This window comes from Pleurodeles waltl, chromosome 7 (assembly GCF_031143425.1).
Source record: "Pleurodeles waltl isolate 20211129_DDA chromosome 7, aPleWal1.hap1.20221129, whole genome shotgun sequence".
Taxonomy (NCBI): Eukaryota; Metazoa; Chordata; class Amphibia; order Caudata; family Salamandridae; genus Pleurodeles; species Pleurodeles waltl.
In genome coordinates this window covers 270899845-271044023 of record NC_090446.1, presented here as the reverse complement: position 1 = coordinate 271044023, position 144179 = coordinate 270899845, and positions in this window count along the sequence as shown.

The following is a 144179-nucleotide window of genomic DNA, read 5'->3' as shown; positions in this document are numbered from 1 at the left end:
AAAGTGGCATTTAAAACACACAATCTTAAAATCAACTATACTAAAAGATGTATTTTTAAATTGTGAGCTCAGAGACCCCAAACTTCACATGTCCACCCTCTCCCAAAGGGAATCTACACTTTAATCAGATTTAAAGGTAGCCCCCATGTTAACCTATGAGAGGGACAGGCCTTGCAACAGTGAAAAACAAATTTAGAAATATTTCACTGTCAGGACATATAAAACACATTACTATATGTCCTACCTTAACCATACACTGCACCCAGCCCTTGGGGCTACCTACGGCCTACCTTAGGGGTACCTTACATGTAAGAAAGGGGAAGGTTTAGGTCTGGCAAGTGGGTATACTTGCTAAGTCGAATTTACAGTTAAACCTGCACACACAGACACTGCAGTTGCAGGTTTGAGACATGATTACAGAGCTACTTATGTGGGTGGCACAACCAGTGCTGCAGGCACACTAGTAGCATTTGATTTGCAGGCCCTGGGCACCGTTAGTGCACTGTACTAGGGACTTACTAATAAATCAAATATGTCAATCATGAATAAGCCAATTACATACACATTTTGTAAAGGAGAACTTGCACGTTAGCATTGGTTAACAGTGGTAAAGTGTCCAGAGTAAGAAAGACAGTAAAATCAGAGTCCAGCACACATCAACAACCTGGGGAACAGAGGCAAAAAGTTAAGGGAGACCACGCCAAGGATGAAAAGTCTAACATGCATGCTTTGGGTAAATTCTGGATAGAGAGCGACTGACATACTTGTTTTCTTTTCTAACTCTTGCTATTCTCTGAAGTTTGTTGTCCTCACTGAAATTTAGGAGCTTGACAAAGATGAGGTGCGGCATAGTGCCTTGGATAGGGCTGGGGCCAGGGAACTGTTACTTCTCCCCACCATGAACATCTGCAAAAGGTTGTAAGGGCCAGAGATTTCTGTCAACATTTTTTCTATGCAATCTTCTGCATGACCCGTAGTGTTGGATTCCAACGTTCCAGGTATTCTAAGATTACTTTTTCAGGAGCGCACTTCAAGATCTTCATTCTTCATTCTTTACATCTCAGTTGTCATGTGTTTGATTATCTTGGTATGCTAATTTGCATTATCTTCAATGTAGGAAATGTTGTCCGATCTGTCTTTTAAATCATCCAGTCAATTTTAGAGTCAATCGATGTGAGGCTGGATTTCATTTCAAGTAATATTCCTTTAACTTCTGTAGCTGAGCATATTTCCTCTCCATAGACTATGAATTCTCCATATTATGGGCACCTCTTCCTATCTGTTCTTCCATCCCTCTACGAGAGTCAAACGTGAGGCCGGTCTACCTACTGTCTGTTTTGTCCATCGTTGTCTAATTGCAGACATGTATCAGCATCTGTTACTCACATATCACTTTTGGCATACTTGTCAACAAGACACCTTCCGTTCTTTTTCAGTGCGAAACGTTCATATTATCACCTCTCCATGCATGCAAGCAGATGTGTTAACCCATCAGCTGCTGGGCCTTCCACCTCCCCTCACGACCAACTGTTGAGCCCTTTTTTGGCTATTTGAGGCGTTTGTGCTTAGGCCCCCATATCTTTTTTTCCACATAAGCTATCCATGCCTAATTTGCGTTCTTTATTTCCAACATCTTAGGGATACCAAAGGTACCCAGAGTTTGGGGGTTCCCCTGGAGGAGACAGAGAAATTAGCCAAAATACATCTAAAATTTGGGTTTTGGCAAAAAATTAGAAAAAAAGTGTTGAAGAAGAAAGCATCTGTTTGTTCTCCTGCAAATGGGATATTCAAAGGTTTTCCAGTGTTAAAATCACCATCTTCTCAGCTTTCAGGAACAGGCAGACTTGAATCAGAAAAACACATTTTACTGGGACATATTTCATTTTAACAATTTTTTGTGTGGGGACAGACATTGGTGTGAAACCAATGGTGGATCTCAGACAGCTAAACATTTCTGAAAAGTAGGCAAAATTCTGAATTCGGCAAGAGGTTATTTGTATAGATCCTTCAAGGTTTTCCTATGGAAAGCAACAATTGAAATATAAAAATATTGAAATTGAGTTTAAAAAACAGCCATTTCTATCCACATTTTCTTCTGTAACTATTTTCCACCTATGGCAGATTTTTTAAAACAATATACTATTACTTCTGCTGGATCCTTTTGGTTGCGGGATATACAGGGCTTGTATTTTCATCAAGAACCTAAGGTACACAGAGCCAATGGATGAGCTTCTCCATGCAATGGGTTTTCATTGTATACCGGGTAAACAGCAATTGATTTGATAAAATGTAAAGAGTGAAAAATAGGTATCAAGGAAACCTATGTATTTCCAAAATGGGTACAAGATATGAAGTTTGGAAGCAGGGATTACTTGCACATTTCTGAATTTGGAGGCACCCATACAAGCATGTGAATTACAGGGCATTGCTCAAATTGACCTATTCCTTACACACTGTCTTACTTGTGGAAGGCACAAATGTAGAAAAACAATTGACAATTACACTTGTTCTTCTATTCTGTGTTCCTCCAAGTCTTGCAATACAAATGGTACCTCACTTGTATGGGTAGGCCTAATGCCCGGGACAGGAAAAACCCCAAAACACAATATGGCCAATTACATTTTCCACTGAAAACTGACTGAATTTTGGCAAAGTGCCTCGCTGTGGATTTTGGCCTCTAGCTCAGCCGGCACCTAGACAAACCTTGCAAACCTATATATTTTTTAAAACTGGACACCTAGAGAAATCCAGAATGGGGTGACTTGTGGGGCTCTCACCAGGTTTTGTCACCAAGAATCCTTTGCAAACCTGGAAATGTGGCTAAAAAACACTTTTTCCACACATTTCAGTGATGGAAAGTTCTGGAATCTGAGGGGAGCCACAAACTTTCCTCTACCCAGCATTCCTACAAGTCACCCGATGAAAATGTTACCTCACTTACGTGTGTAGGCCTAGTGCCCATGACAGGAAATGCCCCAAAACACTAAGTGGGATCATCACATTTTTCCAAAGAAAATGGACGCATTTTTTGCAAAGTGTCTAGATGTGGATTTTGTGCTCTAGCTCAGCCGCCACCTACGGAAATCTAGCAAACCTATAAAGGTTTTAAAACGAGACACCTAGGGGAATATAGAATGGGGAGACTTGTGTGGCTCTTGTTAGAGTCTGTCACCTAAAATCCTTTGCAAACCGCAAAATGTGCCTAAAAACACATTTTCTTCACATTCTATTGATGGAAGGTTATGGAATCCAAGGGGAGCCACAAACTTCCTTCGACCCAGCATTTCCCCAAGTCTCCCGATGAAAATGGTACCTCACTTGTGTGGGTAGGCCTAGTGCCCGCGACAGGAAACGTCCCAAAACACTACGTGGACACATCAAATTTTTCCAATGAAAATAGAAGCGTTTTTTGCAAAAAGCCTAGCTGTGGATTTTGGGCTCTAGCTCAGACAACAGATAAGGAAACCTAGCAACCCTACACATAGTTTAAAACTAGACACCTAGGGAAATCTAGAATGGGGTGACTTGTGGGGCTTTCACCGGGTTCTATTAGCCAGAATCCTTTGCAAAACGCAAACATTGTCTAAAATAACACTTTTTCTGCATATTTCGGTGATGGAAAGTTCTGGAATCTGAGGGGAGGCACAAACTTCCTTCCATCCAGCATTCCCCCAGGTCCTCCGATAAAACTTTTGTCTCACTTTTGTTGGTAGGCCAAGTGCCCACAACAGGGAAGGTCCCAAAACGTATTGTGGTGATAATGATATCTAAGGTGACTGTGCTAATTAGTCCTGGGATCAAGAACCATTTAGGGAAACCTATAAAATCTAGATATTTTTGAAAAGTATACATCAAGTGGCAGGCTATCAAGAGTCAAGTGAACTCCTAAGATTTGGTTGAGCACGCCACAAAACTAATGGTTTATAAAAGTGCTATGTTGAATGTGATGGGAGAAAGACATGGAATCCACTCCCTCTCTGGCACCACAGTATTGACATATGAGACAGTTCTGTCAATAACAGTGCTGTGCCCTAGGTTCATTATACTCTCATGCAGACTGTTGAATCTCCATCACCATCAGCATATCGGGTCACTCAGGGCCCTGGATGTCAGAGCACTTCTGAGAGTTTCCCCTAGGGAGTCAGAAATGGCTGGTTGGCTCAGCAAACTCCTGCCAAACGCAAGTGAGATCTCCCTCACTAGTTCAACCCACTAATCAGGCTGTGTGATGACACCAGAGCACTCTCAGTCAGAAGTAGCTAAGAATAACAGATGTTTGCAGGAATAAACAGCTCAGACATTCACTTGTTTTCTTTCAGGTTTTATTCTCTGGGTTTCCAGTTTTCAGCAAGTACATATAATGAACACCTGACACATGTTTTTGTCTGAAACAAACTTTGTCAGGCCTTAATCCTAATGTTTGTGAATTCTAATGATTTCTTGTTTGGAAATATTTAGTAGCTAACCAAAAACTCCCAAAACTGTAAGGGGGCACCATACATGTATAGTGCCTAAGAGTAATGTGATTTTGAAAGGAGTACATTGTTGTAAAGTATAGTGATATACAGCGGAGTATATTATGGTACAGTGGCAGTGCGTACACTGCTGGTGAATGGAGTATAGTGTTGTTAAGCAGAGCACACTGGAGTGGCGAGGAGTTGGGTAGAGTGCAGTGGCATAGGATGGATTAGCGTAGAGTGGATTGGTATACAGTGGAGTGGCATACAGTGCAGAAGCATATAATAGAGTGGTGTGCAGTGGAGATGCATGGAGTGGAGTACTATAGAGTGGAATAACAGAGTGGCGTGGCAGACATTGGAGTTCTGTACAGTGGAATAGTGTAGAGTAGGTTGGTATAAAGTGTAGAAGCATATTGTGGACTGACATGGACTGGAGTGTCATACAGTAGAGCAATGCACAGTGGACTGGTGTGCAGTGCAGTGGCATAGAGTGAAGTGTGGTAAAGTGGGGTGGCTTACAGTTCAACAGCATAGAGTAAAGTGGCATAGAGTGGGGTGGCATAGAGTAGAGTGGTGTAGAGCAGACTGGCATAGAGTGCAGTGTGGTGCAGTGTAGTGAGATACAGTGGCAATTCATAGAGAGGAGTGGCTTAGAGTGGAGTGTCATACAGTGGAATGGCATACAGTAGAATAGCGCACGCTGGAGCAGGGTAGAGTGGAGTGTCAGAGTGAACTAGCGTAAAGTGGCATACAGTTTAGCAATGTACAATTGAGTGGAAAAGAGTAGAGTGAGGTACACTGTAGTTGCATACAGTGGAATAGCGTAGACTGGAGTGCTGTACAGGGGAATGATACACAGTGGAGTGGCATAGAGTGCAATGTTGTAGAGTGGAGTGGGGTACAGTGAAATAGCATTTATATGCATTGGTGTACAGTGAGGTGGCTTACATGACGATGCATCGAGTGGAATCCCATAGACGGTAGTGTCATAGAGTGGAGTTGTGTACAGTAAAATAGCATAGAGTGGAGAAGCAAACAGTGGAATACCATAAAGTAGAGTGTCGTAGAGTGGAGTTGCCTACAGTGGAACAGCATAGAGTGGACTAGAATAGAAGTAGTGGCATAAAATGGAGTGGCATAGACTGCAGTGTTGTAGAATGGAGTGGGGTAGAGAGGATTACCATAAAGTGTAGTGACATATGATCAAGTGACAAAGCCTAGTGGCATAGAGTGAAATAGTGCAGAGTGGAGGGGTGTGGAGTGGAGTGACATGGTGTGTAGTAGAGTAGAGTGCAGTGTGTACAGATGATTAGAATAATTTATAGAGATGTATAGTGAAGTGATGTAGAGTGGAGTGGTGTAGATTGGAGTGGCATAGAGTGGAGTTGCATAGATTGGAGTATGATCATTGAAACAGACATAACATGAAAGTGATATATAGATGTCATGTGTCAGAAATATACATTGAGTGTAAATGGTAATTTTTGGGTGTATGTGTAAGTAATGTTTAAGTTTTAATTTTAAAAATATTTAGTTATATATTTTGCTGCGGTAAGCCATGTTGTTTGTGGTATACCTCAGTATTGGAAGGCCGTATGTGATTGGCCAATGGCTGTGTTTACCACACATAAAAGGCAGCCATGTAGTTTTGAGCAGTTTGGCTACATTCTGCATTTTGCTGAATTCTGGGTCAGGGTCTTAGATATAGTTGTTTATTAAAGTGGTAATAGGTAGAGAAATGTATTCATCATTTGTGATGTATTTTTACAGAAGTTTAGGGAGAACTGCACATTTATTTTTGAATTTGGGTTGCACAATTATTTGTAGGGATTACCGCAGTACTCCGTAGACTACTGAAAGAAAACCATTGCTCCAGGGAAGGACTGGTAGAATAAGGTCATGATGTCACCAACATTTCTGTTTTCTCCCTAATATCACTCCAAAGGAGGACATAACATTCTGAACAGAGGCAATTTAGTAAAGCTACAGAAATCATTCCAAACTTCGGAAAGCTTGGCATCTGAGGATCTCATCTATCTGCATTCCTAAAACCCAGAAGTGACCAGCATAGTGCACCAACTTAGTCAGCTTTTCCTCATGCTGGATAGGCAAATCACTCCTGGCCTTGAAAGACAAATTCAGGTTTATGGCATAACATTCAACAGATAACATCCAAATGCTTACCCTGTGCTAGACCTGAAAGCCTTAAGGTGGTCATCCCCCAACTTTTTGCCTCCCTCCTTCCACATTTCCGACACTGTTTTTGCTGGCTTTAGGACTCTGCACGCTTTACCACTGTAACCAGTGCTAAAGTGCATATGCTCTCTCCACTAAACATGGTAACATTGGTTCATACCCTATTGGCTTATTTAATTTACTTATAAGTCCCTAGTAAATTGCATTACATGTTCCCGGGGCATGTAAATTAAATGCTACTAGTGGGCCTGCAGCACTGATTGTGCCACCCACTTAAGTGGCCCCTTAACCATCTTGACCCAGGCCTGCAATTGCAAGGCCTCTATGTGCAGTTTCACTGCCACTTCGACTTGGCATTTAAAGGTTCTTGCCAAGCCTTGAACTCCCCTTTTCCTACATATAAGTCACCCCTAAGGTAGGCCCTTTGCAACCCACAGGGCAGGGTGCTATGTAGGTAAAAGGCAGGACATGTACATGTGTGTTTTATATGTCCTGGTAGTTAAAAATATCCTAACTTCGTTTTCCACTACTATGAGGCCTGCTCCGATCATAGACTCTTTTTGAGTGGTAGATTCTGATCAGAAAGGGTAACCAAGTCATATTTAGTATGGCCAGAATGGTAATAGAAAATCCTGCATATTGGGGAGGTTTATGTTACTATTTTAGAAATGCCACTTTTAGAAAGCGGGCATTTCTCTCCACTTAAAAACCATCTGTGCCTTACAGCCTGTCCCCAATCACCATCTGGGCTGGGCTGATTGACAGCTCCCTTGTGCATTCCACCAGGATAACCACAAACACAGAAAATGGAGTCACACCTGCTCTCATCTGCATATGGAATGGGTCTTCCTGGGCTGGAGGGGTGGAGGGCCTGACACTTACATTTCAAAGGCTAGTGGCCTGCCCTCACACAATGGACTGCCAAACCCCCTCCTGGGACCCTGGCAGACAAGACTGTACTGAAAGGAGAACTTGTGACCTTCAAAACCACTCTTTGAAGTCTCCCCCACTTCAAAGGCATTTTGGGTATATAAACTGGGTCTCTGACCCCACCAACTCAGACACTTCTGGACCCACACATGCACCCTGTCAAGAGAAACTGCCTGGCTGTCCAAAGGACTCATATGGACTGCTTTGTTAAAAAGGACTGCTGCCCTGCTGTTGCCCTGCTGGCCTCTGACTGTGCTGTGAAGGACTCTGCCTTCCCCAAAAGTGCTTTCCAAGGGCTTGGGTTGAGCTTTCCTCCTGTTTTCTGAAGTCTCAGGGCCAAAAATACTTCATCTCTTCAGGAAACTCCTTGTGCATCAAAAATCGATGCAACGCCTGTCGAAATTGATGCTAAGCCTGCATTGTGACTGAGAAATCCCCGCACAGCTGGCCGGAATGAAGCAGCCACGACTTCCCGACTGCAAATTCGACACAGTGCCAGCCTTGCGATGGAAAAGTTGGCGCATCGCCTACCGGATCGACACAGTGCACGTGTCTACTTCCAGTGCATCAAGGCTTTTCCCTGCATCGTCCCTGGGCATCAAAAGATTTCTGCATCACAGTGAGGAACCAAAACTGTGTGCAGAAAAAACAATGCAAACCCCTTGCAGTGTGGAAAGAAACAACGCATCTATGCCGCATCGGAAAATCTGACGCAACACCCTGGTTTTCCATGCATCTCCTCCTCTGCGGTCTCCGTGCTTGACATTTTTTACGCATACCAGGTACTATGTGGAACGAAGTGACAACTGTTCATTTCTAAGGATTAAGACTCTTTTAAACCTTTTAAAAGTGATGTTTTAACTTTTGATTATTGTATCTTTGTCATTTTGACCCTATTTTATTCAGATAAATATTGTCTATTTTTCTTATTTCACAAGTACTTTACACATTGATTTCTATGTTAAGTCTGACTGCCCAGTGCCAAGCTACCAGAGGGTGGGCACAGGATAATTTTGATTGTGTGTGACTTACCCTGACTAGGATTGTGGTCTCTTTACTTGGACAACGGTGGATACCTCTGCCAACTAGAGGCCCCATTTCTAGCACTATGCAATGCTAACATTGCCATGGAAGGCAAAATTACAGACAAGAACCTAATTTTGATACCAAGTGAAGACCTAGAAGCATGTGACTCTCATCACACAATGGATGCAAAGCAATAGCTGCAAATTTATGGTAGAAGGCTAGACCGCAAAGTCAAGACCAAATGGTGGCCCTCAGTGGATAAAAAAAGCCTATGATGCCATACTTGATCTTAAGAAACTTAATGGGGAAGGGTCCATCCAGAACAAACTTTAAATATTGGTCAGCTGCTGGTGAAAAGAGATGGACCTTAGCAATGTAGGAAAGTCCAACACGGAAAAGACCACTGTGTCACACAGACAGATTTGGCTTCCAGCAACACTACAGATGGAGATGATTGCATGGCCTAGATTGATATTGAGAGAAGCCGAACCCATTGCAATCTGTCTCATGTATGATACCTTACCCATTATGAACATCTGTGCAGTGAACATTGGTGGACCTATGACTAAAATCAAGGATATAACTTATTGACATACTTCCAAAAATATCCTTGGAGGAAACCTGGTCTGCAAAAACACTACCCAGGCAGGGGTTTCTTATTTTCCATATCCTGGCAGATCAAGTGAGTACAATAGGGAGGTTAAGAGGAGGCCAGCAAGCTATACAAAAGGGAAACAACATAAAAGTTGCATCAGTGATCAGCAATGGACAATTACTCAGGCAGTAGAATTAGAAGGTTGGTCACCATTACTTAAGGAGAACTTAATCATATTAAATATCTACATACATTTGAGCAGTGTGGCAAGGAGATAATGCACTGCTGCACTGGGAGAACTGGTAACCAGGCTTCTAGATAGGAATTGGAGAGTTCACCTCGTACTTACTGGAGGCTTTAACGTAAAGCTTTTCTACCAGGACTCAGTGAATGAAACATCCTGGCCCATGATGAAATGTGGGAAATCCTCTCAACCGTCCCTCTGGGTAAAAACTTGAAGAATCGGATAGGAGGTAAATTTGAGGAGTCCTGTACCTCGCTTGGGCTAGGAGTATTAAATGGCTGATTCAAGAAAGACCAGCCTCCAATCTGGACACACTCGAGGAAAGACAAACTCTTACATCGACTACAAATTAGCAAGCCTTGCCCTGTTTAAACATATTGATTGTTATAGCATCAAACACCGTACACACAGTGACCATTCCCCTCAAAGATAATGATCCTAATAAACTAAAGGGTCCTTATTTGCTTCTAATTATCTGAGCCAAATTAAGTTATCCAGGTTTGTTGATCATGAATCTCCTTTGATGAGCAATCACTTAGCTAGACTGTGGCATGCTGTAAACAGAGAATTTTGCCTACTTAAGAAAAACCCTTCTAATTCAGTGCAGCAGTGCAAGGTCCATAGAATGAGGAATAAATATAAAAAGGACACATAGCTGGCCAAAAAGTTGTATCTAGATCATCACTGGAGCATTGAGAAAGGTCCAGTAAAAGAGTTTCATATAAATATACCTAAAGTTGCATGAGTCAGACATCTTCGGGATCATCTCTCAATATCAAAAGGGAAGCTCCAAAATGTAATTGCGGAGCCCTGTGTCAACAGGGGAGCGATGGCCCTTGACCCGACAAAAATACAGGTACCAGAGACGGTGTGTATAGAAAAACTAATAAAGGTAATTAAGCATGCATGGGCAGCTGAGGCACCTGGTCCAAATGGCATGCCACAGGCTATTTTTAAAGCCAACCCAAAATATTGGACCAAGGAACCATACTATATAGCACAACCTTGCTATAGCAGAGGTTTCAGAATCATGGAGAGGCGTGATGATACAGCTGATTTTCAAAAGAGGTGTGATAAGTAATCCAAAAAATCACAGACTCATAGCCCTCCTTAATGTAGAGGCCAAATATTTTTGTGGTCTGTTCCTTAAAGAAGTAGGTGATTGGGCCACCAGTTTAAATATAGTGCTGTTAAATCAGGACAGGATTCCAGCCAGGATGTGTAACTCCCACAAACCTTTTGGCCTTGTCCATTTGCATAGAAAAAACATTTTTGCTAAAACAACAGTGTTTGTTTGTTTTGTCGGTTTCTAGACCGCATGCAACAGCCTGCCATGACAACCTTACGTAATTTGGGCATTCCCACGGCCCTATTAAGGGCCATCCAATATTTATTTACAAATACATGGCTGTGGATTAAACTTGATGATGGATGGGAACAGGCTCTCTAGGAAAGTCTATTTTTACACTGCCTCAAACAAGGGTGTATGCTCACTCTCCTCCTATTCAATATATACATTTCTCATTTGTCGAACAAATTTAACACAGCTACTGCGGATGTCCCAAAACTGGATGCTCAGCAGGTATCAAATTTTCTATATGCAGATGATCTACTAGTATTAAGAAGAATGAGGCCAGACCTTCAAAGGCTTTTGGATACCCTCAACATCTATGCAACAATCAACAAATTAGTACTTAACTATAAAAAAGACCTTAACAATTTGGGAAAAAATTAACATTAAGGTATTTTGGCACATACATGGTGAGAAACTGGAAACAGTACCACAGGACAAATATCTAGGGGTTATCATAAACAACAGGGCTCCTACATGCCTCAGGGTAAATCAATTAAATTGAAAGCATTGGCAGTAAGGACAACATTTAATTCATTATTAAAGTCATTATGGGGCTCAATTCTCAACCCCTTGCTGGTGGTTATGAGAGCCAAGTTGATAGATTCCATTACCCGTAGAAGAGAAATAATGAGAGGCAGGCATACAACTCTGCTGGATTTATTTGATTGCTCAGACTTATAGAAAGGTTTTTGAATTGCCCGAACATACTATTCTGGCCCATATACGACTAGAGTTTAGTTTAGTCAACAGGACTTAGAAAGTAGGAGTGCACTTTTAAAAATGTGCCATAGGCTGCATGCAGCCAAAAGGATATGTTGAACTACTTACTATGGCAAAAAACAGATGATAGACAGAACGCTGAGCAATGCAAACATTCACCCCCGTCATAGAGATCTCGGTCTAATCCGTCATTCGTTTGCCCACCAAGCAACTCCAGTTTGGACCTAGCCATATGCAAATCTGTCTTGACCCTACTCAGCGTGGGAACATTCCAGCCCAAACCACCAGACCTGTTCCTCCTTGCACTGAAAACAAGCATTCTGAGATCCAGTTTCGAGGTATCACCGCTCATCAGCCAGGATAGCTTGAATCTAGTGGTGTAGTGAGTACGGGACCCACATATGGGGATACCCTTACCACTTAGGATGACAAAAGCAAAAAGAACAGATGATGGAGGGAATGCTGTACAATCCAAACATTCACCCCTGGTCACAGAGATCTACGTTTAATTAATCGTTTTTTTGACAACCACCCCACCCCAGTTTGGACCCAGCCATATGCAAACCAGCCCTGACCCTGCTCCCTATGGGTACGGTCCAGCCTGAACAGAGAGGACGTGGTCTGGCAATGTTTAAAAAGTTTCAGCACTCCATCCATCATCCTTTTGTGTTGCTAAAGTCACCCTTAGTGGCCAGGGACATGGGCCCCTTGCTCACTGTGCCACTGGATTCAAGTTAGCCTGGCTGATGGGGTGATAACCTAAAACCGGTCCCAGGATGCTTGTTTCTGGTCCAGAGAGGACTTGGCATGGCAGTTAGGGCTGGACTGTTCCTATGGGGCAGCAGGGTCAACACTGATTTGCATATGGATGCGTCCAAAAGGGGTGGCATGGTGAGCCAAAGAACAATGGATTAAACCCAGCCCTGTGACTTAGGGGTGAGGGTTTGAAAAGTTGCGGTACCCCATCCATCATTCTTTTGTGTGGACTGATTACTATGGCATGAGATGTCTGAGGCTACCCCAGCTTTACTTCACAGACATTATCTTGAGGCATCCATATGTTACTTACGGGTGAATCACCTCTGGACTCTGCCAATAACAATGTTTTAAGAAAGCCCTGAACAAGCTAATACAACCAAGTCCAATTTAGAGGAAAAAGATTTCACATAAAAATGAGAGCATGCCTAGCAAATTATACATTCACAACTATACTTTGATAAAAGCATTCAAAAATGTTTACAAATACATTTTGTACTACAAAGTTTTGTCATTCACTCCACTTTATCTAAGTCTCCACCCTGGCAGAAATCCAAAGTTGACCTGAGTTGCAGGCTATGCGGGACAACGGAAGAAACAATGTTGCATCTCCTATGTATCTATCTGGTAATTTTAAAAGAACAGCACTCAATGCTCTTTTCACTGTTTATCAACTCTCAATACGGATTAGCAGGCAAGCTGTTAGGGATGTGCTGACTCCAGCAAAAACAAGACTTCACTGCAATTTCTTCAGATTTATGCGCATGCATTGGACAAAAAGTAGGCCTGGTGCGGAACATATGAGCATAACCAATTTTAGAATATGTGATCTTTTTTACCTTGAATTTGTAGTTTAAGTATAGATAATCACAGGAACCTGTTTGACGCAAATTTGCTCCGTCCTTAATTGCCATGTATTATGTGTGTGATGTTTTTTATTGATTCCAGTCAGTTTATGATCAAATTGCAATTTTATAATATCGATGCACAATTTTAGGAGAAAAGTCAGAAGATATATATGCAAGTGATCTTCTGCATATGTGGTCTTTTAAATGTTTAAGTATGGATAATCACAGGAATCTGTTTGATGCAAACTTTCTCTGTTTTTTAATGGTTGCTTTTTTGCTTTAGTTAAGCATGTGATGGTATTTATTGACTGCATCTTTTTATAGCAATAAACTTGAACTTGACTTTTTTGTGAAAATGGAAACATGTTAAAAACAGAAAATACACTGTAGTACACCATATTTATAAAGACAGTGTAATAAAGTGTTTTTAAAAAATTGTAACATGTTAATTTTTTAAAGAAATATTTCAACTACTGCAGCATTCAAAAGGAAGTACTGGAGTGCTTCATGCATATTTAAAAAAAAAAAATATTTAAACTTATAAAGAATTTATCATTCATTTAAATCCATTCAGCCGTTTTCGTGCTATGCGTGAACCAATATTCTATGGAAAATGCATTGATGGAACAATGCACTTGGGACCCCCCACTTTTATCTTTACACCCCCTTGACCAATCACTGAGAAACTTCCCATCTCCCGACAATGTAGAGAAAGCTACAGGTTTGAGAAGTTTGTGGAGATTCGTCAAACAGGGTCTCAAGTGCTAATATGGCTTCCACCACTTCCTGGTTGATGTGGGGCAACCAATCAGATCTCAGCATGAGATTTGTAGATTTGTTGGCTCTGTTGATCCTCTGCGCCATGAAATATACGAAGTTCTTGAGCAGTAATTGTTCAAAAACTACTGAACGGATTTACACCAAATCACAAAAAGCACTGCTTCTGAACCAAGATCTAGCTTTCTGCTAAATCTGCTGTAGATTCTTTCAGTGGTTTGGTCTGTAGCTGTGTCTAAAGTTCCTATGGAAAAATGAATGGGAAAAATGGATTTTAGGACCCCCATTTTTTCCTGACCCCCACTTCATGGATCCCCCCGAAACGTTAAGAGCTGAGATGGAAGACCATTTTTTGGGGACAGTTTTGTGAAGATTCGTCAAATGGTGCTAAAGTGTTTAGGAAAACAAATTCCTATGGAAACATGGTCCTCACTATAAATACCCATGGTGACAGCCACTGGGTAATATATATAGGGGGTCATTCTGACCTCGGCGGTAAAAGGTGCTTACCGCCAGACAGAAGACCGCCATAACACCGCCGCGGCCGCGGTAAACAGCCACGGTCATTCTGACCCGCAACTGGCAAACCGCCAAAATCCCGACATCCACAAAAGTCCGCCACACCAAAGGTCAGCGAGAAACTGGTGATGACCAAACCTCCACCGTCACGCCAACAGAAATACGCCCATGCCATTACGACCCACGAATCCACGCGGCGGTCTTTCAACCGCGGTATTCCATTGGCGGTACACACCGCCGCGGTCAAAATACACACACCCTTACAAAACACAACCACATTGGACAATTTGAAATACACACACCTGAGACACATACACACACCACTCCCACACACCCAATTAAGTATAAAACACACACACATCACCCACAAACCCTTACGACCACCATTGCGACTGAAGGACAGAGAGAGACAGCCCTGCTTAGAGTAGACCAACACACAGAGGCAAATCAAAACATCACCCACACAATTACCATGCACACAACACCATACACCACCACACACACCACACTCTATAACACATACAACATCCCTCACCTCATCCACGCCACCCCATGGCACCCCAAGGACACCCCAGGTTCTCTGACGCAGAACTCAGGGTCATGGTGGAGGAAATAGTTTGTGTAGAGCCCCAGCTCTTCGGTGCACAGGTGCAGCACACCACAATTGCTAGGAAGATGGAGCTATGGCAAAGGATAGTCGACAGGGTCAACGCTGTGGGACAGCATCCACGCAATCGGGATGACATAAGGAAGCGCTGGAACGACCTACGGGGGAAGGTGCGTTCCATGGTATCAAGGCACAACATAGCGGTGAAGAAGACTGGCGGCGGACCCCCACCTACTCCCCCAGAATTTACAGCATGGGAGGAGGAAGTCTTGCACATCCTGCATCCTGAGGGCCTCGCAGGAGTATCTGGAGGAATGGACTCTGGTAAGTCTGATCTTAACTACTTCTTCCCACCCCCTCCCCACCTGCATCCCAAATCATACACCCACCCTCACCCCCACCCCCATCACACCAACTCCTTGCAAATGGCTCACCATCACATCCCACCCATCCCAAAACCTAGCCCTGCGTGCGTCCGCAAAGCATGGACACCCATCCCCAAAGCATGCCCACTGCACACACCCATCCCCCCCACAAGCCACCATCACAACAGCCCCCAAAAGGGAATGCCAGCACTGGGGTACACGGGCACCCACCCATTACACGCTATGGCACACACAGAAGCAATAACCATACTCTTATACCCCTGCAGGACCCGAACGCCACCACACCGCCACGGAGGGTCCAGAGATGTCCATCCCACCCCCAGAAGAGGCCCCCAGTGATGACAGCAGCTCTGTCTCCCTGGACCCTGATGACCAGCCCGGCCCATCGGGGACCTCGGGACAGTCAGTTCCCCACAGACAGCCACAGGCTACACCAGACCTAACTCCCTCTGGGAACACCAGCACAGCTCCCACCCAGCGGGCCCATGCCTCTGTCTCCAGGACACGTCAATCAGCGGTGTGTCCACCACTACAGGGCACCCAGGTTGACCCACCACCCCAACAACAACAGGGACCTGGGGGCAGTGGTAGTGGGCACACTGTACAGGGGACAGAGGCCCAGGGAAACAGTGGAACTGGGAGGGCTGCTGTGCGACAGGGGGGGGGACAGGCCCAGGGAACCGACTCTCCAAGAGGCCCTCTCCTCCATCATGGGAGCATACCACAACTCCCAGGAGACGATGGCTACAGTACTGGCCAGGTTCCAGGAGATCCAGGTCATGCAGGAGCAACAGTACATGGGGTTCAGAGAGGAACTGAGGAGCATAAGTTCCGCAATGGGGACCATCATCGTGGCCCTAAACCAGATAGTCACCACATTGCGGGACCATGTGGCACCACAAAGGGCCCCTGTCACTAGCCTGGACCAGGAACAGCCTACCACCTCCGCCGGCGCTAGTGGACAGGAGGCCCCCACACAACGACAGGCCACCAGAACCCCACCTCCTGTAGAAGAACAACCACCCCGCAAGCGAAACCTGAGATCTCACAAGAAGACAGAGTAGGATGCCAAGACCCCCGCCAGCATAAGATACCCACTGATGTCATCCCACTGTCCCACATTGTCACCCTGTCCAACCTCAAACTGCCCCTGCTCCATCCTTCCACAGGCATATGGACAATGCACCTGTGACACTGAGAACTGGACTCTGCCATGGACATTACTCCACCCCCACCCATCACCGTTCTACAATCATGTACCTAAATGTAGCACTTTAATTAAATCACTTATTTCACTCAAAGAATCTGGAGTCTGCTTGTATTCTTAACAAATGTATTACACATAACGGTGCAAAAATGTTCAGTTACATTGTGATGACAACATACCACTGTCACACAGCTGTAATCCATGGGCAAACAAAGCAGAAGTCACGCAGTGGCACATACAGCTCTGAAAAGGGAAGGTAAAGTCACAAATCAGTGAACAGGAACTGGGTGGAAACACCGACAGTAGAGAGGCAGGAGGCTGTAGGTAAATGTAAAATGGGGTGGTTGATTCTTACCTGTGTGCTACTGAAAATACTGTTCTATCACTGTGTCCCTGTTGTCTGTGTCGTCCTCTTCGTCTTCCTCCTCTTCACTCTCCACAGGCTCCACAGCTGCTACAACACCACCATCTGGACCATCCTCCTGCAGAAAAGGCACCTGGCGTCGCAAAGCCAGATTGTGAAGCATACAGCAGTCCACGATGATCTGGCACACCTTCTTTGGTGAGTACATTAGGGATCCACCTGTCATATGCAGGCACCTGAACCTGGCCTTCAGGAGGCCGAAGGTTCTTTCTATGATCCTTCTAGTACGCCCATGGGCCTCATTGTACAGTTCCTCTGCCCTGGTCCGGGGATTCCTCACTGGGGTCAATAGCCAGGAGAGGTTGGGGTAACCAGAGTCCCCCAATAGCCACACACGATGTCTCTGTAGCTGTTCCATCACATACGGGATGCTGCTATTTCGCATGATATACGCGTCATGCACTGACCCAGGGAACTTGGCATTTACATGGGAGATGTACTGGTCTGCCAAACAGAACACCTGGACATTCATCGAATGATAACTTTTTCTGTTCCTGTACACCTGTTCACTTTCTCTGGGGGGAACCAAAGCCACATGGGTCCCATCAATGGCACCAATGATGTTGGGGATATGTCCAAGGGCATAGAAATCACCCTTCACTGTAGCCAAATCCCCCACCTCAGGAAACACAATGTAGCTCCGCATGTATTTCATCAGGGCAGACAACACTCTGGACAAAACCTTAGAAAACATAGGCTGAGACATCCCTGATGATATGGCCACTGTTGTTTGGAATGATCCACTTGCCAAAAAATGGAGTACTGACAGAACCTGCACCAGAGGGGGAATCCCTGTGGGTTGGCGGATGGTGGACATCAGGTGTGGCTCCAGCTGGGCACACAGTTCATGTATAGTGGCTCTGTCAAGCCTGTATGTCAGTATGATATGTCGTTCTTCCATTTTCGACAGGTCCACCAGCGGTCTGTACACAGGAGGATTCGTCCTTCTCCTCGCAAGTCCCAGTGGACGGTGCCTAGGAAGGACAACATGGAGCACAGAGTCAAGCAACCCACAGGTACGTTCCCACAGCTTGCACAGTACACGATTCGCTATGCATTGAATGGCTTGTATGAGTGGCAATGCAAGGCCTAGGCCTGTGTGACGCAGTAGAAATTAAGCCATGTGGGCCCTTGAAATGGCGGCTGTCTGACCTGTGAAGTGTGACAATGGGATGTGAGGTCAATGCACTGGCGTGGCACACCGTGGCGGTAGGCGGTCGAAGACCGCGGTGCAAAGCCGCATTGGTTAACATTGAACCCTATGGGTTTCAGGAGCCAATGACGATGTGCGCAGGCGGTCGCGGTACGCACCGCCGCGGGCGTGACCGCCATTTTCTATCTGCTTAATCACTCGAGACCTGATCATCCACAGGAGAGGACCTATACTGCAAGTGCTGCTGTGACCTCGGTCTGGAAGAGACAATGGCTGCTGCGGCTGGGGAAAGGGCCCCTGCCTTCACATCTGAGGAATTGGAGAAACTTGTTGATGGGGTCCTCCCCCAGTATGCGCTACTCTACGGTCCACCAGACCAACAGGTAAGTACACAGGGAGCACGTAGTATGGGCTATGCCTGTGTTGAGTGGGGTGGATGTAAGATGGTGGGGAGGGGAGCGAATGAGGAGTGCAACGCACGACAGATGAGAGCATGTGCCACATGGCAAGGTTGGGGGGGGGGGCACTCACATCGACCATGCAGAAAAGTGATGATATTTCCTTTCCCACCCTGTCCATGTCACATAGGTCAGCGCCCATCAGAAGATCGACATTTGGTGTGCCATCGCCAAGGACGTCCGGGCCCTGGGGGTCCACAACAGACGGGGCACCCACTGCCGCAAGAGGTGGGAGGACATCCGCCGCGGGAGCAGAAAGACCGCCGAGGCTCTGCTGGGGATGGCCTCCCAACCTAGGAGGGGTGCCAGCCGCCAATTGACCCCCCTGATGTCCCGGATCCTGGCTGTGGCCTACCTTTGATTTGGATGGGCGCGTGAGGACATCACAGCAGACACAAGGGGGTGAGTATCAGCACATTCTGCTATCTTTGCGCGCAGTGGAGGTGTCTGGGTGGGGGAGGAGGGCTGTGGCTATCTCTAGGCCAGGGCGCTTTCTGTAGGCTAGGCCCCTCCGTTAGGCATGGCCCTGTGCCCCTGCCCCCCACCTCTGTAGGGTGCTATGTACAGCTATCCATGGTCCGGCCTCACCTATGTGTGCATTTGTCGTCCATAGACTTGTAGGCCAAGTCACAATAATTGAGTAGGGTACCCCGAGTGCGCGGCATAGTGCAGGGGGCTTCTGTGTCTGTCCTCTCCGCCAACGGTGCCGCCAATGCATGCACTCAACATGTCTTTCTTTCTTCTCCCACCCCTTTTTCTTGGTTTTCCTGTTCATGTGTGCATTAGCATCATCAGGCGGAGGAGAAGTGGCATCGGCGCACGAGGGAGCTGCATCTCACATGGGCCTGGAGGGCCATACAACCGACTCCGAGTACACCAGTGAGACGGAGGCCGAGGGGGGCTCCACAACGGGGACCCGTGGAGACGTCAGCGACACCGACACGTCCTCGGAAGGGAGCTCCCTTGCGGTGGCGGCAACATCCGTGCCCACCGCTACAACAGGTACTGCCGCCACCCAGCGCACCAGCCCCGCCCTCCCAGCAGCCCCTCAGCGTTCGCCCCATGCCCGCTCGGCCAGGAAGCCGGCCATCTCCTTCGCCCCAGGCACCTCAGGCCCTGCCCCTGTCACCCCTGCTGCCCTCAGTGAGGAGGTCATTGACCTCCTGAGGACCATCATTGTTGGGCAGCCTACCCTTTTGAATGCCATCCAGGGTGTAGAAAGGGAGGTGCATCGGAGCAATGCATACCTGGAGGGCATTCATTCGGGTCAGGCTGCCCATCAGCGATCGTTCAACGCTCCGGCCTCAGCACTGACGGCAGCCATTGTCCCTGTCTCCAGCCTCCCTCTTCAAACTCCCTCCACCCAGTCCCAGTCCCCTGTTCCTCTGCCTATCCCATCCACACAATCAGACCAGCCTGCACACACCTCAACACCCAAGGGCAGCTCATCCAGACATAAGCACCACAGATCACACAAGCATTCACCCAAGCAACATCCAGATGCAGACATGCCAACAGTCACTACCTCCTCTGTGTCCCCCACCTCCTCGTCTCCCTCCTCCCTCCCTGTGACGTCTCCACTCACACTTGCATGCATACCCCCATCAGCCAGTACGTCCATCACCAGCACACCCTTCACACCAGTCCGCACACGTGCAGTCACCACCCCCACTGCCATTTACACGTCCTCTGTGTCCTCTCCCAGTGTGTCTGTCACCCCCTCTTCCAAAACACACAAAGGCAGGCAGCCACCCACCCAACAGCCATCCACCTCACGACAGCCTTCGTCACAAGCACCTGCACCCAAAGACAGCACACTTGACTCTCCTACAACCACATCCTCTTCCTTCACTCCCATACCCACTGCACCTACCCTTCCCTTTGCTCCTAAGAAGTTGTTCCTCTCCAAAATTAACCTCTTTGCATCACCTGACCCACCCCCTCCATCTCATAAGAGTCCAAACAGCACCTCAGCCACCACAAGCCCTGCACCTACTAGGACCATAGTTCAGGGCTATTGGAGTCCACCAGCTCCTAGGGCAGGAACATCGGGCAGCAGCAAGGGGACAGCCAGCCCACCCCCTGGGAAGAGGACCAAAAAAGTAAAGGGCCGGCGCGACAAGCCAGAGACGGCTGCCACCAAGGACAGTAGCCTTACCCCGTCACCTGGCACATCAACAAAGGGAGACAAGGGCCCCAGAGATTCAGCGAAGGAGGGCAAGGGCAGCGGGGCGGACAAGTCAGGCAGCAGGCGAGCTGGCCAGGAGGGCCCCACCAGCCCCATTCCGGGTGTGACGGAGGACACCCACGGGCCCAGGACTCCATCACAAGAGGGCCCCGCAACCGAAAGGTAGGATGGCGACTGAGCGGGAAGTATTGGCCAGGTCTGGTTCCCTCGAAACACAAGACAAGCACCGCTGAACAGGGGCCGCCGTGAGAAGCACCACTGAACAGGGCCCCGCCAAGACAAGCACCGCTGAACAGGGCCCCGCCAAGACAAGCACCGCTGAACAGGGGCCGCCGTGAGAAGCACCGCTGAACAGGGCCCGCCAAGACAAGCACCGCTGAACAGGGCCCGCCAAGACAAGCACCGCTGAACAGGGCCCCGCCAAGACAAGCACCGCTGAACAGGGCCCCGCCAAGACAAGCACCGCTGAACAGGGGCCGCCGTGAGAAGCACCGCTGAACAGGGCCCCGCCAAGACAAGCACCGCTGAACAGGGCCCCGCCAAGACAAGCACCGCTGAACAGGGCCCCGCCAAGACAAGCACCGCTGAACAGGGCCCCGCCAAGACAAACACCGCTGAACAGGGGCCGCCGTGAGAAGCACCGCTGAACAGGGCCCCGCCAAGACAAGCACCGCTGAACAGGGCCCCGCCAAGACAAGCACCACTGAACAGGGTCCCGCCAAGACAAGCACCGCTGAACGGGGCCGCCGTGAGAAGCACCTCTGAACAGGGCCCCGCCAAGACAAGCACCGCTGAACAGGGCCCTTCCTGTCAAGCCCCACTCCACTGGGCCCTTCATCTCAAGCACCGCTCCGCTGGGCCCTTCCTGTCAAGCACCGCTCCGCTGGGCCCTTCATCTCAAGCACCGCCTGCTGGGCCCTTCATCTCAAGAACCGCTCCGCTGGGCCCTTCCTGTCAAGCACCGCTCCGCTGGGCCCTTCATCTCAAGCACCGCTCCGCTGGGCCCTTCCTGTCAAGCACCGCTCCGCTGGGCCCTTCATCTCAAGCACCGCTCCGCTGGGCACTTCATCTGAAGCACCGCTCCGCTGGGCCCTTCCTGTCAAGTACCGCTCCGCTGGGCCCTTCATCTCAAGCACCGCTCCGCTGGGCCCTTCCTGTCAAGCACCGCTCCGCTGGGCCCTTTATCTCAAGCACCGCTGGGCCCTTCCTGTCAAGCACCGCTCCGCTGGGCCCTTCATCTCAAGCACCGCTCCGCTGGGCCCTTCATCTCAAGCACCGCTCCGCTGGGCACCGCCGTCTCTGAACTGCTCTGCTGGGCCCTTCCTGTCAGGCACCGCTGGCCCATTGGCAGTGCCGGTTCTGTGTCGAGCAGGGCTTCACGAAGCACTCAGGCCACCATGCCTCCTCCATGACCAGTGGAGTCTGTAATCCACCTGATGGACTGTGGCTTTGCACTTCCCAAGATACAGCAGTGGGCAGCCCACCCACTGTAATGACTTGAGAGACTGCGGCTTTGCACTCCCCAGGATTGAACAGTGGGCAACCCACCCACTTGTGAGACTTAAGAGACTGTGGCTTTGCACTCCCCAGGATTGAACAGTGGGCAACCCACCCACTTGTGAGACTTGAGAGACTGTGGCTTCGCACTCCCCAGGATTGAACAGTGGGCAATCCACCCACTGTAGAGACTTGAGAGACTGTGGCTTGGCACTCCCCAGGATGGTACAGTGGGCATGGAGGCCCCTCGTGGATCTGGCGTCGTGGACTCATGTGGCTGAGGTGCCCCCCCTTCCCTTCCCCCTGAGGTGCCTGTAGTTTTATCATCTGATGCCCCAGTAGTGTTCTCTCCAATGGTATCTGGTCTCGTGTGTGGGCTTTGCCCATGTGTTTGTGCACATTGGCCCACGAAAGATGGAACTTTGGCAAAATGTGCAGGACTTATAGCCTATGTATATATTTTTGACTATGTACTTTATTTAATATGTATATTTCATCTTTCATCATTCACATTACTTCATTTGAGCTATAATATACTTCTATTTGACTGATCATTTTATTTTGTCTTTGCATTATTCCGGGGGGTTTGGGGTGTCACTCTGACTTGTTGCTCTGCATTGGTGTGTAGGTATTTGGGGTGGGGGGATGGGTGTATCGCGTATGTGTGTGCCCGTGACCTTTTCTCCTCCCCCCTCCCCTGTGTCGTAGGTGCAGTACTCACCATTGTCGTCTGCGCCGGCGTTCATGCTCCTGGTAGAAGAGCAGGTAGACAATAGCTGGTAGGATGTTTAATTCGGGTTCCATGCTGTCCAGATTCCTCGTGGAGTGTATAGAGGTGAGCCTTTTCCCGTTTGTAGTCTGTTTCTGCCGTGTTTTTATCGGCGGGGCTCCCGCCCCGGAAAAGGTGGCGGATTGGTGAGTTGTGATAGGGTGGGCGGTACATTGTCTGCCGCCTGCCTGTTGGCGGTGACCGCCGCGCTGTTTGTTTGTCCCGCCATGGCGGTCGGAGTGTTAAAGTGGCGGGCTGTGTTGGCGGATCCCGCCAGGGTCAGAATTCCATTTTTTGCACCGCCTGCCTGTTGGCGGGTTGGCCGCCGCTTTAACACCGACCACCAGGGTTGGAATGACCCCCATAGTCATTAGTCCCTAAGCTTCCTTCACCACTACCCACCCGTAAATTTTAAAAATACCCTTACCACCCTTTACCACTACCGACTTCATATCCTAAAATTATCCTCACCACTCAAAACCCTACATTTACACTTACCACCCTTTACCACCACCTACCCCAGCCCTTAAAATTACCTGTATCATCCTTTACCACTACTCACCTCTAAACCCACAAATTAGCCTTACTACCTCTATACCCTAAATTTACCATTGATACTCTTTACTGGTACCCACCATAAATGCAAAAATAACCCTTCTGCCCTTTACCACCTCCCTCCACGAACAGTAAAGTTAACCTTCCAGCCCTTTACCACTACCCACCCATAAACCCTGTATATGTATATGTACTCATTCCTTTCCAAAACTAACCATGCGTGTTAAAGCCATGCATGGTAAAGCCTTCATAGGAGAGGCATTGATGGTAAATGTATCATTGTTTGTTTAACCGATATAACAAACTGTTGATCCTTGTCAAAGATTTTGGCCCTCATTACAATCATGGCGGTCGGTGTTAAAGCGGCGGTAATACCGCCAACAGGCCGACAGAAAAGAAATGGAATCACGACCATGGCGGAAACCGCCAACTTAGACAGCCACTTTAACACTCCGACCGACACAGCGGTAGAAACAAGCACCGCGGCGGTAACCGCCAACAGACAGGCGGAGGACAAAGTACCGCCCACCCTATCACAACAGGCCTATCTGCCACCTTTTCTGGGGCGGAACCAACACTCTCAAAAGCACGGCAGACCCAGTACACAGAGGGGAAAACACTCTCCTCTCGACACCCAACGAGGATCCAGGACGCCATGGAGCCCGAACTATAGGTGTTACAATGTTGGTCTTCCTCCTGCTCTATCAGGAGCAGGACAGACGCCGTCGACGACCACGGTGAGTACTGCACCTACAACACAGGGGAGGGGAGGAGGGAAAAGAGAGTGACACACACACGCAATACCCCCACCCCCTCCCTCACCCACAAAAATATACACACAAAAACATGCAGCAACATTACATATACACCCCCTGGAAGAACGCAAGGACAAAAGGAAATGATTGTAATCATGAAAAATCTGATAGTGAAAGTTCAAATGCAATATATACAAATGTGTACATGAACTACACAAGTCTGGATGAATAGTGTACCAATCATTGTCCGTGGACCAGTGGTCCCGAAATGCATGGGTGAAGCCCACACAAGATACCTGACTCGAAACGGAGAGAACACTGCTGGGGCATCTGATCGAAAATAAACAGGCACCTCACGGGGAAGGGAAGGGGGGGCACCTCAGCCGGATGAACGTACAACGCCACTTCTGCACAAGGGGGCTCCATGCCCATTGCTGTATCCTAGAGAGTTCAAAGCCACAGTCTCTCAAGTCTCTCAAGTGGGTGTTTACCCACTTCTGTATCCTGGGGAGTGCAAATGCACAGTCGCTAAAGTGGGTGGTTTGCCCACTGCTGTATCCTGGCTAGTGCAAAGCCTCAGTCTCTCAAGTCTCTCCTGTGGGTGGTTTGTCCACTGCTTTATCCTGGGGAGTGCAAAGCCACCGTCTCTCAAGTCTCTCCTGTGTGTGGTTTACCCACTGCTTTCTCCTGGGGAGTGCAAAGCCACAGTCTCTCAAGTGGATGTCAATCTCCACTGGTTCTGGAGGGGGCATGGTGCCCAGAGTGCTTCATCCTGTCAAGGACTGAGGTAGTGGATGTCAATCTCCACTGGTTCTGGAGGGGGCATGGTGTCCAGAGTGTTTCATCTGCCAAGGACTGAGGTAGTGGATGTCAATCTCCACTGGTTCTGGAGGGGGCATGGTGCACAGAGTGCTCCACATGCAGGGTGGCCGGTCCCATTCCCTCACCTGGGAATGGTTGCCATGAGATTGCCTGGGAACAGGTAGCATGATACGCCATGGAGGCAGAGACATACCCCACACTTCTGAGGCTTCGCCTTCCACCAGTGATGGAAGTCATGCCTCATGGAAGCTGGTCAGGGTCCAGGAACTCTCCTCCAGCCTTGGTCGACTGACCACTGGGGATGGTAGCCATGTGAGCGGTGGTGCCAGTGTCCGAGCGTGTCACGGGGCTGATGGTGGTGCTTGCGGCGGTGTCAGTGGTAGCGGTGCTGGCGGTGGTGCATGGGTCAGCACCTGTTGAGGGACACAGCGGGACGTCTCCTGCAGTCTCGGATGGCTGCCCACTGGGGAAGATGTTGGGGACTGTTGCTGAGGCTGCAGACGTGCCGGTGGCTGTGCAGGTGGCAGTGCAGGTGGCGGTGCTGGTGGCGGGGCAGGTTGCGGTGTTCGCCACTGTACAGGTTGGTGGAGTCATGGACAGAAGGGGTGACACTAGTCCCTCAGTCGGTGCCACCATGCCCTGTCCTAACCTGCTTTTCTGCTTTTGTCCCTTCCCCACCTTTGATGGTGCCGCAGGTGTCTTGCCACTGCCCCCTTTTGATTTGGCGGAGCCCTTGGTGGCTGGTAGGTGCGGCTTCTCCATCCGGGATGTGGGCACCTTCTTCACCTTGGCAGGTGGCGGAATGTCCTTGCCCTCGCTACGTGGCACACTGGCAGCCCTGATGGGTGGTGCACTCGATGACCCCGCAGTTGCTGGCACCACTGTATCTCGGGATATGGTGGCTGAGGTGCTGGGATCTGGAAAGCCTGGCCCTAGGGGAAGGATGGGGGGGAGGTAAAGGGAAGAGGTCAAGGTTTGCCAGGAAATGTTTTTTGACACACTGGGACGGGAAGATGGAGGGGGTTTGGGAGTGGAGGAAGAGGTAGTGGTTGTACAAGGTGTACGTTTGCTGAATTTGGGTGAAGGTGCATGGGCTGGAGGCTGTTGTGAGCTGGATGGCTGTTGGGTGGGTGTGTGCCTGCATTTGTGTACTTTGGGAGGAGGGCTCACAGACACACTGGGAGAGGACACTGGGGATGTGTGCATGGTAGTGGGGGTGGTGATTGCACATGAGCGGTGTGTGGTGATGGGCGTGCTGGTGATGGAGGTAGTGGCTGAGGATGTAGTACATGCAGGTGTGAGTGGCAACGAGACAGGGAGGGAGGAGGAGGATGTGCAGGAGGGGGATACAGTAGAGGCAGTGGATGTTGGTGTGTCTGCATGAGGATGGTGCTTGTGTGAGTACTTGTGGGATGTGTGGTGCTTATGTTTGCCATGTCCACTCTTGTGTGTTGATGAGTGTGCATGCTGGTCTGATGGTGTGCTTGGGATAGGCTGAGGTACAGGGGGTTGGGTCTGGGTGGAGGAAGTTGGAGCGGGGAGGCTGGACAAAGGGACAATGCTGAGGCCGGAGCCTGAAATGTTCTCTGTTGGGCCTCCTGGCCAGAATGAATGCCCTCCACGTATGCATTTGTTTGTTGCAAAGGCCTCTTAACGCCCTGGATGGCATTCAAAATGGTAGATTGTCCAACAGTGAGGGATCTCAGGAGGTCAATAGCCTCCTCACTGAGGGCAGCAGGGCAGACTGGGGCAGGGCAGACTGGGGCAGGGCCTGAGGTGCCTGGGGTGAAGGAGATGCCAACCCTCCTGGGTGAGCGGGCACAGGACACACGCTGAGGGGCTGGGAGGGCGGAGCTGGTAGGTGGGGTAGTGGCTGTACCTGTTGATGGTGCCCACCGCCACAAGGGAGCTCCCATCAGAGGAGGAGTCGCTGTCACTAGTGTATGCACTAGTCTCCGTCGTGGAGCTCCCCTCGCCCTCCGTCCCACTGGTGGTTTCAGACTCCGTTGCTTCACCCTCCAGGGCCAAGTGGGTTGCATCTCCCTCCTGCTCTGGTGCCACTGCTCCTCCGCCTGATGATGCTATTGCACACAAGAACAGGGAGGCAAAACAAAAAGGGGGGGGAAAGACAGAAGAAAAACATGTTCAGTGCATGCAACACCACTACCGTTGGCGGACACAACACACAGGGAGCAGCCCTCTCCACTACGCAAATTCACATGCCCATGGGGTATGAGGCCTAATCCCAATTGCTGCACACCTGCAAGTCACAGGAGCCTGTCTAGGTGTAGATGGCTATGAACACTAGTGGGGTTGGGGTGCCACAGAGCCTGCCTAACAAGGGACCTTGCCTACCAAGTCCACCCTGGCCTAGGGAATCCCACTGCCCACGTCCCCCACCCAGACACCTCATAATGCGTGCAGAGTCAGCTGAATGAGAGTGTACTCACACCCTTGTGGCTGCTGTGATGCCCTCAAGCGCCCATCTAACTCCGGATAGGCCACCGCCAGGATCCGGGGCATCAGGGGGGTCATGGTGCGACGGGCACCCCTTCCACGTTGGGAGGCCATCCCCAGCTGGGCCTCCGCCGTCTTCTTGCTCCAGCAGCACAGGTCCTCCCATCTTTTATGGCAGTGGGTGTTCTGTCTGTAGTAGACCACCAGGGTCCGGACGTCCTTGGCGATCGCACGCCAAACACCCTTCTTCTGGTGGGTGCTGACCTAGAGGAAAGGTACAGGAGGAAAGGATATTACTCACCCGTCCGGACAGTCATACTCATTGCCCACCAGTTCCCACCCATGCCCTGACGCACATACACTTACCATTCGCACATGCAGAGCTCAGCCCCCCCTATCTTCCATCCACACCACTCTAAACAGGCATTGCCCACGCAGCATACTCACAGTGTACTCACCTGTTTGTCTGGAGGACCGTACAGTTGCGTGTACTGGGGGAGGATCCCATCCACCAGTTTCTCCAACTCCTCCAAATTTAAGGCAGGGGCCCTTTCCCCAGACACTGTAGCCATCGTCGCTTCCAGACACAGGTCACAGCAGCAGTTAAAGTGTAGGGCCTCTCGTGTTGAAGGTCAGGTATCAAGTGAGGGAACAGATAGAAATTGGCGGTCACGTCCGCGGTGGTGCGTACATCGTCATTGGCTCCTGGGACCTATAGGGCCCAATGTTAACCAATGCTGAATTGCGCTGCGGTCTTCGACCCTTGTCCCACCTTGCAGGTCAGGCAGCCGCCATTTCAGGGGGCCACATGGGATGGAAAAAACTGCGTCACACCTATCTAGCCCAAGAATACAGACAGATATCGGCACATTGCGAATTACCAGCGTTTCAGTAAATAACACATTGTGACACCTCTGTGTTGGATGACCCTCTGCTCGCTGTTCTCCTCCATAGGGCACGTATGCTGGGGCAGGTGATGAGATGGCGGCATCCCCCGGTGTACAGACCCCTGGTGGACCTGTCAGCAATGGAATAGAGGCACATCATAATCACATACAGACTTGATCATGGAACAATCCTGGAACTGTGTGCCCATTTGGAGCCAGACCTGATTTCAGCTATCCGCCATCCCACAGGAATCCCCCCTCTAGTGCAGGTTCTGTCTGTACTCCATTTCCTGGCCAGTGGGTCTTTTCAAACAACAGTGGCCATGACATCAGGAATGTCCCAGCCAATGTTCTCTAACGTGTTGTCCAGAGTGTTATCTGCCCTGCTGAAACACATGCACAGCTACATCGTTTTCCCTCAGGTGGAGGATTTGCCCACAGTGAAAGGTGACTTTTAAGCCCTGGGACATATCCCCAAAATCATTGGTGCTATTGATGGTACACATGTGGCATTTGTCCCCCCCCGCAGGAATGAACAGGTGTACAGAAACCGGATAATGTACCATTCGAAGAATGTGTAGATGGTGTGTTTGGCAGACCAGTACATCTCCCATGTGAATGCCAAATATCCTGGCTCAGTGCATGACGCTTACATTTTGAGGAATAGCAGCGTCCCTTATGTGATGGGCCAACTCCAGAGGCAAAGTGTGTGGCTAATAGGTGAGGCCAAGGTCCCAACACTGTTGACATAGGTGTCTGGGTATGGAGTTGTACCCAAGGGTTAGCGTGTGTCTAACAATTGTCCCCGACATTTGCAGGTGACTCTGGTTACCCTAACCTGTCATGGCTACTGACCCCAGTGAGGAATCCCAGGACAAGGGCAGAGAAACGCTACAATGAGGCACATGGGTGAACTAGGAGGGTTATAGAATGCACCTTCGGCCTCTTGAAGGTCAGATTCCGGTGCCTCCATCTGACAGGTGGCTCCCTATACTACTCACCGAATAAGGTGTGCTATATAATCGTGGCCTGCTGTATGCTCCACAACCTGGCTTTGCAACGGTAAGTGCCTTTTCTGCAGGAGGATGGGCCAGATGGTGGTCTTGTGGCAGCTGTGGAGCCTGTGGACAGTGAAGAAGAGGAGGCAGAAGGAGAAGATGTCAACAACCGAAACAACATCATCATGCAAAACTTCCAGTGAGACACAGGTAAGAAGATGTGACTGCTTCCCACATCTCATACTATTGTTGGAGCTAGCATAAGTCTGTCATTTTCACTCAGTGTATGGACCCTGACTTGTTACTTTGGCTTTCCATTTCACAGATCTGGTTCCCACTTTGTGCCCTGTGCTATGTTTATTGCTGGCCTACAGCTGTGTTACATTGGTATGTGAACAAGTACATTGACATTGCTATATTCCAGAGATTTTGCAATTACACATTTGTGAAAGCACAGACTGACTACAGATTGTTTAGTGATTCAAGTGTATTTATTTGTATAAGTGGAGGGGTGTGTAAAATGGGCTGGGGTGATGGTGGAGGAATGTCCATGGCAGAGTCCAGTCTATTTGTTTCACAGGTGCATTGTCCAATGGGGCATAGGAAGCGAACCAATGTCAGTTTACGGTGGACAGGGTGTCAAAATGGGACAGAAGGGTGACATTCAGGGGGGTCTTATTTCCTGGCGGAGGTCTTGGCAATGTTCTCTGTCTTGTTGCTGGATCTCAGGGACCATTTGCAGGGTGGTTCTCCATCTGCAGGGGGCGGGGTGCTGATGTCCTGTTGTTCCTGTGGTGGTGCCTCCTGTCCACTAGCGTCGGCGGAGGTGGAGGGCAGTTCATCGTCCAGGCTAGTGTCAGGGGCCCGTTGGTGTGCCACTGTGTCCCTCCTGGTGTTGAAAAGGTCTGCCAGCACCCCTGCAATGGTGAACAGGGTGGTGTTGATAGACTTCAAGTCCTCCCTGATCCCCAGGTAGTGTTCCTCCTGCAGCCACTGGGTCTCCTGAAACTTGGCCAGTACCGTGCCCATGGTCTCTTAGGAATGGTGGTAAGCTCCCATGATGTTGGAGAGTGCCTTGTGGAGAGTGGGTTCCCTGGGACTGTCCTCCCTCTGTTGCACAACAGTCCTCCCAGCTTCCCTGTTATCCTGTGCCTTTGTCCCCTGACCCATGGGCCCACTGCCACTGCCCCCAGGTCCCTGGTCATCCTGTGTTAGTGGGTTTGCCTGGGTTCCCTGTAGTGATGGACACACTGCTGATTGACGTGTCCTGGGGACAGAGGGATGGGACCGCTGGGTGGGTGCTGTGGTGGTGTTTCCTGAGGGGGGAGGTTCAGTGGTGGTTTGTGACTGTGTCAGGCGAACCGACTGTCCCGAGGTCCCTGATGGGCCGGCCTGGTCATCTTGATCCAGGCGTGCAGAGCTGCTGTCGTCACTGTGGGCCTCTTCTGTGGGGGGACTGGATATGTCTGGCACCTCCTGTCCGGTGAAGTTGGGTAGCTATCCTGTTGGGGTTTAAATGCATAGTTATTGTATCAGTGTGTGCCATCTTGTGCAATGGGTGAGTTACCATCTACTCCTGTGCTTGCATTATTGGCTTGGTCCTTGTGTGATTGGTGATTTTGGGGCATGAGTGAGTCTCTCTACTGGACATGCTTTGGTGATGGGTGTCCATGCATTGGTGTTACATGCAGGGCTTGGTTTTGCGATGTGTGGTTTGTGTTAGTGGGGTATCTGTGGGTTGTTGGGGTGATGGGTGTGAGGGTGAGGGTGGGAGTATGTGACGCATGCAGGTGGGGTGGGGGATAAAGTAGTAAATATTTGCCTTACCAGAGTTCAGTCCTGCTACTCCTGCGAGGCCCTCAGGATGCATAATTGCCAAGACTTTCTCCTCCTATGTTGTTAGTTGTGGGGGAGGAGGTGCGGGTCCACCGCCAGTCCTCGGTACAGCAATCTAATGTCTGGATACCACGGAACGAACATACCTTCCCCCGTAGGTCATTCCACCTCTTCCTGATGTCATCCTGTGTTCTTGGATGCTGTCCCACTGCATTAACCCTGTTGACAATTCTGCACCATAGCTCCATCTACCTTGCAATGGATGTCTGCTGCACCTGTGACCCAAAAAGCTGGGGCTCTACCCGGACAATTTCCTCGCCATGACCCTGAGCTCCTCCTCTGAAAACCATTGGTGTCTTTGGGGTGCCATGATGTGGTGTGGGTGATGTGTGAGGTGGTGTCTGTTGTGATGTGTTAGGGGATGTGTTGGTGTGTGTTGTTTGAGGTGAGTGGATGTTGTATGAGTGATCGTGTTGTGTGTCTGTGGATGCTGGTGTTGTGTTAGGTAGTCTCTCTCTCTGACCTTCTTTCAAATTTCTGGTTGTAAGGGTTTGTGGGTGTGTGCTTTATATTGGATTGGGTGTGTGGGTGTGGTGTGTGTATGTGTATCAGGTGTATGTATTTTGAGTGCGGCGGTGTGTACCCCAATGGTTTACCGCAGATGAAAGACCGCCACGTTGATTCATGGGTCGTGATACTGTGGGCGTATTCCTGTTGGCGTGACGGTGTGGGTTTTGGTATCGCCAGTTTATCACAGACCTTTCACGTGGCGGACTTGTGTGGGAGTCTGTATTGTGGCAGATTCCAAGCTGTGGGTCATGATACCTGTGGCGGAATTCTGCTTCTGCGACATTATGTTGGCGGTCTTCTTCACGGCAGATAGCAGGATTTACCACCAGGGTTGTAATGAGGGCCTTTGTCTTTTGACTTTGTCTCTGAAATGAAATTTGAAATCCGACAACTGAGAAATACTGCAGGCTGTATCTGAAGAAGTCCTATAGTCATCAGTTTTAGCAGGAGTAATTACATTTGTTAGGCTGCCAAAGTCCTCGCTTAATGCCAATACTTAGCACACATTTGCCTGGTTAAGATTTTTAATTTTGGTCTAGAGTAAGTGCAGTCAGAGTGATGGAGACTATTCGTCAACCACATTGCCTTTACTCTTCCCAGTCACTTGAGAGGTGTCCACTGGCCTGCAGATATCACTCCATAAAGTGGGGATTATTATTTTCTTTTTTTCTGTCCCTAATCAAAAGTTGACAGCCAGAAAGTAAATATAACAAGGGCATACAAGGTTGCAAAGAGTCCCGGAGGGTTTCTTGATATGGCTGCCTGCCTATCCACCCAGGGCCTGGACTACCACATACCACACATCACAGTCTCAAGGAACTACAAGAATGTAAACAAGATGGTGCAGTGAGGAGTCTGCTTGCCACTCATCTCACCTACAATCTGTAGCTATCAGTTTCTCAGCAGCCCATTTCTGCCTTTATTGTGGGGTTCAAGGAGTTGCAACAAGTGTTTATAAATGTCTTGAAGGCTTTTTGTTCAACATCTGGAGTCATGATTAAAGAGGAGAGTGGGCTTCAAGATAGTGACCAGCATCTCAGGTCTCATTTGGTTGCCTGGGGGTTTAAGGAAAGGCAGGTTTAGTGGAAGCAGAAGTTAGGACAATCAAGCTTCTACATGGCATTGAGACTTAGAGCCTGATTACAAGTTTGGCAACCCACGTACCGCCATGGAGGAGGCTGCAGTCCAACAGCCATTGGCTTGGTGGTCTGACCACCTTATCACAATGCATGTGGTACCATGGAGGAAAGACCGTCTCAGTCCCGCCAGCACTGCCAGGCAACTCACACCGCCGCGTTGGCGAGAGAGGCCAATGAGGCCGTCTGAGCCATTGTTTCCGCCATACAGATTATGATGCCAACTTCCACCAACGTGACTGTGGTGGTACAACCACCATATCTATCTGGCGGAAACAGAGAGATTAAAGGGAGGAACAGACCTGCAGGCAGCATCACACATCTGGTGCTGCCATGGAGCCAATCTTGCATGTCCTGCCGCTGCTCATAGATAGAGCCCAAAATCCATGCCGCCGTGGACCCAACCAACAGTAAGACCTCACACCTACCTATGTCCGAAACACAGCAACAGATTGAGGCATCGCCATCCCACTGGTATGTGGGTTATGCTACGTGAACCAAGTATACATGTCATTGGGCTCCCAGTGCAAGTCGTTCACAACAGATGACCCATTCACAGCCATATGGTGCCCATTTGGGGAGGTCACTGACACTGCACGGCCACACTCCATAAAATTACGTCTGCACATCCCAGTTTCAGTGTCAGTGAAGTGCACAGAACATTGTATCACACAACACCAACACCACATGAACATCACACATAATTAAGTTGACAGACTCACATTGCTCACATGCCATGGACTGTCATGAGATTGAAGACACATGTGTATGGAATTATCAATTAACACCCCTTCCATGCAACATCCCCGTAATGGACATACACATATAACCCACACTGCAACACAATAGGAGGTCAATGGGATGCACAAAATTTTGGGAGACAAATACCCAAAGCTTACAATGTAAACATCAACTGCACAATAGTGATGGCGGCATCAGAGGGCACTCCTGGAAGGATGCTGCCCTGGGTCACATGCTGCTTTGTACATACCCCAAAAACACCATTTGCACAGGAAACTGCTCTTCATGTATCTTAGGGAGAACCAATAGTGGAGCTGAGTGACATGCCTATCTGCTAAATGTGTAAGGCTAGGTAAAGTAAGTAAATTCAACAGCAATAGCATGGCTAACACATATAGATGGAGTAGCTGGAGGGCACACACATCAAAATAGACACATTGTCAGTCAAATGTAAAGGACGGTAGCACAATTGAACACCCTCCATGTGTGGACAAACAAAAAGTTAGCTTGCACACATGAGACGAATGTCCAATCTACATCATGGAGACTAACCTAACACAATAAATGTTAACACTGGCCAAACCAATATGAAATACTTACCATATCAAACAAAATACAATGCAATGACACCCCAATAGGATTACCACGCACATATCCATCCAGTGAACATCTAACCTTGTTCTGGGTGAAATAAGTACTGCCCACAAAGTCAGATGTTGCCAACAACAGCAAATGGGTCAGCAATCAGGATGAAACACACACACCTGTAGCATACAACACAAATTACTTAAGAACAAGAAAAAGGTAGGACAAATGTGTACCCATGAAGCAATAATTTATTGGAAATGATGAAGAGCAAAGGCCATTGGACAGTCTATATGTCATTCCATGCACAGTATTGTGCTCCAGCTTGACTCTGATCACTACCAGAGAACCCCCACAGGAAGGGGCATCAAGTGGGTATGAGGCACTTCAGGGTTTATTCTTGGGTAGGGTGGGGTCAGATTTGGAATAGGTGGGTTTGGGTTTGGAAGGGGTGGGCTTTTTCTTAGGAGTGGACATCTCCTTATGAGGGGTGGGCTTCTTCCTCATGATAGGAAGGGTATGTGTACTTTTGGGTAAGATATAGGGGAGTATTTGGCTGTGGAAAGGATGGGTTAGGGGGTGGGTAGGGCCCTCTTGTTTTTGGAAGGGGGTGGAGGCCACAAGGGAAAGGGCAAGTGCAGGTGTAAAAAGGAAACTTTTCTTGGGAAAACAGGTAGGGTCTTCAGAAGGGATTGGGAAGGAAGGTTGAGGAAGTAGTTGTCTTGCCAGTGGGTGTTGTGCATGTCTGAAGTATGCTTGGGTTTGGATGGTGTCTGTTGTGTTGTGTGAGTGTGGGTGTTTGCGTTTCTTGGGAGGCTGTGAGATGGAGGTGCTGGGTGATGTGGGAGTGGTGGCTGTATCTGTGAGTGTTGGGGTAGTGTCTGAGAGTATGTTTGATGTGGTGGATGTGGTGGATGTGTCTGTGTTTGGGTGGGGTTTGGGGGTATGGTATCTGAGGTGTGTGGGTCTGTGGGTTTTGAGGTGGTGTCTGGTGGTACAGTGGTTGTGGTGGATGTGGTTGTGTCTATGGGTATGGTGATTGTGGTGTATGGGTTAGGGGTGGGGGTGGTGTCTGTGGGACTGATGGTTGTTGTGGTCTGTGTGAGTGACTGTTGAGTGCTTGCATGCCGGTGTGTCTTGTGGTGCTTGTGTTTAGGTGTGCTTTGAGGTGGAAGCATGCACGTGTCTGTGTGCTTGGGGAATAGGGAATTTAGATGAGGAAGAGGTAGTTGGTGGGGGAGAGGATTGTGGGGGTGGATGGCTGCCATCAGTGAGGAGGTCAGAACCTGAAAAAATCTCTGTATGCCAGACATAGTACTATGAATGCCTTTCAGATACACAACCATCTGCTGGAGCTGGATGTCGTGCACATTTATGGCAGTCTGACCCACAGAGATACTCCTCAGGAGGTCAATAGCCTCCTCACTCAGGGCAGCAAGAGTAACAGGGGTAGGAGGTGAAGTGCCTGGGGTGAAGGAGATACCCACCCTCTTGGGTGAGCGGGCACGGCCAACTGGGTGGGAGGCAACGGGGAGAGTGGTGATGGAATTGAGTGTGTGGTCAAGGATGGAATAAGAGCAGTGTCTGATAGGTCCACTACCACTAAGGTGTGGCCACTGGAGGAAGAATTAGAAGATGATGAGATCGATCCTGTGTCTCTGTGGCACTCCCATCACCCTCTGGGCCACTGGGTCCTTCCGTGTCTGTCGTCTCATGACTGGAGGTACCGTGGCCAGCTGCTTCTCCACGTGGTTCTGCACTGTCTCCTCCACTTGCCTGGGATGATGCTGAAATTACAAAGATGAGTAGGGTCACTACATGTCCTGATCACACTTTAACAACAGCTGTGATTAACAGACATTACCATGACATACAGTAGCCTCCTGCCACAAGCTACAGCAAAGTGGCTCCATCATTTGCCATACCATATGCATGCATTCTACATGAACTGTCAACAGTTGCTACAGGAAATTCTGAATCACAGACAGCTCCAATTTCATGGGTGAAGTTGTGCAATCAGAGTACCCATTGAACAAGTAGAAGACCTTATCACCTTTAATGGTTTGCCTCATGTAACATTCTCGGTTACCTGTTGATATACAAAAGTAGGGCAATGTCAAGTTCAATTACAAAGATCCCACACAAGGTCATGCATATAGCTAATCTTCACATACCCAATGTCTCATCATGAAAAAGTGATGGCCAAATGATCCTGCCATGTTACTGACGAAAGTACAGTAGCTGGAAGTCAGTGACATAAAAACACCAATGTCACACAGGAAACAAATCAACAATGGTCACTTCACTATGTGTATATTGTCTAAATGGACTCATGGAGGTTGTACTAATGGTGCTCAGATAGATAACACATTTTGCATGGAAATGTACACTGGAGACAAGTTAGGCAAAATGTCAGGGAGACATGTCTAAAAAATCCACACCACAATGAATCAGCTAGCCACAGGGATACTACTGCTCTTGATTGGTACTCCTGACAATACCTTACTCTGATTGCATCAGTAGGAGCCAATAGTCCTTTGAATGTTGCACTGGCCCAGGGATTCTCAAGTACTTGTAGAAGGCACTTAACATGTTGCCCAACGAGAAGCCTTATTTCTTTCTCTTCTTGTCATGAAACTACAGATTCCCCTGGATGAATGTACACAACTACATATGATTACCACAGAACCGCATGTACCCCTTGATGCATGTCAACACTTGGGTAATAAACATTCCCCATTTCACATGAACAAAGCACCTTGCTACATGATTCTACATCAATGGCATCAAAATGCACATTGTGGGCAAAAACTGTAGTCCTTCTTGTCATGTCCTTCATTGCTACTGCAGTTGTACATGCCAAATTATATGCCATGATGGATGAGGGTATGTGTGAGCCACCATCCAATGGTGACACACTCCTGTCTCTGGCACTTTATGAACTGTATCCCCATCACATATGTCCAATCCAAAACACATGTTATCATGCACACATATGTGAGGGAATTCATACATCATCTCATGATGACAGGTCGACCATGCATGAAACAGCAGTGAAAATGATTTGGGAAAAGTGCAAAGAACACATGCTAACATGTAGCCACAAGGAATGATAGCAACAATGATGTCACCAAAATGTAAATGGCCGTTCACCACTTACCAAGGGAAAGTATTGCTCTTTGACTACACCCAAAGAGCAATGAATGCTCTGTTACCTGTATGATGGCCACCTTCACATGACCAACATTAGAGAGGCACCAGCATTTGTGACACATTGAAGACAAGTGGCCTGTTTGGGGTAGATGCCAGTGCACTTACTTGAGCAGAAACATGGCTAAGGACACTGATCTATCAATTTATGCTGTTTGGCCTGTTACACTGAAGAGTAGTGGACTGTTGTATACAAATAATACCCACAACAACAAACAACATGACCTGATTGGCCACTTTACTCAGCCATGTGTTGGCCCAGGAGAGTTGATTTGTGGTGGACTGTAATCTGTTTTGTCTTAGGCCACTAGGCTAATAGACAAGGCACATCAGCATGCACCAACGTCCATGCCTACACAAACAGTTTTTCATCTTCTGTGTCACACATGGCCTATCCCCAATCTTCAGGGGGTGATGTTGGAACCTAACATATCAACTTGGCAATATTACAGGCAAGAATATTCCTTGGACTCACCCCCTTGTAGCTGCTGGGCTCCCCTCAAGAGCCCATCAAGCTCCAAGTAGGCCACTGCCAGAATGGGGGTCAGGCTCTGACGTCCACCCCACCCATGTTGGGAGGACAGCCCCACCTGGACCTTAGCGATCTTCCAGACCCAGAGTCTCAGGTCCTCTTACCTCTTCTGACAGTAGGTGCTCCGCCAGCTATGGACCTCCAGGGACCACACCTTCTGGGAGATGGCTCTCCAAATCCCTTTCTTCTGCAGGGCATTGACCTGTACAAATGCAAGAGACAAATGAAAAGGTTAATAAAGTTTTTTGTCCAAGTGGTTTTGTCACACACATGTCAGAAACACTGAGCTCAAAATCTTCTACTTGTCAACACAACACAAGTATAAAGCACACATGCTGATACGTACAGGGACATGACTACACTTTTGGATTCATCTTCAGACTAACCCACTACACTACTCATTGCCCACACTGAGTAAGCAAGCCTACTGACGTCATGTAGCACAGGCTCAGGCAACATGTACTATAATGTGAGTCACAATGAAACACAACACACCATTATGGCCTTCTGAAGGGTAAACTCCTTGGGCATGATTGGACAGACACGTTTACACTCTGTAACATTGACTCACTGCATATAGTCTCTACAGGCAACTACCATAGTACAGACTTCTCCCTAAGGCTTTAGTGACAATTAAAGAGTTGCCACGGGGGCACACAAAGTCTCTTTCCTATGCATGTGTAGATATGTGGCCTACCCAGTGTAGACTCATGCCACTTCATGTTGGGTTTGTGTGGTATGTACTTGTACCACAGGACACACTTTTGACCACATGTGGCAAACTACAGAGATAGCATCCAACATACAAAGGAGTGTTTGGTCTAGTTTTTTAAAAGGAACCAAGCTACTGAGTCACATGCCAGGACCTCCCTGTAATCTATAAACTATCTGACTGTGGGGTTGTCACTTTGTACTGGGCAAATATGACTTATGTAAAGGTGACAACAGAGCTGTGGGAGTAAGAGACCTGTCATAAGTCGATGACACACATTGACAATGATGTAAAATGCACATATGCACTAGTCTAGGTATTTGCCTCAGTACCTATTCCTAATCTAATCAATGGACTAAGGCATTCAGGCCAAAACCTGCCACTTGAGCCTCATATTGGCCACACGCCAGGATCTGCAGGTCAACAGGGAGAGGGCACAGCGCCACAGTTGCATGACCATCGTAACTCTACCCCAGCCTGGACAAAGTCACATAATAGGAGATACTTGTGACAGGCCTGGTCTCTGCAGGCTGAGCATACCAAGCCTACATGACACTTCGATCATTCATAGTACATCAATGTGGCTTGTGGCTTGGGTGGCACTCTGAAGGGCACAGTGAGTCATTATGGCCCTCATTATGACATAGGTGGTAAATCCTGCATACCGCCACGGCGAAGGCCACCAAAAGACCGTTGCAGTGGCTACCTACCGTCCACTATATTATGACCATAGCTGGAATTCCGCCAGAAGGCTGGTTGAATTCCGGCTATGGTCATGGCGGCGGACAGTGGTCATGATACGGCCTGGTGGTGTTCCACGTCCCGTCTCCTGCCAGAGGACCCCCTGCAAGCAGGTAAGTCGGGTTCTCCAACAGGGGAGGGGGTGTTGTGTGTGTGTGTGATTGTTTTTGTATGCGTGTATGCGAGTGTGAGGCGTGTGGAATGCATGTGGGCATGAATGGGTGTGAGCGTACGTGTAGGTTGTGTCGTTTGAATGTGTGTGTGCTTTTATGTATGTTAGTGTGTGTTGAAGTGTGTGTGTATGAATGTATGCATGCGTGGGTGGATGTGGGTATGCATGTGTATGTGTGTATGTCTGTGCATGTAGGTGTGTGTATGTCGGGGGCGGGAAGGGGGAGGGGGAGGGAGGAGGAGGGCTCCGGGGAGGGGGCGGGAGAGACCCCTACCAGTGCCAGGGAAGGATAGTGCCTACTGCTGTGGTTTTCATGGCGGTTAAGATTGCCATTAAAACCATGGCAGTAGGCGGGATCATAATCCTGAGGGTGGGATTGTGATGGCCGCCTGGCTGGAGACCCAAGTCTCCAGCCCGGCGGATGTTACCACCCTGGCGGATGTTACCACCCTGGCGGATGAAGTGGTACATTGGCGGTTTGGCTTGAGCCAAACCGCCAATATCGTATTTTGGGGAAAGGTACCGCCAGCCTGTTGGCAGTACCTTTCTCCAAAACAACGCCGTCCACCAGGGTCGTAATGAGGGTATATATGCCTCTCGTACAACAGTTTGGCAAGGCCAGATGTGGGCTGTTTGATCTCTGGCAGTGTACACATTGCTTACAAGATCCTCAAATGACTCAAACTGTATGCAGACACTTATTGTGTTGTCATGCACACACATGTTTTTTGACATTTACAAACATCATATCCATTGATGTGCCATTGTATGGCACAAAGTCTTCTTACCTAAATATATAAACCAATAGAAGGATGATCTAGGCCTCAAAACACATTACACAACACAATTTGAATGTGCAATACATAGAGTACTTTTTCCATTACTTGCACATGTGCATCCCATTTATACCACAATGAAAGTGACAATAGGCACACATGACGTCTGACTGGCACAGAGGGGCAAATTGTAGCCTGTGGGGAGGGAAGGAATGGTATTCAACTGAGTAAAATGTGTCTATAAGGTACTCACCTGCTCCTCTGGTGAGCCATAGGAGGGAAAGACCTCGTCAATAAGCTTCTCCAGCTCCTCTGGAAAGGCTGTGTCTGCCATGGATGGATACGCCTACTGTGCAGACAACTTCTGCAGGCTGACGCAGGCCGTTCCTAATGTCCAGTATAGTGTTCGGCATTTTGGAGGCCTGAAGTACTGTATTTGGCTTTGCAAACTGCATTACACCTACAATATATGTGTTGTAGCATCACAAACATCCTTAGTCTGTCTTGTTATGTAGGTCCTACTACACCAGTGTAGTGTGGTGCAGGGCACAGATGGCATATGACAGGCGTGCACGGTCCACTACTGTCTACAGTATTTTTGGTGGTCGGAAAATGCAGTCACATTTCAAGGAGCAATTGTGTAGCAGATAGTTGGGTTTGCCCAAATCCATGTTGTGGACACATGTGTTGACAACCATTGGGGTCACATGTGACTCTTTTGTTGCTGCCAGCTGGAATGTGTACTGTGCATCATGTCTACCCTGTCAGAAATGCTTTGTCACATGATATTGTTGGCATGTATCATGTATGTTGCTGTGGACACACTGACTAAAGTTATAAATCATGTCTTGTCACACATAAGTGCCCTGGGAGAAGGAGAATGCAACAACCTCTTGTCTACCGTCCACTGCCAGACCTTAGGACCATGGAGCAATGGCCTCGATAGGCAAATCATAGTGTACTTATGAGATCAGTTGGATCCAGATTTGATGCCAGCTAACAGTAATCCGACCTGCATACCACCCATTGTACAAGTCATGTCAGTATTGCATTTCCTGGCCACAGGGTCCTTCCAACACACAGTAGCCTCATCTGCTGTTATATCCCAATCTATAGTCAGCCTGGTGTTGAAGGATTTCCTCTCTGTAATGTTCAAACACATTGACAGCTATATCAGGTCCCCCACGGGTGGGGATTTAGCCAATGAGAATGCCAATTGTATGGTTTTGCTGTCCTATTGTTGCACTCATGTCCCACTCCTTAACAGGAGGCTCAGCATATCCAAACTGTCCTTGGTTGATGACGTCACTGTAGAATCCAAACTATACCAGGGCAAATCTGCTTCAATGAGGCCAATGGAAGAAGATGGGGCTCAGTGGAGCAGCACCTGTGGCATCACCCCAATGGCCCACAGCATCCCTACCACATACCCTACCCCCATGGGCCTGTGCCCTTTCAGAGGGTGCCCTCTCCCACTGGGACCTAGAAACTCACTGTGCGAAGTGTTGCGCTGCAAGTCAGGATCCAGGCCTGGGGGGGCACCAGATGATAGGCACTGTGCTTGGTACACAGGTTGGGGGGCAAATGGTTGCCTGTGATGTTGAGGCAACTGGGATGGGAGGTGTTGATCTGGCCACTGTTGGTGTCTGACCAGGTTGCCCGAGCCTGGCCAGGCGAGAACGGTCCTCCATGCCCGACATCCAGGAGTGTCTTCTTCACTGAGGGCTTCGTCCGGGGGGGGGCAGTGTCAGTCTCTTCTGTGGCCTCTGTGTGTCCAGTGTCAGCTCAACCTGTTTATGTGAAACAAACAATGTTACTGATTGTATTGTGCCATCTATCTCCAACAGTTTAGTGTTACAGTAAGCATGGACCTTGTACAAGGTTAAGTTGCAGTTCATCCAATTGTGGTAAATATCCATGATATTGGTTGCATTGACCTGACATGTGTGAAGCATGCCAATTCCATTTACGTCAAGCAGCTGCTGAAATGTGCAGTTCATTAGCACTTGAGAGGATGGGCTGAGAATTACATCTCACCACCAGCGAGGGCAAAATAGTGGCTAGGCAACATGTGCGTTTGACCATTTGGAGGCATAGTTGAGTGAGACACAGGCAAACACAGGACTTTGTTGGATATGTGACTTGAGACATCATGCGCATAGTGCAGTGTAAATGTGTGCTGCTGATTACAGTCAGGTGATGCAGCTTGAGGCCTTAGGAATACTTGCTGTACACACTGAATAAGGTTTCATTCCTGTCCTCAACAGTTTCATCTTGGGTTAGCAGGTCACGATGGAGCTAGTTAGACAGAAATGTCTCTGAGTTGTTCATGATCTGTATCTTCTTCACTCCCAGGTGAGTAAGTTTCAATCGAGTTACCAAACAGGGATATTTGGACAAGTGATCACTGTGCTGGTGTTTGGAGTTACAGACATAGGGCCTCCTGAGAGTTGCAATCAGGTCACTGGCCCTACTGCACACACAATGCAAATGGTATCCTCCCAGATGAGTACGCTTCAACTGAAAGTTACCAAACAAGGTTATTTGGACAAGTGCATATTGGACTGGTGTTTGGAGTTACAGACATAAGGCCTTCTGGGAGTAGTAGTCAGGTCACTCTCTCTACTAAACACAACATACAAATGGTATCCTCCCAGGTAAGTACACTTCCATCGAGAGTTACCAATCAAGGGTATATGGACAAGTGCACAGGCCACTCTCTCTACTACACACACTGTATCCTCCCAAATTAGTACACTTCAATTGTTTTTATTTTTTATTTTCGTATTTACCTTATTGTGAAATGGTATTTTTGTGTTTTGTAATCATAATTTATTTATTTTGGTGATATCAATGTAGTCGATATCATGTTAGGTGATATTTTTGTCTATATGTTTTTTAAAGGTTATATTTTTTATATTTATATTAGTGAAAATTCATATTTTTAACAGCGCTATATTGGTTCCCGGTATTTGTGCTTTTATTAGTTATGCATAGGAAGGTGCTATTTTTGACAATACTATTTATTTTTCAATATTTTTGTTACTAGATATTGTATGCACTGATATTATGTCACTGATCCATAAATGCAGTTAGCTGACGATAACTCTGGCCAGATGTGCCAGCCGCATTGACAAAACCTTCATGTTCATGAAGGATTAGGCACCTGATTACGGGTTTGGCAGTAGGACCTGCAGGTCACCATTTTGGCAGTCTTAAAAAGACTGCTGTGCCTGTGGTCCCCAGACCACCGTAATATGATGCAAACAGACAGGACAGCTGCCCACCAAGCAAAAAAGGCAGACCGCTAGTGGCGCAGTGGCTTATATGTAGGCAGTCTGACCTCCAGCACTATCAGCACTGCTGCCAACCACTAAGCTTATTACACTGTTGCCGTGGTGGTTTCCACATGGCAGTCAGAATTGGCAGTCGATCACCGCTGTACATGTCCAGCAAAGTAACAGAAAAGTACACATTGCATGAATTAAATAATGACCTAGTTGACACACATTGCTGCAGAGGGCACACCTTCAAATCACACTATAAAACACACCCCTTCACAGACCACAATCTTTTAAATTTCCACAGGCAGTCAAAGAATCCCGACCACTGTTTTTTAAAATTTCTCATAGATTAGACACCTCTTTTTCATCATCCAATGGAACTCCCTGCACGCACTTCCTATTAAACTTCCTTTGTTAAGTTAAATAACTGTCTCCTACTTTAGTTGTTCACCATGTCAAATTCCACAAACCCACGTTTTTCAGAAGTTGAGTTGAGAGTCATAGTGGATGAAATCATAAGAGTAGAGCTACAATTGTTTGGAGCCCAAGTCCAGCATACTCCTCTCAGTAGGAAAATGGAAATGTGGACAGTACATGTGGGACAGGATAGTCAACTAAGTGAATGCTGTAGGTACTACCTTGCGCACAAGGGAGGACATCAAGAAGGGGTGGAATGACCTCAGGAGCAAGGTCCTTTCCCTGGTCTCCAGGCACCAGCTGCGGTCAAGAAGACTGGCAGTGGCCTTCCCAGTACCCCAGTACATTTCTTTCCCTGGGAAGAGAAGGTCTTGGCCATCCTGAGGGCTTGACAGGAATACCTGGTGGAGTAGACTCAGTAAGTCACAACCCAAACAATGTCACCAAAATGCTATGTCAAGCATGCTCACATCTCACCTGTTGCCTCATGCATTGCTACTCCACTCACCAGCCCAGTGTTCACCTGTCTAAAGGTGTCTATTATATTTGGTAACTCTCAATTGAGGTGTACTCACCTGGGGAGATGACATTTGCATAGTGTGTGTAGGATAGGGACTAACATGACTGCAACTCCCAGCAGGCACTGTTTCTATAACTCCAAACATCAGACCAGTGTTCATTTGTCCAAATAACCATGTTCCTTATCTATCAATTTAAGGGTACACACCTGTGGAGATAATATTTGTCAAGCGTGTGTAGTACAGGGACTGACATGACTTCAACACCTAGGAGGCACTACTCCTGTAACTACAAACATTAGCACAGTGGCAACATGCTCCAATACATCTGTTAGTAAACTCTCAAATGAAAGGTACTCATCTCAGGGGAGAACATTGGTCAAGTGTGTGTAGCAGAGAGAGTGATCTGACTGCAACTCACAGGAGGCCTTGTTACTGTAACTCCAACAATCAGCTCAGTGGGCACATGCCCCAAAACACTTGTTTCACAATTATCAATTGGAGTGGACTCACCTGGGGGATAGCATTTGTATAGTGTGTAATGGAAAAAGTGACATGACTGCAACTCACAGGAGGCACTATTACTGTAACTCCAATGACCAGCACAGTGGGCACATATCACAATACATCTGTTTCACGATTATCAATTGAAGTGGACTCACTTGGTGGGGTTAACATTTGTACAGTGTGTGTAGTAGAGGGAGTGACCTGACTGCAACTCACAGGAGGGCCTGTTATTGTAACTCTAACCACCAGCACAGGTGGTACATGCCACAATATATCTATTTTACTATTATAAATTGAAGTGGTCCTACCTGCGGGGATAACATTTGTATAGTGTGGGAGACAGAGAGAGTGACATGACTGCAACTCTCAGGAGGCCCTGTTTTACTAACTCCAACCACTAGCTCGGTGCTCTCTTGTTCAAAGACTTCTGATTGTCAACTCCCAAATTATGTTTATTCACCTGGGGGGATAACATTGGTCAAGTGTGTGAAGTAGATGCAATAACCTCACTGCAAATCACAGGAGGCACTGTTTCACTGACTCCAAACACCAAAACAGTGTTCACTTGTCTAAAGAACCCTGTAACAACTCTCAATGTAAGTTTACTCAGCTAGAAGGATACCATTTGTCAAATGTGGGAAGTAAAGGGAGTGACATGCCTGCTAAGGCCAGGAAGGCCCTGTGTCTGTAAAACCAACCACCAACCCAGTGAACTCTTGCCCAAACACCATTGTTTGGTAACTATCAAAAGAAGTGTACTTACCTCGGAGGATGCCATTTATAAAGTGTGTGTACTAGAAATAGTGACCTGACTGCAACTCCCAGCATGCCCTGTATCTGTCACTCCAAACACCAGCCCAGTGGTCACTTGCCCATTTACCCTATCTATCAACTCCTAAATGAAGTATACTCACCTTGGGGGATACCATTTGTATAGTTTGTGTAGGGCAGGGAGTGACATGACCTCTATGGCCATGAGGCTCTTTTACAGTTACTCCACTCACAAGCCCAGTGTCCTCTACCTAAAGACCCCTGTTAGGTAACTCACACATTAACTGTACTCACCTGGGGGGCTTATATCTGTATATTGGGTGTAGTACATGGAGTTATATGACTGCAACTCCCAGGAGGCTCTGTTACTGTCACTCCAACTACCAGTCCAGTGCTCTCTTCTCCAAATTCTCTTGTTTGGTAGCTCACATATGTAGTGTACCCACCTGGGGGGATAACATGTATTAAGTGTGTGAAGTAGAGAAAGCGACATTACTGCTAAGGTCAGGAGGCTCTGTTTCTGTAACTCCAAACACAAGCCCAGTGTTCACTTGCCCAAACACCTATGTGTGTTAACTCTCAATTTAAGTTTACTCACCTGGGAGAATACTATTTTCATAGTGGTGGGAAGTAGAGGGAGTGACCTGAGTGCAAAGACCAATTGGTCCTGTTTCTCTAACTCCATCCACAAGCCCAGTGTTCACTTGCCCAAATCCATCTATTAGTGATCTCTAAAATGAAGGTTACTCACCTGGGAGGATAGCATTTGTCAAGTGTATGTATTATAGAGAGTGACATGACTGCAACTCCCATGAGGTACTGTTTCTTTAACTCCACACACCAGACAAGTGTTCACTTGTCCAAAGACCCTTGCTTGCTAACTCTCAGGTGAACTTTAATCACATAGGAGTGCCCAGTATACAGACACAAGGGCACAGGCTTGTGGGGGTAGGATACATAGCAGAGGTACTGTGGACCAGTGGAGTGAGGCCACTGGGTCTGCTGTTGGCCATGATACCATCAGTGACGTCTTGGGGGTATATCAGGAGTCCTAAGGCACGAACAGCCAAGTGTTTACTTAGCTCCAGAAAATGAAGCAGCTTCAGAGGGACATGCACAGGGACATGTATGAACAAATGGAGGCCCACAATTCAAACATGACCTCCTTAACAGGGATGCCGAGGGACATTCATGCAACTCTGAGCTGGGCTTTTCCAACCCAATCTTCCCCTTTCTTTGGGTAAACATCAGGCCCATGTACATCGGTACCAGCCACAGGAAGGAAGGCCCTGATAGAGGCACAAAAACCCACAGGCACCCTTGCCTCTGTAGCAGCTGCCCCCCCTTGCAAGCAGGGATGTCCAGCAAAGAATATATCCAGGAAGTGTGGATGACAAGACACCCACCGCTGCCAGCAATTATCCTCTTACTTAAAGTCTCCTTTGTGTGTCACACATTCATTCTGTGGACTGATTCTGACCCACCTTCCACTTCCAATGGGAGGAGTACTCTGGACTTTGGACTTCCAGTGGTGTGGCATCTACTCCAATAACTTAATTCACCATGACTGACCACTTCACATTTGATTTGTTTATTGAGTCATGTCAAATATATTTTATGTTAGTTGTAGCTTCCTAATAAAATCACTTGTCATTTACTCATTGTCTGCTGTGTTTAATTTCACATTAAGCCATGTAGATATGTCAGACCATGTGAACCATATGATGATGATCCAAAGTACAGTTCAAGATGGTGTATGTTGTATGTTCACAGTGTCCAGCTCAGTATTACAACCATTCCACACAAACAAATACATAACATTGTCTGGTCAGAAGAAATTGTATTACATTGTTCAGCACATGGCAGACAAACTGTTTGAAACATTGCAAATCATAAATGTTTTCATCATACTTGGTAAATGAACATATTTACAGGTACATACCTCCACACAATGGAAAGAATGGATTTGTCAGGCATTGTCCTGTAGAATAGGCAAACATGAAATTGATTGATGTAATCTGCTGGAGAAATATCACCTACCACGCCAAAGTGATCCAACATCATATAATGCAAGACTTGGACAGATGGGTGTACAATAGTTTCTGATCACAGGGTCATTACAATCCAGTACTCATGCATCTGGTGTTATGACACAAACATATGTCAGTAATTTGGCATACGCATTTTGGCCTGAAATTAGGAACACACATCAACAGCTCAATACAGGTCATACAAAAAGAGAATATAGCCAATTTGAAGGGTAACTGACATGATTGTGGCCCACAACTACAAATTGTCTGACCACAAGATGACACACATGATGCATCAGGGCCAACCCAGGACAACAAACAAGTACAACGGAGTCTTATAAACTTCTATCCTATCACTGTGCAAGCTGTCTTGGCACAGGTCTTCTACACCCACAGTCTGTGACCCACATTCCCTGGAACAATCTATGCCCCCTTTGTATGTCAGAACAGCATCACATACTTGCCAATGTCACAACTCTGAAGTGCCCACATGAAGATGCCATGGTGAAGGTACCTGAACATAGAACAAAACAAGGAGTGTAGGCATGAAACCATACATAAACCACAAGTCATATAGCAAGCATCTGGAAAACAAAGTACATTGCAAAATATCTGACACAAACAACATCATCGAGGCAGAGATGTGTTAAAAGATATATCATCAAACAACCTTTGGCTGATTTTTACTGAATATCAGCTCCCTATTTCAATGAATCAACCATACACATTCTCACAACTACAGTACATTGTACAGTCACACTCATGAGATCACATGACATACTTACACTCATGAGAAGGAGCTGCAGATGAGATCTTGTCACGTCAGCTCCTTCCTCTTCATCAATGTCATCTTCATTTGGCATTTTAGGATTTTCCCCTGGTGGCACTACAGGCTCCCTCTCCTCTGCGATATCAGGCATATTACTCCGCAGGTTGATGTTGTGGAGCAATCAGCATGCCACAATGATCTGACACACTTTCCTGGGTGAGCAGAGGAGGGCTCCACCAGTCATGTCCAGACAGTAAAATCTGGCATTCAGAAACCCAAAAGTCTGTTCAACTGTCCACTGTGTTCATCCATGGGCATCTTTGAAGCAGACTTCCCTGGCATAGTTGGACTCCTCAGCGGCATCAATATCCAAGGACAGTTTATATATGCTGAATTCCTGTTTAGGAACGGGGCATAAGTACAACAATGAGTCACTCACTTCATGATTGTACCACCTGACATTGCTCACACACAGTCAGGACAGATGTGATTTACTAACCAGCCAGGCCCTCTCTGGTTGCAGCTGTGACATCAGCTGGGGTATGGTGCTGTTCCGCTTTATGAAAAACTCATGGGTTGATCCAGGGAAACAGGCACAGATGTTTGAGATATAGAGATCAGATAAACAGACAACTTGCATGAATGGAAGTTTTTCCTGTTGCAATAGACTTGTTTAGTGGCCTGCGGTGGCACCAAGGCAAAATATGTGCCATCAATGGCCCCACCACATGTGGGAGGTGGGCCAAACCATAGAAGTCAACCTTCACAGTGGCCAAATCCTCACATCGGGGGAACATGATATAGCTGTCAATATGTTTTAACACTGCTGATAGGAAATCTCTCAACCCAAAACTTATCATAGGTTGAGACATACCAGCAGATATGGCCACAGTGTGCTGGAAGGACCCTGTGGCTAGGAAGTGCAATACTGCCATGAGTCTCACAATGGGTGGTATGCATGTTGGATTAGTGCTTTCAGGTATCACATCTGGCTACAACTGACTGCATAAATCTACTATTGTTTGCATATTCATACAGTATAGTTGAATTATGTGATGTTCTTCCATGATTTCAAGGTCTGCCAATGGACAGTACACTGGAGCTTATCAAATCCTCCCTCCCTCAGGGTACCTATGTGTGAAAATAAAAGTGTGAGCATTAATCACTGTGTCTACACCAACATACAGGATTTATACTAACAAACTTATATGACAAAGCATTTCAGACTTGAAATACATTACACCCAGTAGACTTCACACCTGTCAACTACACAAGGGTGAAATGTGACTCCCATGGTTGACAAGACATGTCCACAACATGGATCTGTGCAGCAACTAAAAATCGCTCCTTAATTGCTCTTTGAAATTTAGCAGTTTTTTCCGACCGCCAAAGATACTGTCATCTGCAGTGGACAGTGCACTGCCAACATATGCCATCTGTGCCCAGCAACACACGACACTGGTGATTGTGGAAGAGGAACTACACAACAAAACTGATTTGGGATCTTTGTGATGATCCCACACATATATTGTTGTTGTGACACATTCAACAGGGCTATATACTGTGATTCCAACCTCCAAAATGTTGAATGCCTGACCTAATTCACTGGACATTAGAAACCACCCACGGCCAGTGGCAGAAGTCATCTGTGTGGTGGGCAGTTCCAACCATGGCAGACACAGCCATAGGCTAACGTTGTTGCCTGTGGCAGTCAAGGGCCAATTGCTGTAGCTGTCGGCAGTGATGACAGTGTATGTGGTGTATGTCTATGCTGCAATTTGCAACATCAGTCACTTGACTCCTCACACTGCTGCCAGCAACACCTCCACCACTTCATCTGCTGTGTGCTGCATCTGGGAGCAATCATGCCATGTCCAGCAGGTGAAAGGGCCCCTGCCTTCTCTCCAGAGGAGCGGGAGAAGCTTATGGATGAGGCCCTTCCCCTGTATGGTCAGCTTTATGGCTCAACAGAGGAGCAGTTAAGAGTCTAAAAGGACCAATTGACTCAACACCATCCTTTCCCTACACTACAGGATACAATGTGCCCCTGTGTGCCAATTAGACTTCTTGTGTGGCTGTTGTTGCAGTTTGTGTGGCATCAATCGGATGTGCATGGTGCAGATATTGGAGAACAGTACTATGGGGGTCATTAGAACATTGGCAGTAAAAGCCGTTTACAGCCGTGCAGAAGACTGCCAACACACCGCCGTGGCCGTGGAATTCCGCCACAGCTATGATGACCCACATCTCGGAATCCGACAAAATTCAGACACCCACACAAGTCCGCCACACCAAAGGTCAGTGATAAACTAGCGAAAACAAAACCTCCACCGTCACGCCAACAGAAAAACGCCCACACTATCACGACACACAAATCCACGTGGCGGTCTTTCAACTGCGGTATTCCATTGGCGGTACACACCGCCGCACTCAAAATACACACACATCTCCAAAACACCACCGCATTGGACAATTCGAAATTCACACACCTGATACACATACACACACCACTCCCACACACCCAATACAATATAAAACACACACCCACATCACCCACAAACCCCTACGACCACAATTACAGAGAGAAGGCCAGAGAGAGACACCACCATCAACAAACTAGCATCCACAGGCACACAACACCATCACCCACACAACTTCCACGCACAAAACACCACACACCACTACATATCACCACACTTATCACCACACACACCACCCCACACATCACCTACACCACCCCATGGCACGGCAAAGACAGCCCAGGTTCTCGGAGGAGGAGCTCAGGGTCATGGTGGAGGAAATCGTCCAGGTAGAGCCACAGCTATTTGGATCCCAGGTGCAGCACACCTCAATTGCAAGGAAGATGGAGCTATGGCGAAGAATAGTCGACAGGGTCAACGCAGTGGGACAACACCCAAGAAATCTGGAGGACATCAGGAAGAGGTGGAACGAACTACGCAGGAAGGTGAGTTCTGTGGTCTCAAGACACCACCAGGCGGTTCAGCGGACTGGCGGCAGACCCTCACCTCCCCACCCACAACTAACAACATGGGAGGAGCAGGTCTTGGTGATTCTGCATCCTGAGGGCCTCGCAGAAGTCGGTGGAGGAATGGACTCTGGTAAGTCAAACCTTAACTATTACATCCCCCACCCTACCTGCATGCTATCACATACCCCCACCCTCGCCCCCACCCCTATCACTCCAACTCCTCACAAATGTACCAATATCACAAACCCAAGCCCTGCATGCAACAACAATGCATGGACACCCATCACTAAAGCATGCCCACTGCACATACCCATACAACCCCCTAAACCATCATCACACAAGCTCACACACAGGAATGCCAGCACTGGGGTACACGGTCACCCACTCATTGCACACCATGACACACACAGATGCAATAATCATGCCTTTCCACCCCTGCAGGACCACTACCCAACGTCACCAGACAGGAGGGTCCAGACATGTCCACTCCACCCACAGAAGAGGCCCACAGTGATGACAGCACCTCTGTCCACCTGGATCTAGATGACCAGCCCGGACCATCGGGGGCCTTGGGACAGTCGGTTCCCCTCACACAGGCACAGGCCACCACAGACCTTCCCCCCTCAGGAAACACCAGCACAGCACCCACCCAGCGGGCCCATACCTCCGTCCCCAGGACACGTCAATCAGCTGTGTGTCCACCACTACAGGGAACCCAGAATAACCCACCACCCCAACAACAACAGGGACCTGGGGGCAGTGGCAGTGGGCACACGGTCCAGGGGACGGAGGCCCAGGAACACAGGGTAATTGGGAGGGCTGCTGTGCGATAGGGGGCGGACAGACCAAAGGAGCCCACTCTCAACGAGGCCCTCTCCTCCATCATGGAAGCCTACCACCACTCCCAGGAGACGATGGCAACGGTACTGGCCAAGTTTCAGGAGACCCAACGGATGCAGGAGGAACAGTATTTGGGGTTCAGGGAGGAACTCAGAACAATCAGCTCCGCCCTGGGCACCATCGTAGGGGTGCTGAAGGAAGTACTCAACACCAGGAGGGACACTGTGGCACTACAAGGGGCCCCTGACACTAGCATGGATGATAAACTGCCCACCACCTCCGCCGGCGCTAGTGGACAGGAGGCACCGCCACAGGACCACCACACCAGCACCCCACCCCCTTCAGACAAACATCCAGGAACAAGACAGAGCACGATGCCTAGACCCCCGCCAAGAAATGAGACTACCCTGATTGTCATCACACTGTCCCACTTTGTCACCCTGTCCATATTGAAACTGCCCCAGCTCCACTTCCTATGCCCATATGGGCAATGCACCTATGAGACTAATAGACTGGACTCTGCCATGGACACTCCTCCGCCATCACCCCTCACCATTTAACTTCCCCCTCCAATATTTTGTATTTAAATAAACACACCTAAAGCACCAAAAGATCTGGAGTTTGTTGGGGATTTCGAAATAGTGTATTTGCAATTACAGTGACAAAATGTTCTTGAAATAGTAATGTCAACATACCTATGTCGCACAGCTCTAGTCCATGAGGAATCTAAGCAGATGACACACGTTGGGACCCACACCTGTGAAACCGTAAGGGAAACTGACAACTCAGTGACCATACAGTGGGTGAAAACAACAGACAGAATAGAGGTAGAAGTGTAAAAATACATGTAGTAGGCAGGAATGTATTCTCACCTGTGTTTCACTGGAAATATTGCTGGATCACTGAGTCCCTGTTTTGCATGTCTTCTTCCTCTGCTTCCTCCTCATCACTGTCCACAGGCTCCACAGCTGCCACAACACCGCCATCTGGACCATCCTCCTGCAGAAAAGGCACCTGTCGTCGCAAAGCCAAGTTGTGAAGCATACAGCAGGCCACGATGATCTGGCACATTTTCTTTGGTGAGTAGAATAGGGATCCACCTGTCATATGCAGACACCTGAACCTGGCCTTCAGGATGCCGAAGGACCGCTCGATCACCCTCCTAAGTCGCCCATGGGCCTCATTGTAGCGTTCCTCTACCCTTCTCCTGGGATTCCTCACTGGGGTCAGTAGCCATGAGAGGTTAGGGTAACCAGAGTCACCTAATAGCCACACACAGTGCCTCTGGAGTTGACCCACCACATAAGGGATACTGCTATTCCGCAGGATGTAGGCGTCATGCACTGAGCCAGGGAACATGGCATTCACATGGGAGATGCACTGCTCTGCCAAACATACCATCTGTACATTCATGGAATGATAACTCTTCCGGTTCACTCCTGTGGGGGGGGACCAAAGCCACATGGGTCCCATCAATGGCACTTATGATGATGGGGATATGTCCAAGGGCATAGAAGTCACCTTTCACTGTAGGCAAATCCTCCACCTGAGGGAAAACGATGTAGCTCCGCATGTGTTTCAGCAGGGCAGACAAGACTCTGGACAACACGTTGGAAAACATAGGCTGGGACATCCCTGATGCCATGGCCACTGTTGTTTGAAATGACCCACTTGCAAGGAAATGGAGCACTGATAGCACCTGCACTTGAGGAAGGATTCCTGTGGGATGGCGGATTGCTGACATCAGGTCAGGCTCCAACTGTGTACACAGTTCCTGGATTTTGGCACGGTCAAACCTGTAGGTGATAATCAAATTTCTTTCCTCCATTGTCGACAGGTCCACCAGCGGTCGGTACACCGGAGGATTCCGCCATCTCCTCACATGTCCCAGCGGACGGTGCCTATGAAGGACAACAGTGAGCACAGAGTCAAACAACTCAGAGGTATGTACCCACAGTCTACACAGAACACCAATCATACACAAAATGTGGCCTGTATGTGTGTTGAGACTAGGCCTAGGTACGTGTGACCCAGTTGGTAATTAGGCCATGTGGGCCCCTGAAATGGCGGCTGCCTGACCTGTAAAGTGGGACAATGGGATGTGAGGTAACTGCGCTGGCGTTGTACACCGTCGCGGTAGGCGGTCGAAGACCACGGCGCAATGCTGCATTGGTTAACATTGGACCCTATGGGTCCCAGGAGCCAATGACGATGTACGCCGGCGGTGATGGTACGCACCGCAACAGACGTGACCGCAGCGGACGTGTCGCCATTTTCTATCTGTATAATCACTCGATACCTGATCTTCGACAGGAGAGGACCTACACTGCAAGTGCTGCTGTGACTTCGGTCTGGAAGAGACAATGGCTCGTGCGTCTGGGGAAAGGGCCCCTGCCTTCACATCGGAGGAGTTGGAGAAGCTTGTCGATAGGGTCCTCCCCCAGTACACGCTACTCTACGGTCCTCCAGACCAACAGGTAAGTACACAGGGAGCATGTTCTATGGGCTATGCCCGTGTGGAGTGGGCTGGTTGTAAGAAGGAAGGGTGCAGAGTTCTGCGTGCATGAAAGACGGTAGGTGCATGTGCCACATGGCAAGGGTAGGGATGGGGGCCACTCACTTTGACGGCGCAGTTGGTAATGACTTCTCTTCTTCCCCTGTACATTTCATGTAGGTCAGCGCCCACCAGAAGAAGGATAATCGGTGTGCCATCGCCAAGGACGTCCGGACCCTGGGGGTCCACCACAGACGGAGCACCCACTGCTGGAAAAGATGGGAGGACATTCGCCGCTGGAGCAAGAAGACGGCGGAGGCTCAGCTGCGGATGGCCTCCCAACGTGGGAGGGGTGCCCGTCGAACCATGACCCCCCTGATGTTCCAGATCCTGGCGGTGGCCTACCCGGAGTTGGATGGGCGCTTGAGGGCATCACAGCAGACACAAGGGGGTGAGCACACTCTCATTCAGCTGACTTTGCGGGCAGTGGAGGTGTTTGGGAGGGGGAGAAGGGCTGTGGGTTTCCCTAGGCCGGGTGAGTTCCGTAGGCTAGGCCCCTCCGTAAGGCATGGCCCTGTGGCCCCCCACCCCACCTCTGTAGAGTGCCAAGTACAGCTATTCATGCACCTGTGTCATCCATGTGTGCAAATGTCGTCCATAGCCTTGTAGGCCATTTTCCATGAATTGCACTGTAGAGCCCAACAGCGCGAAGTAGTGCAGTGGGCTTCTGTGTCTGTCTTGTCCGCCAACGGTAGCGGTAATCCATGCACTCAACATGCCTTTCTTCTGTTTCCCCCCCCCCTTTTTTGTGGTCTCCCTGTTCTTGTGTGCATTAGCATTATCAGGTGGAGGAGCAGTGGCACCGGAGCACGAGGGAGCTGCATCCCACATGGCCATGGAGGGCCACACTACGGACTCAGAATACACCAGTGGGACGGAGGACGAGGGGAGCACCACGGCGGGGACAGGAGCTGAAACCAGCGACACAGACTCATCCTCCGATGGGAGCTCCCTTGTGGTGGCAGCAACATCTGTGCCCCCGCATCTACAGGTACAGCCGCCACCCCACCTACTAGCGCCGCCCTCCCAGCCGCCCCTCAGCCTTCGCCCTGTGCCTGCTCACCCATGAGGGTGGGCATCACCTTCGCCCCAGGCACCTCAGCCCCTGCCCCTGTCACCCCTGCTGCCCTCAGTGAGGAGACCATTGACCTCCTCAGGTCCCTCACTGTTGGGCAGTCTACCATTTAGAATTCCATCCAGGGTGTAGAAAGGCAGTTGCAAAAAACCAATGCATTCCTGGAGGGCATTCATTCTGGTCAGGCGGCCCTTCACCGAGCCTTTCAAACTCTGGCCTCAGCACTGATGGCAGCCATTGTCCCTGTGTCTAGCCTCCCCCCTCCAACTTCCTCCACCCAGACCCAATCCCCTGTACCTCTGCCTATCCCAAGCACACCATCAGACCAGCCTGCAGACACCTCACCACACAAGGGAAGCTCAGGCAAACATAAGCACCACACATCCCACAGGCACTCACGCAAGCATCACACACATACAGACACACCAACATCTACTGCGTCCACTGTGTCCCCCTCCTCGGTGTCTCCCTCCTCCCTGCCAGTCTCGTCTACACTCACACCTGCATGCACTACCTCTACAGCCACTACGTCCCGCACCAGCACACCCACCAGCACACCCCGCTCACGTGCAGTCACCACCCCCACTACCATACCAACTTCCCCTGTGTCCTCCCCCAGTGTGTCTGTGACGCCCCCTCCGAAGATGAACAAACGCAGGCACACACCCACCCAACAGCCATCCACCTCACGACAGCCTCCAGCGCATGCACTTGCACCCAAAGCCACAAAACGTACACCCCCTACAACCACCACCTCTTCCTCCACTCCCAAACCCCCTCCAGCTAACGGTCCCAGTGTGTCCAAACAACTTTTCGTGTCCAGCCTTAACCTATTTCCCCCCCGTTCAACTCATATGTCCCGAACTTGCACCTCAGCCACAACATCTCTGGGGCCAGTGGTGCCTGAGGTCACAGGTATGTGGAGTGCACCGGCCACCAGGACAGCCAGTGTGGCACGGAGCCACAGCACAGCCAGTCCCCCCACTGTGAAGCACTAGAAATTGGCCAGTGCCCGGTGAGAGAGGGGGAAGACTCCAGCCACCCAAGCCGCTCCCAGGGGTCCCGGTGGGAATGTGGACTCAGCTGTGACTCCTCCCAAGGTGGGGAAGGGCCACCAGAAACCCAGAAAGTCTGGGAGGAGCAGCACAGCGGAGAAGACCGCCATCATCCCTGCTGCCCAGGAGGGCCCCGCCAGCCCCATCCTCGCTGTCCAGGAGGCCAGCACCAGCCCCATCCTCGCTGCCCAGGAGGCCACCGCCAGCCCCATCCTCGATGCACAGGAGGGCCCCGCCAGCCACAGCCCAGCTGTCCAGGAGGCCAGCGCCAGCCCCATCCTCGCTGCACAGGAGGGCCCCGTCAGCGCCAGCCCAGCTGCCCAGGAGGCCTGCGCCAGCCCCATCCTCGCTGCCCAGGAGGCCAGCACCAGCCCCATCCTCGCTGCACAGGAGGCCAGCGCCAGCTCCATCCTCGCTGCACAGGAGGCCACCACCAGCCCCATCCTCGCTGCCCAGGAGGGCCCCGCCAGCCACAGCCCAGCTGCCCAGGAGGGCCCCGCCAGCCACAGCCCAGCTGCCCAGGAGGGCCCCACCAGCCACAGCCCAGCTGCCCAATGAAGGACCGCCAGCCCCAGCCCAGCTGGGCAATGAAGGACCGCCAACTCAGGCACCGCTGAACAGGGCACCGCCAACTCAAGCACCGCTGAATAGGGCACGCCAACTCAAGCACCGCTGAACAGGGCACCGCCAACTCAGGCACCGCTGAACAGGGCACCGCCAACTCAAGCACCCCTGAACAGGGCACCGCCAACTCAGGCACCGCTGAACAGGGCACCGCCAACTCAAGCACCGCTGAACAGGGCACCGCCAACTCAAGCACCGCTGAACAGGGCACCGCACACTCAGGCACCGCTGAACAGGGCACCGCCAACTCAAGCACCGCTGAACAGGGCTCCGTCAATTCGAGCACCGCTGAACAGGGCACCACCAACTCAAGCACTGCTAGCCCATGAGCGGCAGGGGCACCGACGCAACTGGGACCGTCACGGGGTGCGTGATGCACTCTGGGCACCAGTCCCCCTCCAAAACCAGTGAAGACATGCATCCACTCCGTCTGTCCTTCACAGGATGAAGCACTCTGGGCACCAGTCCCCCTCTAGAACCAGTGGAGACATGCATCCACTCCGTCTGTCCTTCACAGGATGAAGCACTCTGGGCACCAGTCCCCCTCCAGAACCAGTGGAGACATGCATCCACTCCGTCTGTCCTTCACAGGATGAAGCACTCTGGGCACCAGTCCCCTCCAGAACAGTGGAGACATGCATCGACTCCGTCTATCCTTCACAGGATGAAGCACTCTGGACACCAGTCCCCCTCCAGAACCAGTGGAGAAGGCATCCACTACCTCTGTCCTTGGCAGGATGAAGCACTCTGGGCACAAGGCCCCCTCCAGAACCAGTGGAGAAAGGCATCCACTACCTCTGTCCTTGGCAGGATGAAGCACTCTGGGCACCAGTACCCCTCCAGAACCAGTGGAGACATGCATCCACTACCTCTGTCCTTGGCAGGATGAAGCACTCTGGGCACAAGGCCCCCTCCAGAACCAGTGGAGAAAGGCATCCACTACTTCTGTCCTTGGCAGGATGATGCACTCTGGGCACAAGGCCCCCTCCAGAACCAGTGGAGAAAGGTATCCACTACCTCTGTCCTTGGCAGGATGAAGCACTCTGGGCACCAGTCCCCCTCCAGAACCAGTGGAGACATGCATCCACTACCTCTGTCCTTGGCAGGATGAAGCACTCTGGGCACAAGGCCCCCTCCAGAACCAGTGGATAAAGGCATCTACCTGAGAGACTGTGGCTTTGCACTCCCCAGGATGAAGCAGTGGGCAACCCACCCACTGTAGAGACTTGAGAGACTGTGGCTTTGCACTCCCCAGGATTGAACAGTGGGCAAACCACCCACTGTAGAGACTTGAGAGACTGTGGCTTTGCACTCCCCCGGATTGAACAGTGGGCAAACCACCCACTGTAGAGACTTGTAAGACTGTGGCTTTGCACTCCCCAGGATGAAGCAGTGGGCAACCCACCCACTGTAGAGACTTGGGAGACTGTGGCTTTGCACTCCCCAGGATTGAACAGTGGGCAAACCACCCACTGTAGAGACTTGAGAGACTGTGGCTTTGCACTCCCCAGGATTGAACAGTGGGCAAACCACCCACTGTAGAGACTTGTGAGACTGTGGCTTTGCACTCCCCAGGATGAAGCAGTGGGCAACCCACCCACTGTAGAGACTTGTGAGACTGTGGCTTTGCACTCCCCAGGATTGAATAGTGGGCAAACCACCCACTGTAGAGACTTGAGAGACTGTGGCTTTGCACTCCCCAGGATTGAACAGTGGGCAAACCATCCACTGTATGGACTTGAGAGACTGTGGCTTTGCACTCCCCAGGATACATCATTGGGCATGGAGCCCCCTCGTGGATCTGGCGTCGTGCACTCATCCGGCTGAGGTGCCCCCCTTCCCTTCCCCCTGAGGTGCCTGTTGTATTTCTATCTGATGCCCCTGCAGTGTTCTCTCTGTTTTGATCTGGTATCGTGTGTGGGCCTCGCCCATGCATTTTGGGCCCAGTGGTCCACGGACTATAAATGGTGCAATACCTGGACTACTATTCTTGGTGTATATTTTGTAAATAGTGTTTATATGTATATTTTTGCGTACTGCATTTTGATATATTACAATGGTTACACCCATTTCTTTTTGTCTTTGTATTCTTCCAGGGGGGTTGGAGGGTGTTACTATGATGTATAGATATGTATTAGTGTGTGTGTTGTAGTGGGTGAGGGTGGGGGTGGGGGTGGGCGTGTTGCTTGTGTGTGTCCCTGTTTTTTGCCCCCCCCTCCCCTGTGTTGTAGGTGCAGTACTCACCGTGGTCTTCGCTGCTGGCGTTGGTGCTCCTGGTACAGGAGCAGGAAGAGTATCGCGGGTAGGATTTGGAGTTCCGGGTCCATTGTGTCGTCGTTCCTCGTGGACTGTGTAGAGGTGAGCGTTTTCCCTTCGAAATTCATGTTTCCGCCGTGTTTTTATCCGCGGTGAATCCGCCCCGGAAAAGGTGGCGGATTGGTAGGTTGTGATACTGTGGGTGGTACTTTGTCTTCCGCCTGTCTGTTGGTGGTGACCGCCAAACTGTTTGTCTGTACCGCTGTGGCGGTTGGAGTGTTAAAGTGGCTGTCTTTGCTGGCGGTTTCCGCCACGGTCGTAATTCCAATTTTTTTACTGCCGGCCTGTTGGTGGCCTTACTGCTGCTTTAACACCGACCGCCAGGGTTGTAATGACCACCTATATGTTTTGGAAAGTCACATTGTGCTGTGTGATATGTTTTGGGGCCCTAGATCCTATTTGAGTTGGATGCACATATCAAGGAAAGCAGGCTTTACTGTCATACAATGACATTTCTTTGGATATGATAGTTGTAAATGCCAGACAACATGTATGTGCATGACAGCATGAGCTATGTATACATCTTGTTTTAGTCTGAGGATCATGTAAGCAATGTATATTGTGCCACAGGTATTTCACCCCATATCTGGCATTGCCAAACCATTGTTTGGAAGGTACATCATGACTCACTGTGCCCTCCACCCTTCAGGTTGCCACACAGGCCACAAGCTACATGGATGATTGCCACATGATGTACTGTAATGCATGAAAGTGATGGGAATGTGAGTGTCATGCAAGTCCTGTATTCTCATCCTGCAGAGACCAGGACCTGTCAAATGTATCTCCCTGTATGGGACATACTCCAGGCTGTACGAAAATCACTTTGGCTATGCAACTGTGGTATTGTGACCACTCACTGTAGACCTGCAGATCCTGTCAAGAGGCCAGTATGAGGCTATAGTGACAAAACGTATCCTGAATGCCTCAGTTCATTGACTAGATTAGGAGTGGGTACTGAGGTAAATCCCTGAACTAGTCCATATGGGCATTTTGCATCATTGTCAATGTGTGTCTGTGACTCATGACAAGTCCCTTACTCCCACTGCTCTGTTTCCACCTTAACAGAAGTCATATTTGTCCAGTACAGGTATATTGCACAATTACAAACCCACAGTTCAGATAGGGTGTAGATTCCAGGGAGGCAATGATATGTGACCCAGTAGCTTGGTGACATAGCAGAAACTAAACCAAACATACCTTTGTATGTTGGATGCTATCTCTGTAGGTGTGCCACATATATTCAAAGGTGTGTTCTGTGGTACAGGTACATACCACAGAAACCCACCCAGAAGTGGCATGAGTCGGCATTTGGTAGGCCACATGTCTACACATGCAAGGGGTAGAGACTTTCCATGCCCACCATCCAAGCCCTTTCATTGTCACTCAAGTCTTAGAGTGAAGTATGTACTATGGTAATTGGCTGTGGGGACTGTAGGTGTTGAGTCAATGTTGTAGAGTGTAAATGTGTTGGTCCAGTCAGGCTCAAGGTGTTTACTCTTCAGAAGCCACATTGGTGTAGTGTTCCATTGTGACTTGCATCACAGTACTTGTTTCTGGAGCCTGGGCTACCTGATGTCAGTAGGCTTGCTTTGATAATGTAGGCCATGAGCAGGGTAGTAGGTTAATCTGCAGATAACTCCAAAAGTGTGTAGTAATGTCCCTGTAGCACGGGTGCTTTACGTTTGTGGTGTGTTGACAAGTTGCACATTTTGTGCTTGGTATTTCGAACATGTGTGTGACACAACCATTTGGGCAAAAACTTATATTTGTAATCTTTTGATTTGTCTCTTCCATCCACACAGGTCAATGCCCATCAGAAGAAGGTGATTTTGAGAGCCATCTCCCAGAAGGTGCTGACCCTGGGGGTCTAGAGATGGCAGAGCACCCACTGTCGGAAGACATGGGAGTACCTGAGATGATGGGCCCTGAAGATCACTGAGGTCCCGCTGGGGCATCCTCCCAACATGGGTGGGGTGCATGTTGGAGCCTGACCCAACTAATGGCCCACATTCTGGTGGTGGCCTATCCAGAGCAAGGGTGTGAGTCCAGGGCATATTCCAGCTCTGTCAAATTGGCAAGTTGATATGCTAGGTTTGTCGAGCTCCCCCTGAGGATTGGGAAGGGACATGTGTGACACAGAAGATAAGTAACTATTTGTGTAGGTATGGAAATTGGTATATGCTGATGTGCCTTGCCTATTAGCCCAGGGACTAGAACACAACAGAGTACAGTCCACAAACAATTTGCTCTCCAGGGCCAACACATGACTGTGTACAGTGATCAATCAAGTAATGTTGGCTGTTGTTGTGGGTGTAATTTGTACACAACAGACTACTACACTTCAATGACAGCCCAAAGAAAATGAAGTGATGGATCTCTATCCTCAGCCATATGTCTGCTCAAGTGAGTAAATTGGCATCTACCCCCATAGGCCATTTGTCTTCAGTGTGTCACAAGTGGTGGTGCCTCACTACTGTCTGTCATGTGAAGGTGGCCATCATACATGTGACAGAGCACACATTGTTCGTTGGGTGCAGCTACAGATCAATACTTTTCCTTGGCAAGTAAGGAATGTCCATTGACATGATTTAGAATTGGACATATGTCATGGGGCTACCTTTGATGTGGTGCTACAGGCAGAAGTGTGCCACCATTGATCAGTGGCTCACCCATACACTCACCCATCATTGCATGTCAGTTGGCAAATATTACTGCAGTAGCAATGAAGGACATGACAGGTAGGACTACAGTTTTTATCCACAATGTATATTTCCATGCCATTCAAGTTGCATCATGTAGCAAAGTGCTCAGTACATGTGAAATGGGGAGTTCTGTTACCTGACTGTTGGCATGCATCATCGCATGAGTTGCAGTTATGTGGGAATCAAATGTGATTGTGTGTACAACCATTTATCCACAGACATCTGGGTTTACAGGACCTACATTGGGACAGCGATTTAGCTTCCCATTGGGCAACATGAGAATTCCTGGGCCTCTCCAAAACTCAAAGGTGTTTTGGCTTTTGCTGATGCAATGAGAGTATATCATTGTCGGGTGCAATTCAAAAGAGTTGAATTCCCCGGGGCTAGCTGATTCATTGTGTTGTGGATTTTGGAGACATATGTCCGTGACATTTTGCATCATTTGTCTACAGTGTACATTTCCATGCTAGATGTGCAGTATATCTGAGCAACATTAGTACATCCTCCATGAATCCATTAGGACAATTTACGCATGGTGAGGTGAGCATTGTTGATTTTTTTCCAGTGTGGCATGGGAATTTCCATGTCACTTTCTCCAGGCTACTGTACTTTTGTCAGCAACATGCCAAATATTTGCACTATTATTTGTTATTATTGTGGTATTGTGTATGTCACAAACAGATGTATGCATGTCCTTGTGTAGGATCTGTGGGAATGACCTTTGCATTGGCCTACTATTGTATGAGAAAAGGTAACTGATGTATTCTACTTGAAGCAAACCATTGAAGCTGATGAGATTCACTGGTTCAATGGTTAGTGTGTTGCACAACTTCACCAATGCAATTGGAAGTGTCTGACATTCTCATTTTACTGTGGGCAACTGTTGACAGTTCATATGGCATGCATGCATATGGTGTGGTAGATGTAGGAGCCACTTTGATGGAGTTTGTTGCTGGGGCCTACTTTATTTCTTAGTAATGTTTGCTAATCATAGCAGTGTGATCAGAAATAGGTATTGACCCTATTACTCGTTGTATTTGCAGCATCATCCCAGGCAAGTGAAGGAGACAGGGTGGAACCAAGTGGGGAAGCATCTGTCCATGGTACCTCTGGTCATGACACCACCAACACACAAGGACCCTGTGGCCTGGAGGGTGAGGGGAATGCCATGGAGGTCACAGGATTGACCTCATCATCATCTGATTCTACCTCAAGTGGCCACTCCCTAGTGGTGGTGGACCCATCAGGACCTGCCTCTGTACTATCCTTGTCTACCACCCCCAGTTCTATCACTAGCCTCTCTGTTGCTCCCTACCGAGTTGACCATGCCTGCTCACCCAAGAAGGTGGGAACTTACTTTGCCTTAGAGACCTTACCCACAGCCCTTTGCCCCTATAACCACTGCTGCCCTGAGTTAGGAGACTATTGACCTCCAGAACAGTATCTCTGGGGGGCAGACTGCCATTGTGAATGTCATCCAGGGTTTAGCCAGCCCACTTCAGCAGACAAATGTGTACCTGGAAGGTATTCATAATGAAATGTCTGACCCACAGAGATCTTTTCAGCCTGTGGCCTCCTCACTGATGGCAGCCCCCATACCCCCCCACAAACCTCAATCGTTCCTACCACCACTTCCCTCTTCCCATTACAAATTCCCTATTCTCCTACCTGTCCCAAGCACATAGACACATCCGCACACAACCACCTCAACACAAAGAAGCAGCAGACATAGACATAAGCAACACACACTGGCACACAAGCACTCAGCAGTCACCAACTGACACCACAACATTCACCATTCCCACCGACACCCCCCCCCAAACAACCCACAAACCACAACCACCATACCCACAGACACCACCACAACACGCAGTGGCACATCTACCACACCCACCATTCACCCAGACAACAAGTCATAATTCACAGATACATCCACCACATTCACCATATCCTCAGACACCACCCCAAAACACACAGACACATCAACCACAGCCCTATACATCACCCCAAAAGCCACACACACAGCCGCCAATCCCAAATAACCCTCCAGCTCCCAGCCCCCAAAGACACGCAAAATGCCACACTCACACATGCAACAGACACCACCCAAACCCAAGAACACTTCACACATGCACAACCAAAGGCATCAACACCCCAGGCAAGACCTTTAAATTCCCAATCCCTTCTAATGGCCCTACCCATTTTCCCAAAAAAAGTGTCTTTTTTGACCTTGCCATTTCCCCTGTTACCTCCACCCCCTCCTGAACCCGAGGCCACCACTGACATCCAACCATCCCCCAAATATAAGTTTTCCACTTTCACACCTGCCTCCTTGCGTGCACCCATACCCCTCTCCCAAAGAAGCACCCACCCTTCTGAAGAAAAAGTCTACCCCTCCCAAACCCCAAACCAAACCCACTCATCCCAAATCTGACTCCCACCCCACACAAACGCGATCCCTGAGGTGCCTGCATCCCTACTTCATGCCACATCCTGTGGCGGTTCTCTTGCAGTGCTTGGAATCACGCTTGGGCACAAATTATGTGCATGGACTTGTATTTGAACTGACCAACGGCATTTGCTCTTCAGCATTTGCTGTTAATAAACCCAAGTTGTTGTTTTGTTGGGTACACATTTGTCCTGCCATTAATTTTCTACCTTTTTGTTGTTCCTGAGTAATTTGTGTTGTATGACAACATTGTGTATGTTTCTCCCCAATTTCTGGTCCATTTGTTGTTATTGGCAAAATCTGACCTTGTGGGCAGTGCTGGTGTCACCCAGAACAAAGGTAGAGGTTCACTGGATGGATACGTGTTTATTTGTTATTCCAATTGGGGTGTCATTGCATTATGCTATGTTTGATATCATAAGTATTTCATCTTGGGTTGGCAATGTCAGCATGTATAGTATTAGAATTGTCCCCCTGATATGGATTGGACATTTGTCTCAAGTATGGAAGCTAGAGTTGTGCTTGTCCACGCATGGAGGGTATTCAGTTGTGCTACCTTCCTTTACGTTTGACTGACCATGTGTCCATTTTGATGTGTGCATTTTCCAGCTACATCATATACATATACCCCCCATGCTGTTGCTGGGGTATTTGCTTCCTTGACTTACAATGACACATTTAGAACATTGGCAGGTCACTTGACTCTACTATTGTTTGTCCCTGAGATACATGTAAGGCCAGTATCTGGGCAAATGGTGTTTTGGGGCATGTGCAAAGTGAAATGAGTCCCATTGCACATCCTTCCAGGAGTTCTCCGGATGCCCCCATCCGTATTGTGGAGGCATTGCTGCATTGTGAGCTTTGGATATTAGTCTCACAAAATATTGTGCATCCCATTGACCTTTCATTGTGTTGCAATGTGGATGATATGTGTGTGCCCATTACAGGGATGTTTCATGGGAGGGGTATTTGTGTTAAATGACACATACATATGTGTCTTCAATCTGATGACAGTCCGTGGCATGTGAGCAATGGGAGATTGTCAGTTTAATTATGTGTGATGTTGATGTGGGATTGCTGTTGTGTGACACAATCTTTTATACACTTCACTGTCCCTGTGACTAAGATGAGCTGACCTGTTTTTTTGTGAAGTGCAGTGGTACAGAGTCAGTGACCTTCCCAAAGAGGGTATTTTATGGCTGTGAATGTCTCATTTGTTGTAAATTACTCCGACCTGGGACATAATGACAATTGTACTTGGTCTATGTATCATGACCCCACCCCCATATCATGTGGATGATGATAGGATATTCTGTTGTTGAGCTTAATGACACAGGTAGGTGTGTTTCTTTACCATTGGTTGCCTCCACAATGACGTGAATTTTGTGCTTTATCTATGAGCAGTGGCAGGATGTATGTGATCCACTCTATGGCAGCACAGGATGTGTGATATTGGCTGCAGGTGAGTTCCTTCCTTTTTTCTCTCTGTTTCTGCCTGCTGACAAATGGTGGTTGGACCGCCGTGATTAAATCAGGGGAAGGCAGCATCATAATCTGTCTGGCGGAAACACCGTCTCCAACAGACTCATTGGGTTATTAATTGTATGTCCTGCACAAGTTATAGGTCCACAATTTCCCCTTACATGGAACCACGCCTCATTGTAGTGCTTGACTCTTTCAAGGTAGTGGAGCAGAGAAGTCCAAGGCCTACTCAGGGGGAGGTGGTGTGGGCTAGTAATCACCATTCACTGGCACGCAACAATAAAACTCAATAAATTATTGTCCAGTAGGTGGTCTTTCTTTAGGAAAAGAAAACGTACATTTATCTCACACACACTACTAAACACTACACATTAATTTATAAATATATACATTAGGCAGATGGACAATACCATAGATGAGATAGCATTATCACTTTTGACCCCCCTAAAGAGTCATATAAATATATAAGGAAATTCTATTGGCTTGGTCAAATGTTAAATGTCAACAAACCATATGTCGAATACGTCATTTTGTATGTAGATACAATTATCAATAATAATCATGCGCAAATGTCGGTACTGATAATATTAAAACATATCAACCTTGATTAGTAATCACTGTCAACATTATTGCTGGACCTGGCTCTTTTTGCAGGGTCATTCCCAAACTTTTTGTCTCCTTCCTCCTATTTTTTCTGACCAGTTTTTGTTTGCTTTAGGACACTGGGCAATTTACCACTGCTAACCAGTGATATAGTGCATATGCTCTCTGTGAAATTTGTATTGGTGATTGGTTTTTCCATGATTGGCATATCTGATTTACTAGTAAGTCCCTAGTGACGTGCACTAGAGGTGCCCAGGGCTTGTAAACCAAATGCTACTAGTGGGCCTACAGCACTGATTGTGCCAACCACATGAGTAGCCCTGTATATGTCTCAGACTTGCCACTGCAGTGTCTGTGTGTGCAGTCATGCACTGCCAATGGCAAGTGTATTGCCTTGCCAGGACCAAACCTTCCCTTTTTGTACATGTTAGGCAACCCTAAGGTAGGCCCTAGGTAGCCCCATGGGTAGGGTGCAGTGTATGTTAAAGGTGGAACATGTACTGATGTCTTTTACATGTCCTGACAGTGAAATACTGCAAATTCGGTTGCAAGTCATATCTCTCTCATAGGTGAACACAGGGGTGGCCTTTAAAAATCTTTTACATGCAGTTTCCCTTTCAGAACAGATAGACATATGGAGGTTGGGGTCTCGGAACTCACGATGTAAAAATACATCTTTTGGTAAAGTTGGTTTTTAAATTGTCAGTTTGAAAATTGCACATTTGGAAAGTAGGCATTTTCTTGCTTAAACCATACTGTGATTCTGCCTGCTTGTGTATTCCCTGTCTGGGTCAGACTGACAGTTGGGCTGTGAATCTCCACTTGACAACAATACAAAGGCAGATGGGGTGTAGCCTGCATATTCCGGTGGGCCATCTGAGCTAGAGTGGAGGGAGGAGTGGTCACTGAGACCTGATTGGGTTATGCCTGCCTTCACACAAAGGCCCTCCAACCCTGTGGGGTGTGTCGGGGGCCAGGCCTGGGCAAGGTGGTAACCTGTGAACAACAGAGACTTTCCTTTGATGTTTGCCTACTTCAAAGGCAGGAAGGGGTATAACTAGTGGATAATTCTGGAACCAAAAGGAACCTCTGACTAGGAGAAGAGCTAGAGGAGGAGTACTGCCCCTTGGCCTGTGCCTGAGACTGTGCTTTGCTGGGTTGGCCTGCAGTTGCTGCTTTTACCTGAAATAGGACAAAGACTGGAGTGTGTGGTATATTCCTGCTTGTGGAGAATCTCCAAGGGCTTGGACTGAGCTTTCCGCCTGTTTAGAAGTTTCGGAGCTATCAAAGACTTCCTCTGCCAGCACCTGGACTCTCTGCTGAGATTCCTGCCCTCCAAGTGGTGCCCTAACCAGTCCCTGGGCCCTTGAAAGTTGAAGGTGGTAGAAGAGTACTAAAATCCATGAACAGGGAGCCGTGTGGGGACAATTTCGACACACTACCTGCAACTCACCTGTAAAAATGATGTGCCACTCACCTTGCGGCTGAAACGACATATCACCTTGCATTGCGGCTGGGAAATCGATGCATCACCTGCATTGTGGTTGGAGAAACGACGCAAACACCCGCTTGCTGCTGCTGAAAATGACACAAACCCCACACAGCTCAGTTTTCCATCACCGTGCAGCCGGATTTCTCACTCATCATCGCTGGGTGCCAAAATCAATGTGAACATGAGGTGCCCCATCCAGAAATTGACACATTGCTCTCTTGCAGGAGAGAAAACGCATTGCCTGCCCGACCGTAGAAGAAAATGACGCAAGGCCTCACTTGCGAGTAAGGAATCAACGCATTGCAGACTTTTCTTTGATGCACGCTCACCCGTGCAGCTTTATTTTTGACGCAAACCAGGTACTTTGTGTAACAACAACGTTTCCATTGTTTTCTATAGAGTAAGACTCTTTTCACTTTAAAAATTCATATCTTGACTTGTGTATGTTGGATTTTTGTTGTTTTGGTCTTGTTTGATAAAATAAGTACTGCCCATTTTTCTAAACTGGTGTGGTGTCCATTTTGTGGTGTTTTCACTGTAATACTGTCTGTGTTTTGGTACAAATACTTTACACATTGTCATCAAGATAAGCCCGACTACTTGTGCCAATCTACCAAGGGAGTGAGCAGGGGTTATACTAAGTGGGTATATCAATTGTCCTGACTATAGTGAGGGTCCCTGCCTGGACAGAGTGCAAATTGACTGCCAATCAGAGATCCCATTTCTAACAATTATTATATCAATAAAGCATTTTAAAATCAACAGAAATTGTTTCTTTGTTTTTTTACATGCTTTCAGGTTATCTGGACTGCAATCATACAAAGCATCCCTAGAAAGCACCATTTTCTGATCACTTAAAATGCAACTATAGATTCAGCCCCTAGTTTGCTGTGAATACCATGTACCTTCCTTAATCGCCCTCAAGCCCAGTTAAATACAGCTGTAAAATATGCCCCTGCAGGATACTGCACTCCCAGCTAGATAAGCAAAAGCTCCAGCTTTCGGTGCATTTTGAAAAATTAAGTGAAAATTCCAAAGGTTCATGGTTTTCTGAACCCCAAAACATTGGGTCAGCTATGCAGAGTTCACTTCAGAGGTGCTGCTATCACTTCTACATCCCCCGCAACCCTTTTTTTTACATTTTTTGGCAGTGCCCCGATGTTCTGGGACCACCACAAAACAAGAAGAATATTCAAATTAGCAAGTCCACACAACATCATGAAGAGCTCCAGCTACGAGCACAGAATATTGAATGAGTGGCTCTCCCATTAAGCCTGTGTGAGTTGTTGTTTGTTTTTCCCGTCATGCGTCCTCACAACAAGCACCTCTTTTCCATTTTTGTGTTTCATTTTTTTCTTGATCCTAGGATGTCTAGCCCCACCTGGGCACCCCACGAGTGTTCCATGTTGAGGGCAGCATAGGGAGCCCCACCCCCTGGCTGCCTTGTCGGCTCCCACATGGCAGCCTCTATTCTTGCTGACATGGGAACCAGCAGCTTAATTCTCCTTTGATCACTCTCTGCGGGGATCGTATTACTGCTCGTGGCTGCCCTGCTCCCAACCAGGCATTGGCATGGGGAGTGGAGAGGAGCACTCCTTTAATGGTGAGGGACGCCATGCCACTTTCCTCTATCCTCGTCCTTAGGGATAGGGAAAGGGATCCCAGCCACCTTTAAAGCAAATATGACCTATGGGATGGGGTCCACGGGCCAATGGAGAGTCAGGGGGGTGGGTGCCATGCACTCCCACTTCCTCAAAAACATTAAGAAATACATTTTATGCCAACCCCCAGGCCCTTAGCCCACCCCATGGTAATTACAGACTGGGAGGTGGAGCCCTAAGCACTCGGTATTTTGGAGAAAGCTCAAAATCATCTGTGTGTAAAAGACCACAACGCGTACCCCATAGAGCCAGTTCAAGCAATCTTGGGCTTAATTTACTCCTGGTGGTAAGCTCTAGCCACAATGGGCAGTTTGAGCAGCCCTCCTCACATAAAAAGTGGTGTAATTTACAAGGAGCTGGTTCCCCTGGATCCCTGTGTGAGCCTTCCTCCTGGTCTTAGTCTCTGTGTGAAGAAGTGCGGGGCTTTCCCCTAAATGGTCCCCAGTGGGTGAAAGGGAGCCATCCTCACTGAAGACCCACTGTTCATGGGGTCAACTGGGGCAGAGGGAAGATGCCTTAAACCTTTTTGGGCACCAGGTGGTTTCACCTTCCAGTTGTCCATGGCAGCCCCAGGGTATAGTAGAGAAGAGCAGAAAAACATCACACAAGAGAGTCTCCCCCTTGTGCAAGAGTTTTTCAAGGGGGTGGAAGGTTCTAGAAGTGAGGCATCCCTGGCCAATCCTAAGGTGCCACATCACCTTTTCACCCCATCTCAAGCCTCCCTAGCAGCATGCTGGAACAGTTCAGGATGGACTCATCCAGGAGTCACTGGTCACATCTGCTCCTATAATCTCTGCACTGCCCCTCACTGACATCACTGCCAGGGCCTTTCCCACCAAACCTTCCTGTTTTCTTGGCTTTGTCCTTTGTTCAGTGAACTGGGCTGCCCCCAGCCATGGTGCAATATGACAGGTAATTTACAGATGCAGATCTTTTATCGCCACCTTTCCCTCCCCAGGAGCTGAGGAAAGCACTGTTAATTTCCCCGTTTGTGTTGAGCAGCCATAGTTACTGCTTCTGGAGAGAAATGCAATTAACTTGGAACAGCAGGGTGACAAAAGACCTGGGCTCTGATCCTGAGCTGAGCCAGGAAAATATAACAACATTGGATAACCCATATGTTGGCAGATATCCTCTTGGAGCTCGCAAATTTGGTTTGCTAGCAGCGGTTCCACCCCATTTTGAAATGTCACTGGACTTTGTAGGCCAAAAGGAAGCAAAGCTGTACTCTAGGGCAGTTTTGACCCAACATGTATCAAGTTTAATTACTGACAAAACAGTACATGAGACTGACTTTTCCTATAAGTATACACAAACATTATGAGGCCTACCCCATGTCAATATCTAATCCTGCAGAGTCCCCTCTGCGCCAGGCTACCTGTGCACAGTTACTGGCTGCACACAACAGTAGCCTCACATGCACAAACCTCACACATGTACACACATAATTGTTCATGTGTAACCAGCCAGGTGTCCTGTACCCTAGCCGCATTGCAGCTGCCTTATCTTGCAAGGCGGACACTGGATATAAACATATGCAGCCCATTGGTCATGTGATTATTGTGAATGAGGTATATGAAGTGAAATTCACACACAGTAAAAAGTACAAAACTGGGTGATCGAAAAAGCAAAAACTCTGGGTATACTGAATGGGCTGAACCCAACTACAATAAGGTGCATCAAGCTAAGGCTGATATAAAGGTAAACCCAGGGTTCTACCTCCTTTGAACCTGCGGATTGGGAAAATAGGTTTTAAGGAAACTAAGGGGTAGGGAAGCCAATGTACGGTCTCCTTTCTCAGTGCCCGCCCATGAGCATCAACTTACGGTTTCATGAGCCCCTGGGGATTGGGGTAGAACAAATCTTTGGTGATAGGAAAAAACAGAGGTACTTTCAGGAGCAAAATGAAAACAGATATGTGCAGGGTGTCAGGGACATTCATTCACTGTCTCTTTTAGCGACCACTATGTCTGCATAGTGTATGACATACATGCTAGCGAAGCTCACCACATACCTCTTCAACTCACCATTACAGTAGCACACTTTGCAGGACTTGGTGAAATATGTTTGTGGCAAGCATACTGACTTTTAAAAGTAGAGAGCAGCCCTTTGGAACATTAATTTGCCTTTATTATTGCAAGCAGGCTATCATTACAGTTTGTGCAGTCTGCAGGATTTCAGACCCATTCCAGACCCCCAGTACAAATAGACTTTATTAGAACCATTGGGACTTGAACAATAGAATATTCATTTTAAAGGCTCCTCCAATTATGGCAAATGATCAACGAAGAGAGGAAGAGAGAGAGACAGAAAGTGGGAAAGAGAAACAGAGAGAGAGAGAGAGAGACAAGAGAGTGAAGGAGAGGAAAAGGGAAAGAGGGCGCAAGAGAGAAGGAGAAGAGAGAATGTATTTCTCCAATTTGATCATCATATGTTGAGCACTTTAGCGCATAGAGAAATTATACTGTCAGTTTTCTCAGCATGGTGCAGACTGGAGGCCTCATTTAGGAGGCCCTAGAGGCACACAGCACCACCGGAGCATAAGTTTTGTTTTTTTACGCACCAGTGGTGCAGTGTGTCGAACCCATATTTACTAGGCCATGCAAAGCCACCTTGTGTGGCTTTTCCCATAAATATGGACCCCTTTCATGCATAACACTGCATAAATGTGGCATTCTATGGGTGTTTGTTATTGGGGTGTTCCCACGCAACACCCATGGAACCCTCAGGAGTCTGATGCATTCCCAGATTTACAAGTCTGGGAATACGTCAGATTCCTACACCACCTCAGGGGTGGTGCAAGAGTGAACCAACGAGGAAAAATATCTTTATTTCTCCCCTCTGTGATTGTGTTTGTGCAGGAAGGTATGTCTTCCTGCACAAAAACAAGCATCCCCACAATGCAGGCTCTGTTGGCACTAGGCAGCAATTTTTGAGCTAACGCAGGGGGAGAGGACAGACATGGGCCGACGTATCTTGTGGATACAGCATATTTCTGCCCTTTACTGGTGGTGCAGGGCAGCATGGCAGGGCACTCGTAAATGAAGCCCTGAGGATTCAGCAGTAACCTAAAGGTAACAATGGCACATTACCTTGAGCGTTCCGGGAAAATTAGGCCCAGATTTAACAGGGCCTAGCGCCATCTAATGACACATTAGTATAATTTTTTTATGATAAAGTGGCGTTAGATGACCAAATACTCTGCATCATATTTACAAAGCAACGCAGTGCATGTGTAGCGTCACTTTGTAACCCCTTGCACCACATTATGTATGTGCCAGGCATAATATTTGAAAGGGGGGTTTACCCCCATTAGGGGGCCCGAACAAAAGGCATAAAGAAATCTACGAGATTTCTTTGCGTCATTTTTAATGCCTGCTCAGAGCAGGCGTTGAAAGGGGGCACACCATTATTTATAATGAGCCCCTATGTACTGTTCAGGTTTAGCGCCAAATTTTTGGTGTTAACCCTGAAAAAGTACCTCAATAGCGCCATAAATTCTGATGCTATTGCCCCCTACTCTGTGCCATGGTGCGCCGTATTTTAAATACAGAGCTCGCATGGTGGCAGTAGGGGGGCACTAAGGGGCACATGGAAAGTTGCGCTGCACCTAGTGCAGCTCCACTTTTCTTAGATATGCCCCTTAGTTTGCTACGGAGCAATGCAATGAGTTTATAGAAACTATGGAAAAAATCTGCTTTCTGTGGGCTAGACTATTTGTCGGGGATCACATTTGATTACATAGATTGCATACTGTGTAGGAGACATGACATAGAGCTAAATTGTTTATCAGTAAGGATCCAGCTCTTTTCCATTGACCATGGATATTACACTTTAAAGGTCCATTTCTCCAGGCTCGGTGTCCTCATTGCTTCTGATTCTGCCTCTGACATTCTGTTGCTATCCTATTGCTAATTCTTTAAAGTGCAGAGGGCGTTTTATTACACACACGAAAAATAAATATGCATTTATGAAAACGTTAGCGACATTCCGATTGTTGGGTCGGGCTTGGCAGCTCCGGTGTCTGCAAATCTATTTTTGCCAATTGTTTAAAATATACGTAGACTGGTAGTTGGATCTAACTAGATGATAATTTCCCTCTCACTTCTGCTTACTGCGCCATTTACGACACTGAGTGAAAAAAACAAAAATATACCTCCTGTTTCTGTAACCTTTTGGCGGTTAGAGAATCATGGGATGTTGGCGGTGACATCGGGTTTTCTGCCTGAATTGAAATTTAGAAAAAATGCGGCTTTAAATTAGAGTTTAATTTATTGATAAATATTTATGTCGATTAAAGTTGGTTGAGAAAGCTTACATCATGTAAGTATGACAGGAGAAGCTAATGAGCAAGTAACTGCAAAAAGGGATGGAAGGGTAAGTGTAGTGGTCACCACCAAATATTTATGGCCACATCCACCCCTAAAGATGAATGCATAACTCAAGAAATTCCAAAGTAATGCCCACATGCACCAACATGTGGATCACATTGACATTCAAAATCATTATCAGCAAATGCCACCTATGGCAAAAAAAAACACACATTTACTGCTTCAGAAACAAACACAACTAGCAAGTTAAGCAGAGGGCAGATGATTGTATCAAGCTTTTTAAATCAAACAAAAGAAGTGTGAATCACACTAAAATAGAAAAAAACATTACGGCAAACAAGTCAAATGGACAAAAGCTGCAACATATAATGAATCAACATTTTTGCAACATTGTATTTGTAATCCAAGAGGGTACACCTGTATGAGCTTGATGTGCGCATACATATGTGTGCATCTGAGCATCCCAATATACACACACACACCAGCACACAAACCTCACCTAACTCATTCAGTACTTATGCCCAAAAGCACCAACCTACGGCAGCCACAATTTGAGATATGCATGTATGAAAGCTAATGATGTTGACATGCTTAGAAAAGATGTAAACAATATGGTAATTTAATTACAACTTCCAGACGTTCCCCTTGCCCAAGTCAGAAGAAGGAGGAAAACACTATGGGGGTCATTCTGACCCTGGCGGTCATGGACCGCCAGGGCCAACGACCGCGGGAGCACCGCCAACAGGCTGGCGGTGCTCCCATGGGCATTCTGACTGCGGCGGTACAGCCGCGGTCAGAAACGGGAAACCGGCGGTGTCCCGCCGGTTTCCCGCTGCCCAAGGGAATCCTCCATGGCGGCGCTGCAAGCCATGCAGACCCCCTTACCGCCAGCCTGGTTCTGGCGGTTTTGACCGCCAGAACCTGGTTGGCGGTAACGGGTGTCGTGGGGCCCCTGGGGGCCCCTGCAGTGCCCATGCCAATGGCATGGACACTGCAGGGGCCCCCTAACAGGGCCCCACCAAGATTTTCAGTGTCTGCCAAGCAGACACTGAAAATCGCGACGGGTGCAACTGCACCCGTCGCACCCCTTCCACTCCGCCGGCTCCATTCGGAGCCGGCATCCTCATGGAAGGGGGTTTCCCGCTGGGCTGGCGGGCGGCCTTCTGGCGGTCGCCCGCCAGCCCAGCGGGAAACTCAGAATTACCGCGGCGGTCTTTTGACCGCGCAGCGGTATTCTGACGGCGGGACTTTGGCGGGCGGCCTCCCCCACCCGCCAAAATCAGAATGACCCCCTATGTCACTGCCACATGGATAATTAAGTATCTCGCATGCATCTACGTTCCCTTCATGAACACAGAGAGTAGTGGGAAAGACAGAGACCTACTACTACATTCGTCACTCTACAAAGCATCCTTTAAGCAGAAGTTCACATCTACCACAGTCACGGAAGGACAACTGCAGTGAATGTTCTTACCTCACCAAAGTCAAAGCGATGGGTTTAACCACTTTTGGGTGTTTCTGTAGCACTGGATTGTCTGACAATGTCAGCAAATCCCCATGTATGGGGAGACACCCATATTTACTCGCCCCTGTGATGAAACGCAATGAAAATACTAAAATGTTAGAGTGGACATAATATTCAGGGACTTGCAGATAACTGTATGTGTCTCTTGAGTTGTATAATGCTCTGAAGGGTTCACAAAAATGAATATTGCCATAAAAGAAGATAAGAGTATTAATTCCTAATCATGTGACTGTGCTAGGAGGGAGGGAAGTTCTACATAGTGTATGAGCATTGATACAATTTAGAGGAATACAGCATACTGGGTGTATTTGTGTGTATGTTGTGTTAATCTCAGAGCACCAGAAAACATTATTAGGCAAATGTTCAAATTTCTTGATAAGTTTAAATGCATTAGTGCGAAAACATGATATGCCTTTGACTGGAAGGTCCCAGTTGACGGTACATCGCAGTAATATCAGAAAAATCCCCCCTCGCTAATACATTACCTTAATTTGTAGTTGTGTACTATGCCACCCTTTCTCAGGACATGACATAGGCCCTCATTCTGACCCTGGCGGTTTGAAACCGCCAGGGCAGAGGGCCGCGGAAGCACCGCCAACAGGCTGGCGTTGCTTCATGGGCAATTCTGACCGCGGCGGTAAAGCCGCGGTCAGAAAAGGGCAACCGGCGGTTTCCCGCCGGTTTACCCCTGGCCCAGGGAATCCTCCATGGCGGCGCTGCTTGCAGCGCCGCCATGGGGATTCCGACCCCCTTCCCGCCATCCTGTTCCTGGCGGTTTTTACCGCCAGGAACAGGATGGCGGGAATGGGTGTCGTGGGGCCGCTGGGGGCCCCTGCACTGCCCATGCCACTGGCATGGGCAGTGCAGGGGCCCCCTAACAGGGCCCCATAAAGATTTTCAGTGTCTGCTTTGCAGACACTGAAAATCGTGACGGGTGCCACTGCTCCTGTCGCACCCCTACAACTCTGCCGGCTCCATTCGGAGCCGGCTTCATTGTTGAGGGGGTTTTCCCGCTGGGCCGGCGGGCGGCCTTCTGGCGGTCGCCCGCCGGCCCAGCGGGAAAGCCAGAATGGCCGTCGCGGTCTTTTGACCGCGGTGCGGTCATTCGGCGGTTCCCTCCAGGCGGGCGGCTCCCGCCGCCCCCCGGGGTCAGAATGACCCCCATAATCTGTTACTAAGATACGTGTATGGCATACCTCGAAACAACAGTTCATTATCTGTGTTTGTATGCATTGGCAATATTTTTATATAATGTATGCTACCGAAGGATATGCTGTTTCTAATTTTATGAATAATGCCAACCGAGGCAATGAAGGTAAGGAAACCTTCATGGGATCACATCATTTAGTCATTAGAAGATATCCAAATTATCATACTGTTCTCATGAATTTATGGTGTTCTTTTTTTAGCTCTAATCAGATACGATGAGCAATAGCAAATGAAATTGCCCTCTAGGGCCAGGAATATAGTTTAAATACTTTTGCTTACTTCCTTTACTTTCTTGCACCTTAAGATACAAAATAGATGATGTTTTAAAATATTATGCACCAAGGCAAAGACTTAGCAAACCGGTTTTGTAATATTTTAGCAGTAGGAGGCTGGCCTGGTTTGTAGTCGGTACCTAAGGTACTTACACCTTATACCAGGTCCAGTTATCCCTTATTAATGAAATGTAGACAGTGTCTAGAGGCCAGGTTCTCTAGGGGTAGTGTGAATGAGCAGCCACGGCCTAATTAGGAGACATGCAAAGCTCATACAATACCACTGTAGTCACACAGTACTCACACACATGAAAGAAAATACTCAGTGTTACAAAAATAAAGGTACTTTATTTTGGTGACAAAAATGCCAAAAATACCATAGCGAATATACTCCCTTGGGAGGTAAGTAATACACAAATTATATACACTAGTATGCAGAAATAGCTGTAAAAAACAGTTGGAAAACAGTGAAGTCATGGAAATCACAATAGTTAGAAATGGGCCTAGGCGGAACACAAACCATATACTAAGAAAGTGGAATGTGAAAGTCGGTTTCCCACCTAGGCAAGTGTAGTGTGTAGCGGGGCGCAGGGAGTATTAGAAAACACCAAAGGTAAGTAATAGAACCCATCCTAGAGCCCGGGAAAGCAGGAGTGAACCACAGTAACTTTCCTGGAACAGACAAGAACACGAGAAATAAGATTATGCAAGAACCAGAAGAGACTGCAAGACACCAACAATGGATTCCTGGACCTAAAGACATGTGGAAGAAGGGGACCAAGTCCAAAAATCACTGAAGAGTCCAGGGAGAACAGGAGCCCCTGCTAACCTGGATAAAGGTGCAAAAGAAGAAACACCAGTGAAGAACAACAGTCAGTACTGCACCCAAGAAGATGGATGCAGGTTCCTGGTTGGTGCAGATGATGTCCCACGCTGAATGGATGATTGAAGTCTGGTTTGCGTCGCTGGATTCAAGCCATGGCACATGTAAAGCTCATGGTTAGCAGAAAATGTCACTTCCTGGGACCAGGAGGGGGCTCTCAGCAACTCATAGAGCCCTCAGAAGACCAGGCAGCATGCACAGGAGTCCAAAAGCACTGGGACAAAGAAGGTGCAAAAGGAGGACCATGCAGCACTACACAAAGGGATCCCACGCCGCTGAAGAACCACGCAGGAGGCTGAGTGTCGCACGAAGGAGTGCTGGGTGTCAGAGCTGCATGGTGCGCGAAGAACTTCGCGGAAGGATGCCAACAATCCTTGGCAACTGCAAAACATGCGGTGCATAGGGGTACTGTGTTGAGTGGGGAGGCAAGCTCTTACCTCCACCAAAGTTGGATTTATGGACGTCTGGACCATCGGGACCACCTCAGTGCACCACCCGTGTTGCTGGATCTGTGAACTTCTTCAAGAGAGGGGACCCAAGCCACCAGTCATCACTGCAGAGGGGTGCCTGCTGAAGCAGGGAAGTGACTTCTTCACTTCAAGAAAGATTCCTTTGTTTGTCTGGTGCAGGCTGAAGACAGGCAGTCCTGCTTCTTTGTTGCAGTTTGTAGAGTTCCTGGAGGGACCAGATGCAGTTTCCTCAGTAAGGCAGTGAAGTAAAGGATGAAGAGGATTCCTGCTGGAGTCTTGCAATCCGAATCTGAAGAACCACTTAAGAGAGAGACACTAAATAGCCATGAAAGGGGGATTGGTCAGCTACACAGGTAAGCAACTATCAGGGAAGGGCTCTGACGTCATCTGCTGGCACTGGCCACTGAGATGCTCCCAGAATGCCCTGCCAACTTGGAATCCAAGATGGCAAAACCCAGGGACACTCTGGAGGAGCTCTGAGCACCACCCCTGGGGTGGTGATGCACAGGGAAGTGGTAACTCCCCTTTCCTTCGTCCAGTTTCATGCCAGAGCAGGGCCTGGGGGTCCCTGAACCGGTGTAGAGTGGATTATGCATGGAGAGCACCACCTGTGCCCTTCAAAGCATTTCCAGAGGATCTGGGAGGCTACCCCTCCCATTCCTGTAACACCTATTTCCAAGGGAAGAGGGTATAACATCCCTCTCCCAAAGGAAATCCTTTGTTCTGCCTTCCTGGGCTTGAGCCTGCTCAAGCAACAGGAGGGCAGAAACCTGTCTGTGAGGTGGTAGCAGCTGGGGCTGCCTGGAAAACCTCAGAAGACTGTAATGGCAGTACTGGGGGTCCTCTAAGGAGCCCCAGAGTGCATGTAAACATACAACCAATGCTTGAAAAAGCCTTGGGGTTTGATTCGAACATGTTTGATACCAAACATGGCCATATTCGGAGTTACCATTGTGAAGCTGTACATAGGTAGTGACCTATGTATAGTGGATGCGTAAAATGGCGTCCCCGCACTCACGTAGTCCAGGAAAATGGTCCTGGATGATGTGGGATCACCTCTGCTAGTGTAGGGGTGCCCTCACACACATGTACTCTGCACCCAGCCTTCAGGGTTGGAAGGCCTGACATATCGGTGACTTATAAGTGACCTGGTGCAGTGTATATGGCGGTGAAGGGGTGCATGCACCATTTCACACAGGATGCAATGGCAGTCCTGTATAAGCCTTTGCATGGGCTCCCTATGGGTGAAAAAAGAATGCTGCAACCCATAGAGATCCCCTGGAACCCCAATGCCCTGGGTACCTAAGTACCATATACTAGGGACATATAAGGGGTAACCAGTATGCCAATTGTGGGTGAAATACTGGGTTACTAGTATCCAGTGACAACATTTAGGGGAAAGAGAGCATAATCACGGGGGTCCTGGTTAGCAGGATCACAGTGAGCACAGTGAAACACTGACATCTGGCAGAAATTGGGGGTAACATGCCAAAAAGAGGGTACTTTCCTACACAACCCCCCCCCCCCAAATGAGGGACGATAAGGCTAACCTTGCCCAGATGAGTCTTCATTGTCTAAGTGGAAATATCTGCAGCGTCTATCTGCATTGGAGTGGTTACTCCCAGGTCTATGTTCCACTGAAAAGTCCATCCCCTGTATGAAAGTAGACCATTTCAACAATGTAGGGTTTTTACCTTTCATTTTTTTAACCATAAGAGAGGTTTATGGTCTGTCTGAACTATGAAGTGAGTCCCAAAGACTTTTGGTCTCAACTTCTTCAAGGACCATACCACAGCAAAGGCCTCCCTCCCTATGGCTGACCAACTCTTTTCTCTAGGGGTCAACCTAATAAAAGCAACAGGTTGATCCTGGCCCTCTGAATTAGGTTGTGATAGTACAGCCCCAACCCCTACCTCAGAAGCATCAGTTTGGACAATACACTTCTTTGAGTTGTTTGGGGGTTTTAGGACAGGTGCAATACACATAGCCATTGAGAGGGAGGTCCTCAAAAGCTTTCTGACAGCTAGCTGTCCATAATACCTTTTTTAGGCATTTATTTGGATGTAAGGTCATTAAGAGGTGAAACAATGGAGCCACAGTTCTTAATGAACCTCCTGTAATACCCAGAGAGACCAAGAAAGGCTCTGACCTAGGTGTGTGTTGTAGGGGGAAACCCGTCTAAAATAGTCTAGATCTTCCCCTGTAGTGGTTCAATCTGTTCTCCACCTACTAGGTGTTCCAGATAAACCACCTTCGCATGCCCTATCTGGCATTTTGAAGCCTTGTTAGTGATGCCTGCCTTTTGCAGAGCTTCCAAAACATTCCAGAGGTGGACCAGGTGGTCATCCCAGGTGGAGCTGAAAACAGCAATATCATCAAGACATGTTGCATTAAAAGCTTCCAGACGTTGGAGGACTATGTTCTCCAGCCTCTGAAAAGTGGTAGGTGCATTCTTAAAACCAAAAGGTATAACAGTAAACTGATAATGGTAGAGAAAGCTGTTTTGGGTTTAGCCTCTTCTCATAGCTTGATCTGCCAATACCCTGCAGTCAAGTCAAAAGTGCTGAGATACTTGGCTGATGCCAGTGTATCAATAAGCTCATCTGCCCTGCGTATAGGGTGAGCATCAGTCTTAGTGACTGTGTGGAGCCTTCTGTAATATATACAGAACCTCATCTCCTTTTTCCCATTTTGAGAATGTGGCTTGGGTACAAGCACCACTGGGCTGGCCCAGGAGCTATCTGAGTGCTCAATCACTCCCAAGACCAGCATCGTCTGAACCTCAGACTTAACGCTGTCCCTGACATTGTAAGGCTGTCTATAAATCTTACTTTTGACAGGTAAGCTGTCTCCAGTATCTATGGTGTGCTCACACCAAGTGGTCTGTCCAGGTTTCAGAGAGAAAAGTTCAGAAAACTGACCTAGGAGGTTCCTGAAATCCTCCTTCTGGTCTTCAGAAAGACAGTCTGCAAGAATAACTCCATCCACTGAGCCATCAGCTGCAGTGTTGGAGAAGAGATGAGAGAGAGGGTCACTCTCATCTTCCTGTCCCTCATCAGTGGCCATGAGTAGGGTTAAGTCAGCCCTATTATAGGAGGGTTTCAGGCGGTTCACATGAAGTACTTTAAGAGGACTTCTGGGAGTACCTAGGTCCATTAAATAAGTGACCTCACCCTTCTTTTCCACTATTAGGTGTGGCCCACTCCATTTGTCCTGGCGTGCCCTGGGTGTTACATGATCCAGTATCCACACCATCTGTCCTGGTTGGTACACTGTCAGGACAGCCTTCTGGCCATGCCATTGTTTCTGTAACTCCTGGCTTGCCTGAAGTTTTTTAGTGACCTTTTTCATGTACTCAGCCATTCTAGATCTTAAGCCAAGTACATAATCCACTATATCTTGTTTAGGGGACTTCAAGGGTTGCTCCCACCCCTCTTTCACAAGACTTAATGGACCCCTAACATGGTGACCAAAAGGAGTTCAAATGGGCTGTAGCCCACTCCCTTAGGGGATGAGGCATGGAAACAGGACATCCCATCTCCTTCTGAGCTTTTCAGAGAGTCCCATAATCATACCTTTGATAGTTTTATTAAATCTCTCAACCAACCCATTTTTCTGGGGATGATAAGGTATGGTGGACTTGTAGGTTGTACCATATTCTTTTCACATTGCTTTAAGGAATGCAGACATGAAGTTACTACCTCTGTCTGACAACACCTCTTTTGGAAAGCCCACCCTGGAAATATTCCCAGGAGGTCTTGCTTCTTGATATCTAGTGGCATGGTCCACTACCACCAAGATAAACGTATTGCCAGAAGCAGTAGGAGGGTCAAGGGGGCCAACTATGTCAACCCCTTCCCTTTCAAAGGGCACCCCAAACACTGGCAGTGGGATCAAGGGGGCATTTGGGGTGCTACCAGTCTTACCTCTGGCTTGGCAAGTTACACAAGAGCGACAAAACTCTTTTATGTCTTCTGACATGTGAGGCCAGTGAAGGTGAGGGACAAGTCTGTCCCATGTCTTAGCAAGGGGAATGTCATGTGCTAAGGTTAAAAGAAACTCCCTATACTGCAAGGGAATGACCAGTCTCCTGGTAGCACCAGGGTTCAGGTCCCTTGCTTCTGTGTATAGGAGATTATTTTCCCAGGACACTCGGTGAGAGTCACTGACATCCCCTGCTTCCTGTTTGACAGCATGCTGTCTTAAACCCTCAAGTGTGAGACACGATGGCTGAGCCACATTTAACTCCTCCTGGCAGGCCCCTCTGCATCCAAAGGCTCAGCTGTGCCAGCCTGAAGCTCCTCTGGTGTAGGTTCTGAACAGGGAGTAGACTCCTCCTCCTCAAAAAGAAACTCTTCAGTGGAGGGAGGGCTGGTAGATAACTTTTTTACCTTTCTACCCCTGCTTTTGGGAAGCTCTTGGTCCATTGTTCCAGGATCCATGTTTCCCTGTCCTCTTTGCTTTTTGGCCTGAGCCCTCGTTAAAGCAAAGATATGCCCAGGAATGCCCAGCATTGCTGCATGAGCCTCCAACTCCACCTCAGATCCAAGCTGAAGTCTCCAGATAATTGCCTAGTAGACACTCTATAGGTAGGTCTGTGGATACCACAACTTTCTTTGGACCAGTAACCCACCAGTGGAGATCAACAACAGCAATGGGGTGGCTAACAGTGTTATTATGGGCATCAGTCACTTGGTACTGATGACTAAGTAGGTGTGGCTCAGGGGCTACCAGTTTTACATCACCATTGTGACACTGGCACATGTGTCCCTGTAGGCCTCAACCTGAACATCATTTATTAGAGGTTTTTGCTTGTACTTATTCATATTAAGGGGACAAACAACAAGGGAGGCAAGGTCAATGTCACCATCAGAGACTAAAACAGCCTCTGTGGTTTCCTTAACTAAACCAACCCCCACTACATTACCCAGAGTGAGCCCTGCTATACCCGTGGACTGGCTATTTGTAGTGCTGTTTTTCCCACTACCACTGCTATTACTAGGGGAAGTAGTGGAAGCAGTGGGGGTTGAGGTGGTGGGAGCTTTGGTGTTTTTCTTTGGAAAAGTACTGTCACTTGCCAAATGGCCTTTGTTTTTACACATATAACAGCAATGCTTTTTATTCTGTTGGTTAGAAGAGGATTAGACCCACCCCAGAGGGTTTTTGTGGGCCTGATAAAGACTCCTTGTTTTTATCTTTGTGCCCACCTTTGTCATGTGACTTACCATTCCTTCTTCTTGTCTTTGTCACCCCCTTTATGAGTTGTGCTGCTCACCCTTGTTCTGACCCATTTGTGTGCCTTCTTTCCCAATTCTTGGGGAGAGGTCAGATCTGAGTCTACCAAGTATTGGTGTAAAAAAATCAGACACACAGTTATTCAAAATATGCTTCCAAAGCCTTCAAAGAACAGTTCACAAAGTCTATCCATTCTTGTGAATACTCTTTTTTTTGGTTTCTCTGAACTTTATCCTGTATAGTTCAGTGGTTAAGCAAATCCATCCAAGAGTGCAGTTTTAAGAAAACTGTAGTTGACTGAGTCTTCTTCCCTGACAGTGAGAAGTCTATCCCTCGCCTTGTCAGAAAAGGACAACCACAGAATAGCAGCCCAATGCCTTTGAGGGATCCTCTGAACTTTGCAGGACCTCTTTAGTGCAGCAAACCACTTGTAAATGTCATCCCCCACATTGTATGGAGGAACAATCTTATGCAAGTTTCTAAAGTCAATGGTGTCCTCCCTAACTCCATACCTCCTGAAACTGCTACTGCCACCATGGGAACTAACCCCAACCCCTGCCTTTCCCTTTCCACAGCCTAGGCCTCCCTATCTAGGGCTAGCTGTCGCTGCTGCAGCCTCTGTCTGGCCTCTTCCAATCTCAGTTCCATGAGCTTCCTCTCTATGGAGTCAGCACCTGCAGTTGAACCATGGGATCCCTCAGAAACTGAAGTGATATGGGACTGGGCAGAGGCAGATCTTTCCCTAACTTGGGTAACTCTAGTAATCTGACCTCTAGGGGTGAAGGGAACCCTCCGAGAGTGACTACCCCTCCCACTGCCAGCTACACTAGAAGGTTTGTTAGGGGGAAGATCTTTGGAAGAGCACTCCCCTGAATCTTCAGGATGATTCCCTGACTCTAAGGGTGTGGAATCTTCCTCCTCCTCATCCTGCTTACCAGTATGTTCCTGGTCATCCTGCATAAGGAGGCTAAGAAAAAAATTGATGTACGGGTTCTTCCCTACAACTGAGGTTCTCTGTGAGCAAAGCCCCTTTAGTCCTTTGAAGGTCATGCCCTCCTAACTTCTAGTCTCTTACAAAGGAAGGCAAGATACTAGGCCCTGTAACTTGGTGTATGTATGTATAGCTCTAGGTACAGAGCATTCTTTCCTGTGGAAAGCACCAGTGACAGAGTGATAAGTCAATTGCAAGTACTTATCCCACCGCTGCGCCACCAATGTAGGACGCTGGCCTGGTTGGTAGTGGGTACCTAAGGTATTTACACCTTATACCAGGTCCAGTTATCCCTTATTAGTGAAATGTAGACAGTGTCTAGAAGCCACGCTCTCTAGGGGTAGGGTGGATGAGCAGCCATGACCTAACGAGGAGACATTCAAAGCTCATGCAATACCACTGTAGTCACACAGTACTCACACACATTAAAGAAAATACTCAGTGTTGCAAAAATAAAGGTACTTTATTTTGGTGACACAAATGCCAAAAATACCATAGAGACTTTAGTTCCTTAGGAGGTAAGTAATACACAAATTAGATACACTGGTATGCAGAAACAGCTGTAAAAAATAGTAAACAGTGCAAATAGTGAAAATCACAATAGGGGCTGAGGGGTAACACAAATCATATACTAAGAAAGTGGAATGAGAAAGTTGGTTTCCCATGTAGGCAAGTTTAGTGTGTAGAGAGGCACTGAGAGTATTAGAAAACACCAAACGTATGTAATAAACCCCAACCCAGAGCCCAGGAAAGCAGGAATAAATCACAGTAACTTTCATAGAACACACAAGAACACGAGAAAGAAGATTATTCAAGAACCAAAAGAGACTGCAAGACACCATTCATAGATTCCTGGACCTGAAGACCTGTGAAATAAGGGGACCAAGTCCAAGAAGCACTGAAGAGTTCAGGGAGAACAGGAGCCCCTGCTAACTCGAATGAAGGTGCAAAAGAACAACCACCAGTAAAGAACAATAGTCAGTACTGCACCCAAGAAGATGGATGCGGGGTCCTGGTTGGTGCAGATGATGTCTTACGCCGGATGGATGATTGTATTCTGGTTTGCGTCGCTGGATTCCCCCAACAAGCCTTCGAACATGCAAAGCTTGCGGTTAGCGTAAAATGGTGCTGTCTGGGACCAGGAGGGTCCTGGTGGACTCTACCAAGGAGGAGGAGTCAGAGGGGGCTCTCAGCAACACAGAGAGCCCTCAGAAGACCAGGCAGCATGCACAGGAGTCCCACAGCATGGGGACAAAGAAGGTACAAAAGGAGGCCCACGCAGCACTACACAAAGTAATCCCACGCCACCAGAGAACGACACAGGAGGCTGTGCGTCGCAGGAAGGAGTGCTGGGTGCCGGAGCTGCATGGTGCATGAAGAACTTCATGGAAGGATGCCAACAAGTCTTGGCAACTGCAAAACATGTGGTGCATGGGGGTACTCTTTGCTTCTTCGTTGCAGTTTGAAGAGTTCCTGGAGGGTCCAGATGCAGTTTCTTCAGTAAGAAAGTGAAGTAAAGGATGCAGAGAATTCCTGCTGGAGTCTTGCAATCCGAATCTGAAGAACCACCCAAGAGAGAGACCCAAAATAGCCCTAAAAGGGGGATTGGTCAGCTACACAGGTACGCACCTATCAGGGGAGGGCTCTGATGACACCTGCTGGCACTGGCCACTGAGTTGCTCCCAGAGTTCGCTGCCAACTTGGAATCCAAGATGACAAAACCCAGGGACTCTCTGGAGGAGCTCTGAGCACCACCCCTGGGGTGGTGATGGACAGGGGAGTGGTCACTCCCCTTTCCTTTGTCCTGTTTTGCACCAGAGCAGGGACTGGGGGTCGCTGAACCGGTGTAGACTGGATTATGCAATGAGGGCACCATCTGTGCCCTTCAAAGCATTTCCAGAGGCTCTGGGAGGCTACCCCTCCCATTTCTGTAACACCTATTTCCAAGACAAGAGGGTGTAACATCCCCCTCCTAAAGGAAATCCTTTGTTGTGCCTTCCTGTGCTTGAGCTGCTCAAGCAAAAGGAGGGCAGAAACCTGTCTGTGAGGTGGCAGCAGCTGGGGCTGCCTGGAAAACTTCAGAAGGCTGTAATGGCAGTACTGGGGGGTCCTATAAGGAGCCCCCAGAGTGCATGGAATCATACAACCAATGCCTCCAAAATCCTCACGGTATGATTCCAACATGTTTGATACCAAACATGGCCATATTTGGAGCTAGCATTGTGAAGCTGTACATAGGTAGTGACCTATGTATAGTGCACGCGGAAAATGGCGTTCCCGCACTCACAAAGTCTAGGGAAATTGTCCTGGACGACATGGGGGCACCTCTGCTGGTGCAGGGGTGCCCTCAAACACAGGCACTCTGCACCCAGCCTTCAGGTTTAGAAGGTCTGACATATGGGTGACTTATAAGTGACCTGGTGCAGTGTAAATAGCAGTGAAGGTGTGCAAGCACCATTTCACACAGGCTGCAATGACAGTCCTGTAAAAGCCTTTGCATGGGCTCCCTATGGGTGGCAAAAGAAATGCTGCAGCCGGCCACATGGATCCATTGGAACCCCAATGCCCTGGATACCTAAGTACCATATACTAGAGACTTATAAGGGGTGACCAGTATGCCAATTTTAGGCTAAATACTGGGTTACCAGTATGCAGTGACAACATTTAGAGTAGAGAGATCATAATCACTGAGGTCCTGGTTAGCAGGATCCTAGTGAGCACAGTAAAACACACTGACGTCAGGCAGAAATTGGGGGGAACATGCCAAAAAGAGGGTACTTTCCTACATTAGATATGTAATAATGAAAGCTAAATTTTTAAGATGAAGACTATGGTGCCAGTTTTGAGACAAGACACGTTCATGAAACCCTTTTTTTACTTAAGTGAACAAGATGAAAACTCAAGACCGTTTTATTCCCATTGAAAACTGTGTGCCTTATGATCAAAATATGTATTTTTGTGGAAATATAGAACTGCAGGATAATATTGATTTACATTAAAAGATCAGGTGACAATGGCACTGTCAAGCCAGTCAGCCCTAAAAATCCATGAGTGGTAATGACTGCCCTTCTCCCATCTGTGCTGCTGCCAGAGAAAAACACCATAGTTATCTCAGCCATTTTAATAGCTTTATAATAATATGCCTATACCCCTGAATGTTCAAGCTCAGGCAGCTGGGTAAATAAACCAAATGATTACAGCTTTATCGATGACAAGCAGTCTTTTATGGAAGCACACAACTATGATCCAATCAAAACATGTTCTCCTGGCTCCCAACATGTGAGTGAAGCCTAAGTCTTCTCGCCTAGTAATTCTCACATAATTTTCTTGAGACAGATGCATGTTCAACTCATACCGTAAAAACACCTCCTACAATGGCTTGTCATGCCAGCACTTCAGGACTGCCTGATTATCTGATCAGCCAGTCTGACCGTGACTGTAACTGTAACCCACCTCCCCAACTTCCATCCCACAGATGTGTATTGGAATGCCGAGGTGGCGGTGAGGCTCTCCCACTTTACAAGGTAATAGGAACCTCAGTGTTGCTTTTGTTCACCACAGACAATGACCATTGAGCAAGCACCCCAGCCTCTAATCACGCTGTCTCTTCCTATGTCTTCTTTTCCCTCAAATGTATGTCTCCTAACGATGCTTAAACCCCTACTTAGGAGTGAAGCAACTATGGGTGGGTGGAACCCATAGAGCTTCACTCCACAGAATTCTGTGGGGTTGCATGAAAACTCTGTGAGAGTCCACTGAGTTCCTCAAATGGGAGGAAATCAGCATGTTGTGCTGCTCGTGTTGATTTTTACCACCTGGATCTCATTCCAAGCTTAAAATTCGGGCAAATGGCACCACGTGGCGCACCACAGGGTGCTGCTTCTCAAGGTGAATTTTGCCGTCATTCATGTAGATATTCTACTCAAGCAGCCGCTTTCTTACTGTGAACGGTCCCGACTAATAGCAACCCCCTCAAGGTGAGACAATCGCACTGGGTGCCCTCGCCAACTAACGATTAGTGAGCAGCGTGGGAGAAAAAACCCTGCTATTTTGGCTACTCCGTGTTACAACCATAACACAGAGTGGACAAAATTCTGCCAACTCTGCCAGTGGAGCGGAATTTATTGCCCACACCTAGTAGCAACCTAGGTGCAGCAGCACCAGGGCCTGTAGCCCTGAGTGGCCTGGTTATTGTTTGAGTTTTGTATCCCAACAACAGCCAAAGAGGGGGCCACAGTTACCTACCCCTGCAGCTAGTCTTCCTGCACCACCTCTCGGGACTCATCACTAGTTTGGTTCCAGCATGATGTGAAAGGTGGGGGGAGGCAGATGAGGAGGAGTGCCAGAGTCCACCTAATTCCCAGTTCAACTTAAAATGGGCAAGCCAATACATTTGCAGGGAGAGCAGAGCCAGATCCGAGCCAAGGGTCTGGCTCAAATCTGAGAGCCCATGCATGAACCGAGCCCTGAAAATGTTTGCTATGTAATTCACACAGCAGATATCACATACAATATTTACTATACACAAATCAGCCAGGAAATGGTCATACTTTTATCTTTCCTTATGTTGAGTCTTTGTTTTTATCTCTTTTTGTATTTTTCACATAGTGTGAAGTTAACCCAAAAACCAAACTGGAGTGCTTTACGTGATAGGTAATTTGCCTAGAATAACAGGATTTTGAGCCAACATTGAGACTCAAACGTGGTTCTCCAGTTTCAAAGTTGGCAGCACTGACTGTAGCACCACATCCTAGTTAGAGAGAGGGTGGTGGGCCGAAGCCACATGAAAGCTTGCCTCGTTATGGACATGCGGTTCTAGCAGGAACTTGAGCTGAGTTAGAGGCAGGCTTGTGGCTCGAGCTTTCAGTGGCTCGCCCACCTCTAGTTCAAGCATGAAGCAGGGACAGTAGCACAGAACACCACGGGGAGGGTGGGAAGCAATTGCTAATACCACAATTAAATTATGAGGGGTCAGTGTTCCCCTGGGGATGCTTTATGAGGGTAAATACCTCAATCCTGCCCAGACAGACCCAATAACAAGCTCTGCTCCTTTTGTTGCATTTGGAGCCGTTTACAGTTCTAGCAGAGAACAACTTCACACAGCTTGCCTCTGTGGCCATCACTGATCCCTCCACCTTTTCTTCCTGGCTCAATTGCAATTGGAAAGGGGAATGAGAAGCGGTGACGATCCATCATTCAAGAGTGCAACAGGCCTAGTGGCACTGAGTCCAATTAGGTGACAGGCGGACCATGGTTTCCACACGGAGACGACATCCTCTGATCTCTTCCAGCCTTGTAGCCCTCTCTCTGCAGCCTCAAGGCCGTCCACTCGGACAAAGCAGGGAAAATAATTGAAAGCCCCCTAGGGCAATTCGTACCTCCATGTAGACATTCCTCACATAAAACATGTCCTGTTCGTCTCCCTGGCAGCCAACCTATTCCATCCCTCGCCTGCTCTCGCACCTGACAGAAACAACATAGGCCCTCATTCTGACCCTGGCGGTCTGTGATAAAGCGGCGGCCAACCCGCCAACAGGCCGGCGGTCCAAAATATGCAATTCTGACCCTGGCGGGAACCGCCAACACAGCCCGCCGCATTAACACTCCGACCGCCACGGCGGAACAAACAAACAGCGCGGCGGTCACCGCCAACAGCCAGGCGGCAGACAATGTACCGCCCACCCTATCACGACCCACCAATCCGCCACCTTTTCCGGGGCGGGAGCACCGCCGATAAAAACACGGCGGAAACAGACTACGAACGGGAAAACGCTCACCTCCACATACTCCACGCGAGATTCCGGCAGTATGGAACCCGAGTTACAGGTCATCCCCGCACTCCTATACCTGCTCCTGTACCAGGAGCACGCCCGGCGGCGCGGAAGACATCGGTGAGTACTGCACCTACGACACAGGGGAGGGAAAAGATTACCGGCACACACCCACCCACCCACACCCACTACAACACACACATCAATGCATTCCCACAGATCACTGTTACAACCCACAAACCCCCCCCTCCGAAATAATGCAAAGACCAAAAGAAGAGATCTTAAACGGGCAGATATATTGAAAAATGGACAGCAGTAATCCAAAAAAATAAATAAACTATGTACAAAATATATACATCTACTATATGTAGTCCAACCACTGTCCGTGGACCACAGGGGTCCTGAGCAAAGGGGCAAGGCCCAGTCCCACGACTAGAACTCCACGGAGAGAACACTGCAGGGGCATCAGAAAGAAAAAAGGACAGGCACCTCAGGGGGAAGGGGAGGGGGGGCACCTCAGCCACTTGAGTACACGACGCCAGATCCACGAGGGGACTCCATGACCACTGGCCCATCCTGGGGAGAGCAAAGCCACAGTCCATACAGTCCATACAGTGGGTGGCCTGCCCACTGGGCCATCCTGGGGAGTGCAAAGCCACAGTCCATACAGTCCATACAGTGGGTGGCCTGCCCACTGGCCCATCCTGGGGAGTGCAAAGCCACAGTCCATACAGTGGGTGGCCTGCCCACTGGCCCATCCTGGGGAGTGCAAAGCCACAGTCCATACAGTCCATACAGTGGGTGGCCTGCCCACTGGCCCATCCTGGGGAGTGCAAAGCCACAGTCCATACAGTCCATCCAGTGGGTGGCCTGCCCACTGGGCCATCCTGGGGAGTGCAAAGCCACAGTCCATACAGTCCATACAGTGGGTGGCCTGCCCACTGGGCCATCCTGGGGAGTGCAAAGCCACAGTCCAAACAGTCCATAACAGACTCCACTGCCACTGGAGGAGGCATGTTGGCCAGAGGACATCCTGCAGCCCTGCCCGAGACAGATCCTGCCCTGCCACGTCTGCCAAAGGGCCAGCGGTTCTTGCCTGGAAGGGCCCAGTTCAGCAGTTCTTGAGACGGCGGTCCCCAGCGGAGCGGTGCTGGAGACGGCGGGGCCCAGTTCAGCGGTTCTTGCCTTGAAGGGCCCAGTTCAGCGGTTCTTGCCTTGAAGGGCCCAGTTCAGCGGTTCTTGAGACGGCGGTCCCCAGCGGAGTGGTGCTGGAGACGGCGGGGCCCAGTTCAGCGGTTCTTGCCTTGAAGGGCCCAGTTCAGCGGATCTTGCCTTGAAGGGCCCAGTTCAGCGGTTCTTGCCTTGAAGGGCCCAGTTCAGCGGTTCTTGAGACGGCGGTCCCCAGCAGAGCGGTGCTGGAGACGGCGGGGCCCAGTTCAGCGGTTCTTGCCTTGAAGGGCCCAGTTCAGCGGATCTTGCCTTGAAGGGCCCAGTTCAGCGGTTCTTGCCTTGAAGGGCCCAGTTCAGCGGTTCTTGAGACGGCGGTCCCCAGCGGAGCGGTGCTGGAGACGGCGGGGCCCAGTTCAGCGGTTCTTGCCTTGAAGGGCCCAGTTCAGCGGTTCTTGCCTTGAAGGGCCCAGTTCAGCGGTTCTTGCCTTGAAGGGCCCAGTTCAGCGGTTCTTGCCTTGAAGGGCCCAGTTCAGCGGATCTTGCCTTGAAGGGCCCAGTTCAGCGGTTCTTGCCTTGAAGGGCCCAGTTCAGCGGTTCTTGAGACGGCGGTCCCCAGCGGAGCGGTGCTGGAGACGGCGGCCATTCTATGGCCAACTGCTCATTGCCTGGTGGTGCCCTCCTGGGCAGCGGGGATGGTGCTCCTTCAATGCCCACCTGGGCTGTGGGTGGTGGGGCCCTCCTGGCCAGCTGGGCTGGGTCCTCCCTGGGCAGCGGCTATGGGGGTGGTGGGCTCTCCCTGGGCAGCTGTGACGGTTCCTCCCTGGGCAGCGGCTATGGGGGTTGCGGGCTCCTCCTGGGCAGCTGTGACGGGTCCTCCATGGGCAGCAGGCCTGCTGCCTGACTTCTCCGCCTTGCTGCCCTTGCCCTCCTTAGTCGGGAGTCTGTGGCCCTTTCCTCCCTTTGGAGCTGTGGCTGTTGACGGTGGCTGGCTAGTGTCCTGGGGGGATATAGAACCCGGGCTCCTGCGGTGGCCCTTCCGCCTTCTGCTCCTCTTCCCAGGGGGTGGGCTGGCTGTCCCCTTGCTGCTGGGCGAAGATCCAGACCTGCGGGCTGGTGGGCTCCAATACCCCTGCACCCTTGTCAAGGGGGCTGCAGGGCTGGTGGTGGCTGAGGTGCTCTTCTTACCCCGACGAGAAGGAGGGGGGGGGCTCAGGGTCAGGAAAGAAGGTAGCAGTAGAGAGATAGATTTTCCTGGGACAATGGATAGTGGTAGGTACAGTGGGTATGGGAGTGGAGGGAGAGGATGTGGTTGTAGGCGAGACAAGTTTGCTGTCTTTGGGTGCAGGTGCAGGAGCGGGAGGCTGTCGTGAGGTGGATGGCTGTTGGGTGGGTGGGTGACTGCGTTTGTGTGGTGTGGAAGAGGGGGTGACAGACACAGTGGGAGAGGACACAGGGGACGTGTAAATGGCAGTGGGGGTGGTGACTGCACGTGTGCGGACTGTACTGGAGGGTGTGCTGGTGATGGAAACACTGGCTGATGGTGAGGTGAATGAAGGTGTGAGTGTAGACGTCACAGGGAGGGAGGAGGGAGACGAGGAGGTGGGGGTCACAGAGGTGGTAGTGACTGTTGGCATGTCTGCATCGGAATGTTGCTTGTGTGAATGTCTGCGTGATCTGTGGTGCTTATGTTTGGATGAGCTGCTCTTGGGTGTTGAGGTGTGTGCAGGCTGGTCTGATGGTGTGGGTGGGACAGGCAGAGGAACAGGAGACTGAGAGGAGGGAGTTAGTAGAGGGAGGCAGGAGACAGGGACAATGGCTGCCGTCAGTGCTGAGGCCAGAGCCTGGAACGATCGCTGATGGGCAGCCTGACCCGAATGAATGCCCTCCAGGTACGCATTGCTGCGATGAACCTCCCTCTCCACCCCCTGGATGGCATTCAAAAGGGTAGTCTGCCCAACAATGAGCGTTCGGAGGAGGTCAATGACCTCCTCACTGAGGGCAGCGGGGGTAACAGGGGCAGGGCCTGAGGTGCCTGGGGCCAAGGAGATGCCCGGCTTCCTGGCAGAGCGGGCACGGGGCGAACGCTGAGGGGCTGCTGGGAGGGCGGAGATGGTGCGCTGGGTGGCGGCTGTACCTGTAATGGCGGGGGCACGGATGGTGCCACCCCCGCAAGGGAGCTCCCTTCCGAGGACGTGTCCGTGTCGCTGCAGGGTCCAGTCGTCCCCGTTGTGGAGCTCCCCTCGCCCTCCGTCTCACTGGTCCAGTCAGACTCTGTGGCATGGCCCTCCTGGGCCATGTGAGATGCAGCTCCCTCCTGCCCCGATGCCACTTCTCCTCCGCCTGATGATGCTGATGCACACAAGCACAGAAAGACAAACAAAAAGGGGGGGGGAGAGAGAAATAAAGAGATTTTGAGTACATGGATCACCGGTACAGTTAGCGGACATGACAGACATAGATGCCCCCTGCACTAAGTTGCGCACTTGGGGTCCGCTACGCATTCCGTGGAACATGCCCTACACGCCTAGAGTTGACAACTGCACCCATGGATGACACTGCCCAGGGATGGCTGTACTGGCACACTACTGAGGGTGGTGGCTGGGGACACAGGGGCTTACGGGGGTGCCCAGCCTACAGATATCGCCCTGGCCTAGGGGGACCCACAGCCCTCCTCCCCCACCCAGACACCTCCACTGCGCGACAACAGAGTAGATTATGCTTGTACTCACCCCCTTGTGTCTGCTGTGCTGCCCTCACGCGCCCATCCAAATCAGGGTAGGCCACCGCCAGGATCCGGAACATCAGGGGGGTCAGTTGACGGCAGGCACCCCGCCTACGTTGGGAGGCCATCCCCAGCAGAGACTCTGCGGTCTTCTTGGTCCCGCGGCGGATGTCCTCCCACCTCTTGCGGCAGTGGGTGCCCCGTCGATGGTGGACCCCCAGGGTCCGGACTTCCTTGGCGATGGCACGCCAAATCCCGATCTTCTCATGGGCGCGGACCTATGTGACACGTACAGGGAGGGAGAAATACCATGTTCAAGTTTGTCTGCATTTTCGTTGCCAGTGGCCCAACGCCCCCCATCCCCGCCAGGCCCCCCGCCATGCCCCCCGCCAGGCCCAACATGCCCCCCATCCCCGCCAGGCCCCCCGCCAGCCCCCCCGCCAGGCCCAACATGCCCCCCATCCCCGCCAGGCCCAACATGCCCCCCATCCCCGCCAGGCCCCCCGCCAGGCCCCCCGCCAGGCCCAACATGCCCCCCATCCCCGCCAGGCCCCCCGCCAGGCCCAACATGCCCCCCATCCCCGCCAGGCCCCCCGCCAGGCCCCCCGCCAGGCCCAACATGCCCCCCATCCCCGCCAGGCCCCCCGCCAGGCCCAACATGCCCCCCATCCCCGCCAGGCCCCCCACCAGGCCCCCCCGCCAGGCCCAACATGCCCCCCATCCCCGCCAGGCCCCCCGCCAGGCCCCCCGCCAGGCCCAACATGCCCCCCATCCCCGCCAGGCCCCCCGCCAATCCCAACATGCCCCCCATCCCCGCCAGGCCCCCCGCCAGGCCCCCCGCCAGGCCCAACATGCCCCCCATCCCCGCCAGGCCCCCGCCAGGCCCCCCGCCAGGCCCAACATGCCCCCCATCCCCGCCAGGCCCCCGCCAGGCCCAACATGCCCCCCATCCCCGCCAGGCCCCCCGCCAGGCCCCCCGCCAGGCCCAACATGCCCCCCATCCCCGACAGGTCCCCTGCCAGGCCCCCAAGCCAGCCAGTGGCCCGAAATCCATATTGAATTAAACTCACTTGTTGGTCTGGAGGACCGTAGAGTAGCGCATACTGGGGGAGGACCCCATCCACAAGTTTCTCCAACTCTTCTCCAGTGAAGGCAGGGGCCCTTTCCCCAGGCGCAGCAGCCATTGTCCCTTCCAGATCGAGGTCACAGCAACACTTGTAAGTATAGGTCCTTTCCTGTGAAAGTTCAAGTCGCGAGTGAATAAGTAGATAGAAAATGGCGGTCACGCCCGCGGCGGTGCGTACCGCGGCGGTGCGTACCGCCACCGCCGGCGCCCTTCGCCATTGGCTCCTGAAACCCATAGGCTTCAATGTTAACCAATGCGGCTTCGCGCCGCGGTCTTCGACCGCCGACCGCCGCGGTGTGCCACGCCAGCGCATTGACCTCACATCCCATTGTCACACTTCACAGGTCAGGCAGCCGCCATTTCGAGGGTCCACATGGCTCAATTTCAACTGCGTCACACAGGCCTAGGCCTTGCATAGCCACTCATACACGCCATTCACTGCATAGAGAATCGTTTACTGTGCAAGCTGTGAGTACGTACCTGTGGGTTGCTTGACTGTGTGCTCCATGTTGTCCTTCCTAGGCACCGTCCGCTGGGTTTGGCGAGGAGACGGATGAATCCTCCCGTGTACAGGCCGCTGGTGGACCTGTCGAAAATGGAAGCACGCCACATTATCCTGACCTACCGGCTTGACCGTGCCACTATACATGAACTGTGTGCCCAGCTGGAGCCCGACCTGATGTCCCCCATCCGCCAACCCACAGGGATTCCCCCTCTGGTGCAGGTCCTGTCAGTACTCCATTTCTTGGCAAGTGGGTCATTTCAGACAACAGTGGGAATTGCTTCTGGGATGTCTCAGCCCATGTTTTCGAAGGTGTTATCCAGAGTGTTGTCTGCCCTGATGAAATACATGAGGAGCTACATCCTTTTCCCTGAGGTGGGCGAATTGGCTACAGTGAAGGGTGATTTCTATGCCCTTGGACATATTCCCAACGTCATTGGTGCCATTGATGGGACCCATGTGGCTTTGGTTCCCCCAAGAGACAGGGAGCAGGTGTACAGGAACAGAAAAAGTTACCATTCCATGAACATCCAGGTGGTGTGTTTGGCTGACCAGTACATCTCGCATGTAAATGCCAAATTCCCTGGGTCAGTGCATGACGCCTACATCATAAGGAATAGCAGCATCCCTTACGTGATGGAACAGCTAGAGAGACACCGTGTATGGCTATTGGGGGACTCTGGGTACCCCAACCTGTCGTGGCTACTGACCCCAGTAAGGAATCCCCGGACCAGGCCAGAGGAACGGTACAATGAGGCCCATGGGCGTACTAGGAGGGTGATCGAACGCACCTTCGGCCTCGTAAAGGCCAGGTTTCGGTGCCTGCATATGACAGGTGGATCCCTAATGTACTCACCTAAGAAGGTGTGTCACATCATCGTGGCCTGCTGCATGCTTCACTACCTGGCTTTGCGCCGCCAGGTGCCTTTCCTGCAGGAGGATGGTCCAGATGGTGGTGTTGTGGCAGCTGTGGAACCTGTGGAGAGTGAAGAGGAGGAAGACGACGGGGATGAAACAGACAACAGGGACAGAATCATTGCACAGTACTTCCAATAGGACACAGGTAACAATTCAAACATAATTTTGTAAATGTAAAATACTCTCCTGCATCTCTGCTGCCTGTCTATTTGCCCCAGTGTATGATGACTGAGTTGTGGCTTTTCCCTCCCTATTTCAGATCTGGGGTCCCCACTACGAGTCCTTTGCTTCGTTTCCCCATGGACTACAGCTTTGTGGCAGCTGTTTGTTGACTTCACTATGTACAAGGACATATTTGCACTGTCATGTCAATTACAATATTTTGAAATCACAGCCAGACTCCAGATAGTTTTGTGCAAAATAGGTGTTTATTTCAGTGCTCAAAATGGGATGGGTGGTTTCAAGTGGGTGGGGGCTATGGTGAAGGAATGTCCATGGCAGAGTCCAGAGTAACAGTCACACAGGTGCATTGTCCATAGGCCTGTGGAGAGATGGAGCATGGGCAGTTCAAGGATGGACAGGGTGACAATGTGGGACAGTGGGATGACATCAGGTGGTATCCTTTGCTGGCGGGGGTCTTGACATCCTACTCTGTCTTCTTGCGAGATCTCAGGGCCCTCTTGCGGGGTGGTTCTTCTCCTGCAGGAGGTGGGGGTCTGGTGGGCTGCTGTTGTGCGGGGGCCTCCTGTCCACTAGCGCCGGCGGAGGTGGTTGGCTGTTCTTGGTCCAGGCTAGTGGCAGGGGCCCTTTGTTGTTGTTGAGTGTCCGTCCTGGTGTTGATGAGTTCCTGCAGCAGCCCTACCATGGTAACCAGGGTGGGGGTGAGGGCTCTGATGTCCTCCCTGTACCCCCCACAGTGTTCCTCCTGCAGTACCTGGATCTCCTGGAACCTGGCCAGTACCGTCGCCATCGTCTCCTGGGAGCGGTTGTATGCTCCCATGATGGTGGTGAGGGCCTCGTGGAGAGTGGGTTCCCTGGGCCCGTCCCCCCCCTGTCGCACAGCTGCCCTCCGAGTTGCCCTGTTTCCCTGGGCCTCTGCCCCCTGGCCGGTGTGCCCACTACCACTGCCCCCAGGTCCCTGTTGTTGTTGGGGTGGTGGGTTATCCTGGGTGCCCTGTAGTGGTAGACACACCGCAGATTGACGCGCCCTGGAGACAGAGGCATGGGCCCGCTGGGTGGGAGCTGTGCTGGTGTTCCCAGAGGGGTTTGGGTCTGTAGTGGCCTGTGCCTGTGTGAGGGGAACCGACTGTCCAGAGGTCCCCGATGGTCCGGGCTGGTCATCAGTGTCCAGGTCGACAGAGCTTCTGTCATCGCTGACGGCCTCTTGGGTGGGGGGTGTGGAGAATTCTGGGCCCTCCGTGGCGGTGTGTTGGCGGTCGGGTCCTGCAGGGGTATAGAGGTATGGTTATAGTTTCAATGTGTGCCATATGGGTGTATCTGTGGGTTCCCGTGTCCCCAAGTGCTGGCTTTCGTGTGTGGGGGCTTTGGTGAGGGTGGCTTGTGGGGGGGATGTGTATATGCATTGGGCATGCTTTGGTGATGGGTGTCCATGCTTAGTGGACGCATGCAGGCCTAGGTTTTGGGATGTGTGGGTTGTGATGGTGAGACATTGGCAGGGAATAGGTGTGCTGGGGGTGGGGGTGAGGATGGTGGTGGGGGTGAGGATGGTGGTGGGGGTGAGGGTGGGGGTGAGGATGGGGGTGGGGGTGAGGGTGGGGTTCGAGGATGGGGGTGAGGGTTGGGGTATGATTTGGCATGCAGGTGGGGGGGAAGCAGTATTGAAGCTTCAACTTACCAGAATCCATTCCTCCGCCGACTCCTGCGAGGCCGTCAGGATGCAGGATGTTCAAGATTTCCTCCTCCCATGTTGTAAATTGTGGGGGTTGAGGTGGGGGTCCTCCGCCAGTCTTCTGCACGGCGATGTTGTGCCTGGATACCATGGAACGCACCTTCCCCCGTAGGTCGTTCCATCGCTTCCTGATGTCTTCCTGATTTCTGGGGTGCTGTCCCACAGCGTTGACCCTGTCGACATTCCTCTGCCATAGCTCCGTCCTCCGGGCAATGCTGGTGTATTGGACCTGTGTGCCGAAGAGCTGGGGCTCTACCCGAACGATTTCCTCCACCATGACCCTGAGTTCTTCGTCTGAGAAGCGGGGGTGTCTTTGGGGTGCCATGGAGTGGTGTGTATGATGTGTGGGGTGGAGTATGTGTAGTTAAGTGTGTTGAGTGTGGTGGTGTGTGTTGTTTTGTGTGTGGATATTGTGTGGGTGATGGTGTAGTGTGCCTCTGTGTGATGGTGTTCTATGATCGCTGCTGTGTCTCTCAGTGCTTCTTTTTGGATTTTGGTCGAAGGGGTTTGTGGGTGATGTGGGTGTGTGTTTTATATTGTATTGTGTGTGTGGGAGTGGTGTGTGTATGTGTATCAGGTGTGTGGAATTCAAATCGTCCAATGTGGCTGAGTTTTGTTCGTTTGTGTGTATTCTGACCGCGGCGGTGTGTACCGCCAATGGAAAACCGCGTTTGAAAGACCGCCGCGTGGATTCGTGGGTCGTAATGGCATGGGCGTATTTCTGTTGGCGTGACGGTGGAGGTTTGGTCACCTCCACTTTTCCGCCGACCGCTGGTCTGGCGGTCTGTTGTGGCTGTCGGATTTTCGGAGGTTTGGCTGCTGCGGGTCAGAATGACCGTGGCGGATTACCGCGACCGCGGCGGAATTATGGAGGATTTCTGACAGGCGGTAGGCGCCTTTTACCGCCGAGGTCAGAATGACCACCATAGTCTTCACACCCTACGTATCTCCCTTTGGAGGGATCCTTCCGCGCCATACCTAGTGCTCATAACTGCCAGTAACCCCTTAGATGGATGGGGCAATAAGCTGCAAAAAGGATATTATAAATGTCCCTTTAAACCCACCATTGAGCTAGGCGTCTAGTGACTGACAAGGAACGACCCAGTACCAAGAAAAAGGGCAATGCACCAGCTCATGGAGCACAAAGTCAGCTCTGCCCTGCTGATTCACAAAACCAGTGCCTGTGCCTTCCTTTTTCCATATCTGGTCGAAGTAGGCCCATTCCAGAATTGCACATTAAACAAGTGTATTGTTCTTTGTATGAGCATCTAGTAGTGATTTGTAGAGTTTCAGTCAGAAAGGACTGGTGCAGCACTACAGTCCATCACATAACCACTTCTATTCCCAGCCGTGCATCTGCTCCCCCACCCACCACCAATTCACTGCCTCTTTTAAGCAACATGCAGTGTGAAAATACAATCCTCTCTTGCATATGTAGAATTCTATTCATCCCGAGCCCAAGCCGCTTTCCCAAACTTACCTCGCCCACAAATCTCTCTCTCTCTCACCTTGCACAATGAAGCAGCATCTCTCCTCTTCTGAATTCCCGGAAAAATAGGCTTTCCTTCCCAGGGGCCTGCAGTTAAATATCCTCATCATCTTAGGCCAAATTCCTCCAGCTAAATTTCCGAATCGGATTGACCCATTGCCCTGCTCCACAACAAGGTAATTTTCTGAATTCCTCTAGCAATCCCATCACTCCTGACCATTCCAGGTTCTACTCCCTGGGGGTGGCCTCCACTAGGCCAATGGTCCAGCCATATCCTCACCCCTTCTGGAATAGGGGCCGAACTAAAGGGCAAAAGATAATCAAACACTTTTGATTTAGATGGGGAGCTCCCGTTTTTCCTAGCTAAATGAATCTAGCTTTACCGTGTTTTCCTCCCACTTAACAATTCATCACTTCAAACGCAGGTTTATGTTTAAACTACCCAGTCCGTTTTGTCTTGTTATTGCAGTCTTTACAGCATAAGATGATTGAATAACTGACAAGTTTTTCTTAGTTTAAATTTCAGGTTGAGATGCCAAAAATGCTGGGGTTAACTTATTTCACACAGAGAAGGAATGGTATTCTTGTCTTAATGGGCTTGAGTGATGTTTGGCAATTTCCAACTCCACACAGGTAAAAGCCCAACTGTCAGCATTCCATCAAATATCCTGCTCTGATGCCCTGCACTAAAGCCAGTCTTAGCTACCTGGTGAAATTTGAAACTGCAGTTCTCATATGGCATAAATAGGATTTAGCTCTGACTGTTCTAGAAACCAATGACGCATGGGTCTTACAACAAAACAGAAACAAGGAAACATATTCTATAACTATTTTTTGGTCTTTCATCTTTAGGGATCTACATACAAAATAAGCACACACCTAAATGAAAGAAGACAAATTATAATAGTAAAAGACATTGGTAGAAATTGCATTCTTTTATGTTATCCTTATGAACTATCAATTGGTAATGAAATCACTGTAGATCTTTATTGTGCAACCAGAGAAATATAATTTATCCCTGGTTGGCGCAGCGGGGAATAGTGAATTGTGTATTACAGTGCTACCCCTTTGAATATGCACTCTATTTTAAAATGTAATCACACACAGGGTGCTGCAAAGCGTGAAGAGATTTAGGTCCAGGTTTATGACCCTGACACACAATGCAGAACAGCACCAAAAGTTGTGCTGCGCCGCATGACATCGTTTGAGGAGGAAAATGCCATACCTAGAGAGATATGGCACTCTCCTCCCCTGTTAGTAGTGGAAATGCACAATCAGGCTACTGCGCACACACGCTAAACTAAGGAGAGCCTTCCAGTATAAAATACTATACCTAGGCAAACTGTTAAATGTCTCCTACAATATATTATGCTGTACAGTGCTGCAGACTTGAAAACCTGGAAAAGTAAGGAGAAATAAAAGCATTTCTCCTTTTAATGCCCACTTCAACGTGGCCTTATTTTTTGGTGCAAAATTCTGTCTACTATTGTTAGTAGATAGGGGTTTGTGTCACAAAGCCTGGATGGTAGCACTGCTTTGCATAACTTTTAGACAACTTGCCAGAGATGGGGATTAAAACCAAGAACAAAACATTTTGCACAAGTTTGCATCACTTTGCTTTACTTTTACGACAGTGCACTTCATTACTTGTTTCCACCTGGGAAAAAGCATCACTCTAAATGTTACGCATTTGGCCGTTCAATGCCATTGTGAGTGCAATTACATCATGGCAATGTCACACAGACGCAACCTGAAACCCTGACAGCTATGGTTCTGTGCCAGACAATGTCTCAGTCTGTGTATTGTGTACTCTGTATCACTCCTCACTCTGGACAAAAGGCACACCAAAGCAATGCGCCTATAACTGATAATTAAGGGAAAACCAATTGCATACCATCACAAAAAAGACATAGAGCAGCTCAATTCAGGCTGAACCCTTATACATTCTGATTATGCAGTTATATACTCGCATTTGACATTATACTCACTTTGTGTCTTGTATGTGAGTCATTGAAACATATTGATGAAGGGTAATTATTGTAATGTTTAGACATTGAGCATGGAGGTTTAAAGGTCAGAAGAAAATTATTGTTCATCAAGTACCAGGATACCAAGATGCTCAAGGTTACAGTTTGCAATCTCGGTTTCGATGCAGTGGGAAATTTAGAGACGGTTGCAAATACTTCTCTCAAGTAAGGAGTTGGTTGGATTCTGGTGGTGTGGGAAAAGATAAGGATGATTCAGTTCCTCACTATTTGTTAGTCAGATTCTTTCAAGATTTGGAGAGAGACAGATCTCTCAGCTTTTTATCCCTGCAAGTGTGAAGCTTCATGCTAAACACTATTTTAAAAAATATATTTTATCAGTTCGCAGATAAAGATAGTAAAAGAACATACACCTACAAGATGTAATAAACATACTTCCCCCGTTCCCTCCCCCCCATGTTCGCTCCCAGCATACAGTAAGTCATTCCTTGAGCATCATGGACTTTTCAGATGAGAAACCTGATCAGATTCAGTTATTTGTACATTTATGAAGTAGGGTCTTCGTCAGTATCTAATTCAGAAGCTGATCGTGATTGGTCTGAGGCTGTTTCACTTGGATGTTTGAGGCAATCTAACAATGTGTCCCATTGTCTTGCCATGTCTCGTGACCAACACCCCCGTGCTGCCTCTTGATGTAATATGCTTCCCTATGCCTCTGCCCATTTTATCATTGCTTTCTGCCATCTTTGTATGTGAGGGCCCCCAAGGTCCTTCCAGTGGATTGTGATCTCTCTTTTGGCCAGAATTAATGCTGGGTCAATATATCTATTGGTTGTTTTTTTTCAGTCTGAGGGCGGGGAAAATCCCCGAGTAGTGCCACTAAGGGGGATAGTTCTAGCTTTCTATCGGTAATCGCAGTCAGACTCCTAAACACCTCTTCCCAGTAGGGCATGATTTTTGGACAGCTCCAAAACAGATGCTCTAATCCTGCTTCCTGGTCTGAGCAGCGGGGGCACCCTCCACCTCCTGTAGCATACATTTTTGCTATTTTATGGGGGGGTAAGATATGCTCTGTGATAAACATAGAGGTTAATCTATTTGAAGCGAGCATTCCTAGTTACTGAGTGTATGCGTGTAGTGATTCTGACCCTTCGCTGCTCGTCTATAGGTGTCCCCAATTCTGCTTGCCATGTCAGACGGAGTTTATCAAAAGGAAGGGAGGTGCCTTTATGTAAGTCTATGTAAATGGCTGCTGTTGAGCCTCTCTCTCCCCCTGTGAACAAATAATCCGGCAGCCATCATGTATAGTCGGCTCAGGAGATCCTAATTTCCATGATCTCTGTATGATCCCAATAATTGCATTGTATATAAGAAACATTCCTGGGGGAACATCAAATCACTCCCTCAGCTCAGCGAAGGTGCATAATTCCCCATTATGGAACAGGTCCCCCAGTTCTGTAATATTAAATGTTGCTAATTTCTTGATCCCTGTTAGGGCCCGCCCCCAGCATATGTGTCAATCCTTCTATTGGTATTTCCGGTGCATATGGGAGCGCTGTACATGTGCACTGTTGACTACGCTCCCAACACACTCGCATAGTATGCAATATTTGTGGGAGCCGCTCTTGTCTCCTTCTTGGGTTCAGTAGCATGTTCAGGAGGGTGTGAAAGGACTGACACGAGTTATGTTGTGTGTCCCGTTCCTCTTGTTCCTCATGTAGCGATCTTGCCAACCATTGCAGCTGACCTGCCCAATAATATACCTCCATGTTTGGCGCAGCTAGTCCCCCCTCTGATGTGGGTTTCTGGAGAGTACCTAAAGCCAGTCTGTGTCTGCCTGATCCCATATGAAACCAGTCATCATGTCTCTGAATACCGATTTTGGGACAACCAATGGGAGGGTAAAGACTTCATGCAAAACACTTATTACCCTTTTGAAAACTTGTACAGATGTCTTGAATATGCTGACATCTTCCTAACTCCCTAACGAGAAGCCCTGATAAGATGAGTTCATGGTTGCTTTAAGTGGAGGAGAGAGAAAGGAAGTTTCTTTACGGAACACACATTTACTATACTCTGTTTCTGTATTGTTGTATCTGTCTTACTATTTTGTATATGCTTTTCTTGCGGTGAGATCTACTGGGATACTTCAGCTTACCAGCTGTATCACTGAATCTTTTGAATTTAGAGCTATTATGCTTGCATGCCGGATGGATTAATATCTTTTGATAAACCCTTTCAATCACAGTTATTGATTTCTGGTCCTCACTGTAAAGGCACTAGTCTGAAATAAATTGTTAATGCCTACTGTCTTACTGTGCTTCACATCCACTAATAAAGGTCTATATGACCAATGGGGAAAAATCTTTGACAACTTCACTAGGAGATTGCAGTGAAAGTCCCTGCACGCTCTCAGATTGTAGCATGTTGGATGGTTGCTTACTGAAGCAAAGAGAATAGAATACCTTGGTAGAAGCCGTGGACATGCTCAAACGCAGTCCTAGCCCTTAAAGACCATGGGGGTCATTCTGACTCCCGCCGGGCGCGGTCACCGCACGCCCGGCGGGAGCCGCCAAAATACCGTACTGCGGTCGGAAGACCGCAGTGGGTATTTTGAGGTTTCCCCAGGGCTGGCGGGCGGCCTCCAAAAGGCCGCCCGCCAGCCCAGGGGAAACCGTCCTTCCCACGATGAAGCCGGCTCGTAATCGAGCCGGCGGAGTAGGAAGGTGCGACGGGTGCTACTGCACCCGTCGCATATTTCACTGTCTGCTATGCAGACAGTGAAATATAAGCGTGGCCCTCTTACAGGGGCCCCGCGACACCCCCTACCGCCATCCTGTTCCTGGTGGGCGAACCGCCAGGAACAGGATGGCGGTAGGGGGTGTCAGAATCCCCTCGGTGGCGCAGCAAGCTGCGCCGCCTTGGAGGATTCCAACGGGCAGTGGTAAACCGTCGGGAGACCGCCCGGTTTACCCTTTCTGACCGCGGCTGAACCGCCGCGGTCAGAATGCCCTCGGGAGCACCGCCAGCCTGTTGGCGGTGCTCCCGTGGTCGGTGGCCCTGGCGGCCACCGGCCGCCAGGGTCAGAATGACCCCCCACGTCTTGTTCGGAGGATCAGCGGTGTTTCTCTTGTTCGGAGGAGAGTTGTAACAGCCAAGGAGTGAGTATTAATAGTGTTATGAGACGAGCTTGCAGTATTTTGTTGAGATTGTATGGTGAGATTTGATGATTTTTCAGTTGTTGTACAGATGTGGATGCACTTAATGATGAGAAGGTAAAGTTGTTATCGGGCTGGACAGAGCCCAAGATCCTAGGATAAGTGATTAGTGAGTAAGACACTGTGGTGGTCATTACAACCCTGGCGGTCGGTGTTAAAGCGGCGGTAAGACTGCCAACAGGCCAACGGTAAAAAAATTGAATTACGACAGTGGCGGAAACTGCCAACATAGACAGCCACTTAAACACTCCGACCGCCATGGCGGTACAAACAAACACAGTGGCAGTAACCGCCAACAGACAGGCGGGAGACAATGTACTGCCCACAGTATTACAACCCACCAATCCGCCACCTTTTCCGGGGTGGATTCACCGCGAACAAAAACACGGCGGAAACAGGACTTCGAAGGGAAAATACTCACCTCTACACACCCCACGAAGAACCAGGACGCCATGGAACCGGAACTCCAAATTCTGCCAGCTTTTATCTTCCTGCTCTTCTACCAGTTGCATGAACGCCGGCGGCGAAGACAACGGTGAGTACTGCACCTACGACACAGGGGAGGGGGTAGGGAAAAAACTGTGACACACACACGCAATACACAACCCCCCCCCCACCCTCACTCACGACAACACACACACCAATACATATTGATACATCACATTTACACCCCTAACCCCCCCTGGAACAATGCAAGGAAAAAAGGAAATGAGTCGAATGATTGTAATATATTAAAATACAGTAATCAAAAATATTTACATATGTACACATTTACACTATGAACAATTATAAACACCAAGAACACAAGTCCAAGGGAGTCCCCCATCATAGTCCGTGGATCACTGGGCCCAAAAGGCATGGGCGAGGCCCACACAAGATACCCAAACAAGACAGAGAGAACACTGCAGGGGCATCAGATAGAAATAAAACAGGCACTTCAGGGGGAAGGGAAGGGGGGCACCTCTGCCGATTGAGTGCACAACGCCAAATCCACAAGGGGGCCCCATGCCCACTGTTCAATCCTGGGGAGTGTAAAGCCACAGTCTCTCATGTCTCTACAGTGGGTGGGTTGCCCACTGTCCAATCCTGGGGAGTGCAAAGCCACAGTCGCTCAAGTCTCTACAGTGGGTGGGTTGCCCACTGGTTTATCCTGGGGAGTGCAAAGCCACAGTCTCACTAGTCTCTCCAGTGGGTGGTTTGCCCACTGCTTGGTCTTGGGGAGTGCAAAGCCACAGTCTCACAAGTGGATGTCAATCTCTACTGGTTCTGGAGGGGGCCTTGTGCCCAGAGAGCTTCATCCTGCCAAGGACTGAGGTAGTGGATGTCAATCTCCACTGGTTCTGGAGGGGGCCTTGTGCCCAGAGTACTTCATCCTGCCAAGGACTGAGGTAGTGGATGTCAATCTCCACTGGTTCTGGAGGGGGCCTGGTGCCCAGAGTGCTTCATCCTGCCAAGGACTGCGGTAGTGGATGTCAATCTCCACTGGTTCTGAAGGGGGCCTTGTGCCCATAGTGCTTCATCCTGCCAAGGTCTGAGGTAGTGGATGCCAATCTCCACTGGTTCTGGAGGGGGCATGGTGCCCAGAGTGCTTCATCCTGTTCGTGGCGGCCTCAGTAGCATCAGAGCTTTTGGCGCTCATGGGCCTGCGGTGCTTGTGGCGGCGGTGTCCTTGGCAGCGGTGCTTGTGGCGGCGGTGTCCTTGGCAGTGGTGCTGTCTTTGGCAGCGGTGCTTGTGGCGGCGGTGTCCTTGGCAGCGGTGTTTGTGGCAGCGGTGTCTTTGGCAGCGGTTCATCTGCTGGTGGTCCTGCCTGGGGCAGTGTGGCTGCTGGCGGTCGCCTCCCGGGCAGCGGGGCTGCTGCTGGCGGTCCTGTCTAGGGCAGTGGGGCTGCTGGCGGTCGCCTCCTGGGCAGTGGGGCTGCTGTTGGCGGTCCTGTCTGGGGCAGTGGGGCTGCTGGCAGTCGCCTTCTGGGCAGCGGGGCTGCTGCTGGCGGTCCTGCCTGGGGCAGTGGGGCTGCTGGCGGTCGCCTCCTGGGCAGCGGGGCTGATGGCGGTCTTCTCCGCCGTGCTGATCTTCCCAGACTTGCCGATTTTCTTGTGCCCCTTCCCCACCTTGGATGGTGTCGCAGTTGTCTTCACAATCCCAACTGTACCCCTGGGAGCGGCATGGTGGCTGGTGTCTTTCCCCTCTCCCGCCGGGCACTGGCCAACTTTTGATGTTTGACAGATGGGGGACTGTCCATGCTGTGGCTCCTTGCCACACTGCCTGCCCTGCTGGTGCACTCCATAATCCGGTGACTACTGGCACCACTGGTTCCGAGGTGCTAGGTTGGGACCTGGAGAGTCGGGCCCTAGGAGACTGACGGGGTGGGGGAGGTGAGGGAAAGAGGTCAAGGGTGACCAGGAAAAGTTTCTTAGGAACACTGGGACGGGTAGCTGGAGGGGGTTTGGAAGTGGAGGAAGAGGTGATGGTCGTAGGAGGTGTACGTTTGCTGACTTTGTGTGAAGGTGCATGGGCTGGAGGCTGTTGTGAGGTGGATGGCTGTTGGGTGGGTGTGTGGCTGCATTTGTGTACCTTGGGAGGTGGCCTCACAGACACACTGGGAGAGGACACAGGGGATGTGTGAATGGTAGTGGGGGTGGTGACTGCATGTGATCGGGGTGTGTTGGTGGGTGTGCTGGTGATGGACGCAGTGGCTGAAGATGTAGTGCATGCAGGTGTGAGTGGAGATGAGACAGGGAGGGAGGAGGGAGACGAGGAGGAGGGGGACACAGTGGAGGCAGTGGATGTTGGTGTGTCTGCATGTGTGTGAATCTTGAGTGAGTGCCTGTGTGATGTGTGGTGCTTATGTTTGCCTGAGCTTCCTTTGTGTGTTGAGGTGTGTGCATGCTGGTCTGATGGTGTGCTTGGGATAGGCCGAGGTACAGGGGTGTGGGTCTGGGTGGAGGAAGTTGGAGGGGGGAGGCTAGAGACAGGGAGAATGGCTGCCATCAGTGCTGAGGCCAGAGTCTGAAAAGCTCACTGAATGGCTGACTGACCAGAATGAATGCCCTCCAGGAATGCATTGGTTTGTTACAACTCCCTCTCTACACCCTGGATGGCATTCAAAATGGTAAACTGGCCAACAGTGAGGGACCTGAGGAGGTCAATGGCCTCCTCACTGAGGGCAACAGGGGTGACAGGGGCAGGGGCTGAGGTGCCTTGGGCGAAGGAGATGCCCACCCTCCTGGGTGAGCGGGCACGGGGCAAAGGCTGAGGGGCTGCTGGGAGGGCAGTGCTGGTAGGGGGGGTGGGGGCTGTACCTGTAGATGTGGGGGGCACAGATGGGCCCGCCACCGCAAGGGAGCTCCCATCAGAGGAGGAGTCCGTATCGCTGGTGTCACCTCCTGTCCCCGCCGTGGAGCTCCCCTCGCCCTCAGTCCCACTGGTGAATTCGGAGTCCGTAGTCTCGCCCTCCAGGGCCATGTGGGATGCAGCTCACTCCTGCTCCGGTGCCACTGCTCCTCCGCCTGATGATGCTAATGCACACAAGTACAGGGAGACCACAAAAAGGGAAGGGACAGAAGAAAGACATGTTGAGTGCATGCAATACCGCTACCGTTGGCGGACACAACAGACACAGAAGCCCCCTGCACTACGCCGCGCACTTGGGGTCCACTATTCAATCCCTGAGACATGGCTTACAAGGCTATGCCGATTTGTGCACACATGGATGTCACAGGAGCCTGACTAGGTGTAGTTGGCACTGTACCCAGGTGGGGTGGGGTGACACAGGGACTGCCTGAAAAAGGGGACTTAAGTAGCAAACTCGCCCTGGCCTAGGGGAACAGACAGCCCACCTCCCCACCCAGACACCTACAATGCGCACTGAATCAGATCAATGAGAGTGTACTTACCCCTTATTGCTGCTGTGATGCCCTCAAGCGCCCATCCAACTCTGGGTACGCCACCGCCAGGATCCTGAACATCAGGGGGGTCATGGTGTGACAGGCACCCCTCCCACGTTGGGAGGACATCCTCAGCTGGGCCTCCGCCGTCTTCTTGCTCCAGCGGCGAATGTCCTCCCATCTTTTCCGGCAGTGGGTGCTCCGTCTGTGGTAGACCCCCAGGGTCTGGACTTCCTTGGCAATGGCACGCCAAATATCCTTCTTCTTGTGGGCGCTGACCTACAGGAATTGTACAGGGGAAAAAGGGAAGTAATTACCAACTGCACCGTCACAGTCATTGACCCGTATCCCTATCCTTGCCATGTGGCACATGCAGACACTGACTGTCGTTTCATGCACGCCTCATTCTCCCCCCCCATCTTTCATCCACCCCACTGCACACAGGCATTGCCCATACAGCATGGTAACGGTGTACTTACCTGTTTGTCTGGAGGACCGTAGAATAGCGCGTACTGGGGGAAGACTCCATCCAGGAGTTTCTCCAACTCCTCCGTGCTGAAGGCAGGGGCTCTTTCCCCAGACGCACGAGCCATTGTCTCTTCCAGACTGAGTTCACAGCAGCACTTGCAGTGTAGATCCTCTCCTGTCGAAGATCAGATATTGAGTGATTGAACAGTGAGAAAATGGCGGTCACGTCCGCAGCAGTGCGTACCGTCACCGCCGGCGTACATTGTCATTGGCTCCTGGGACCCATAGGGTCCAATGATAACCAATGCAGAATTGCGCAGCAGTCTTTGACATCCTACCGTGACTGTGTACAACGTCAGCGCAGTTACCTCATATCCCATTGTTCCACTTTACAGGTCAGGCAGCCACCATTTCAGGGGCCCACATGGCTTTATTTTTGACTGCGTCACACATACCTAGGCCTTGCCTAAACATTCATACAGTCAAATTTCGGTTTATGAATAGTTTTCTGAGTCAGCTGTGTTTACGTACCTCAGAGTTGGTTGACTCTGTGCTCGCTGTTCTCCTCCATAGGCACCGTCCGCTGGGGCATGTGAGGTGATGGCGGCATCCTCCGGTGCACATAACGCTGGTGGACCTGTTGACAATGGAGGAAAGACATGTGATCATCACCTACAGGCTTGATAGTGCCACAATCCAGGAACTGTGTGCCCAGTTGGAGCCAGACCTGATGTCAGCCATCCGCCATCCCACAGGAATCCCCCACCAAGTGCAGGTGCTGTCAGTACTCCATTTCCTTGCAAGTGGGTCATTTCAAACAACAGTGGCCATAGCATCAGAGATGTCCCAGCCTATGTATTCCAACGTGTTGTCCAGAGTGTTGTCTGCCCTGCTGAAACACATGCGCAGCTACATCGTTTTCCCTCAGGTGGAGGATTTGCCTACAGTGAAAGGTGACTTCTATGCCCTGGGACATATCCCCAACATCAAAGGTGCCATTGATGGGACACATGTGGCCTTGGTCGCCCCCTGCAGGAGTGAACAGGTGTACAGAAACCGGAAGGGTTACCATTTGATGAATGTGCAGATGGTGTGTTTTGCAGACCAGTACATCTCCCATGTTAATGCAAAATTCCCAGGCTCAGTGCATGACGCTTACATCCTGCGGAATAGCAGCATCCCTTATGTGATGGGGCAACTAAAGTGGCACCGGGTGTGGCTAGTAGGTGAGCACCTGGAACCAAATCAGTGTGAATAGTTGTTTGGGTCTGGGGATATCTCTAAGAGTTAGTGTGTGTATAACAGCTGTCCCTCGCCATTTGCAGGTGACTCTGGTTACCCCAACCTGTCATGGCTACTGACCCCCGTGAGGAATCTCAGGACAAGGGCAGAGGAACACTACAATGAGGCCCATGGGCAAACTAGGAGGATTATAGAGCGGACTTTCGGCCTCCTGAAGGCCAGGTTCCGGTGCCTTCAAATGACAGGTGGTTTCCTATTCTACTCACCAAAGAAGGTGTGCCAGATCATCGTGGCCTGCTGTATGCTTCACAACTTGGCTTTGCGACTACAGGGGCCTTTTCTGCAGGAGGATGGTCCAGATGGAGGTGTTGTGGCAGCTGTGGAGCCTGTGGACAGTGAAGACGAGGAAGCAGAAGAAGAGGACATCAACAACAGGAACTCGGTGATCCTGCAATACTTCCAGTGAGACACAGGTAAGAAGACAAACCTGCCTGCTACATGTACTTTAAAACTACTACCTCTCTACTGTCTGTCCTTTTCACCCAGTGTATAGTCACTGAGTTGTCACTTTCCCTTGTGATTTTACAGATGTGGGTCCCACTGTGTGACATCTGCTTTGTTTCCTCGTGGACTAGAGCTGTGTGACATAGGTATGTTGACATTACATTTGAAAGAGCATTTTGTCACTGTAATTGCTAATACACTAATTTGAAATCACAGACTCCAGATTGTTTTGTGCTTTAAGGGTGTTTATTTAAGTGCTCAATGTTGGAGGGGGTTGTAAAATGGTGAGGGGTGATGGTGGAGGAATGTCCATGGCAGAGTCCAAGCTATTAGTCTCACAAGTGCATTGTCCAAATGGGCATAGGAAGTGGAGCTGGGGCAGTTTAAGTATGGACAGGGTGACAAGGTGGGACTAAAGGATGACAATCAGGGTGGTCTTATTTCTTGTCGGGGGTCTTGGCATCGTTCTCTGTCTTTGTCCTGGATCTCAGGGACCGTTTGCGGGGTGGTTCTCCCTCTGCAGGGGGTGGGGTGCTGGTGTGGTGGTCCTGTGGCGGTGCCTCCTGTCCACTAGCGCCGGCGGAGGTGGTGGGCAGTTCATCGTCCAGGCTAGTGTCAGGGGCCCCTTGTTGTGCCACAGTGTCCCTCCTGGTGTTGAGGAGTTCCTTCAGCACCCCTACGATGGTGCCCAGGGTGGAATTGATGGATTTAAGTTCCTCCCTGAAGCCCAAATACTGTTACTCCTGCGGCCGCTGGATCTCCTGAAACTTGACCAGTACTGTTGCCATCATCTCCTGGGAATGGTGGTGGGCTCCCATGATGTTGGGGAGGGCCTCGTGGAGAGTGGGTTCCCTGGGCCTGTCCTCCCCCTGTCGCACAGCAGCCCTTCCAGTTCCCCTGTGTTCGTGGGCCTCTATACCCTGAACCGTGTGCCCACTGCCACTGCCCCCAGTCCCTGTTGTTGTTGGGGTGGTGGGTTAGCCTGGGTTCCCTGTAGTGGTGGACACACTGCTGCTTGACATGTCCTGGGGACAGAGGTATGGGCCCGCTGGGTGGGTGCTGTGCTGGTGTTTGCAGAGGGGGGAAGCTCTGTAGTGCCCTGGGCCAGTGTGAGGGAAACTGACTGTCCCGAGTTCCCAGATGGGGCGGGCTGGTCATCTAGATCCAGTTGGACAGAACTGCTGTCATCACTGTGGGCCTCTTCTGTGGGGGTCCTGCAGGGGTGTAAAAGCATGATTATTGCATCTGTGTGTGCTACGGTGTGCAATGGGTGGTTGACCGTGTACCCCAGTGCTTGCATTCCTGTGTGGGACCTTGTGTGATGATGGTTTAGGGGGGTGTATGGGTATGTGCAGTGGCCATGCTTTGGTGATGGGTGTTCCTCCAGCTACTCCTGCGAGGCCCTCAGGAAGCAGAATAGCCAAGCCCTGCTCCTCCCATGTTGTTAGTTGTGGGGGAGGAGGTGGGGGTCCGCCGCCAGTCCTCTGTACCGCGATGTGGTGTCTTGAGACCATGGAACGCACCTTCCCCGGTAGGTCGTTCTACCTCTTTCTGATGTCATCCCTATTTCTTGAGTGCTGTCCCACTGCGTTGACCCTGTCCACGATTCTTCACCATAGCTCCATCTTCTTAGCAATGAAGGTGTGCTGCACCTGTGATCCGAATACCTGTGGCTCTACCCGGATGATTTCCTCCACCATGACCCTGAGCTCAACCTCAGAAAACCTGGGGTGTATTTGCCGTGCCATGGGGTGGTGTGGGTAATGTGTGGGTTGGTGTGTGTTGTGATGTGTGGGGTGATATTTAGTGGTGTGGGTGATGGTGTTGAGTGCCTGTGGGTGCTCGTTTATAGATGGTGGTGTCTCTCTGTGGCCTTCAGTCTCAGTTGTTGTCGTAGGGGTATGTGGGTGATGTGGGTGTGTGTGTTTCATATTGTATTGGGTGTGTGGGTTTGGTGTGTGTATGTGTATCAGGTGTGTGTATTTCGAATTGTCCAATGTGGATGTGTTTTGTAAATGTGTGTGTATTTTGAGTGTGGCGGTGTGTACCGCCAATGGAATACCGCGGTTGAAAGACCGCCGCGTGGATTCGTGGGTGGTGATTGTGTGGCGTATTCCTGTTGGCGTGACGGTGGAGGTTTTGTTTTCGCCAGTTTATCACTGACCTTTGGTGTGGCGGACTTGTTTGGGTGTCTAAATTTTGGCGGATTCCGAGCTGTGGGTCATAATGACCGTGGCGGAATTCCGTGGCCGCGACGGTGTGTTGACGGTCTTCTGCACGGCGGTAAGCGGCTTTTACCGCCAATGTTGTAATGAGGACCTGTGTGGTAATTTGTCTGCTAAGTTTTGTGGTATTAGTCATGAGTTACCAACAGCTGCACAATTGAGATAGGTACATATAACTTTGTGTGACTGTAAGTTGCAGTTGGTGCAGTGGATCCTATTGTGCAAAGGAGAAACTGTATTGTTGGGGATACCCTGCTGTTTGAGGATTCACTAATGTGTGTCTGACAAGGTCGGAAAGTGCCACTCAAGACCATTTATTGTATGGTTGAATACTTTGAATTCTTTAGTGGAGCAGACAAAAAGTTATTTGTTGCAATTGTGTATCACTTGTTGTTGTGCTTGTTTGCATTGAGAAGAGTGTGAAATACGTCATACTGTTATGGGTTGAGATTAGATGTTTGAGGGTAGTGCCATGCTGTTATTGGTTGATTATATTATAGATAGCTGTCCTGTGACAAGCCAGAACAAGAGGTGCTGCACAGAGATTGATTGTTGATGCAGAACAAGAGTTGTGATTAAAGAAATTATTTCCTATTTTAAAATGAAAATTATTTGTTATCGGTGATATTTCTGTTGAAAAATTAGGTTTTCAAGGTTTTACAAGATTTGACTAGGAGTGATGTAAGATTCTCTGTTCCAGGAGGAGAAGAGATGCAGCTAAAAGGCCCAAACCCATCATTATATAGTCATAAATGTGGATGTCCACACGTGCATTTGGCTAAGTCAATGGCGTAAGATCACTGAAAGAGATAGCGCTTGATGTTTCCACTCAATTTAATTTGAGAATTATTGAAAATTTGAGAAGGGTATTGTATGAAATGAAGCCAGCCCATGGCCCCACACAGTATGAGGCACTTAGGTGGTCATTCCAACCTCGGCGGTAAAAGGAGCTTACCACCGTTCAGAAGACCGCCATAACACCGCCGCGGCTGCGGTAAACCGCCACGGTCATTCTGACCCACAACAGTCAAACCGCTGGCGATGACCAAACCTCCAAACCTTTCAACAGAAATACGCCCACACTATCACGACACACGAATCCACGCAGTGGTCTTTCAACCGCGGTATTCCATTGGCGGTACACACCGCCGCGCTCAAAATACACACACACTTACAAAATACAACCACATTGGACAATTCAAAATACACACACCTGATACACATACACACACCACTCCCACACACCCATTACAATATAAAATACACACCCACATCACCCACAAACCTCCACTCCTAGAGATTCGTGAACACGCACCGAGAAAAGACATCCGAGCACCCAGACGCCCAATTCACTGTCATCCAGCAATATTTGCACGCACTTCACACAACACAACAAAACACATCACCACACTTAGCACCACACAATCCACTCTACACATCACACACACCACCCCATGGCACCGCAAAGACACCCCAGGTTCTCTGATGATGAACTCAGGGTCATGGTGGAGGAAATTGTACGAGTAGAGCCACAGCTGTTCGGGGCACAGGGGCAGCACACCACCATTGCCAGGAAGATGGAGCTATGGAGCAGAATAGTGGACAGGGTCAACGCTGTGGGACAGCACCCAAGAAATCGGGACGACATCAGGAAGAGGTGGAACGACCTACGGGGGAAGGTGCGTTCCATGGTATCCAGGCACAACATCGCGGTGCAGCGGACTGGCGGCGGTCCCCCACCTCCTCCCCCAGAATTTACAACATGGGTGGAGCAAGTCTTGAACATCCTGCATCCTGAGGGCCTCGCAGGAGTAGGCGGAGGAATGGACTCTGGTAAGTCAAATCTTCACTACTTCTTCCCCCCACCCCACCTGCATGCCAACTCATACCCCCACCCTCACCCCCACCCCCATCACACCTACTCCTTGCAAATGTCTCACCATCACAACCCACCCATCCCAACACCTAGCCCTGCATGCGTCCACAAAGCATGGACACCCATCACCTAAGCATGCCCACTGCACATACACATACAACCCCCCCCCAACCACCGTCACAACAGCCCCCACAAAGGAATGCCAGCACTGGGGTACACGGGCACCCACCCATTGCACGCTATGGCACACACAGAAGCAATAACCATACTTTTATACCCCTGCAGGACCCGAACGCCACGTCATCGCACAGGAGGGTCCACAAATGTCCACTCCACCCCCAGAAGAGGCCCACAGTGAGGACAGCAGCTCTGTCGACCTGGATCTAGATGACCAGCCCGGTCCATCTGGGACCTCGGGACAGTCGGTTCCCCTCACACAGCCACAGGCCACAGCAGACCTTCCCCCCTCTGGGAACACCAGCACAGCACCCACCCAGCGGGCCCATACCTCTGTCCCCAGGACACATCAATCAGCGGTGTGTCCACCACTACAGGGACCCCAGGCCACCCCACAAACCCAGGACAACCAGGAACCTGGGGTCAGTGGAAGTGGGCACACGGTTCAGGGGACAGAGGCACAGGACAACAGGGAGGTTGGGAGGACTGCTGTGCACCAGGACAGACCCAGGGAACCGACTCTCTAGGAGGCACTCACCGTGATCTTGGGAGCATACCACCATTCCCAGGATTTGCTGGGCCAGCTCATGGACAAGATGCAGGAGAACATGTGGCTGTAGGGGGGACAGTACCTGGGGATCAGGGAGGACTTGAAGTCCATTAACACCACCCTGGTCTCCATTGCAGGGGTACTGGCAGACATGGCCAACAGTAGGAGGGAGGCAGTGGCAGACCAGTGGGCCCCTGACACTAGCCAAACTACTGAACAGCCCTCCACCTCCGCTACCACTATTGGACAGGAGGCCCCACCACAGGACCAACAGGCCACCAGCACCCCTCCCTTTGTAGAAGGTGAACCACCCCACAAACATTCCCTGTGATCCAGACAGAAGCCAGAGACTATTGCCAAGACCTCCACCACAAAATAAGACTCTCCTGATTGTCACCCTTGTGCCCCACTCTGTCACCCTGTCCACCTTGAACTGCCCTTGCTCCCCTTCCCATGCCCCCTTAGATAATGCACCTGTGCTACAAATAGACTGGACTCTAACCTGGAGTTTTCTTCATCATCAGCCCAGCCCATTGCACTCCCCATTTTTATTCATAACACTGCAATAAACACACTTTGAAAAAAATACAAGTCTGGAGTATGTCAAATGATCTCAGTATGTATTCATTTAACAAGGATTAAACATTGCAATTCAACTGTACAGTAATGTTTACATAGTAAAGACCTGTAGTTGGCTGCAGTGAACACACCAGGAGCAACAGTGGGGCACCAACAACTGCAAAAAGAGATGCCAATGGGTACAGTGAGTGGGCATAGAAGTAGGAATTCACAGCCTGCCAGTGTCAATGTCAAACATCAAACTGTCAATGAAAAGTGAAACAACACTGTCTTATCTGTGTGTCATTGGAAGTATTGACAAATGACTGCACTTCTGTTGTCCTCATTCTCCTCCTCTGCCTCCTCATCTTCACTGTCCACAGGATCCACTGCTGCCACACGGCCATCTTCATCCTCCTCCTCCTGCAGAAAAGGCACATTGTGTCTTTAAGGCAAGGTTGTGCAACATACAGCATGCCACGCTGATCAGGCAGACTTTCTTGGGTGAATAGCACAAGGATCCACCTGTTAGATGGACGCACCAAAACCTGGCCTTCAGGAGGCCAACGGTACTTTCAATAATCCTTCTTGTGCGCCCATGTGCCTCATTGTAACATTCCTCATGCCTTGTCCTGGGATTCCTCACAGGGGTCAGAAAATATCGAGGGACAACAGTTAGCCACACACTAACCCTTATGTCCCACACCATACCCATACACCAACATCCACTGTGTGGGAACCTGGGCTCACCTATTAGCCATACCCTGTGCCTCTGGAGTTAGGCCATCACATTTGGGGTGCTGCTATTCCTCAGGATGAAGGCATTATGCACCGATGCAGGATACTTAGCATTGATATGGGAGATGTACTGGTCTGCCAAACACACCATCTGCACATTTTTCGATTTCTGAAGACCTGTTCATTTTGCCGTGGTGGGACAAATGCAATATGTGCCCCATCAATCGCACCAATGATGTTGGGGATATGTTCCATTGCATAAAAGTCAGCTTTCACTGTGGTCAAATCCTCGACCTGGGGGAAAACGATGTAGCTGCACATGTGTTTAATCAGGGCAGACAACACTCTGGTCAGCACTATTGAGAACATTGGCTGTGACATTCCTGCTGCCAAGCCCACTGTCACTTGGAAAGAACCTGTTGCCAAAAAATGGAGCACTGGTAGCACTTGCACAAGAGGCGGGATCCAGTGGGGTGACGGATAGCAGATATCAGGTCAGGCTCCAATTGGGCACACAGCTCTGTGATTGTGGGCCTGTCAAGACTATAGGTGAGGATAATGTACATGTCCTCCATTGTTGCCAAGTCCACAAAGGGTCTGTACACGGGGGATGTCTCCATCTCCTATTCATCCGCAGCGGTAGCAATCTATGGGGCACAAGAGTGAGCAGCTAGTCATAATCTGTACATTGTAACCACTACAGTTCAATGCATATTGTGATTGTTGCAATTTATTGGTGGCACATGTCCAGAATTTGAAATTGTGAACTGTGACACAGTTAGGATCCATGGCCTGCCCCCCTCCCCTGAAATGGCGTCCGGCTGTCCAGTATAGAAGGACAGGTGGAAGTGAGGTAATTTCGCTGACGTTGTGCGCCGTTGCGGGCGGCAGTCGGAAGCCGCCGTGCAACTCCTCATTGGTTATCATTGGGCCCTATAGGGTACAGAGGCCAATGGTGATGTACGCTGGCGATGGCGGTATGCACCGCTGAGGACGTCACCGCCATTTTGTATCTGTTCACTCACTTGCTACCTGACCTTCAACAGGAGAGGATCTACAATGCATGTGCTGCTGTGACCTGTGTCTGGAACCTACCAAGGCTTGTGTGACTGGGGAAAGCGCTCCTGCCTTCACCGCAGAGGAGTTGGAGAGACTAGTGGGTGGGGTCCTACCCCAGTAACGACTGCTGTATGGGCCTCCAGACCAACAGGTGAGTACACTGTGACTACGATGCATGGGGCATGAATGCATGGAGTGCTGTGTGTGAAGGCCTCGTGTGGGTGGGGTTGGTGGATGGGTACTGGGCAGCATGTAGCATATATGCTGGGCCATGTCTATGCTAATGGGGATGGGAAGGGGCATGGTGGGCCATAAGGGTAACAGGTAGGACGGTCTGACTAATACCTTTCCCTGTGTCTATTTCCTCTGCAAGTCAGCGCCCATCAAAAGAAGGGTATATGGCGTGCCATCGCCAAGGACGTGCGGACCCTGGGGGTATAGCAGGTGGAGTAACCACTGTCAGAAATAGTGGGAGGACTTGAGACGCTGGGCACAGAAGACGCAGAGGACCAGCTGGGGATAGCCTCGCAATGAGGAAGGGGTGCCAGTCAAACCCTGACCCCCCTGATGGTCCGCATTCTGGCGGTGGCCTATCTGGAGCTGGATGGGTGCTTGGGGGCATCACAGTAGCCACAAGGGGGTGAGTAGAGTGTCCATCATCACAACTTATGCATGGTAGGGTGATATCCGGGTGGGGGATGTGTGCCTGTGGGTGCCCCTAGGCCAGGCCTGACATTGCAGAGTAGGTCCAATGTTGGGCAGGGTTCTGATATGAAATTCCTCCAACCTAGCTAGTAGGCATCCACTACTGGGCAGAGGTGTGTTGGTCCCAGGTATGCTGCCGTTGGCGGTATGTGTCCCTCCCCATTGCCTGGTGAATAGCATTGTAACTGGTAGTGCATTGCCTAGTGCGCAGGGTTGTTCCCTGTGTGTGAGTGTGTTGTGTATGCCAACGGTGGTGTTGGTGCAGCCATTGACCAAGTGTCTCTCCCCCCCTTTTTGTTTTGTCACCCTGTCCTTATTTGCATTAGCATCATCTGACAGAGGAGTAGAGGCACAGGAGACGGTGGGAGCTACATCCCACAGGACCCAGGAGGTCCACAGATGGTGAAGGCACCAGTGAGACGGGGGTGTGGGGAGCACCACAGAGGAGACTGGAGGGGACAATTCGGACACGGATACCTCCTCCGATGGGGACTCCCTGGTGGTGGTGTACACCTCTGTGCCCACCCCAGCTACAGGTACAGCCGCCACCCCCGTACAAGCACCACCATCCCAGCAGCCCCTCAGCGAGTTTCCCATGCCCGCTCACCCAGGAGGGTGGGCATCTCCTTCGCCCCTGCCCACCTCAGGCCCTGTCCCAGTTAGCCCTGCTGCCCTGAGTGAGGAGGCTATTGACCTAATGCGATCCATCTCTGTTGGGCAGTCAACCATTGTGAACGCCATCCAGGGGCTGGCAGCACAAATTCAACAGTCCAATGCATTTCTGGAGGGCATTCACACTTGCTTAGCGGCCCAACAGAGATCAATCCAGGCTCTGTCCACCTCTCTGATGGCACCCATTGTCCCTATTTCCACCCTCCCCCTCCAACTTTCTCTTCACAGTCCCATACCCCCCAACACCAACCTATCCCAAGCACACAGGCAGACAAGCACGCACACAGGACAACATACAAGAGTGGACATGGAAACACAAGCACCTCACTTCATGCCACAGGCACTCCCACAAATACCATCCAGATGCAGGCATACCAACATCCACTGCTTCCACTGTGTCCCCCTCCTTCTCATCCTTCACCTCCCTCCCAGTTGCATCTACACTCACACCTGAATGCACTACATACTCATCCACTACCACCATCACCAGCACACCTATCGGAACACACACCTCAATGGCAGTCACCACCCCAACATCCATGCACACGTCCCCTGTGTCCTCTCCCACTGTGTCTGTGCTCCCTCCTCCCAAAGTACACAAACGCTAGCACTCAGACACCCAACAGCCATCCACCTCACAATAGCATCCAGCCGATGCACCTGCACCAAAACACAGCAGACTGACACCTCCTACAACCAATTCCTCTTCCTTCATTCCCAAAACCTCTCCCTCTTCCTGCCCCAATGTCCCTAAGAAGCTTTACCTCTCCATCGTTGACCTCTTCCCTACCCTTCGTCCTTCATGTCACCCAGGCAAGCACCTCAGCCACCCAGTCCACAGGCACAGTAGTGTCCCCAGCAATTCCAGGTGGGAAAGGATCCCGGGCACCAGCCAGAACGACGGAAAGGGTGCCTGCCCCAAGTGCTTCAAGGAAGGGCAAAGAGCCACCCCCAGCTGCTGCAAGGAAGGGCAGGGAGACACCCCCAGCTGCTGCAAGGAAGGGCAAGGAGCCATCCCAGCTGCTGCAAGGAAGGACAAGGAGCCATCCCCAGCTGCTGCAAGGAAGGGCAAGGAGCCATCCCCAGCTGCTGGCAGGAAGGGCAAGGGTCCTGCACCAGCAGGCAGTAAGGACAAGAGGCCTGGTGCTGGGACTCTGTTGGAGCCCACACCACCAACCATGGTGGTGCAGCCATCCAAGGCTGCAGGGGATGGGCTGGAGCTTCTCCCCACCACCAGCAGCACCGCCACCAGCACCACCAGCACCAGTGGGCTGCCGTCCAAGGCTGCAGGGGATGGGCTGGAGCTTCCCCCCACCACCACCACCAGCTCTGCCAGCAGCACCATCACCAGCAGCAGCACCAGTGGGAAGCCGTCCGAGGCTGCAGGGGATGGGCTGGAGCTTCCCCCCACCACCACCGCCAGCTCCGTCCGCAGCACTGCCACCAGCAGCAGCAGCACCAGTGGGCAGTCGTCCGAGGCTGCACTGGATGGGCTGGAGCGTCCCCCTACAACCAGCAGCAGTAACAGCAACTCCATCACCACCAGTAGTGGGCAGCCATTTGAGGCTGCAGGGGATGGGCAGGAGCCTCCCCCACCACTACCAGCAGCAGCACCACCACTGCCACCACTGAACAGCCGTCACCGCTGGCAGACATTCTGTAGGCCGGCATCCATGGGCTGTTGTGCGGCCTGCCCACTGCAAATCCTGTGGGTATGACACCCACCGGAGAGACTGTGACCTTGCACTCCCCAAGATCTGCATCACCGGGCACGATGCCCCCTCCAGAACCAGTGGAGAAGCCATCCATTCACCCCATACTCCCCAGGATGAAGAACACTGGGCACGATGCCCTCTCTAGAGCCAGTGGAGATGCCATCCACTTGAGAGACTGGGGCGTTTTACTTCCCAGGACCAAGCACAAGGCATGTTGCCACCTCCAGAGCATGTGTGCAAGTCACTCACTTGAAAGACTGTGGCCTTGCACTCACCAGGACTGAGTAATGGGCATGTTGCCCCCTCCAGGACGAGTGGCGTTGTACCATCTGCAGCTGAGGTGCCCCCTATTCACTGTCCCCCTGAGGTGCCTGCCTATTTTCGACCTGATGCCCCTGCAGTGTTCTTTCCGTGTTGTTGCAGCAGTAAAGTGGGGCCTTGGACTTTGTAATGTGGCACTGTGGCCCACAAACATTGAGGACTGCGCAGTGTCCATTCATTTGTAAATATGTGTATATGTTTTTATTTGGATGCATGTATTGCTACTATATTTATCTTATTACACTCACTTTTACCTATTGGAGTTGTCCTTGCATTATTCCTGAGGGGTACGGGGTAGTTATGTTATGTTGCTGCATCTGCTTGTGTGTTGGGGGTGGGGTGTTGCGTGTGTGTCTCATTCCCTTTTTCCTCCCCCCTCCCCTGTGTGCTAGGTGGCTGTACTCACTTTGGTTGTCTTCGCCGTCGTTGGTGTTCATGGTGGAGCAGGACATAAATCAACATTGGGAATATGTGCAGCTCGGGCATTTTTCTTCCCTGAGTCTCCACAGGTGAGTCCATTGACTTCTGAGATCTGTTTCCGCCAGGCTTTTGATGGAAGAGGTGGCAGATTGGACTGTCAAAATACGGTGGACGGAACATTGGCTTCCGCCCTGGTTGTGGGCGCTATCGCCGTGGTGCCTGTTGATTCCGCCCTGGCAGTCGGTGTGTTAAAGGCCCTCATTACGACCCTGGCGGTTTGTAACCGCCAGGGCCGCGGGACGCGGTGGCACCGGCGACTTGCGGCGGTGCCCCACGGGGCATTCTGACCGCGGCGGCTTAGCCGCGGTCAGAGAAGGGAAACCGGCGGTCTCCCGCCGGTTTCCCGCTGCCCCCAAGGAATCCTCCAAGCCGGCGCAGCTTGCTGCGCCGGCTTGGGGATTCCGACTCCCCCTCCCGCCATCCAGTTCCTGGCGGTTCTCCCGCCGGGAACCGGATGGCGGGAGGGGGAGTCGCGGGGCCCCTGGGGGCCCCTGCAGTGCCCATGCCAATGGCATGGGCACTGCAGGGGCCCCTGTAAGAGGGCCCCGCTTGTATTTCACTGTCTGCATAGCAGACAGTGAAATACGCGACGGGTGCAGTAGCACCCGTCGCACCTTCCCACTCCACCGGCTCGATTACGAGCCGGCTTCATGGTGGGAAGGTCGTTTTCCCCTGGGCTGGCGGGCGGCCTTTCGGCGGCCGCCCGCCAGCCCAGGGGAAAACTTGGAATGCCGGCCGCGGTCTTCAGACCGCGGTGGGGTATTCCTGCGGCGCAACTTTGGCGGGCGGCCACCGCCGCCCGTCAAAGTTGTAATGAGGGCCAAAGTGTCTGTCTGTCTGAGCTGTTTCCCCTATGGTCATAATTTGGCGGTATTGACCGCCAGCCTGTTGGCTGTGTTACCGCCATTTTATCACCAACCGCCTGGGTTGTAATGGGGGCCTTAGTGTTTTACTGTATTCATTTTGTGCCAGGCCTTTTTCTCTATACCCTTAAATGATGACAGCCAATACCTTTTCGCCTACCTGTTCCAAAACTGTGTTTTAGCATGGTGCTGAGTCTTACAGGGGTATTGAGAGAGTCCCTCAATCTTTAATCAGATCGTTAAAAAGAACCTTAAGTCCCTAGCAATGCTTGTAAATCTGTCTTGGTTCAGTATATCGAGGACCTGTTAGTGGCATTGGATACACCCAAAGGTAGTGAACAAGACAACATTGCATTGCTGAATCACTTGGCTGAAAATGGACATAAAGGGCCTGATTTAGAGATTGGCGGATGGGGTTCCTCGGTCACAAACATGATAGATATGCTGCCAGTTTTATTACAATTCCAGTATATCGCATGGTCATTGTAATACCCTGAAGGGGATATCCGTCTTGTTTGTGATGGAGTAACCTGTCTGCTAAACTCTAAATCAGGACCGTAGTATCCCCGAGTAAGTTGCTAGAGAGAAGTTCTGTATCTCGGGCATCACTTTGAAAAGTGAGCAAGGAAGGTGTCACAAGAAAGAATCTCTGCAAATTCTTAAGATGAATCCGCCAACTACCCAGAGAGAAGTCAGGATGTTTGTGGGAATGGTGGGCTACTGTCGACAGCAGGTACTCAACTTTTCACTAGTGGCCAAGCCTTTACAGAGGCTGACACACAAGGATGTGTCATATTCAGTACCATGGGATGAAAACTGCTTGATTGCCTTCCTAGCACTGAGAGAAAGTATCTGTGTGTGCCCTGGCACTGGGAATGCCTGATTATAATAAAGAGTTTATGATTTTCCTCAGTAAGAGGGAGGGATGCACACTCCCAGTGCTTACACAGATGCATGGCAATGCACAGAGACCAATAGCTTACCTTTCTGCTACTCTTGATCCCATATCTGCATGACTGACTGGATGCCTTAAAACTGTAGTGGCAGTAGGCGTCAGCATGGAAAGTTGTGAGAGTATTGTGATGGGGCACCCTCTTACTGTTATAAGACTCCTTTTCTTGGAGATAAGGCTTATGCGTACATGTACTCAGCACTTGACAGACAGCTGATTGACCAAAAATGAACAAATCATAATTCCAGTGGAGAACATTACCTTAAAGAGATGTGCTTCAATGAGCCCTGCTACCTTGTTACCTTTGCCTAAGAATGAAAATGATGATGGGAAAGTAGAGCATGACTATGATGATTTCACAGGTCCATACACCAAGCTGAGAACAGATGTACAAGATATGCCACTGTTGTGGATGGGTCTTTCCTCAGAGAAAATGAGGATACCCTGAGAGATGTCTACCCAGGGCCCTATTTATAGCCTGATTTATGGTGCAAGAGCGATGAAAGCCATAAGTGAGTTTTATGAAGCCATGCAAGGCCACCATGTGTAGCCCTGTGTTGCTGTGTGACATTACCCTGCACCAAAGAGGCTTTTCCATGGGTTTGCTTTGGTGTTCTCACACAACATCCATGGATTTTGATGCATTACCATATATTCAAGAACCTGATAATGCACCAAAAAGAAACGCCTCCCAGGAGAGGCATAACAAGGATTCATATGTGTATTTCTCTGTGTTTTTTCCGCTTTCTATGTTTGCTGCTTTCTGCAGCAGACATAGAACAAGGAAAAAGCCTCTCAGGAATGTTTTTGCGCAGGAAGGTTTTTGTGCAGGCAATCCTGCGTGCAATGCAGGCACCCTTGCCCGAGGGTGCAAGAGCGTCTGCATTAGCGCTATGGGAAAGGACAGGAATGTGCTGTATTGAATGAACACAGTGAATCCCTGCCTTTTCTCTTTGATGGAGGGCAGCTCAGCAAGGTGACTAGCTGCGCTGCCCTGCAACACAAAGTCCATAAATATTTGCTGAAGTCTGTACAGTTACAGGGTTATTTGAAGCATACTGGCTTCATGGCGTGTTTTCTGCACAAGAGGTTGAACTGATCACCTTTGCTAGATCTTGCTATATCATTGAACAGCTGACACTAACTATTTTTAAAGATAGTCATTATGGCTTTGATGTGGTTCATGTTTTTGGACAGTCATGGTCACAAAGGGGGTTTATGACATCATCAGGTTCCCCGGTCAGGAATAAGGAACATGTCATGAACATGTCATGAAATTGTAAGAGGCCTTGCAGTTGTCTGCAAAAATTGCAGTTGTGAAGTGCTTGGCCCAACAGGCCAGCAGTAAAACAAATGGGATCACGACCACAGCAGAAACTGCCAACACAGACAGCCATTTTAATGCTCCGACCACCACGGCGGTAGCAACCAACACCGAGGTGGTCACCGCCACCAGACAGACGGAAGACATTGTACCGCCCACTACATTACAACCCGCCTATCCGCCAGCTTTTCCGGGGCGGTACCAACGCCATCAAAAGCATGGCAGAAACAGTGTTTAGAAGGGAAACTCAACAAAGAACCAGGATGCCATGGAGCCCGAGCAGCAGATCCTGCCGATGCTGGTCTACCTCCTCATCTACCAGGAGCACCAAAGACAGTGGCGACGACGACGGTGAGTACTGCACCTAGTACACAGGAAAGGGGGGAGGAAAAAGAGAGTGACACACACACATAACACGCAACTCCCCCACCCCACCCTCACCCACAACATCATACACACAAACAGATCCAACAACATTACAGATACACCCCATAACCCCCTGGAAGAACGCAAGGACAAAAGGAATTGAGTCAAACCAGTGATATTTTAGAAATAGGCAGATATACTATAGAATTTGAAAAACAGTATTTACACAAATATACAGCATGTACAGAAGTCTGTACATTGTCCTTCACAAATGCTCGTGGGCCACTGGGCCAAAAATCATGGGCCAAGTCCACACTTGACTCCTGCCTCAATACAGAGAGAACACTGCAGGGGCATCAGGTCGAAAACACACAGGCACCTCAGGGGGATGGGGAAGGGGGGCCACCTCTGCCAGAAGATGGAAGAACGCCACTGCTCCTCAAGGGGGCTCCATGCCCACAGCTTGGTCCTGGGGAGTGCAAAGCCACAGTCTTTCAAGTCTCTCAAGTGGGTGGTTTGCCCACAGCTTGGTCCTGAGGAGTGCAAAGCCACAGTCGTTCAAGTCCCTCAAGTGCATGGCTTGCCCACTGTTTGGTCCTGGGGAGTGTTAGGCTACAGTCTCTCAAGTGGATGCATATCTCCACTGGTTCTGGAGGGAGCTTTGTGTCCAGTGTGCTTCATCCTGCCAAGGAGGGGGTGAGTAGATGCATATCTCCACTGGTTCTTGAGGGGGCTTTGTGCCCAGTGTGCCTCATCCTGCCATGGAAGGGGTGAGTGGATGCATATCTCCACTGGTTCTGGAGGGGGCTTGGTGCTCAGTGATACAGTACCTGGGTTGTGCCAGTACACATTCCCTCACCTGGGTGTCTGAGGCACCAGATTTGCAGGGAACAGGTAGCATGATACTTCATGGAGGCAGGGCTAGACTCCATCCAGCAGCGGCTAAAGGTCCTGCCAGTGGTGGTGGTAGGTTCCAGCTCGTCTCCTGCAGCCGCGGGCGGCCGCCCACTGGGGCTGCTGGTGCTGGTAGTGGTCCTACTGTCAGCGGTGCAGGTGGTGTTGCTTGTGGGGGTGCTTGCAGTGGGGATGCTGGCGGTGCTGGCCGTGGTGCTGATGCTGCCAGTGGTGGAGGGAGGCTTCAGCCCTTCTCCTGCAGCCTCAGACAGCTGCCCACTGGGGACGCTGCTGCTGACAGTAGTGGTGGCAGCGGCAGTGCAGGTGGCAGTGCAGGTGGCGGTGTTTACTGCGGGGCTGTTGGCGGTGCTGCACGTGGTGCAGGTGGAGGGGCTGGCAGTCCTGCTGGTGGGCACCTGGCCTTCAGCTGCATCCTCCGTCGGCTGAAGTGCCTTGCCTTCGATTTTCTTCCCCTTCCCCACCGTAGCAGATGCTGTTGTGCCCTTGGCTCTGAAAGCTGGTGGTTTGGAGGAGGCCTTGCTCGGTGGGTCGTTCTCCTTGCCCTTGCTGCATGCTGGCCCCTTTTTCACCTTGGCAGGTGGTGGAATGGTTTGATCCTTTGCAGGGGTTGATGGTACACTGGCTTTCCTAACGGGTGCCCCCTTTGAGCCTCTGGGAGGTGCAGGTTCCACATTGGGCAGCAACTTGCTGGCTGAGGTGCTGGGCTAGGTTCTGGACACCCTGGCCTGAGAGGAAGGACGGGGGTTGGGGGTAGGGAACAGGTCAAAGTTTGCCAGGAAATGTTTTTTAGACACACTGGGGTGGGAAGATGGAGAGGTTTGGGAGTGGAGGAAGAGTGAGTGGTTGTAGGAGGTGTCTTTCTGCTGAGTTTGGGTGAAGGTGCATGGGCTGGATGCTGTTGTGAGGTGGATGGCTGTTGGGTGGGTGGGTGCTTGCGTTTGTGTACTTTGGAAGGAGGGGTCACAGACACACTGGGAGAGGACATAGAAGACGTGTGCATGGTTGTAGGGGTGGTGACTCCCAGTGAGGGGTGTGTTGTGATGGGCGTGCTGGTGATGGAGGTAGTGGATGAGGTTGTAGTGCATGCAGGTGTGAGTGGAGACGATACTGGGAGGGAAGTGGCCAAAGAGGAGGAGGGGGACATAGTGGAGGCAGTGGATGTTGGTGTGTCTGCATGGGTATGGTGCTTGTGTGAGTGCCTGTGAAATGAAGTGTGGTGCTTATGTTTGCCTGAGCCACCTTTGTGTATTGATTTGGGTGAATGCTGGTCTGAAGGTGTGCTTGGGATAGGCTGGGTTTGAGGGGATTGGGTCTGGGTAGAGGAAGTTGGAGGGGGAGGCTAGACACAGGAACAAGGGCTGCCATCAGTGCTGAGGCCAGAACCTGAAATGCTCTCTGTTGGTCCGCCACACCAGAGTGAATGCCCTCCAGGTATGCATTTGTTTGTTGCAAATGCCTCTCGACACCCTGGATGGCATTCAGAATGGTTGACTGCCCAACAGTGAGGGATCTCAGGAGGTCAATAGCCTCCTCACTGAGGGCAGCAGGACTGACTGCGGCAGGGCCTGAGGTGCCTGGGGCAAAGGAGATGCCCACCCTCCTGGGTGAGCGGGCATGGGAAACACGCTGGGGGCTACTGGGAGGTCGGTGCTGGTGGGGGGGTGGTGGCTGTACCTGTTGTTGGGGTGGGCACAGAGGTGTCTGCCACTGCCAGGGAGCTTCCATCGGCAGAGGAGTCGCTGTCTGTGGTCTCCCCTCCTGTCCCCGTCATGGTGCTCCCCTCACCATCCGTCCCACTGGTGCCCTCACCGTCGGTGGATTCGGCCTCCAGTCTCATGTGGGATGCAGCTCCCTCCATCACCAGTGCATCTGCTCCTCTGCCAGATGATGCTAATGCACACAAGGACAGGGTGACAAAACAAAAAGTAGGGGAGCGACAGAGGATACACTTGGTCAATGCTAGCGACAGCACTACCATTGGCGTACACAGCACACAGGTAGCAGCCCTATGCACTAGGCCATGCCCAACCATTTCCTAAGACAGTCACCAGCCCATGGGTTTCAATGCCTAACGCCATTACCTGCACACCTGAAACCCACAGGACCCTGCCCAGGAGTAGATGGCTGCCAACACTATTCAGGCAGGAGTGATTCTGAGCCTGCCCAACGAGGGACCTACCCTGTCATGTTCGCCCTGGCCTACGAGCACCACAGCCCACATCCCCCACCCAGGTACCTCCTAAGGTGCACACAGTCAGGTTTCAAATTCTGTACTCACCCCCTCTGCTGCTGTGATGCGTTCAAGCGCGCATCCAACTCCCGATAGGCCACCCCCAGGATGCGCAACATCTGGGGGGGTCATGGTGCGATGGACACTCCTTCCTCGCTGGAAGGCCAGCCCTTGCTGGGCCTCTGCTGTCTTCTTTTCCCAGTGGCGCAAGTCCTCCCACCTCTTGCTGCAGTGGGTGCTCCGCCTGTGAAAGACCCCCAGGGTCTACACCTCCTTGGCGATGGCACTCCAAATACCTTTTTTCTGGTGGGTGCTGACCTGCAGGGCAAAGACAGCAGAAAAGGGAATTATTTACCCGTCTGGACCATCATACTCATTGCCCACCAGATCCCACGCACACCCTGACGCACATACATTGACCACCTTACATGCTCCGCTCTGGCCAGGATCCCTCTGCCCCCTCCTTACATGTGGCTTACACACACAGCAGTCCATACATTCATGGCCCACGCATCATGCACAAAGTGTACTCACCTGTTTGTCTGGAGGACCATAGAGTAACGTGTACTGGGGTAGGACCCCATCCACCAGTTTTTCCAACTCCTCCGCATTGGCCCTTTCCCCAGATACATGAGCCATTGTTGCTTCCAAACATAGGTCACAGAAGCACTTGTAATGTAGGTCCTCTCCTGTTGAAGGTCAGGTAGCAAGTGAGTGAAGGGATAGAAAATAGCAGTGACGTCCACGGTGGTGGGTACCGTCACCGCCAGTGTACATCGTCATTGGCTCCTGGAACCCATAGGTCCCAATGATAACCAATGCAATTTTGTGCGGCGGTCATCGACCACCTACTGCGACGGCGCATAACGCCAGCGCAATTATCTCATTTCAACATGTCCCTCTTCACAGGTCAGGCAGCGGCCATTTCAGGGGGACACAGGGCATGGCACCTAAGTGCGTCACAGCAGACATTGGCACATGAACGGACTCTCGACTTCACATACTGTTCCTGTAAAGTCAACAATTCATCATTAGTGCAATATAAGTGTGAATATGACCCTCTGCTCACCGTTCTCTTCCATAGGCTTCAATCACTGAGGCAGAATATGAGATGGCGGCCTCCTCTGGTGTACAGACCCCTGGTGGACCTAGCGACAATGGAGGACAGACACATTATCATTACCTACAGATTTGATCGTGCCACACTCCAAGAACTGTGTGCCCAATTTGAGCCAGACCTGAAGACAGCTATCCGCCAACCCAGAGGTAGCCCCCGTCTAGTGCAGGTCCTGTCAGTGCTCCATTTCCTGGCAAGTGATTCCTTTCAAACAACAGTGGCCATGGCATCAGGGATGTCTCAGCCAATGTTCTCCAAGGTGTTGACCAGAGTGTTGTCCTCCCTGCTGAAACACATGCACAGCTACATTGTGTTCCCTCAGGTGGAGGTTTCAGCCACAGTGAAAGCTGACTTTTATTCCCTGGCACATATCCCCAACATCATTGGTGCCATTGATGTGGCATTTGTCCCGCCCCGGAGAAATGAACAAGTTTACAGGGATTGAAAAAGCTATCACTCATTGAATGTCCAGATGGTGTGTTTGGTGGACCAGTACATCTCCCATGTGAATGCCAAAGTTCCTGGCTCTGTGCATGACGCCTATATCTTGAGGAATAGCAGCATCCCAGATGTGATGGGCCAACTCCATAGGCACCGGGTGTGACTCATGGGTGAGCCAAAGGTCCCCACACAGTATGAGTAAGTGTCTGGGTATGGGGTTGTCTCTAAGGGTTAGTGTGTGTCTAACAGTTGTCCCTCGATATTTGCAGGTGACTCTGGTTACCCCAACCTCGCATGGCTACTGACCCCAGTGAGAAATGCCAGGACTAGGGCAGAGGAACATTACAATGAGGCCCATGGGCGTACAAGCAGGATTATAGAAAGAACCTTCGGCCTCCTGAAGGCCAGGTTCCGGTTCCTCCATTTGACAAGTGGATCCCTGTACTACTCACCCAATAAGGTGTGCCAGATCATCGTTGCATGTTGCATGTTGCACAACCTGGCCTTGAGACGCCAGGTGCCTTTTCTGCAGGAGGGTGTGCCTGGAGATGGTCTTGTGGCAGCGGTGAAGCCTGTGGACAGTGAGGAAGAGGAGGCAGAGGAAGAAGATGTTGACAACAGAACCAATATTATTCAGCAGTACTTCCAGTGACACACAGGTAAGACACTGTAACTTCACTTACCATTTCAGTTATCTGTTGGATATTGTAAAAGGCAGCCTGTTTCACTATATCTATGGCCACTGACTGTACCCTTTCCCATCTCCATTTTCAGATCTCTGTGCCCCACTCTGGCTCCTGCTATGTGTACTGCTGCCCACCAGAGTTCATCCTAAAGTATATTTCACTCTACCTTTGAGTTGCAATGCTTTGATAATGTTGTACTAATACATATTTGAATAATTTGACAGACTCCAGATTAGTATTTGTTCCAAGGGTGTTTATTTGGGTGCTCGTAAGTAGAGGGGGTGGTGCAAGGGGCTGGGCTGATGGTGGAAGGAAGGTCAGGGTAGAGTCCAGGCTCTTGGTATCACAGGTGCATTGTCCAATGGGGCATAGGAAGGGGATTAATGGCCGTTCAAGGTGGACAGGGTGACAGTGTGGGACACAAGGGTAACAATCAGAAGAGTCTTATTTCCTGGCGGGGGTCTTGGCAATGTTCTCTGTCTTCTGCCTGGGTCGCAGGGAGCGTTTTCCGGGTGGTTCTCCTTCTGCAGGGAGTGGGGTGATGGTGACCTGTTGGTCCTGTGGTGGGGCCTCTTGTCTATTAGTGCTGGCGGAGGTGGAAGGCTGTTCCTCAGTTTGGCTAGTGTCAGGCGCCCGTTGTTGTACCACTGCCTCCCTTATGGTCTTGCCCATGTCTGCCAGCACCCCTGCAATGGTGACCAGGATGGTGCATATTTTTGTTAGGTCCTCCCTGATTCCCAGGTACTGTCCCTCCTGCAGCCGCTGGGTCTCATGCAGCTTGACCAGTATCTGGCCCATCGTCTCCTGGGAATGGTGGCCTGGGGTCCCTGTAGTGGTGGACACACTGCTGATTGACGTGTCCTGAGGACAGTGGCATAGGCCCGCTGGGTGGGTGCTGTGCTGTTGTTTCCTGAGGGGGGAGGCTCTGTGGTGCGTTGGGACTGTGGCAGGGGAACCGACTGTTCAGAGGTCCAGAATGGGCCAGGTTGGTCATTGTGATCCAGGCATCCAGATCTGCTGTCATCACTGTGGGCCTCTCCTGTGGGGGGACTGGATGTAGCTGGCACCTCCTCTGCAGTGACGTTGAGTATTGTTCCTGTGGGGATGCAAATGCAGTGTTATTGTATCTGCGTGGGGCATATTGTGCATGAGTGTGTTTCCCTGTATGATTGAGATTTCCCTGTCAGCTTGGCCATGTGTGAGTGGTGATTTACTGGGCATGCTGTGGTGATTGGTGTCCATGCAGGTCAGTGATGAGGGTTCATGCATTGGTGTTGCATGCAGGGCTTGGTATTAGGATAGGTGGGTTGTGATGGTGGGGTATATGTGAGGTGATGGAGTGATGAGATTGAGGGTAAGGGTGGGGGTATGTGATGGCATGCAGGTAGGCTGGGGGATATAATAGTAAAGATATAACTTACCAGAGTCCAGTCCTCCTGCTGCTCCTGCAAGGCCCTCAGGATGCATTATTGCCAAGACTTGCTCCTCCCATGTTGTTAGTTGTGGGGGAGGAGGTGGGGGTCCACCGCCAGTCCTCTGTACGGCTACCTGGTGTCTTGCTACCACGGAATGCACCTTCCCCCGTAGGTCATTCCACCTCTTCCTGATGTCATCCCTTGTTCTGGGGTGCTGTCCCACAGCGTTGACCCTGTCCTCTATTCTCCGCCATCGCTCCATCTTCTTAGCTATGGATGTCTGCTGCACCTGTGATCTGAAAAGCTGTGGCTCTACCCGGATGATTTCCTCCACCATAACCCTTGGCTCTTCCTCAGAAAACATGGGGTGTCTTTGCAGTGCCATGGATGTGTTGCGAGTGATATGTGTAAAGATGTGTGGGGTGATGTCTTGTGGTGTACGCTGTGATGTATGTGGATGATGTATGGGTGATGGTGTTCTGTGCCTCTGATTGAGTGGGTGCTCCTGCCTTGTCTCTCTCTGTGTGCTATTGTTTTTTTCACTGTAAGGGGTTGTGGGTAATGTGGGTGTGTGTTTTATAGTGGTGGAGAGTGTGTATATGTGTCAGGTGTGTGTAGTTTGAATTGTCCAATGTGGTTGTGTTTTGTAAATGTGTGTGTATTTTGAGTGCGGCGGTGTGTAACGCCAATGGTTTACCGTGGTTGAATGACCGCCGCAGTGATTTATGGGTCAGAATGCTGTGGGTGTATTCCTGTTGGTGTGACGGTGTAGGTTTTGCTATCACCAGTTTATCACTGACCTTTGGTCTGGCGGACTTGTATGGGTGTCTGTATAGTGGCGGATTTCTCAGTGGGGGTCATAATACCCGTAGCGGAATACCACCGTGGTCACGGTATCTTGGCAGCCGTCAGCACGGCGGGAGGGGGCATTTACCGCCACGGTTGTAATGAGGGCCTATGTAACAGTTGGCAATCGATATGCTGATGAGTTTGCATATTATTGTGTTCAATAGTCCCAAACATTTAATGGATAATACGTAAATGAATCTGAACATGAAACCAACTACAACCTTTTATTGTCAAGAACTGATACTTGTGAAGAGGTTGCAGGAGGGAGTCCCCGAGACAGAGCAGCAGATTTGGGCCAGAGCAGGTTGTGTTAAGAGAGATAATTCCAGGTGGGTCTCTGTAGACGGAAGACCAGCATTTCCAGGTATCGTGCTATCTCCGATGGCTAGACATTTTCATGGACCCACACATGTTGGGACATCAGATTGTTTCGATAACATTGGTTCAACTCTAGATTCAGGTTGGTGTCTGAAGAATTATGTCACAGATGTGTTGTGTGTCAACAGATGAATGCAGGGAACAGAACTCCAGTGACATGAAGCACATAGGGACTTTGTGAGTACAGTGCAACAGGATGCAGCTGAACTTCATCGAAATGCCTGTGTTTAACAGTCTGAGAAATGTCCTGGTAATTATGTGCATCTTCTCCCATTGGGTTGAAACCTACCCGACCAGGAAAAATGATAGTCACACAGTTGCTAAACTGTTGTTGAAGGAGCCAATCTCTAGATTTGGTTTACCAGCTTCACTGAAGGTAAACCAAGGAATTCACTTCAGTAATGAAGTGCTGAAAATGTTAGGTGTAGCATTACAAGTGGAGCAGAGACTACATTGCAATTATCGGCTTAAGGATTCAGGCACTGTGGAAAAGGTGAATGGCAGGTTGAATCCAGGTTGCCCAAGAGGTGCGCATCAAAGATTCTGATGCTTTGCCTCTTGTGTTGAGCAATGAGTCTGCAGGCAGTGCCTGCAAATGCACATGTGAACATTACAGATGACATAGCTTTTGACTATTGAGGGGACTAGCCTATGTAGTGTTTAGGAGGGCTAGGGGGATATATGGCTTCGGAGGCACATTGTTTTCTTCATTGTGACAATATATTTACAGCAGTGCAATATAATTTAACACAGATGAATGTACATTGCTGGGTTTTTTATGGGATGGACGATAATTCAGGTTTTCTTTCTTTCACCCCTCTTTAGTACTTCCATCAAGATGGCATTGCCAGGACCCTCACAGTAGAAAGCAGTAAGTATTCTCTTAGCATTTTTATTCTTTGTCTTATCCCTTCACTGTAACAACCGTGAGTAGACACCAATATGTGATTCACAGAAGTGCTTATATATCATTTTACAACACACAAAGCATAACAATCTTTGTACAAAAAATATCAGGGAGCAATAAAATTTGCAAACTAAAGTAGAGGAGGATAAGTGTAAAGGAAAATAAGAACATACAACTCTGTGTGATAGGTCAGTTTTAACAAACTTTTTTGTTACAACATCCACACATACATCCATTGAGCCTTATTATGGGGTGAAATAAAGTCAGGGATATCATGCTGTTTTCTAAACACTGCCGTCAACCCTCTAGTTGAACCCCCACAAAATATTAGTTCAGCCAGGAACATCACAGAGAAACGCAACTCCACATCAAGGCATCTCCACCCTTCCAGAGGCACTTGCCGCTCTGCCACAACTCTCCTGAGCTGTGGCCTGCAAGTAAACATTCTCTGGTGGCTTGCACCGGGTCTTTCGCCCATGTTTCTGGACTGTCTTCAGCAGCGCCAGGTTCCTCCTCATCTGCTTCGATCACCTGGCTAGTGCTGTCCTGCATGGGACGTGGAGGGGCGCCCTTGGTTGCCTGGGCAGTTTCGCCAGTGGCTACCTACTCTTCTGCAGTGTCTTGATCTCCTGCGCCATGTTGTTCTCCTGCGGCATCCTGCTTGGGAGTCAGCTGCGTGTCGGCTTCCTTCTTCTGGCTTGTTTTTGTAAGGAAAGGGAGAGTCCTTCCTCAGTTTCTGGAAATCGATTTCTAAGTCCTGCACCTTATCTTCCCTAATGTCCCTCTTGCCTGTTCTTTTAAGGTCTTGATGGTGTCCCAGGGGACATGAGGAGGGAACAACTGCCGTACCAGCGGGTAAGTGCGGGTATCGGGTGGAAATCCCTCACATAGGGAATTCTGTGTCCCGCCGAGTTGAACCTTCTACGCACTTCCACATCAGTAGCAGTGCCATGACCTCAGTCCTGGTGACTGGATCTTGGTGAAGATAAACGTTCAAAAGACAAGTCTGGAACCTTGCTGGAAGGGGCCATTCCAGGTGATCCTTGTGATAAATATAGTAATTAAATGTGAAGATCTCCCCATTTGGATACATGCCGCCTACACTCAAATAGTAGAGTGTCATTTTTATGAGGTGAGAATAACTCTTTTTGAAGTGCAGACAGCAACTGGAAGACAACATGAAGCAGTTCGAAGAGGTACAGAAACTCTTTGAAAATCTGCCATAGTACACCATCGGCCTGAGGGAGGTGTTGGTGTACCGGTGCCTGGGGCTGACAGGAAGCGACTCTTGGACTGTGGGGCTGGTTTAATTCAATTCAGACTCTTTCAAAGGACCTAGTGATGTAGTTAGCTGAGTGGAAGCAGAAGACAGTTGGCCAAGAAGGCAGGAGAGAGAAAGACTAAGGGCCTGATTTAGCTCTCAGCAGATGGGTTACTCGGACACAAAGGTGACAGATATCCCATCCGCTGAAATTTAAATCCAATAGCAAATAATGAGATTTATATTTCGGCAGATGGGATTTCCTTTATTGTTGTGTTGGAGTAACCCCTCTGCCAAAATCTAAATCAGGCCCTAAGCCTTCCTGCAGAATGTGTACTGTCCCAGAGAGCACTGAGAATTCTGGTCTGACCGACAGAGTGACAGTGAAAATAAACAATCTACTCTCAGAAATTTAAAAAGGGCTAGAAAACCTTGTTGTAGGTACTCATCCCCTGAATGGACATACTTTGCAGCAAATGACAGTGGAAGGAGATCTTGTGGTTGGGAGAACAGTAGTGAGATTGAACTTCCGTGAATTTGAGTTTGTTGTTGAACTGTGGTTTGAATTAGCTTTTTTCATTGAAAGAACTGACCTGGATTGGCACTGGAACGATCTTTTGAGCTGAACCTTGATCTCTGTTTTCCTTAGAGAAATGTAATGGACTTTGTTAAAAAAGAGACATTTCCCCGGGCCTGATGCTGCAGCAGGCGTGTAAGGTGTCCATTCAGGAGAAGATGGAGTAAGGTTAGGGAGAACTCACAAAGACTTTGTGAATAATTTCATTATACATTTAATGGACTTGATTTTGCTGTTTGCACAAGTGGAAATGTATGAAGAAGAATCTGTTTTCTGCTAATTTCTATTTAACTAACTACCTGATTCTAGAGAAGTCATGGAAACTAGTAACCTTAATAGACCTAGATTTACAATAGAGTGTTAATGTATATTATAGTAGAAATGATTGTTGTGCTTTTGGGATTAGTAGACAAAGCCTACAAAAAGGCAGTCACTACACATCACCAGTGAATCAGAGCCTCCAAGAAAGTTGCCCATGTCCCATCTTCAACCTGGCCAACACCACCATTGCACCAGAGCTCTGCCAAACTATCAACCGCCCCATCAAGACCACCACCTTCCCATCCGACTGGAAGTATGCAGAGATCAACCCATTCTTAAAGAAACCCTCCGCCGACCCAAGGGAGTTGAAGAATTACTGACCCATCTCTCTGCTCCCCTTCCCAGTCAAGATAACGGAAAAGGCCATCAACTTGAAACTCATGGAGTTCCTTGAGGCAAACCAAATCCTAGACCCCTCTGAGCTCGGATTCAGGAGCAATCACTGATCCAAAACAGCCCTCCTAGCAGCCATCAATGCCATCCGCACCATACTGGACCACAGAGACACGGCCCTCCTCATCCTCCTCGACCTCTCCAATGCATTCAACACAGACACCCACTCTACCCACTGCAATAGAGTCTGCAACACCGCCATCCATGGCAGAGCACTGGAATTAATCAGATTCTTCCTAACTGGAAAACCCAGAGTGTCAAACTTCCGCTATTCACCTCAGCACCCAAAGAAATTTGATGTGGAGTACCCCAGGGATTCTCACTGAGGCGGACCATCTTCAGCATCTACATGGCCCGCTCACTAAAATCGTTAGACAACATAGCCTAAACATCATCCCCTAAGCTGACGATACCCTACTGATCCTCTCCTTGACCGACGACCCATCAACAGCCAAAACAAACTTTCACAACTGAATGATAGCAGTTGCCACCTGGATGAAAATCAGCTGCCTCAAACTCAGCTCAGACAAGACAGAGATCCTTGTACTTAGCTCCACCCCCTACACCTGGGATGACTTCTGGTAGATAACCACCCTAGGAAACGCCCCCACGCCACCGAGCATGCACTCACGCAACCTGTGCATCATCCTGACTCCACGCTTTCCATGATGAGAAGCAACGTCTTCTCATCATCATGCTTCCACACCCTGCGCCTCCTTCCGAAGATTTTCAAGTGGATCTCCACAGACTAAAGAACAACAGTCACACATGCTTGTCAGCAGCAAACTGGACTACGGCAAAGTACTCTATGCCAGAATCACAAAGAAGCTTCAAAGAGGACTACAGAGAATCCAGAACGTGCCAGCCAGATTCATCCTGGACATCCATGGCCACAGCCACATCTGAGCCCACCTTAGAGACCTGCACTTGCTCCCAGTCGAGAAACGCATCACTTACAAGCTACTGATACAAACCTACAAGGTGTTGCACAACACCGGACTGGCCTACCTCAACCACCGCCTGACCTTCTACACTCTCACCAGGCAGCTCTGATCCTAACAACTTGTCCTCGCCGCCTTCCCCAGAATCAGGAAGAACACAGCTGGGGGCAGTTCCTTCTCTTACCCCACAGCCCAGGAATGGAACATGCTCCCACTCAACCTCAGCCAGGGCACCTCATTGAAGCAGTTCAGGAAGGACTTCAAGACCTGGCTCTTTGAATGAGCATCACGCCACCAACAACGTCTTGGGACCCCACGGGTGAGAAGCCACGATTTATAAGTATTGACTGACTGACTGCTTTATTATATTCAACCATGTCTCATACATTAGTTGAGCTTAAACCTAATAGCAACCCTAGGACCCCGAATCCTACTGATGATGGTTTGTACACATTTAATCCTAAGGCAATGCATTTAGATACATCAGGAGGAGACTTTCCTTCAAACACTTATTTTAAGTTGCTTTATGAACACATTCAAAATGTGGATACTAAGGACCACTCTGTCTGTACGCAGTTGCCTGATTCAGCTGCCGAGGGGATTACCTATCACCATAATACTCTTATGTGTGGTGCCAGGCATAGCCTTATAAGTGTCTTTTATATGGACAAGGTCATTTCCAGTATTATCTCTCGAATATGATTTAGTGCTTTCTGAACTCTCTTTGTTTAAAAATTGGAATCACCATTCGAGTGCTAAAATGACGGAAATGGCTGACAGTTTCTTTAAACCTATTATGACAGTAGAGACAGCTTATAGACACAATTTGACTTGTTCTTTAACTGAGGTTGAGAAGAAATTTCTAGATATGATATGATAGAAAAAGAGCAATGGATGCACAAGCAAAACAGGGTGGGACCAAAGATAAAAGGGTATGTGGGCATAGAAGAATTAAAAAACCAAGAGCCAGGGATTACACCTGCACTATCTTTAGATTGCCAGCACAAGAGAAAATTATGTGTGCGCAGTCAAATCTGTTGTTCACACTAAAAATATGGAAAGGAGTAATTGTGATCACATTATAGAATTTAAAGGGAATTGCCCTTTGTTAATAGGCGAAAAGGATCTTAGACCTGGAGTTTACTATGTTTGTGGGGGGACATGTTTATTTTACATTGCCCAGAGGGTGGCACGGTACATGTTATATGGCTGTAGTTTTCCCAAAGAATTATTAAGTAGATCATTTGACTGATCCATTGGAAATCACAAGTTAGAACTAAACGAAGAAGTAATGGTATTAAAATAGTTGGAGATATCTTTGATGCAGCTATTCCTTCTGTTGGAGTGATTTTGAATGATCTAAAAACTAGAAAGCTGTCTACTATAGTAAAAGTTAACAGCTAGTACAGACAGTTCATTGCTAGCTGTAGACACTGAAATAATGGCTACAAGATCTATGGCAATATAGAACTACCTTACATTAGACATCCTTCTCACCAAGGAGTGCAGAGTCTGGAAGAGTTGAAGGTTCAGCAATGCTGTACTTAAATTCCTAATAAGAGAGAGGGGATAAAGAAATACATTAAGACTAGTTTAGACTTAAAGAGATATTTAAAGGAGTTAGAAGCTACACGTGCTTTGGAAGCAACTGGAAATGGATTTGTTGCAATTGGTAGATGATTTAGAAACTTATGCCCATATTTATACTTTTTTACGCAAATCTGCGTTTGCACAGTTTTGCGTCAAAAAGTATAGCGCTAGCTTTCGCCATTCCAGGTTGCCAGCCGGGTGCCATATTAATGGAATGGCGCAATCCAACGCAAAGTGGCGGGGGCTAGTGTAAAAAAAAAATGACATTAGCCCGGTTGGGGTGGCAGTGTGGGAGAATGGTGTTTTGCACCAAAAATTATGACTCTAACCAGCCTAGCGTCATTTCGGGATGCAAAACCATCCACACCACATGATTCTTGTCTTATAAAAGACAGGAGTCATGTCCACCACCCCAATGGCTAGCATAGGGGACATGGGTCCCCCGGGCTGGGCCATTGCACCCAGTGCCATGTGGGGTGCTGATTTCAGGACCCTCCAGTGGCACTTAAAAAAATGCAAATTCTTACCTCTACTTACCTATACTTACCTGTGGTGGGGTCCCCATCCTGTGGTGTTCTTCTGGTGTGGTTGGGGGTGTTCCTGGGACTTGGGGAGGGCACCTGTGGGCTATGTCCATGGTGTTTGACCATGGAAATTGGTCCACAGCTCAACCAGCGCCTGCTCAGACCCAGGCTTATCGTCAGTATTTAGGCCCACTTCCCTCCCATGCACCATTTTTGCACGGGGGATAAATAAGACTCTAGTGCCTTAGAGTCATTTTTTGAAAGGGAACGCCCACCTTGCATCTCATTGATGCAAGGTGGTTTCAAGCATCCAAAAAATGACTTTAACTCCAATATTATGGTGCTAGACTAGTTTAGTGTCAAAATAAAATGTGGAGTTCAGTTTGCGCTGAGTTAGCGTTAATAAAATGAAGCTAATTCAGCGCAGAGTATAAATCTGGGTCCAAGGACGTGGGATATTACATTATATTTTGATCTTGTAGTCATTGCCATTTGCCTAATTTGTTTGTTTGTCATCTTTAAGGGCCACAAGTTTGTAAAAGCAAGGAGGGAGGAGCAGAATGAAAAAGGGTTCAAGAGAAAGAGAGAGGATATAGAATTGGAGAGAACGGAATAGACTTTATGATGAAATTAAAAACTTGGGAAACCCAAGACGAAAAATGTAGGACGCATCAGGGTTTTGAATTGATCTCATCTGATAAGACTCTTTTGTTGATTGTGATGGCTAATGTCGCCACCAGAGGAGGACAGCACAATTTAGGCTCCACCCTAAGATGTCATTATTATGCAGTTATATACTCACATTTGACATTATACTGTGTGCCCTAATCAGCTTAACATGTGTGAAGCATTTAAACGTATTAGTGAAATTTAATCATTGTAAAGGTTAGAGATTTTTATATGACACACTAATGTTTAGTTAAAATGTAATCATGTCATTTCTTAGTCAGGTTTGCATTTATTTTGAAAGTTATATGTGTGTATGTAAAATCATGTAATCAAAATCATATAATCAAAATCATTTTAAATGCTAACTTAGCTTCCCATGACTGCAGGACCCACTTTGAAATGAATTTAGTTGTGCCAGGTAGTTTTCTTTCCTCTTTTACAGGAGCATTACCATGATTCTTGTTAGCTAAAGAATGGATTATTGTTTGTATTAGAATGCGGATAGTGAGGCCTGAGGGGCAGAACTTGGCAATGAGCATGAAGATTTAGTGGTCAGAAGAAGCCTCATGTTCATTGCGTACCAGCATCGCAAGATGCTCAAGATCACAGTTTGCAATCTCGGTTTCGATACGGTGCGAAACTCAGAGAAGGTTATGTAGAAAAGTACCCTGTTTCTTGGCATGGTTACCCCCATTTTCTGCCTGATGTCAGTGTGCCTGACTGTGTTCTCTGGGATCCTGCTAACCAGGACCCCAGTGACTATGCTCTCTCTCCCAAAACTCTGTATTTCACTTACAATTGGCATACTGGTCACCCCCTTAAAAGTCCTTAATATATGGTACCTATGTACCTAGGGCATTGAGGTTCCACGGGATCCCTATGAGCTGCAGCATATATTTTGCCACCCATAGGGAGCCCATGCAAAGGCTTCAGCGGCACAGCCATTGCAGCCTGCGTGAAAAGGCGCAAGCACCCTTTTACTGCCATTTACACTGCACCAGGTCACTTTTAAGTCAACCCCTATAGCAGGCCCTCCAGCCTTGAGGGCAGGGAGCAAGGTACCTGTGTGTGTGAGAGCACCCATGCCATAGCAGAGGTGCCCCCACGACCGCCAGGACATTTTCCCGGACTTTGAGAGAGCAGGAATGCCATTTTACGTGTGTACTGGACATAGGTCACTTCCTATGTCCAGCTACATAATGGTAACTCCGAACATAAGCATGTTTGGTATCAAACATGTTGGAATCATACCCCAGGGCTTTTTCAAACATTGGTTGAATGATTCCATGCACTCTGGGGGCTCCTTAGAGGACCCCCAGTATTGCCATTTCAGCCTTCTGAGGTCTTCCAGGCAGCCCTAGCTCTTGCCATCTCACAGACAGGGTACTACCCTCCTGTTGCTTGAAAAGCTCGAGCCCAGGAAGGCAGAACAAAGGATTTCCTTTGGGAGAGGGCTTCCCCAAGTCACCCCAGAGGTGGTGCTCAGAGCTCCTCTAGAGGGTCCCTGTCCACTTTCAGCGCCACTTTCCATAAATCTGCCCCTTTGGGGCTTATTCAGACCTGCCAACCTGAAAATAAAAAACACTGTGAGAAGTAGGCATGGCTATGGAGGGGGCAGGGACTTATTCGGCCCTACCTTTGAGGCCCGTCTGCCCCCATTGACCTCCTCCCCCTCCTATGAAAAAACACGAAGGTTATTGTGGTGCAGTCGATGTCCTGGGGTGTATTCACTCCTCTTAACGGATATCGGCTGTTAACAGCCTTCAAAGAGGAGCTGGACATCCACATTTTTCAGTGATTTCCAGCTCCTCTTACCTGCCAC